The sequence below is a fragment of the Xyrauchen texanus genome, chromosome 24, assembly GCF_025860055.1.
Source record: "Xyrauchen texanus isolate HMW12.3.18 chromosome 24, RBS_HiC_50CHRs, whole genome shotgun sequence".
NCBI classification, from domain to species: domain Eukaryota; kingdom Metazoa; phylum Chordata; class Actinopteri; order Cypriniformes; family Catostomidae; genus Xyrauchen; species Xyrauchen texanus.
The window spans coordinates 34574187-34718365 of NC_068299.1; the positions used below are offsets into that span (position 1 = coordinate 34574187).

Sequence of the window (144179 nt, forward strand, 5' to 3'; positions counted from 1 at the left end):
TAGTTTTAAAACGAGACACAGCTTTAATATCGTTTTCATCCCCCTTTTGTTCAATTTCGTTTAAATAGAATATAAATATTCTTTCTATTAAATAGAATATTTAAACAAAAAACAATATTCTAAATAGAATAATCTAAAACTAAATCTTCCTTAAGACATGATCATTTTTGGTTAAATATTTGTAGCTCTTTCGTTTCAGAATGTGTGTTTATATTTTTTATTTGCATTTATTTATTTGTTTGTTTATTTTTAATCCGCACTGGTTGACGATGAGCGCATTGTGACTGCTGCGATTATTTCTTGTTAACTGATGTGTGTAATTTGGCTACTACTAAAAGAAAGAAATCGAGTGTCGAGTTAAAGATGCGTGGGCTGGTAATCACAGACGCGCTTTGTGCGCGCGACAGAAAGATGGACAGTGCATTAGTAGCGCACAGTCTGATTCCACATGCCCTCGGGTAGAGAGAGAGAGAGAGAGAGAGAGAGAGAGAGAGAGAGAGAGAGAGAGAGAGAGAGAGAGAGAGAGAGAGAGAGAGAGAGAGAGAGAGAGAAAGCCTTTTAGTGAGAAAATTAGAGAAGAACCTGATGATAGCCAGTTTGATGTGTTAATTGCTCAAAAGCTCTCCTAATTAGGGATTGTGGAACAGTTACATTGCTGCAGGATAGCTGATTTTTGCCTGCATCCAACCCATTATTAATCCTGCATGTTTTTCTGATCTGTATTTTAAATGCACGAGAAAAGAGTTGCACATATACTAAACATAAAGTGGAATATTTGTACAATAGCTCATAATGTATTTAGGCTACACAAATAAGATAACATTCTGTATACAAAAACATATCCATCCATCCATCCATCCATCTATCTATCTATCTATCTATCTATCTATCTATCTATCTATCTATCTATCTATCTATCTATCTATCTATCTATCTATCTATCTATCTATCTATCTATCCATCCATCCATCCATCCATCCATCCATCCATCCATCCATCCATCCATCCATCCATCTTTTCTGTTTCATTGTAATGTGTGCACATTTTGCTATGGTTTAACATGTCATTTCTCTAATAGCCGAATTCCTGTTTCTTGTTATCATGTATGTTCCCAGTGCCTGGCTTTCAATTGCCCTGCAACAATGAAACATGCCACACATTGGGATCCATTTCTCTGGTAAATTACTTGTTACCTGCTGGCATTTATTTATTTGGCTGTGAATTATAAAGCTTTGTTATTGCTCTGCCTTGGGTGAATTGTTTATGACACCAGTAATCGGAGTAATTGTTATTGTTGAAATGACCTGTCAGCTGGCCCTTGCAGCAGAGCTTGTCCTACTGACAGATAGTGACAGCGGCGTGGGCTCCTGGACCCGCACCTCTGATGAGTTCTCAGCTGATAATAAGGAGCGCCGGGCCCCTGATAATTCACCTGTCAGTGCTGCCTGCGCATCCCAGGTCCTCCGCCAAATTGTTGTCATTCATTTTGACAAAGGCAGCAAAAAAAGAGAGAGGCAGAGAGATATTACCAAAATAAATTAATTTGTTCACACTTCCCCCATCTCTGGGAGGCCGCGCTCTATCCTGTCTCATAAATTGTGCTTGTCTCGGGCTTAACGTCAGCTTTTGAGCGGATCACCTGTGAATGCTTTTGGAACATATCTGAGCATTCACAAAGCTGTGTCAGACTCATTTAAAATCTCTTTCAACACACTTCTCGCAAATTTTTAACAATCTTGGCTGCCGTGTCAGAAATGACACCAGGCAGAGCGGTTTTACTAAAGTCAGATTTCCTCTCTAGCCAGAAGCTTGTACTTATGACATATGGCATTAGCAGGTCAGTCTGACTGCACTCGGCAGGCAGATCAACCTAAGAGAGGCTAAAAATCAAAATCAATGTCATCGCAGTCCAATGTGGTGCTTACAGGAGACATATCAGTCTGCCCAAGGAATCTGGAGAGCTGCCTTTGCGTGTTTATGTGTTACATTTTCATGTTTCCGTTCAGTTTAAGGAGCCTGTCACTGAGCTTAACTGGGAATTGATTGTTTGACATAACGTGTCTGCTTCTTGCATTTCTCTTTTTCTTGTAGCCTGAGCTCACATGCGTCAATAGTGGATACAATCACAAGCAAGGTTATCCATCACATTTAATTGGGCATTTGAGTTCCCAATAATAACCTTTACTACTTCCTGAACCTATGGAAATCGTGGGATTTATGAGTTATTTCACAGTGTATTTTGTATCTCTTCTTTCAGATCATTTATTTTTAGTTCCTCAAATTTGTCAGACCCCTGTTATTTTTGATAAAGCCCTCTTAAGAGTCACCTAATCCCATTTTAACAGTATAACTATACACCTCAAAGAAAGCAAATACACAACAAAATCTTAAATGGCAGATTAGACTCAAATTGCTTGATTTCATTTATTTGGGAATTGCAGACAGAGAGATGTCAATGCATAACAATAATTTGATAATTAAACCATGATTTTGTTTCAAAATGTCCATTAAAATGCTCCCAAGCTCAAAATAACCATAAGCATGGCACAGCTTGCAATGTTTTCCATTGTAAAGTGCCCTCCCACTAATATGCTTTTTTTTTAGCTTTCATTTTTTATTCAAATGATACCATTAGCCATCTATTCATTTATCATGGATGCAAATATGAGATTTTAAACAATGACATTAATTATCATTTCCAGATGCAGCATACACGGCAAAGTTGATTATGGTGATTTGAATATAACACAAGCCCACACAGATGGGTGGACTTTAGGAAGGAAAAGCCTATATGAATAGGTTAGCAGACATAAATGGCAATAATGATTTATTCGTCCAGCATGGGTTTTAATGATATTGTTATTCCACAGAGTTATGTGCATTCTCCCAAGTCCCAAACAGCAAATAAACTCTTCTACATTATGTGATCTCCAGGCTGCATAATGATTTGTAAAATAATTATTGCATCTAGTGTTCGCATCATATCTTTTTAGATGGTGGAAATAAAAAAATCAATTCATGTATACAATTCAAGGATTAGTTTTGTAGGACATGATATATTGTTATTACTGTTGCTCATACTGAGAATAAGGGATTTGAAAAACCCTTAACCATAAGTATCAAACTTGCAATGTAACTCATCCCATATTGTTTGCATTACAAATATGAATGATACCTCAAATATATCATTATAACTTTACACTGATAAGGTTAATAAGCAATTTTATCACACTAAAATCATGTTAACATTTATCATGTTTATGTCTTGCTCCTATACTTTTGAAGCCATATGTATTAAAATGTTTATGGACTGGCCCCATTCACTTCCATTGTGAGTGTATATATGTATATCTGGTAACACTTATATAATTAATACTATAAGGTTCCATTTGTTTACATTAGTTAACAACATTAGTTAACATGAATTAACAATAAAAAATACTTATTAAGCATGTATTAATCTTAGCTCATGTTAATTTCAACATTTAATAATACATCTTTGAAATCAAATTGTATTAGTTAACATTAGTTAATGCATTATGAACTAACATGAACTGACAATGAACAGTTGGATTTTTATTAACTAAAATTAACAAAGATGAATAAATGCTGTAACAAATATATTGTTAATAGTTTATTCATGATAACTATTGCATTTACTAATGTTAACTAATGAAACCTTATTGTAAAGTGTTACCATATACACGATCAGCCACAACATTAAAACCACCTGCCTAATATTGTGCCCCCATGTGCTGACAACAATGCCAACCTTATATTCCAGATTATATTCCTTTCACCACAATTGTACAGAGCGGTTATCTGAGTTACAGTAGACTTTTTCAGTTCAACAAGGCATTTCCGTCCATAGAACTGCCGCTTACTGGATGTTTTTTGTTTTTGGCACCCTTCGGAGTAAATCCTAATGACTGTGCGTGAAAATCCTATGAGATAATCAGTTACAGAAATACTCAAACCAGCCCATCTGGCACCAACAATCATCCATGTGATTATCTAATCAGCCAATCCTGTGACAGCAGTGTAGTGCATAAAATCATTCAGATGCGGGTCAGGAGCTTCAGTAAAAGTTCACACCAACCATCAAAATGGGGAAAAAATGTGATCTCATTGATCTGGAGTGTGGCATGGTTGAGTATTTCTGTAACTGCTGATCTCCTGGGATTTTTACACACAGTCTCTAGAATTTACTCAGAAGGGTGCCAAAAACATCCAGTGAGCGGCAGTTCTGTGGACGGAAATGCCTTGTTGATGAGAGAGGCCAACAAAGACTGGTTCGAACTGACAATGTCTACGGTAACTCAGATAGCCACTCTGTACAATTGTGCTGAGATGAATATAGTCTCTGAATGCTTTTCTGAGATGCAGGTTGGCACTGTTTTGGCAGCACGAGGGGGACCTACACAATATTAGGCAGGTGGTTTTAATGTTGCGGATAATCGGTGTGTGTGTGTGTGTGTATATATATATATATAGAGGGCCTGAGCCATATCTAGAGACTAGAATGTTATGGAGACTTGGGCATGGGTCACCTTGCAACCGCTGAGAACTCCCTAGCCACTACCGAACTATGCCCTTGCAGCTAGCAACAACCCAGAAAACCTTAACTTGATAGTGCATTTGGCACATGCAAGCAACATGTATTCAGTGATCAGAAAATACAACAATTTGTAAAATAAAAAAAATAAAAAGATCTGTTGGTTATAATGCTGCTGAATGACTCTTTTTGCATTCAGTGTGTTTATTTTCTATTTTATGATTTTGTTTGTATGCAGAGGTGATTTTTAATTTCATTGTGAGAGGCACATGTTGAATGAGAGCTAGCATGTGGTTGTCATGTCTACATCTGTTTTTTATTAATAACACTATTTTTACAGAGAAACCTCTTCAAGAAAAAAGGCAGAGCTGTGTAGGTGAATTTTATCCTCTGATGAGGTGTGGGGTCACAGCGGGGTCAGGCTCACCATGACACCTCCACCATCTGCCCCACCTCCCATCTCTCAGACGCTCACACATGCACATTACCTGCCTTCACCACTGCAGTGTGTCAGCAAAGTGCATTGCATTGTGTGAAATAGGCACTGTAGCAAATTCAGCAAAGCCACTGCATACAGAATCCTTAAATATGCTGTTTGTTCCCATAATATTCCCCTAGTTTTATGTGGGAACATCAGAGGCTGGTTAACCTTCGAGTGTACTGATCCCTGTTTAATCAGTGCGATATGGGAGTGTAGGTTGTTATGGTGAGAGTTGCCCAGGTGCTGTCAACGAGTTGTTGCTTGGAGCAATATTTGGGATATGATGTCATAAAGCTCAGTGAGATTACCTAAATGGCCACCTCCTTTTTAAAGAAATAGTTCAGCCAAAGATGAAAATTCAGTAGCACTTAATTTTACAGTACTGTTCTACATTTACGTACTATATAATTACAACAACTACAGTAATTACCAGGTACTAACTCTAAAGCTAACCCCAACCCTAATCTTAACCATATTAAGTACATGTAGTTACCTAATATAACTCAGTAATTTCTTGGATAAGTACACTGTAAGTATAAGGAAAGTACACATAGGGTAAAATAAAGAGCAACTGAAAATGTCATTATTTACAGCAGGGGATGGGAACGTCAGGCCTCAGGGTCGTATAAGGCCTGCGAGACCATTTTATCCAGCCCACGAGGCCATTTGAGAAATAATTTAAAAGCAAAAAATGTCCTTGATTAAATTATCCTGAAGAAAAAGAAATCTAATAATTTGTTAAAAAATAATTTTAAATGATAACACAATAACTCTGTCAATACTGACAGAGCTTTTAGTGTTTTTTTTTTTGTGTAAAAACATTTAGCTTGTAACGGAATTTGTACATTAATTTCAACCCACAATCCGAAATTGCAAGCACACACACACACACACACACACGTTGTGTTTCCATGTTTTATGGGGACTTTCCATAGACATAATGGTTTTTATACTGTACAAACTTTATATTCTATCCCCTAAACCTAACCCTACCCCTAAACCTAACCCTCACAGAAAACTTTCTGCATTTTTACATTTTCAAAAAACATAATTTAGTATGATTAAATAAGCTGTTTTCCTCATGGGGACCGACAAAATGTCCCCACAAGGTCAAAAATTTCGGGTTTTACTATCCTTATGGGGACATTTGGTCCCCACAAAGTGATAAATACACGCTCACACACACACACACACACACACACACACACACACACACACACACACACACACACACACACACAAAACTTTTTGCGGCTCTTTTCATAAAATGACAGTTTATAGTGACCATGGTGGTCAAGCTCCAAAAAAAGAATAACAAAACTTCCCAGTCCCAACTCATGCACTATATTCCAAGTCTTCTGAAACCATAAGATAATATGTGGAACAAACCCAACTTTAAATTTGAATTCACTGAAAATGTTTCCCTCCATTTAAGCCCAGAAAACGAATTAATGTTGACAGGCAGATTTAAAATAACTCTATTCTTTCTGTTTGGTCTTATTTTTTTCTGTGAAACACAAAATGAGAAATTCAAAAGAAAAGTCATATTTTTTCATACAATGACAGTTCATAGTAACCATGTAAGTCAAGGTCCAAAATATTACAAAAAATTAAAACATAAGTCCATATTAATTCTGCATTATATGTCAAGGATTCTGAAATTATTCAATCACTTTGTGTGGCAAACAGACTGAAATGTATGTCATTATACACTAACAGTCATCCCCTCCGCTGTAGCTCTCAAATCTTTGCATTCGCATTCAAATAAAAAAATTTTGTGTCAATGCACCATGCCAGGTTTGATGATACTGACATCAAATGTCATTGGTTGTCATGTGTGAAGTAGCCAGTTTGGTAAATTACTCAAAAAGTAATCCACTACAAATTAATAATTACATCTCTAAAATGTTTACATTATTTTAGAGATTACTTCATCTAACAAGTTATCACATTACTAAATTGTTTTTTTTTTACATATTTGTGCAACCCTAGTAATGTACAAGTAATGTCAAATTAATTGAAAGTCAGCAATTGTAATCTGATTACAATAATTTAAAAATAAATGTGTTGCACTACTTTTTTGACTTTTTGAATGACTGGATTACAGGAACTAATAACTTTGTACTCAGATTACACCCAACAATGGTCATAGCTGACTCCAACGTGCCAGTTCAAATATGCAAAAGTATGAATGAGATTTGAAAGCCACAGCAAAGGAGAAGATTATCAGTAAATAATGGTTTACATTTCAGACCAAATACTAAAAATAACTTTATAGTGGCTATGTCCATGGATGGAATCTCTGCCATTAGTCTGACAGGCAGAATGAGGGTGAGGAATAATGCTGGCATGCATTGTGTGGGAGCAGGTGCCAGAAGAGAGGCTAATAAACAGGAGCCAAACAGGAAAAGCTGGACACTCACTTCAAATAATGTCTTTTGGCCATGGCTAGGACTTTGATATAACAATACTGCATTTCAATAATGACGCTCAAGTTGAGCATCAGTTACAAAACTCTCTGCTGTTGTCATTGGCAGTCATTCTCCATCCTTTTTTTCACCCCGTTCTTCCTCGTTCTCACCTTGCTATCTTTCTTTTCTCCTCCTGCTCTCTCTCTCTCTCTCTCTCTCTCTCTCACCGTCTCTCTTCTTCGGATGCAATGCAAGCCATTTGGGACTTAATCAGAACCAGATGGACACGGTGTCGAAAATGTCCAAAAGGGTCTGAGTACGTGGGGAGCTGTCAGGCCTGTGGAGAGAGTGGAATTCTTCAGTAATAAAACGTGGATTTATCACCTCTCTACCACAGTCATAGCCCTCGGCGTGCCTCTCTCTGTTAAAAGCTGATAGAGAGAGGGAGGCCTCTGTCCATTATTCTCACAAAACTCAGGCTCGGCTCCTCGGTGAGGCCCAAACTAGCAGCCTTCAGAGAAAGAGCATTAAACGAAAGCCTTCACGTCCCCTACCGAGTCAAATGAACCTGCTAAAATAGCCGCTTTTCACAATAGGCTCTGTAATTGAAACCAGAATGTGGAGGATTTGATAAATTGCTTGACCCTGCAGGAATGTTAGAGACATAAATGTTTAGTGCATGTTGGCTATGTTTTTGGGTAAATGCATTTCTGTGCATGCGTCCTTATAATAATGGGGTTTCACTGTCATTTGGTGAGGGCATGCACACACACTCTCACAGACACACCAAAACCTTTGTGGGCCTTAAAGCACCTTTCTATTCAAAGATCAGATGGTCCATAAATCTTCAGGACTCTATGGAGTTCCTTCACGTACTTGCTGGTTTACATTAAAGATAGAAAAATCCTTGAAAGGCAAACCATCTGATTCATTTTGAAGCATCTAAAGATGTGGCTGAATGCATGCCACATTCACAAAAAAAATACAAATAAATAAAGTCTGATTAGATACAAGATAATGTGAGTAATAGTAAATTCAATTAAATTACTACTTTTGTTATACCAAAATTGTCACTAGGAAAACTAAACTGGAATACTATCAAATTACTATTCATTAATAGTGACAAAATAAAGTTGCAAGTTAAAAAATTCAAGAAGTGACACTTTACATTAATGCGCTCTTATGAAGGGTTTATAAAGGGGTTCATTAATGACTAAAAAGTCATTTACAAATGTATTATAAATCTTTGATATGTGGTTATAACAACATGCATAAAAAGGGTGACTTACATGCAATACCTCCCAAATGATGGGCCATTTTATCTCACATGTTATAAATGCTTAATAATGCTTATTCACCAAATAACCTATGAAAATGTACATTAATGTAAATTGGACACACGTAAAGCATTTATTAAGGGGTTAGAAAAATACCTATAATTTTACTAAAATAATTGAATCCTGAATTAGGGCATTTTATGTTGTTTATTTATTAATTTTTTTGTATAAAGTATGAATAAGTTTATACGTATGTTAAGTATTTCTAACATATACTTTAAAATGCTTACTATTAGAAATGTATTGCATGAAAGCCACCCTTTTTTATTAATGCTGTTATAACTGCACATCAATTATTTATAGTGCATTTGTAAATTACTTATTTGTCATTACTTAACCCCTTTATAAACCCTTAATATAGGAACATCAATGTAAAGTGTTACCCATTTACCTTTAAATTTGAGGGGCAAAAAAATAAAGTGAAATTTTCATATTCAACCACAGCTCTGAATAATCAAAAGCATTTACAAATCAATCTAAAAATAAAGGATCATGTGTCCCCCATACTGAAAACGTCAAATCCTGCTCGGGCACTACAAGGTCATCATAGTGAATACGCAGTGTATGGCAGGATTTATAATGTTGCCACACCTAAACCCAAAGGTCGGTATATTTTCACAATCATAATTGATTTTTGGAGATTGTCAATCATCGAGAACTCTTTATGTTTTGTTTTTCACCTTCTTTTAAGGACTGAACCACATGCAATTGCACAGAGGTATTTTCACCTCATTCTTAACAAAGCCTTAGTTTACACTAGTTATGTTTTCCAGAATCAAATGAATTGTGCAGGCCTGTTAAAAGGCCCCTAGCACACTTGAGAATTTGTACAGCAGGGTTTCTCACTTGTTGACAGTAGTTACCTGTGCCCGGGCAGACCGTTGGCCCCGGGATAAAATGGTTTCTATCATGGAACAGACACATAAATATTTCCCTTTCTATTTTCCAAAATAGCTTTTAATTTAACAAGTTTTATGGTTCAAATATTAAGTGCATGTGTTTTACAAGACAGCATGAACTCTGAGTCACCCTGAGGTTATGTGCTACTTTTTTACCTTATAGAGAAGAGGAAAATGTGTGGGGGGTGGGGGTTTGACTGGGCCTCTCCCAGACACTCCCCCTAGTCCCCTTAGACTGGGCCTCTCCTTCTGAATGCAATGGCCATGCAGAGAGTCAGGATTCAGGGACGGGCAACTCCCTCTGTCCGCACAAGAGTGTTCTGGCCTGCTGACCCTCTCCCTTGGGGATCCAAATGTCCAAGAAACCTCTCAAACACTAAATTTCATGTGCAATGGAAATTCCATGTGTATACAGAGAACTTTAGGAAAAGAAATTAGCATTGCATGAACATGGGGTCTCAGAGTTACAATATATATATATACCATTTCAAGAATTTAAACGGGAAAAAAAGGGATTAGAATGGTCCAAACATATTTCCGGATCTTTCAACAAAGTCTCTTTTTCAAGGTAAGTCAGTTCACTGGGTGGCCATTTTTGGAACATTCTTGGGCAGTTTTGGCAGCTATTATTCCATGTAAACAAGCATCATGAAAGTGCAGCTCCTATCTACTTGAATGGGGAAAGACTGAAATCTCCAAAACGGCTAGTCAAGATTACAATAAAAGAACATATTTCAAATAAGCAGTATAATCTGACAACACTGTGTGTCAGGGTGAGCAAGAGATGGACACATTGAGTGTGACGTCAGGCCTAAGAGAGGCATTTATTTAAAATGTTAAAAAAACAAAATGGAATGTGGGTCCTTCGCGGTGGAAAAGGCTATGAAAAGGAAGAGTACGGCACACACCCCCACTTGGTCTGAGGCATGTGTGGCGGTGGCTTGACTCGAGTGGCCTGGCTTCCCTGGGCCTTGGCAATTGAGGGGAATAGCGGCCCGGCATCCTGGCCCATCGGTCATGATGTGTGCTTCAGTTCTAAGGATGCGGCGACGCTTCTAACTAACTGGACCCTCGACGCTCTGTTTGTAGACCTGCAAAGACGGGTAGAGACCAGTCTCCCGAGGAGAAGCACGCTCTGTGTTTAAAGGTAGCGATGATGAGGCTCTACATTGGGTTCAGCCAACGGGCCAACAAATGATCGGGCCATGATGATCCATAGGAGCTGGTATAATAAATTGTGCGTATTTAATAAAAAAAAGCATCGTTACCATTTTGTATCTGAAAGGTGATTGGCTGTTTTACCTGTAAGACAGGACTTCCTTTCTATATCTGTTGACCGTTGGCTGCCGTTGGGCGTTTCATTTTCTCCAATTGATTTTAATAGAAGTGGCCCATCTCTGCTAAATAGTCTGACAAGCAGAAAATGTTCATGGAACAATGACATCACTTGACGTCACCAACGAACAATCCTTGAAATGGTCTATCTAGATGTCCTGTCCGTCATTTTGACATTACCGTGTCTCTTTATTTAAACCCTGTTGTTTTCCCTTTCCTTTGTCGTTCATTGACGTGTAATGGTTCCTGATGTTCTTTAATGTTTGCCCTTGATGTTTTTGTGTACTCCTGGACTTTAGTTTGATTTTCCCATCGTTGACTTTTTATTTGTGTTTGTTTATTTCTTTGCTTGCTAATAAAACCGCATTTAGATCCGTATCTCCCATCTACCTTCTCCTGCTTCCCACACACGCCGAACAGAAAGTGTCTCAATACCTTTTTTGCATTTATTTTTAACAGTGCCAGTTATTTTATAATTTACAAACAAACTACTTTAATTTGAAAAGTGTCTGTCTGCAGAAAGAGAAGACCTGAGATTTGAACCAGCCATGGAGTAGTAGGCTACACTTGGTCTTTCCCCTCTTGGGACAAATTGATGTCAAGTTCTCTCTGTCAGGATTAAGTGTCTGTTTGCTTTTTGCTCACATGCAGTTGGCGGACAAAACAGCTCGAGTCGTCTGACTTCCAAACAAAGCATCTCAACCTGCCCCCCATTACAAAAACATGGATGGAAACAAAACTTTAATCTCTGTTGCTCATCTGAGCTTGTGTGGAGAGTCTGTCCGCTCTTCTGGTGGCCTCACCAACTTCCATTTAAAGGCATGTGTGAATAGGAGGCTTTTCTGGTCATTCTTTACAAGGATGTTATCAAAAGGACAGACTCAGCTGCCATTTGTTTTCATCTCTAATCCACTGTACTTGTCTCCCAGGATGCTGGATTGAGTTATCCATACACAACATTACAATGCTGCTTCTCTAAGAGATCCTAGCTGCATGTGACATCGACTGACTGTGCAAAAGCTAATAAAATCTCAAACAATGACATAGACATCCAACAAACTGGTAACAAGGCTCATTGAGATTAAAATTCTCTTTTACATGGGTGTCCAAGATAGAAGCAAATGATTAACAGCAATATTAAAAACAGTCAACAAAACAAATTAAATACAATTTAACTGGTGATTATATTTGCACTCTCCATGTATACCATTACACAACTTGCATGGGTATTGTATGTATACTGCACATTTTATTGTATATTGTATTGTAATGTTTATTGTGCACTGTGCATTGTGTTGTATTTACATCATGTACTGTATATCCATTAGTATACCATACTGTAGATTGTATTGTTTATAGTGCGTGTATCTGTGTTTTTGGAGAAAACCATCAAGTCAAATTCCTTGTAAGTGCAACTTGGCAAGTAATTTTGATTTATGATTCTGATTAAGGAAAATTATTATAAATAAATAAATAAATATAAAACTCATAGACATAATAATAATAATAATAATAAACAAAAGTCAAATACAACTATTAACAAATATACAACAACTGCAAGTGCTTAAAATGTATTAAGAGATTGAAGTATGTCGTCATTTTTAAATTTGATGAATTTAATTTCAAGTTCAACTATTCTTGATGTCACACCTATGCTCTTTGTTCTTTACTCTACCTTTTTGTAGAGAAACATATTGTGTTTTGTGTGCCAACATCTGTCAGCATCAAATTCAAATGAGTAATTTAAAAAAAAGAAAAAAAGAAAATGATTTACTGCAAGTTGCAATTTTATGGTATCATGCATTGATCACTCAGATGTTCATAGGTTGCTTATGAGGTCTCATGTTTTGATTGTCTGTACTTAATTTAGAAAATAATCTTGCAAATAATCTTTTAATTCTGCCCATTGCTCATATCTTATAAAACTCTCTTATGATCCGTTAATTATACAAACATCATGAACATTATCTACATCTGCACAGAGAATTTCTGTCAAAATTTCCGTTCAGATCATTACTTTTATTATGACACCCACTTTTGAGTTTTGCGAAAGTATGGATATATGTGTTCAAGAGAGTATCAAAAATGTATGTGATCTGTATATGATAAGAATTGACATAATCTGCGGGCACATGAACAATAAACAAAAGGCGTTTTCTTAAGAGAAAAGCAAACAGGCTTTTCCCACGCATGCATCTCCAGCATGTTTTTTTTCCAGCTCCTGAAATTCAACATGTCATAAATCTGCCCCTCTGAATACGCCGATATTCTGTGTCGATAATATCATATAACATAAGCACACTGCAGTTGATTGTTAGACATAAACATTGACCGCAGCCTGGATGCAGTTTAGCACCCAGCAACAATTCATCTGTAAACTGAACTGCTGCTGTAAGTGAAAAATCAAGGTCTCTTGTCCCAAGAGTGGGAATGGACTAAACCATCACACTAAGAGAGGGGAGGAGAAAGAGGGAGAGAAAAGGCGATGGGAATACTTAAAGGTTTCACTGAGAACATCAAAAATAAAATAAAAAATAAATAAAAATAGTAATAACTATAACAATAATAATATAAATAAATATATAAATAAACTGGACACCCAAGATACACCTAAAATGAATTTCATTGCATTAGAAAATATCAAACCAAATGGCTAGATTGGTAAATTGGTCTCTCTCTTTCTTTCTTTCTTTTTTTTGTGTGTGTGTGTGTGTGTGTGTGTGTGTGTGTGTGTGTGTGTGTGTGTGTGTGTGTGTGTGTGTGTGTGTGTGTGTGTGTATATATATGTATATATATATATATATAAAGTGAAATGGAACATAATAATCACACCACAAAGAATATGAGCATTGGCCCAAAATACTCATGAGATCACAATGTGGTCTACCCTAAAGCGATAAAAAATATTGGTATCCTTTTACCATGTTTAGGAAAATAACATAACTCAGTAAAACACTAGTGAAACTGATGAAGATGAATGATAATGTAACTACAACATCAGACCGCCACATACATCTACAACATAGATGTACAGGATTAAAATAAAATAAAACATTACTCAAGCTGACGGATGTTGTTTTCAATTTAAATCCAGTCAAAAAACACCTGGCGACATAGTAGACCGGTTCAGCCAAGCTCAGCTTTGGCTGTCCTCTTAACCCCTTAGTCAACACCCTTCAGTTCAAATAATGCTTTTATCCCGGATCTGCGGAAGTGCAACTCAGGTTACTTAAAGTGCTTATTATTTATCTTCGAATGATGTTTTACTCACTGACATCCCATTTAGCAACAATGACCCTGCCTGGTTACACAAACCCCAATAAATTCAAAAATGTTATAGCGTGTAACACTAACATTCTTAGTAGGATCTCGGGCTAATTCATCACAAAGCCTAACAATAGCCTGCCTCTGCTGCGACATGGTACGCTAAAAGCTTTAATGCTAAATGTGTAGCCTTGTCCAAAGTTAAGTGCGTGGGGAGGAGGCAAAGGGTGTCTTATCAAATGGATTTGTTTGCTTTACATTTAAATGGAGAAAGATTTATCTTAGACATAAACAGTTCTGTACTAAGGGAATGGAGGTGGCACATCTTTAAAAAACTCAAATATTTGGGCATTCTGTTTCAAGCTCTCTCAAGCATCAAAGAAGGTGATAAATTTGTCATTCTCTCACACTTAAGCTAATCCGTTATTGGACTGAAGAAGCAGGGGGTTCTCTCAGCATATTGCTACAAGTAGATTCAAATGATTGTGGTAGTGGAAAACGATATTAAGATCTATTTCAGGGGAGGTCAAAAAGAGAACCAAAACAAGAATGCTTAACCGAGTCTCATGACAACTCGTAATAATTCATATAATGTGGCGAAATCGTAAGGGAGTGTTGGCTCATATGAAAAAGGTACTATTTTTATCCCACTTGAGGCCCATCAATGAACAAGCAGAACTTAAAATTGATGCAAAACAAACATCAAATCTTTGCTAGCCTCCTACCCAATACTTTATTTTAAAACTGGAAAAGTTTGTGAAAAAATCACAAATGACTGATGTACATCAATAACCTGTAATGCTTCCCTCGTCTTGCTCCAAAACCTGCATTTTTATTTTGTTATTTTATTATTATATTTATTTGTTTTTGTACTTTGGTTAGCTTAATGTTTGGTTTAGGGATTAAACTTTGGAAAAGTTGTTATAACATTGTTCGTTGGTTTGTTTATTTTTTTATTTTGTATGTTGTCTCAAATACATATGACTTCCTTTCTTCTGGAGATCACAAAAGAAGATGTTTTGGTGGAGATATGATGTGTTTACGTCCATACAATGCAAGTTAATGGGTTCCAAAACTTCCGATCTCCAAAAAAGACGTAAAAGCAGCAGAAGGGTAATCCATATGAAACACACCTAAATGCTACTTCTTTTTCATGCTAAATCTTGTTCTGCGGTCTCCAATAGGTGTGATCATGATTTGAGGCTTGATTACACTTTCTTGTGCTTGACACGTTTGTAAAGATGCTCTGCGCATGTGTCAAACACAAGAAAGTGGAATCGAGCTTCAGAAGGCATGGATTAAACCACTTGAGTTGAATGATTGCCTTTATGCTGCTTTTATGTCTTTTTTGGAGCTTAACATGCTGGACCCCATTAACTTGATTCACACTATATCTCCATCAAAATATATTTGTTTTTGTGGAGTTTGAGAAGGCATAGGGGTGAATACTTAATGAGAGAATTATCTTTTTTCGATGAACTATTCCTTTAATATCAAAATATTACATTCATAATTTCAGCTAATAAGGTGAGTGAGATGTGGTCTGTAAAGGTGTAACATTTCTGCACCACTTCACCAAACATAAATATTATCAAACAGATTTCACAAGCAGGCTTTCCGTCCACCATTGGTCGTTCAAACAGACAGTCCTTCCACTTTAAATGTTATCTGTTATATGAAAACTATCAAGACCCAAACTTGTACCCTAAATAGCAATAGTGGCATTATATAGTATAATTTTCCCAAAATGTTAACTAGTACATACTGCATGAACAACAGTGTATTGGAGTTCTCAATATAGGTATGCATGTCATCAATTCTGCTCTCACTCTTCTTTTCAAAGAGGCTTTTCCCACTTCCGTCAATGTTTAGTTTAGGGTAAGTAGCCGATGGGCTCCCCACTGTTACCTGCAAATCTCCACAGCAGAGTGAGCACACTATTTCTAACTGAACCTCTTGTGCAGAGTCAGCCAGCCACTCTGATAGACTACATTACTTTTTATAAACTGTCTATGGACCATAAACTACACAGCAGAAAGCATAGCTTTGGGTTTTGCATGTCCGCTCAGGATTAAGACCACTGGAAGTTTCTAATTCTGCAACTGGGTCTATTGCTCCATATATTACAAAGACTTACAAAGGAGGATTATTTACATTTACATTAACATTTCAAAGTGAGCATAATTTGATTCAGATAGCAGAATATTCAGATGCTTTTTTTCAGCTGTAAACATATTTTGGCATCAGACACCATGGCAGCTAAGTTTCACATTGTAGCAACCCACCCAGGTGCCCATCCCTTCTGTAAGTTGCATGAATGGGTGTGCCTTAAAAGTGCTAGTGTAAAATAAACAGCTGTACTGGTATAGACTTGTGGCCTGTCACATGGTCTAACGCCAGATTCACAGTCAGACGTTGCAAAGCATTAAAAAGACAAAATATAAATCCTGCAACAATAAGCACATAGTGAGAGACAACTGAAAAGAAAACAAAACAAATGGCTAAATGGATGAATATCAAGATTTCCAAATGGATGTATGAATGAACCGGCAGGATAATCTATTTTGATGATGTAGTCACTCACTCATGTACATTGCTGAACTCATGACTGTTATAATGAGCACTGTCAATCATGCTAAGATCCATTCCTGTGACAAAGATAAAAACAGAAGGACAACATTAGAAGCTTTTACAGTATTTGTTGTGTAATGATATGAAAAAGAAATATTAAACTTCATATGCATAATATATTTGATATATCATGCATATTTAGATATGTCTTGTGTTGTGTTCAAATGGAATAGGGGAGCATGGGGCAGGTTGTCACAAGGAAGATATAAATCAGTTACAATAAAGTCTTGAGTCAAAAGTCTAATTATTGTACATGAATGCTTGTTTTCTCTAGCAATGGTTGTGTTTACTTCAGACTGAGTTCAAAGAGAGTTCAGAAATGTTTTAAATTAGATTTTTCTAATTCAATGCTACAAACTTTTTTTTATAGCCAAATAATAAGTAAAGTGAACACAATTAAGAGCACACTGGCATACATAGACGTAAGACAAGGGTCAACTATACAAGAAAGGTCCATTTAAAAGTCTGAACTCACTTCTCAGAACAAGGGATTTTTTCATAATGCTAAGTTGGGGCAAGTTGTCACAGTTTTGTTTAATGGGGCAAAGTGCCATATTGTATTTTTTTTTTTTTTTTTTTTTGATTTTATAAATTTTCTCCACTTTATATTTTAGAAAATATTTTTTTGCTGAAAGACTTAGCTCTTCTACTTAACCAATACAGTGTCAATGTGTATTAAATGAACTGTATCTTTTTTCCAGGGCAATAATGAGGGAAATAAATGTTCAATAGCTATTTATAGCCAAGACTTTAAGGTAAGTGCTTACACAGAAATCGACTTTCAAACATAAAACTACCCTGATAAATATTCACTATTCTCTAAATAATAGTTTCCCTGTGCTTGCACAGTGTTTACACATGATGCATTCATGATAAAGTGTGAAAATGACTCCCGTTGATTAAAAAAGAAGAATAAGAAGAGGGGAAAAAACAGCTGCATATCACAAAGTTATAATTAGTTTTACTTTGTGAACGTACTACACATACATTTCTGATTGTATCCTGTGTATCTGCGTGCACTCCTCGCGACAACAATAACAAAGTAGGCTGTTTGTGTTTGATTCGCGCGCTATGACTTGAGGGTGGGAAAGTGAAAACACGCAGCTCAGAAAAACTGACAAGGTGAGAGAGCTTCTCGCTGACATTTTTAACCCGTCACGGATGTGTGGCTGATAATTATGCGTTCTCTAAGGCACAGATACACTTTGGGTGTTACTTTTAAATCGCTGCCGGATTTAATTCATCGTTAAGAAACGGTTATCTTAAAACGGAGTGTGATGTGTGAATAAACAACAATTTCGTTAACAGCATTAGCCTACTAGATAATCAATCCTAACAAAAAGACGCCATTTGCACAGAGTTGCAGACCATGCTCCACGATTTAGTCAAAATCAGACTAAACGCGTCTAAGTGAAGGTCTGGCTACATTATAGGCTGTCCACACAGATTATTATTATTATTTTTTTTTTAAGGAGTTCAATGATACGCTCTAATTGATAGGCTATATACGTAAGAACATGTTTTATATTTATATAAATTATATATTTATAATTTATAATATAATATTTATTTTTGTCAAATACGTTATTACAGCTCACTCATGAACAAACATACCCTATGCTTAAAAGAAAAAGAAGTCGTATGGATTCAAACATAGGCTAAATATATTAGTAAATTAACTAATGAACAGAGCTGAATAATGTTTTAAATGTCCTTAATGAACGTTGTTATGAAGTGTTTGTATTATTATTATTGGATATATAGACTATGTATTTATTATATAATTAATTCACACTCATTTATTCTCTAGTTTAGCTTAAAGTGTATGGTATTTCAACTGAAACATGCATTCTAAAGGATTATAATAGGCTACTGTTATTCAATACAGTAACATTGAAACCTTTTCCGTTTTCTGTGTACCACTTTTGGCCATTCTTGGCCCGTTGTCCATCAGATTCTCGCAGCAAAAGTTGCACATCAAAAAGGACCGTTCCAAAAGACCGAATTACAGCCTCCGAGAATAAATAAATGAGGAGGCCACTGGACTCGGGTCAGAGGTTTATCACTCTTCTGCTATGCGGGTGGAATTTGTGACTCTCTGCCTTGTCTCAACTTGCTGCTCACATATTTACCTAAAGCAGTCGTGACCTTTTCACCTTCGGTTCCAGTCATGTGACACACATGGATTTTCTACTGTATTAAAATGTTGCTTTAGGCTCAAAACTCCTCTGTTTCTATACTTATAATCTTAAAGAAAGTGATCAATAATTCGTCTTTGACTATTTTAGAAGACGTAGGCTATTAGTGCACAGATTAACTGAATTGTATAGGATTCAGTTTCTTAGAAAATGTTATCATAATATCTTTTAAATAATAATTTTCTGATAGAATATTTTCATTACGATTTATTTATTTCCACAAAGGTTGGCAACTCAACATATTAAAAGCAACAAGTCACATATTAATTCAAGCTTATCCGATTCATCAAAAAAAAAAAAAAAATGCTGTATAAAATTCTGCATGTTTTTTAGCAGAATACAATAATCTCAATTTATTACATAATAATTAAGCCTATATTTTATATATTTAGCCAACTCATGTGCTGCAAAACTAAACATTTATAGTTGCTTTATTAGCCTACATTTGGAAATCAGCTTGATATGGAATGGCAAAAAGTAATAACACTTAATTATCATAAGCAATTTGCATGATGACAATTTAGTGATTTAAAATTTGAACTGATCTTTAGTGGATTATACCGAGTGTTTGTATGACTTTCTTGAGGTGGTGTAGATGTATTTAAAAAATGTTCGTTTGTGTATGAGCCTCCTTAATCCTATAAAACTTCTCTTAACTTGATGGGCTCTTTCAGATTCGGTCTTTGAACGTGGGTTAAGTTTATCTTTCCTCCCTAGCAGCAGATGCATCGCACTTCACTGTCTCATCGGGGATCAAAGCGCCGAGAGAACATAAGTGGTTATTGTATAAGTGAAACATAATACTTCATAACAAACGCGAGTGGAGAGATGATGCTGCTGAATGCGTTTTGGCATTCATCGGGACTCTTGGGGAGGTGGGGGTCGGTGAGCTCTTATTAAAGCCTCACACACAACGGCTATTATTGGATCGGATCTCACCAGGTGAAGATGGGAGACGGGCTGGCGCACCTTTCACTGACATCCGAGGCTGCTTTACCAGCTCTTGACCGCCGTAAGCCGCCGCCGTTGTGACCTATAGGTAGATAGATAGATAGATAGATAGATAGATAGATAGATAGATAGATAGATAGATAGATAGATAGATAGATAGATAGATAGATAGATAGATAGATAGATAGAGCTCAAGGTATGCGTGCGTGCGTAAATAAATATATCGATCGTATATTTCCAATGGATTCGCCCGCGTACAAAACATTTGCCATGATGCCATTACGACGTTGCGAAAACTGTAAAAAACAAATAATAATACAATAAATAAATAAATAAAACAAGCACAACTGTTTCACATTGAATCACTCCATTCCTTAAAGCATATAATATTTATTGTTTGGTAAAATTATCAATTGCTGCTTTTCCCGTTAAACTATTTTATGACATATAATTTAATGCATGACTGACAGGGACCCGTTTTAATTTTTCTTTCTGAGTAAACCACTGTAAAGGCTTTATTCGTTTGCTTTATTTGCGGCTCACCAAGCCTCCCACTGGAAGCTGAAACATGATATTATGACTTAATTTGCGTGCTTCGTTTTGGACTCAACGTCCAAAAAAATAAAGTGTGATCTGTAAAAAAAAGTTTTTTAAAAAGCCTCATGGTATTTTGGAAATGTTCTTCAGGGCCATTTTGCCACAATAACGAGCAAATGTCACTGGGCATATACACCATAATTAATATAGTCCAAATCTTCCACGAGCCTCATCGCCTACTAAATTTGTGCTATTTGGCCATGCAAAATGTTACTTTCAAAAAGCATGTTGAAATTCATTCAAATTGTTTTTTACAACTTAATTGTTCTTGCATTTCGTATGATTTTTTATTTTTACGGGTTCATACAAAATTATAATTATAATTGCACAAATTATAATTATTGTGATATTTGTCTATACTAATATATATATATATATATATATATATATATATATATATATATATATATATATATATATATATATATATATATATAACTGCGTATTGAATTCAACGTACAAGAAAGCAATCCTGCATCAACTGACCCCAGAATGCAAAGCTCGCTTTCATTGATCACCCCCTTATGAGATAATGCAATTGCAAACATCAATAAGGAGCTGCGAGGGGAATCATTACGTGGTGACAGTGATAGATGATAGTGCAGAAAAAAGCGCGTTTCTCTCCAACAATTCTGGAGCCCAGGGGCTTTCAGGGGTGGGCTAAATTCACCAAGGAAACAGATGACATCCAAAATGGCCCTGGTGCAGTTTTGGACACTCCATCTCTTCTCTCCTGACCTCTCTCTTTAGTAATCTACCAGCTGGCACACAACATAATTCTATGTGTTAACACGCTTGGTAAGTTGCTGAAGCAGAATAACAATTTCGACAGGCACCGGTTTCTCGTTTTTAAACAAAATGATGTGTATTTAACAGCATGCTGTAGGCTACAATTTTATTTGATTCGACCTGACTGATCAAATACATTTATTTATGTAAATATTTATTTTTATTTTATGTATTTATTATGTATTTATTATGGTTTTATTTATTTTATGCGTTAGTCTGATTGCTGGGCGAGTGTATTTGTCAATTGGGATTTCTTCAACATAATAAATAAACACAAGAATAATAGCATTACTTTGATTTAGTTAGTGATGATAGTACATACCAGTGATGATAAAAAAATAAATTTAATGCAGTGTAATTTATTACAATCCCATTGCGAGTGTTTAAAATATTGGATAATTACGATTTCTTCTCATATGGTTTGGATTGTAACATTGTACTCCAGATTAATCAAAAATCAGATCGCCTTTAGTTTTTTCCTTTATTAGTATTTTGTTTTTTACCAATATGCAAGTAAACTATATATATATATATATATATATATATATATATATATATATATATATATATATATATATATATATATATATATGTAAAATGCTAAATAAATTATGGAAGAACCTAAATGTGCTAAGCTAAGATTTTTTTCTGCTACATTTATCACAAATATATAACAAAGTCACAGACACAAGCACACACTTCACGGGAGTGGACATAACCCTCTCAAACAAGACCAGTGGATCCAACACTGCCCTAGCGTCCGTATGTGACGAGTCGGGGTGAGAATGTGTTGGTGGATCTGACCACATTTGCCACTGCTGGCGTGCTGCGAGGACACATGACCCTTTGTGGAGGTTTAAAACTGAAGCAAAACTACTTGAATACAGAGTATAGATGACAGATGAAACATGCAACAGCACAGCCAAGGCTGCTCGTTATGGGACGCAGAAAGTCCAGTTTGGGCACCTCTGCGCTTATGGAACTCTATTCTTTCTCTTATTATTCACAGGGTTCAGTATGTGGCCAGAGCCAGATAAAAGCTTCCTTCTTTCTTCTTAAACAACAGATGGAAAAGGCGTCGTCCTTATACAGTATGTCTCTGACTGTGGAGAAATGAAGAAAATCACTATTCATGTTCATTTGCAAAGGGCTATTGCACCGATATTTCTAAACTTATTTCTATCTATAATCATTTGACATGATACGTTCATTAAAATATATACTACTCAAAAATAACACGCCCTATAGTAGGTAGGCTACACTTTGCAAAGTTTAGACTACACATTTTTATTATATTTCTATTATTTATTAGTGTATTGTCTTACTTGAGATTATTTTTGTAGGCTAGCCTATGTGAACGTTTATGTAGCTATACTTTGCGTCTTCTGTGAAACACTTTGATTTAAAAAGAGCTTAATTTAAGTTTAGCTAACTTGCTTTCTTACATTTCGGTTTACTATTGGCAGTAACATAGGCTATTTATTAAGGGCAACACTTTACCCCATACAGAAATGTGATATATGGCAACATGCGAAACACATAAATATATGTTCAAACCAACACGCTGTCATGGCGAAATCGTCAGGAATAGTACGACTTTTCTAAATTAGGTTAATTTGTATGATATGGTGCGCCTGCACTAGTTTAAATTCCTACTATCACTACGTCCAATGACGTCGCTGGACATTGTTCCCATCTAATGCAACTTTTACTTGCTTCTGTCACACACAACAGCTTCACAGCCAGCTGGTAAATTATGTACGAAATTTCATAGATCAGGTTGGCATTAGACATCTGCACGTAATGATGTCCTAGGAGTTTATGCGAACAACATGGTGCAAGACAAATAGACAACTCGTAAATTTTGTACGAACTTTCATGAGATCGGATTGGTTCAAACATGGGATTCACTGATAATGTCACATACTTGTACATTTAAGGAACATGTATTTCAAAATAACCTTCAGCACAAAATACAATTGTCATATAGGCTATGTAAATTTCCCAATTAGGCCTACTGGAGGAATCTGATTATGTAGCCTGCATATGCTCAAATATATGAACGGCAATTGTTCTAATATGTACATATGTCAGAATTCTGTATGCACATTACAGTTTCTATGTTACACATGAATATAATTGCATCAGCAATAAAAACATAAGAAAAACATCCAAGTGTTTTCAGCTAGTTGCATAAAATAATTATGTAACTTATTAATAGCATGTTATAGTAACCTATAGGATGTTGGCCTCCTTAATTAATATTAGTCTACTCCATAGAATGGTAACCAAAACAATGCAAAAAATAAAAAATAAAAAAATAATTGTGACCCAAGGGTCACGTATAGCCTATCTTTTTAGTAGGCTATGTAGTTTTACACAAAGCTATCAAAATATACCTTTTCATAATTTTAGTATTTGATTATTGCAATATGCAGTCCACAATTAAATAAATATCTGGACAACATATTAAATATACATAGTCCCTTTAGGACAGTTTTCCAGATCCCCTAAAGATGGCAGTCAAACATGGGATTTATCTCCGCCCATGTCTCCAGAGCACCGAATGGAGAACGGTTGAGGAATTCAAATCTGAGCTGAAATGGTGTCATTAAAACGTCGCCTGTGTTCTACGTTGCTTGAGAGCGAAACATTCAGCGAAGATACGGTAATAAAACTACAATGGCGATAGAAAACTGAGGGACAGGGTTGTGAAAGGGAACTTGCTGATTTAATATGGGAGTGTAGTTTAACCTGCCACCAACCGTTTCGCTACAAGCCGGCTAACTTTTGTGCAGCATTCCCACAAGAATACCACATTTTCTTCTCGTGGTCGTATCGAATCCATCGTAAACATACATTTCGATTAGTTGTGTCTGTTTTGGGATAATTTCAGCACTCGGTTTTAGCGGGTCTCTTGGAAACAGCCATCGCCTGGATAATGCCGTTTCAAGAGCTCTTGACGGAGCCATTGAGTGAGTGAAATAAGGCGTGAGGGGGAACTAATCTTCCCATTTAAGTGTTTGTGGCAATTTTATTTAAATGAATTTTAATGCTAAATGGGGATCATTCATCCTTTATCCGTCCCTCCACCTCATCGAGCCTGCCGCGTGAGACTCCGCCAAATGGGCCGCACATTAGTTGCACACTAGAAAATGTGAGAAAGGAGAATATGTAGCCAGACGTCATCATTTCAACCTGTTTGCTTCTGGATTTGAGCACCTGCATTTACACGATATATGTATGATACGATATGCTGCGAATGCTTTCAAAGTTGGACTTACCTTGTTGCGCATTTCACCGGCTCATGTTCAGAACATTTTTGTGGGATAAGAAAGTTTGGCAACACTTTACACAACAGTGTTTGTGCAACATATTACATGTTATTATAATTAATTAAACAACTGCGTAGTTACAAGCAGCTGACAACATATTTACATTAAGTACATTTGTACTAAATTACACTGTAGGCTAATGTAAGGTGTTTCAGATAAAAAACAAATATTGTCTCAAATAACAATCCCCAGCTTAATCTATAGATGTTTTATACACATAAAACATAATTTGAACACCAACGCGCACACTATAGCTTTAATGTCGTGACCAGATCACACATTTTGATCACACCAGTGTAATCATATGGCAATTACACCACAAGGTTTAATTTCGGGTTCACTGTAAATGGTTGGAAAAGCGGGTTATTAAAATGTACAGTAAAATTTATAGATTAGCAACTGAATATACACTTTGTTCAAAGTGAAAAACACTTTGAACAAGTATTCAAAGTGTAATTGAGATAGATAATGTATTAGTTCCTAAATTAAATCATTTCCACACGTTCTGTAATCCAAAATTATTAGTATGCATTCATGGTATCTGCACTCTTTCACATTTTACTGATTTACTGTACTGATTGTTGAGGAAACTGTGTGTATGTATATATGTGTGTTTGTGTGTGTGTGTGAGATAAAAAATAATCATCTGATTTTCCTCCACAATACTGTATACACCATTGTCAGTAGCAGCCATTCAAACAGCTTTCTGCACATTTCTGCAGGCACAGATTCCATGAAGACTTGGTCATTAGCATATGTAGGTTATATTAAACAGATATGAAGCAAGAAAAATTAAGAAGTGTTATTTAAAATCGAACCAATCACATAATCCAGAATATATGAAATGCAGCTCATGTTCCCCCTCTTTTTACACAAAATTTATTAATATACAATGTATACATAAACTCTCAAAAATTCAAACAAGTGATAACAACATGTTAACCCCCCCCCCCCCAAAAAAAAAAACCCAGTTTGCTTAATCAAAAGCACATCTACATTCCAAGTCCCATTTATAACTTCATTGCTGAAGTTTGATGGGTTGGCCTGAAACACTCACACACACACACACACACACACACACGCTTTTGTTATTCACATTCAGCTTTTCATACATCCAAATAATTTTCATTGGTTCCAATGATGATGCGTTAGACAGTGGGCAGTTCCATTTTGTAGCACAAACTGGGAATGCAAAACGGAGACCTCCTGAAAGACGGGGGATGTGGCTCAGACAGGTGGATATCATTCTGTGTCTTCCTCAAGGCCCTGATGGGTCAAAGGAAATTCACTCTCCCACAGGACAAAAAAATAAAATAAAAAATGGCCTGGCAAATCATGGTTTCAACGAATTATGGATTTATTCACACACACAAATGTACTGTTTATATATATATATATATATATATATATATATATATATATATATATATATATATATAAATTTTGTATTATTATTATTATTATATCTTTTTTTTTTTACGCAAAGTAATTTATGGAAGGAGGCCAAAAAGTCTATGGAGATGGCACACACATAGTGTGGAAAGAAAAAAAAGTTCACATCCTTTTTTTAAAAAAATCTATTAGAAAGAACATAATATGCATAACAACACGATAGCATTTACAATACTTTTTTCCCAGTTCTTATGAAAGTCCAATGCAATTTTACAACAGTATACAGTATGTCCTCATCCCTCCCAACTAGAGGCTGATATAGTAATAAATTCAATCTTTCTTTCTTTCTGTCTGTGTTTCTATGTAAAGGGCACATTCTTTTAAAGTGTCCCCTTGCATACAGAAATCGGCATCTTTCTAGGGCCAAATGTATAGCCAAGAAATAAGCTCCTCTGTCTCTGTAACAAGTCAGTATGTAATGGGTGCTACTCAAGCCCTGGGCAAACCAATCGCAGTTCCTCATATTTCATCACAGTCTTTAAAGAATCCATTTTAGTACATTACTGGGCATGAATGTCCATGAACTGTCCGCCCATGGAAGGGTCTCCTGAATTGAACATAGGGGGGCTAGAGGCTGACATGGGCATGGCAGGGTGAGGTGGTCCTCCGTGCATAAACATTGCTGGGTGGTGGCGGTGTCCAGGAATGTAGGAACGCATGGGAGGGCCGTGCCGCAACTGAGCGTAGTGGGGCATCTGAGAGGCACTGTAGCTTGCTGGCCCCATAGCCATACTCACTGGGCCACTGTGTGACAAGTAATCCACTGGCATGCCTTGCAGTCCTGGGAAGGAAAAAACAGAAGAGCAAGATTATTAAAGCTGCATTTGGAACCATCAGACATGACATTATCCATATTTTCCAATGTTTATGCATTTATCCATTAGGGAGGTCATCAAGCCAATAATTCCCTTTGCAAAGACAATTTGACTCCGCAATCACAGCACCAGAAGGCATATGTGACTGAGTCATGTGGTTGTAAGAGAAGCTTTTGAGAGAGGACTGTCCTCTGTAATGAATGGGAAGAGAGTAGAAGAGGAATCTATGTAGTGGGAGAGTGTGCCTCTCTAGAGACTAACTCGCTGGCCTGAACACAACACTTTGCAGGGATCTGTACCCAGTGCACTATCCATCAAACCTGGAATTGGCCACAGTTGTGCTGGCCTAGTCAACCGGAAGGCTGCCCTTCACTAAGGTCAACCCAAAGGTCGATATGCAGCTGTTGTTCAGCTTAATTTGCTAATTTTATATTCATCTCAAAGAACAACGCTGTGACATAATCTATATAATTGGCTTCCCACTGGATAAAAGCAACTTATCATGAGCCTATATTCACTAACTTTTATTTTCAGATAAGAATTGAGGGCAAGCATTGATGAATGTGCACTATATGTTCTAGTGGCTTAGAGAACCTTCAGATTAATAAAAAAATTGTTGGTGGTTATAGTTGTTAGGAAAAATTGCAACCTAGTCACATACAAATAACTTTATTATAACAAAATGTTTTGCAAACTGACTTTAATGTGCCACGTTCTACATTTCGCAGCAGTTTCCTATTGAAGTTAACTCTAAAGGCGCTACAATGTGCCTTTTATTCACTTTCACACTGCTGTGCTATGACATCTAAACACTTTTACTATAACACATAATTTGAAAAACAACACCTTTTACAGACCAAACTACATTTACACACTTATTCCTACATGATTATCTTCCATGGCAGCTCACCTGATAAAGCGTTTAATTTTCTGCCAACATTGGATTGTGAAAAATAGGGAGATTTTTGGGAGTATACTGAGGGGCAGTTCCGGGCAGAGTATTCTTACTTTTATGCTGAGAATTTACTTTATTTTAATTATTTATTTTTCTTTCACTTGTACTTCTTGTCTTTACGACTCAGTGATTATATTCATACATTGTTTGATCTGTGTTGTTTTGTACAACTTATTGAACATTTATATTGAACCTTCTGTTTTTCATTAAAAAATTCCACAGTTTTAGTAATCTGAGGACTTTTCAGATGGTTCCTTACTACACCCTCTACTGTGTAAGCCCGTTTCAGCACAATGTGTGGACTCTTCAGACAACCCCTTGAAAAATGTCCAATTTATGTCAATGTTAAATTTACGATCTGGAACGATTTTTGCCATGCCTTCATCTGACAAGCTTACGGGACAAATCGTGTCCTGAATTGATTCGATACGGGACGCATCATTTCATATTTAAATACAGGACGATCCCATATATTACAGTATGTGTGGCAACTCTACCAGGAGGTCTAATACATTCTCATGAGCAAAGTGTGAATGTGGAAAATTTTGAGTTTATTGGGATAAATTATAAATCAGGAGTACAGCCGGAGGAAGGGTAAAAGAACTGGAGAAACCTGGTAAAACTGGACAGTCCGAGCCCAACCAAGTGAGCTAATACATCAACAATGCAAGCTACGACAAAAGTGTCATAGATGCATAAAATTATGTGTGTGAATTCATGTTGCATTTGGTTTTTCTACAAATATTGGTGTTGTTGGTTAAGGATGTCTGTTTTGTTCACGTCTCATTTGCTTTTAGGACACTATTGGAGGATAGGATTTAGCCTAAAGTTTTAGGTTAAGGAGGTACATTTAACTCATTAAAACCTCAATCTAGAATTCACATTAACCTTTTCTGATTACAGCATAATTTCAAGTGCTTTTGGGGCCCTTAGATGGACACTTCACTGGGAAACTGCAGCAAAACTTATAACGAAGCACATGATTTCATTTAGCAAAACGTTTGCCATTGTCATGTAATGTTCATGAGATCTGGCAGAAAGAAATTGTGTTTCACTGACTTTCTTTGTCATTTTATTACCATCCAAATTAAACATGTCTGTGTTTTTTGATAAAACTTGTGGAGCAGACAGATCTCTTGAGTAATCAAATTCCATCCAAATATAAATGTCTGTGATTGAGGGCTATTATTTTTGCTTCTGCTTTTCCTTTATTTTGATGTTCGTCGACAACAGTAATTGAAGCTATATGTCTCGATGTGCTGCCAGGTGCAAATTCTTTATGGATTTATACCTTTTTACCAACTTTTGGGCAAAATAACAGTTGGTCAGTTGGTGTTATCATTTAAAATGTTATCATTTAAAAAGGAAGTTAAATCAGTCAATAGGAGTGCTCAGAATGGGCCCAATAGCAGAATCAGGTATGATCCTCACCTAAATTAATTATCTTTATTATACATTATTTAATAATATCACATGTATAAGTTGTATTTCTTTCTGTTGGTTTCGTGGTGCACAAATCTAGAGTCTCTGCAACACCAACATCGAGACAATAGACTCTCCAATCTTTGCAAAAAACTACAGAGATTCCAATCCTAACATATCATTACATGAAATCACAAATTACCCATGTTAATAATTGTAACTCAAATGTCATTTGGAAAATGAATCTTTCCTAATTGCACCTATGACGTCTAACACTAAACGGCACATAGGTGGAAATCAGTTGCTAAGTGTTCCAAGCATGAACCAAGTCTTTTTGCCAGAGGAGACCACAACAATGACAAATGAGGTAAAATAAGACATGCCTTTATTCTACGTCCTCCCCCTGTTATCTCACTTTAAACACAATGAGCAAAGGTCTGTGGCTCACTCTGAAAATTCCTCTGAGAAATGCTGCCATTGTGCACAAATTAAAGGCAAAAGGTGAAAATTTACAAAGGCTGTCACTTGAGAGGCCTCACCTAGGTGTGTGCACGTGCCACAAGCAGAACGGCCACTAACCCTGTGACAGTAGCAGTAAAAAGAAACAAATCAACCTCGAGTTAATAAAAAAAAACTCTTTTGTGATGCCCTAGTTATAGGTCTTAGGTTGTAGCTCTCGAATTGGCATATAGAATGGTTTGTGTTTTGCACTCACATGTGAAGCAGTAATCTGTATGCCCTTGCAATTATTCGCCGCTTAAGGCCTGACCCGAGCTTTTGAGGGGTCGTCAACTGTATTTGATTTCAATTCTTGAACACGTTGTTGGTGAATATCGTTAGGAACGAAAACATCCACTCTATCAGAAAAGCAATGCTCGGTTGTGAAAAGGGCACACGTTGCAAATGCGGTTTTTCACTTAATAAGTCAATCAATACATTGAGTTCCTTGCCTGTCTATTTTCAGAGGTCCCATGGGACTAAATCAACAAGGGATGTTTGACACAGACAGTACAGGAGCTAAATCCGTAAAGGCCCCCTTTTCCCCTTAAAAGTGAAAGTTCAGAGCAAAAAAATGAATACTTTGACCCTGCAAAAGGTTAACATACTTATGCTTAATGATCGGAAAGAATGAAAACTCAGACAAAGGAATCTCCAGCAGAGCTTCCAGCTCACCAAAGCATACCAGAGGCATTCAAGTATGGGCAGAGGGGGCAACATTTTTGTCCATATGCCGATAATTAATGCTTTATGTGTTCACTTTTGTCTTGAAATTAAAATAAAAAAAATTTGGCCACCCTTGTCTAATTTTGTTGTAGAAACACAAAGAACAGTGCAGGGGGAAATGACCATAAAACAGTTGTTCCATCACTTATCAAAGGCTTGCCCTCTTCTGCATGGGTAGCTAGGCTTTATCCACGCTGACAGGTGTATTGTTTCTGAGAGCTATAAGCTCTATAATCGTCATGGGCAGAAGCATGACGCTTTGCTAAGTAGGTTTAATTGTCTTCGGTTTTAAGTAATGTTGCAGTTTGACTGCTTGAAACACCTTAATTTCAGGTCTTGGGACTTCCCAGTAAAATAACTGTATAATCTTGCCTTGAGGAAAATTCCTCAACTAATGAGAATTGCTTATAAAATATAATGAAGTCTTGGTCTCTTAATCAAATAAGATAACTTTTTTGTAATAACCTATTAATTTAATTGGTCGTGAAGTATAAAACACATCACTTACGTTTAACTGACCTAGAAACTAAAGTAACAATATTTAAATTAGACAAGCTAGGAAATTTCAGTGATGAAGCCATACAGACCAGGCGTTCTTCACCATGGGCGACATATTTCTGTCACACTCTGCCTCCTTTTTTCTCCTCATTTCACCCTCTCGCTCTCATTTTCCCCTCAACCCATCTCATCTAAGATTCCACACGCGGCCCAATTACAGAATTCGGCAAGCAAATTGAGGCTGTTTAAAGCAGGTTTCTCTCTCCTGTCTTCTGGGAACTATGGCAGCTGCTGTAAGCAGCCATTTGGACAGAGGGAAACACTTGTGTGTGTTTAGATATGCACACAAAGACGCAGTGCAGGGACGTGATGCTTTAAAGCGTAGAGGTTGTTTTATCAGCCCGTGTCTCTTGGATAAAGACAGTTAAGTAGAGAGTATCTTTGACAACAGAAGCATTCTGTGCATGGCTGCCTTAATGATCTCTATTTTTGTATATCGAATAAGTCAAATCCATTTGTCACACCGCTTGTGATGGCATATTTAATTTAGATATAGTCAATTAGGCTGGACTAAGCTGTGTACCCTGCTGTGTACACCTAAATTTTGCACTCCTTCATCTCCCCTGCCTTTGCCATTAGTAATCCTATTAGTAAAGACAGACGAGAAAACAGTGGACCAAGTCTCAGGGTCGATAGAAGCTGCTCCACCTAAAACATTCCATGCAATGCTGACATAATTTCCAAATGTATTCGGCTACGGGGTGTGAGAGCGATTCTTTGTGCATTGCCTCGCAGGTTGGTGTATAAATGTAATGTAACTCATGCATCAACTGTAGGGAGACAGATTTATGACACTTTGGGGACATGCACTTTTCTCTCTTTGCACTGCTGCAGACTGCTTACATTTTGCCAGTCAGTCTGTTGCTATGGTAACACACCCCTCCCCTTCTCCGACCAAAACCCCAATCTCAATCCCCCCACCCTCCATTCGCCTCTTTACCCGTACAGCTATCCCTCCTCCCTCCCTTTCGCCTTCCTTCTCTCTCTCTCTCTCTCTCTCTCTTTCGCCCACACTCATTTTGCCCTTCTATATCACTCTATATACACTGTTTCATAAAATACCCAAAAATGTGCAGAAGAAAGAAAGAAGAACACACACACAAGCACACAAACTCCTGATCCAAGCTTATCACCCATGAGAAGAACCTTTACATGAGAGAAAATATTAGTATTGGGAAGCAGGAAGAAAAAAATTGAAATTTCTCTCCCATTTTGTAAAATCAAATCAAACTAATTACTGAAAAACATGTCACAAATTAGGAATGGTTGGTGACCCTGCTTTTGTACTTACTTCCCCCATTGCTTTGCGATTGGTTAACTAGTAGGTTACATGTAGTGCCACTGTCCCTCCATGCCCATATTCATGCCCATCCCACTCATAGGCCCTAGAAGGAGAGAAAACAATCAAAGAAGAAGAAGCCAAAAGATGAGAAAATAAACAGACCACGACTTAAGGGACAGAAGGTCAATAAACAAAAGCACAATCCCCCATTTATTAAAAAAGAAGAGAGGAAAACCATACAGTTCAAATAAGACAACACAAGTAAATTATGCATTCAAAGGCTACAGGTTTGAAGGAAGCCTGGCTTTAAACAAATCCTGTGGCTTAACTAGTGAGATGGGTGGGTTAGCGAGTGGTTAGCGACAGTGACTAGTTACACATGGTGGAAGAGGCTTAGATACAGAGAGGGGAGCGAATTCTGGGAAATGGTTTTGGAAGAGAAGCATGAGGGGACAAAGCTGTGTAATGCACTGGACCACACCTGTGCCAGGCAAGGGTCTTGGAGTCAGACTGAGAAGGAGGTAGTGAGGGGGGCTTGTGAGAAGGTGGAAGATGTCAGAGATGGAGAATACATGCCAAGGTCTTACCAGGTGGTCTGATTCCCATGTGCTGCTGGCCATCCATCACGAAGCCTCCCATGGGTTGACCATCTGGGTTGTAGGGAGCTCCTTGACTTACTGCAGTAGGGCATGGTGAGGGAATGTGGGGGAAACGAACAGTGGTCAATTAGGGCTTTTAATTATCTTTCAGTCGCAGGAGAAACATCATCTGTTAACGAACACGCATTTCGCCCAGTTTCTTAGGATTTCATGAGAGCTAGCACACTTGACAGAACATGCCTAATTAAGCTTAAGTACTGGAAACAAAGAACTAACCCTAGAGATATTGGATACATTTATATTACATATATTAGTAGGGCTGTCTATTAAAATTTTTAACTGAATTATTTATATGATATGCTGATTAATTTATACAATTAATCTAAATGAATCGCATATATCATAATTTGCTGAAAAAGGCTCCCAAATAAAGATATTTCAATATATAATAGTCAAATAATTATATATATATATATATATATATATATATATATATATATATATATATATATATATATATATATATATAACAATTCAGATAATTCAGAGACATTAAATAATTGTGGCAGATGAAAAAAGAATTGATTAGACAACACAAAAAGTGGCCACAGAAATCCATTTTGTAACAGTTTCTCAATCTTTCCAAGGTAGAATAATGGGATGTTCTCACAGGGCAAATCTCTATTTCTGAATTTCACTATTTCTGTTGGTCTACATTCTCATACCCCAAATGGACACTTTTAAAAGATCTCACTGTGGATATGTTGCATTTCATTCAATTTCAGCATCTCTGGACATACAATAAATGGGGCATTTATAGGACTTGTGGCAAGTTATATGTAGTTTAAAACTTTGAAAAATGTATACCATGACCCTGAGTGCCGCTGTCTTTGAAAAGCTGTCACTTCAAGCTTGAATGCCTCTGATGGTAGGAAAACGACTTTTATGGAATTTACGTACAGTCAAGGGGCATGATTAAACTCATTATTTTTAAATATAATTATTAATGCAATAAATCGACTGCCTTACTTTTTAGATAACAAATCTTAATTCAAAATTAGCAGCACTGACTAAGCTGTCCAATAAATAAATGAAAGGAAGCAGTAATTATTTTCCCACATGAGCTAATTAAGATACACTTACCATGAGTTTGTGTGTGAGTTGAGGGGGTTATTTGGTCAAAAACAACAGCTCAACCCCAATGAATGCCTTTGAACTTTACTGAGTCCCTAATGCAACCCTGCACCCTGAACCCTATTACAGGTAATAAACTTTACAGCAATCCACATCAAGCCATGCACCAGGGGCACTACTCACTAACAGGGCAAACTGAGAGGAAGCTGGTAGGCAAAACTACTAGGAAAAAAATAAATATTAATATCTTCTTTTTTGCTTTGACGAATGATTCTCCACTTAGCTTTGGAGTTATTTTGGAGGATAAAGAGCTAATCTAAGAGCAGTAAAATAGTTGATGTCTCAGTTGTAGTTAGTTTCAATAGTTTAATCCATTGTATGTGTTTGCTTGCTTCCCTCCATCATTGCGTTATATAGCGCCCAAGTCAGCATGATTAGTGCTTTGGGTTAATTGGATGGATTTTAGTGGTCAATCATTGTAGGCATCCAGGCTGGGCTAAGTATAGTATTTACCGGCAGGTGGGCCTCCGGGTGCATGGCTTGCAAGGGGCTTGCGCCTGCGCGAATTGTATACAGAAACTATGGGGGACTTGCCTGCTCGGTTGGACTGGTCGATCATGGGCTGCACTATTCTCCTTCTTGCATTAATGAACCTGTAAGAGACAAGAAGAAACAACGCATGGTCAGGTTTAGGAACACATGAAGGAAAAATCAAGCGGTTGCATGTTTTGGTGATTTGTCCTGTAAGCACAGTCACATCCAAGCCTGCTGCTGTCCAGGCCAACCCCGATAATTAATCGGAGGAGTAATTGAGGGATTTTTTTCTCTGATCCTGTAGTTCTCTAATGGGAGTGTCAGCGAGAAAATGTTCCATAGCAGAAATGCTCACAAAGCTTATGACTTGTACAAACTTGCACTGGCTAAATATATCGTCAACATAATGTGGTGCACAAAAGCACTTTTAAGAAAGTGGTGTGTTTCTCTTTCTGTGCACATTCAATAAACGTTCCCTTTTATGTACTTTATTTCAATATTCAAAACTCTTATGCCTGATGTAAAACAGTTGCTATGCACCACAGGAATTATTTAGTTTAGGAAATGTTTCCTTACAGAAAAGGTGTTGCATTGTCAAAAGAACACAACTACAAGCCATGTTTTCTTTTCCTTGTGTCTCTCTAGAGGGAGAAGAATACAAACTGAGGATTCAACGAGGTGCCCCCCCCTCCCCTCCATAAGGAACAGGCTAGTTTCACATGCACTGCATTTCTGCATATTATGCATAACATTAACGACAAAAACATATCTGGCCTCTGTAGCTTCTGACCCCCAGCCTCCCTACACCATACATTGGACTGCTTTGGCCTTGTTGTGCATTAATCCCCTCTAGTGACCCCATGACCCCAGTCATCTCCAGGAGACCAAGCTCAGGGGTTCCAACTTGATTTATGTCCTCCTGCTGTTACCACAGTTGGACACTTCCATTTCATCCTTTGAGGGGGGAATTAGTAGACTTTTTAAGGAAACAATAGCCTTGCTATTCTTTTCAGGCTGAGAAAAGTAAAAGAGGAGAGCTTGGGGTGGAGGAAGAGAAAAAGGGAGAAATAAAGATAAAGAGCAGAACTAACAGACAAAGAGATGTTCACATAGCCATCTGGTAAGCTTCTTGCTTAATCATAAAACTGATAGTTTTGACTCAATGTTCTGGGATGAGCCACATTGGAAATCATTGCACAATGCTGATAAATGCACACTTGTATATTAATGTGGCAAGTTTCTTGGCAACTACAGATGGCCTCCAGTTAGGCCAAATCCACACTAAAACGTTTGAGTTTGAAAACGCATTGATTTCGCTACGTTTATCCACACTAGAACATCAGTTTCCTCCACCGGATAGGGAGACTTTTGAAAATACTCCCCATTACCGCAAACATTGGAAAACAATGATGCTAGGAAACTTAAAACTGTTTTCAAATGTAATGTGTTCATGGCCTTAGACTTGTGGACTATATTATTTTGGCAAAACATTTTTTATTAAAATAATTATCATTAAATTTAAACTATTTATTGAACTTTTTATGATATTGCTGTTTCCATGCTTTTGAAAAAGCTATGATCCACTTAAAGTCATGTGCTACAGAGATTTTAACATGCCCATGTTTTTCAAAACAACAACAGAATACAACTTTCCCATATAGTTATCGCTGATATCACCCTACGACATCACCAAAAAAAAGAGCAGGGAGGAATGTACTGACATGGCAGTGCACCATCAAATGAGGGAATGTCTGGTGTTTTATCACCAGCAGGGCTGCAGATCAGGGAGAGTCTCAGACTAGGCGTTCCTTTTACTGCCTTCATCTCAAACTGGGGTCAAAGGGGGGCCACTGTTGTCTATCTGCTGACCTCTGCCGTTTGGATTTTCCTCCCTTGCTCAGTCTAAAATCTCTCTATCTGTTTGCCTTTTTTCTACTAGTTTTTTTTCTTTCAAATTGTGGAAATGGCTGTTCTTGTTTTTTTTTTTTTTTTTTTAAGGTATCTTAAGCTTCCTCTCTCGGTACTCACTATATCTTAGGCCAGATGCACCAAAGGCAGGAACAAAGGACAAGTGCTACACAATACCAGGCAGGGGGATGGAGGGGGGCGAGCGAGGGAGGGGGTGTAGGAGTGCGAGGAATAAGAGAAAGAATGGTCATGCTCTATTCTGTGAGCCTGGCGGACACCCTGGCGCTGACGGTTAAGAAGGCAATCAAAAGGAGCAGGGAGCCATACTGGCCCAGCTAAAGCTGCTGCCACCATTTGGAGTAAAAGTTAACCTTTGCATGACCTCTCTGCGCTATAGGACTGCGCTTATGGCCTGTTCGGTTTCTACTTGCCATAGGCACACAATGAAGCCGACTATTCAGGACCACTTTGGACAATGGGGGGGCTATTTTAAAGCAAAACACCACTAGTGGTACCTCCAAAGTAGAATAAAAAGAGGAGGGAGAAAAATGCAGAACTTTACTAAAAGAGAAGTGAAGAAAGATCAAATTGGGAGCGTTTTATGAGCCAAATGAACCTTGATAAAGGGCCAGAGTTTGGTTCTTCTCATTCCTTTACTATGTGTGTGTGTGTGTGTGTGTGTGTGTGTGCGTGTGTGATTGGTAATGTGTCGGAGCGCCATTGCACATTCTCATCTTCACTTACAGTCGATATGATCTCTGCCAGGTCTGCCAGGGCGTCCGCTAATATCCCACTCTCATTACAAATGCACAGGTGTAGCACGGATGGCACGTGAAATGGCCAATTAAAAGCAAGAAATTGTCTTTTTCATCAGCTGCCTTTGTTTCGTTCCAATTATGGAATAATTTTATAAACCTTGTTGGAAAGATCCGGATTGAAAATACAAAAGGTTCGTTTTCAGTATGTCTATCTAAATGCATATGAAGTATGCCATTTTTCTCAGAAATGCCCTCTTCATTTGCTCATTCACTCGATCATCTCTCTCCCTCTCAGATATAAACTGCATGAGGGGGTGCGTGCATGACTACGGAGGACCAAATTCACTCATGAAATCGCATTTCAACACACTCAGCTACATTTACATGTATATTAAAAACCCCACAAACAGGCATATCGGTGATACTGACGGAATAGAATGATCTGGATGTATCAGATCTGCATCTGTGGCTCTACAGGAATCTAAGCCCCAAAAATGCATTGAAACAAAATAAATCTGAGATGTTATGAGGTATAATTGGTTAAAATAAATTTGAAGTGCTTTATGAAGTAGGCGCTAATACCCATTGTGCTAGCTTAGCTTGCTAACTGATATATTTAAACCAGCTAATCTTCAAGTAAAACCCCTCGGGTGAAACCAACTTAATTATCTATGTCTGCACCATAGATCCATTTACTTAAGTAATTGGTAATTCACATGTTGGCATGCCTTAAGGGGAGATTTAAAAAATACAAGCATCTTATTTCGGCCTCAAAGTCATAAAAGTCCAACTCGGCTCCTCCCATGGAGTCAATCTGGGGTCAGTCGCTATGGCCTGCCTGTGTTTAAATAAACTAGTCCAGCTGTTTGCTGCACAAATTCCATTTACAATCCTGCCTCCTCCCCGATCTGCCCGCTCTCACTCTTACACACACACACATTAACACACTCCTTTTAATCAGTGCACAGCTTTATAGTGGCTTTAACCTGTTCCATCGGTGGAGACAGGCGAGGGGGAGTGCATAAAGGACCAAATTGCTGACACCCACTTGCATCTCTAACCTCATACAATTCCATTCAGTCCATCACACCCCTTTCCCTCTCCATATTGCTGCCTTTCTCACCTCTCCTCTTCTTCTTAATTGTATTGTCATTCCCCTCGATGCTGCTTCTTTGAACAAATTGATGGAATCCCATAAGAAGGACTCGCTCTGTTGGGACTGAGGGAAACAGGGGCCACATACACAATACAGGCAAACACGGTAGTCCACTTCTGAGAGCTCAATACTGTTCTATACACACAGTATGTTTACATACACTTTAAAAGTTACATTCATAGTCAGCCTTAAACAATAATTCATGACAATAGTCTGACTGAATTTATACAAGTCAGATTTTTGTTGAAGTCAGACTAACAGACCTAGATAACGCAATTGTTGCTCCACTTGGTCCAGCATGTATTCCCATTAGTCAGACCACAATTGGCCTCAGTGTTGTGCACATGCTCAGAAAGACAGAGGTGACACACAACATGTATTTAACTCTTCCTCAGCCAATGTCCTTCCTTTAAATATTTGATTACAGATTTCATCATGTAATGTATACTTAAAAAGGCAGATGATGAAAGTAGTTTGACAACGCTAAATCCGGCTGTACCTAATTTCTTGGAATGTAAACGTACTAACAGAGTGAAAACCAGCTTGTACTATAACCGAATTCAGAACAAAAGTGGCAACCAAATTGTCATTAAAACCATGTGGTGTACAGATCTGAAATGAACAACTTAACATAGTAATGCTGTTCTCCTTTGGACACTGCTAGATAATAAAAGAAACCAAGGTAAGGGTTTTTAACTCAATCACAAAGGATTATACAAGTTTGTCTATCTTTGCGGTAGTTACTCCAACCAGCACTTCAGTCAAGCGGCAACCCAGACAATATAGTCAAGAGGCAGTGTACTGCTTAAAAGCAGTTTAATAAGCATAAGAAAAATTAAATACATCTGCTAAAAAGTTTTCTAAAACATTTCTTGTCTGCAGTCGTGAGATGTCTAAGTGTTTCTATGGTTATCACTATCCATCGCAATTTCGAGAGTGATTCCTGTGTTTTGTACACAAATGGAACGATAATTCAGGGGATTCACGCTTGCATTTAAATGTGTTTTTCACTCCCAATACTCTGCAGTGTGTACGTAGCCAGGGATTCATTTGGTTCTAATTCCCACAGACATTATGGGGATTACCTGGCCCACTCTAGCACAGCAGAATTGCCTGTTTCCAAATAAAACAGAGAAGACGTAAAGGGGGATTTTGGGCAAGTCTCAAGCTTGGTCTATAATCCCTGCTGCATCAGCCCCCCCTCTAACAGAGGCTGGCCATTACTTCAGCAAACTCACCCCCGGTGCACCCCCACTAGCTCCATTCGCCAAACATAGTCAAAACCTTTCCATTAACAAAGCTGTGAAGTCCCCTTTAAAGCTGCTTTTAAAGAGTGGGGCCGTGCCTGGGGGCTAAGGAACACATTTTATACACACAGTGAGAAAGAGCAAGGGGTGCAGCTGCGATTGCAACGAGTTGCACTAGTGAAGAACACAGCCGGGAACGTGCAGGAAGACTACAGACTAGAACACCTCCAGCCCGAGGTGAGAGGAGTCCATTGCTGTGATCTACCTGTTTCAGCATTCAAACCCACCCCCGGAAACAAAGCTGAGCACAACTGCTGAGAGGTGCTGGATGCGCTTCAGAGAGAGAGAGAGAGAAATAAAGAGAGAGAAGGTTCCTGCTATTCTGGAGCTGGGGAGTATGAGGTCATTCTTGGCATGCCTGCTCTCCTTTGATTCCCCACCCAGTTCAGAGAGAGAAAGAGAGCAATAATACATCAGTGAGGGAGGGCACCATCACATGCCCAATTCCCAAATACAACATTGGAAAGTTCTCCATGCTAGTATCTCTGAGGGCTTTTTCATGCAGCTTTATGCCGCAGGCCAGCATTTGGGCCAGAGGGCACTGACTTTCTGTCTAGGCAAACACACAAAGAAACAGACAGTGGTAGGACGTCAACTGTCAGCTGTGTGTGAATGTGCGTGTGGGGGAGGGGGCACATTAGAAGGAAAATGTCACTGCAGCAGGTTTGGTTTAATGGGTCTCCGCCTAGCTGTCACTGTGCTGGTCTCTGTAGAGCTCAAGCTGGCACTGCCAGCTCTGTTGTGTATACAAGGCCTCAGTGAGAAGAACACACTTACACAGAATATATGACTGGCATCACCAATCAGGGTCTTTCCCGAGTGAAAAAGGCTATTTTTCTTTAAAAGATGGTTAATTTGCATAACCAGCAGAGGACATAAATGAAAACCTGAGATTTGTGCTCTTGCCAGTTTATTTGTTTTTACTTTAACTTCCCATACAAAGAGGTACTGTCGCAGTAGCACAATGGTATCAGATCATACACTTTACTATATACAGTACCATGGTACTGTTTGACTGCAATCATGTATTTAATAGGTAATTAAGGTATTTCAAAGAATACTATGGTGTTAGTACATTATGTCTTATCTAGGCTTAATCAGAGACTTTATAAATTGAGAAAATGTCACTAGTATAATGTACTTATGAATGGGAGAAATAACGCTGGATATGGTGGATATGTAAGAAATGATATTCTGCCTTATATTTAAAAGAGCTAAACCTGAAACAAAAATAGTGTTTTGTAGCCTGCTCTGAGTTGAAGAAGCACAATTTATGACACTACATATATATATGTTATTTGCTTATAATTTTGACCAACCATTTTGAAGATTTTCCATTAAAAGAGAGGGCTGTACTTGTATCTATAGAAAATAGTGTCCCGCAGGTTATCCAGAGAAATTACAAACATGGACAATGATTGTTGTCAGATTTTATTGCTGATTTTAAATTTGTTATGTGCTTGTAAACTTGAACAACTGTTTTGGAGATTTCGGTCTTTCCCCATTCAAATTGATAGGAGCTGCACTTGTATTCATAGGAAATAGTGTCCCGCAGGCTGCCTGGAGGCGTATAAACATGGCCGCAGTGTGATCTGACTTACCTTAAATGGAACTGTGTGCAATGTAATAAATTATTTTGGCCACACTGAAATTGAAAATGCTGCTCAATGTGACACAATCCCAAACAATACAAACAGATGTGATGTTTAATATAGAATTGTGTACAGCAGGATTTTGGACTGATGAGATTTCACTGTGGGCTTTCAAGATGCTGCGGAAACATAAACCAAGCAGCTGACAAAATGTCTTCTTGTGTTCGGGGATAAAAACTTTAAATGAAAGATATTTTTACATCACTCCTGGTTAGAATATGGTGTCATGAAGAAATCAACAAAGATAGTGCCATATATGTCATATGTAGCATGTAGTATAAATATATGAGGTGTAACCCGCTCTAGTAAGCTTATTTTTATGGTTGTTGTTGGCGAGGTGAAGTTCACTATGACTTTGCAATCAATGTAATGCTAAGCTCATTAGCTAATCAGTGGTTGGCTGGCTAATCAGTGGTCCAATCTGTTCCTAGATTAATAACATAACCAATATGCACTAGTGCAGATCCACCCTCCGTCTGCCATGTGCACATTTCCCAACAAAAGAGAGGATAGAATGAGGAGACAAATGAAGAAAAATGTAAGCAGTGCCTGGGGCTCATTGTGATGTAAGACAGAGAGAAAGAAAGAGGAGGGGTGTACCTTTACAGACTCGCAGACACAGTATGAACGCATGCACACACACATACACACATATCCTACGACAACTTACTGCAAAAGAGCATCCATGCACATATTTCTCCACATAAAGAGACACATTTTCTCACAGACAAAGAAACTATTTTAACTGTTCTGTTCTCGTTTACATGTGCACACATATGACAAATGAATAAACGCAAACGCATGCACATACACACACACACACACACACACACACACACACACACACACACACACACACAGAACCACTCCAACTTGTCTGCTGTTGACACAACGCAGATAGAGATCAGGTCTGAGCAAGTGCTGAAATTCCAGTATGGCAGAATTGTTAGCAAACACTTGAGAACAGACTGAGCCCAACTGTGCAGAAAGGCAAACAATCCTTATATCCATCCAGCTTCATGGAGTTGAGCTCTCCACAATGTCTCTATTTCTGCCTGATGTAGAGAGGGGATTTGAGGGTGTAGGCTTGGCCGGCATGCTTGGTGTCTCTCTGGTGTAAATATGTCTTTTGTTTGGTGGATTGACCCAGGGTGTTTGTATTTTGATGAAAGGCCATGGATATTCACACTAAGGCACCTTGACAGGAAGACTGTGTGAAGAGCCCTCCGGGACACAGGCTCTGGCACATCTCACCCAGACATGTGCACATCCTGTGGGCCACTTCCGCGCACACACATGTACACATATACATGCCTGCACAATGACACTCACAGACATACACACTACAAAATATGAATCTAGAATTATAGATCCAACAAACACCTACTCGCGTACAGATATTTACAGGAGATTGTACAATTTCACCATTTGTAATATTCCAGAGCTATAAAATTAAGGTGGATTGAGTATCTCAGATAATGTTGTTACTAAATGATTGTTTGATTGATTGATTTACTTTTGATAGCAAACTTTGGTATCTTAACCAATCTGAGTACAGTTTGAGAACTCTTATTCTCCATTTGCTCTCAATTGCATCTCATTGCTGTCTAGGAGAAACAATTGAATTGAAACTTCATAATTCTCATTTTTGACTTTACTTTCCTATGGGTAAAAATTTTGTGAATCACCTCTTCGAGATAACTACTGGGTCAGAGGTCACATTTTCACTTAAGCTAGACAAACATTGCCAAGTATTACACACGAAGAGCACACAGCAATCATCCAGAGCTTTTCTTGAACAAGTTTCAACTTCTCTTGACATGGGCGGGCTTGGACGTCAGAGTACTGAAGCATGCCAGTCATCCAGTTCTCTCTCTCTCTCTCTCTCTCTCTCTTTATTGCTCTTGCACAGAAACCTGATCCCGCGTGTGTGGACGCTGTTTCTCTAAAGTAGCTCTGCCACACTTCACTCCATGCTTTTAAGACTTTCATAAAAGCTGCCTTATTGACAAAACAATCCATCCCTAAGGTTTAAACAGCATCTTTAAAGGGATTATGAAATTCCGCCAGGAAGGGAAGAACGAGCAACATGTGAAATTCGATGACCCTCCCATTGATTTTACATCACTGATCTTTATGGAGTGTTCTGAGAATGCTCGCTCTTATCGTCAAAGACTAAACACTTTTTTTTAGTCTTTTGTTTTGCCTCTTGCCTATTTCTTGCACACTCATTTTCTTTCTTTGTTGAAGCTTAATTTAAATAGCTGTGACTGACTTAGATGTTAGCACCCGAACAACTGACTGTATTGCAAAATCAAAATGGATGTACACTGTGAAAGGCTAGAAACTTTTCTCTTTCTCTACCTCCATCCTTTTGCTTGCTCTTCCATGTTTTCTTGCTGAAGCTTCATTGCAATAAAAGTTTCACATTTGCATGTGAATGGTGGAACTACTGCATGTACCGCCATATCATAATATAGTTGTGCATCTGCCTAAAAAAATAGATCTCGCAGTTGATCCACATTCCTTCCACTTCGTCTATATGTGCTCATGCATGTCTTTTGTGTGTGTGTGCATGTGCGTCTGTGTTCATATGTGTTGTAAGGGTGTCCACAAGAGTGTTACTAAGTGCACATCTACTCCGGATCCTTTGGATTTGATTAATAGTTTTAGAACTAAACAATGCACCTGTATAAGTGCTGATTGTTAATATGTTTTCCTAGGTCCCTTATGTTATGTTAGCACCAATAATTCATGAGTGATCTGCACCCCACATGGCATTTAGCATTTTTTATTTAATCTTCAGCCTGCTGATTTTCGAATTCCTCATCAATAATAGACACGTACATGTGTGTTAACAAGTCAACGGAACAGCTTCTTAAGGAAGTCGTCATTCCAATTGATCTCTTGTATAGCTCCATCTGTTTGCAGTTTGTCTGGCATCGTGTTCTAGTTTCCACATGTTAACCCTTGGGTCCGTTCATCGGCGCCATATTTGTTTGGAGATATGGCTAAATGATATGAACTCAATTAAATCTAGATGCTTTTGTGCTATATCGAAATGCTAGAATTTAACCTTCAAATCTTGCTGTAGTATGACAACATATGTTGTTGTTGGGAGCAGGCTGGATTGGCCTCTTGCTTTGTCTAGTCTGATAAATAGAATCACAGCTAGGGAAATTGCCTCTAAAAATCAGCAGGTCAGGAGGTAACATCACCAGGGGTTGCCATGGAGACATCCAATGGTGAGCTTCCTATTGAGCGCAACATCAGGCCTATGAAACAACAGATACCACTCTCTAACCCCTAATGTGCTGAGTGTCTCTCTGTCTCTCGCTTCTTACACACTTTCCATGTCATCTTCAGCCTTTCACACATACTTGAACACACATACACACTGATGCACAGGGTCTGGGAGAGGGCTGAGAGATCTCAGCATGCAGGGTTTAGCAGCTAATACTGCTTAGATTGACCACCCCTGGCTCAGCGCATACATACTCGCCTAGACACACATTATTTTTCCTGCATCCACACAAACACTCCAGCAGCTTGACAATTCTTCCACAAGCCAAACGCTGCAACAAAACGAGTGGGCTCGACAGCCAGAGAGCTGGTTTAGGACAGGACCGTGTGTGAAGTAATTACATGTGTTTTCTGCGCTAACTAATATGGCTGAAAGAATTGATCTCCTATGGGTTGTTGTGAGGTCACATGTAATACATATATGATAACCCTGACAAGATTCCCTCGTGTCTATCAGTCTGCGTTGTACTGATAGGCTACTTTTGTAAATTAATCCTCAATCTTAGACATTCATTGTCTCCAAGGTACCAAATTGAACAATTGTAAGGATTATGTTGTCAGAAATGAGATTTTATGTAATGGGCTTTAATGCATCTCACATCTCGCATCTCTCTGTCTCTCTCATTGCCTCTGTAAATATATATATATCCAGATATGGTTTGTTAATAGTATTGGAATACTCATAACAGTGCTACATAATCAGGAAAATATTCGGTTACGGTTACATTAAAAAATTATGTATTCAAATTAATAATACTTTTTTTATTGTGGGGGATTACACGAAAGATTTAGAAAGACATACAGTACGAGTGTGAGACTCAGGAACAGCAACACTGTTCTCAATCAAATAAATTCATAGCAGGAAGGATCTGACAATTCACCATTAATATCAATAATCTGAGTCTTTCTGATAGAAATGTGTGAACATAGGTAAGAATGGTTTTACAAATAATGTACAGAGAAAGTCATTTGGATCCATATGAAACAATAGTATTTTCTTATTCTAAGTCAAATTTTGTTGTAAACGTACAGAGGACACTAAATTCAGTCTTCTAGTTGATGTTGCTTTCCTCTTGTCTTTTGCATTTGTGGCCATGAAAGTTTCAAAAAAGTGCTTAAAAGTACTCAGCTTATGTTACTTTCTAACTAGTACTTAATAGTTTGGTATTTAGTCCTTTCTATCATAATGCATTTTGAAAGTAAGCCTCCCATCTCTGTTTGCTAATGTAGGCAGCATCTACATCAAGGCCTGGTTTATTCAGAAAAAAGGATTAGGGCATGTAATCAGAGCTTTAGGTATATTAATCTCTGACACTTAGAGAACAAGAGCAGAGAGAGTTTGTGAGGCCTGTCATGGTTGTTAAGAAGAAATATGTGGCAAAGGTTTTTCTTTGTATTCCAAAATCAAACGTTCCTGTCTTCACCAGTTTCACCTCCCCACTCCCTATCTCAGGCCCTTCATTAGACTCAGCTAATAACAGTAAGTATGTGCTGATAGCCATCTATGATAACATGCGCACCCTCTCAAAGGATTGTTCAAACTTTACGGAACTTTGGAGACAAAGAGTCCCATGTCACAGAGAGTGAGCGCAGGGTGGATGGGGTTTCGATAGAGGATTCAAAGAGGAGCTGTTCTCCCAGGGATTCATATTTTAACAAGCAAAAAAAAAACAAAGAAGAAAAAAAAAAGGAAAAATGACGGAAAAATCCTGGCGGCAATATCCCTTTGGGTGAATTGATTTGAAGGGAGATGAGGCGATAAGTGGAAGACAGATGGGAGGGGCGGGAACGATTTGTGGGGCGGTTCATTCAAATCATTAGGAGCCACTTGCCAGGGGCGAAGCTATTGATTGCATGTAAACACAAAAGTACAATGGACTTACCAGTTGTTCACTTGTAGTATAGTGAGCCCGGTGTCTTGTGCCAGTTGCTTTTTCTGTTCTTCTGAAGGGTAGGGGTGCTGATGAAAGAGAGAAAAAACAATGGGAAATGACATGAGAAATACTGTAAATAAATCAATTAATGAGTGCATTTGTTAGCGAGAGAATGTGCTTGCACATTTGTGAGGAAAAGTGGCAAAGTAGCTGTTAATTAGTGTGAAAAACTGAGGTGTGTCTCTTTTTTAGAGTCATTAATGGGATATGAAATTGTGTAATTAATGGCAGCGAAAAAGGCAGGCCAATTATAAAGTTAAGTGAAGTGTGGGAACAGAAACAGTAATTAGAGTGCTGCGCCATACAACCCCACTGAAATAGTCATCTTGCTGCCATGAATGCCTGATGGAGGTTAGATATCTAATGCCTGCCTAACAAGGATCACAGACCACAAATCTGATATATACTGTATAGATTTGATTGAACCCACATTCTCAAGGATTAGCAAAATAGCTAAAACATGGATTATACTAAAACAGTTTGAACAGTCTTCAATGTGGCCGATTCACAAATGAAGTTGTTTCAATAAAGTTGAGGTGAGATTTGCCTGATTTATTTTAGCATTTGAGAGAAGTACGAAGCTTGCTATCTTAAAGTCTATACAATTTGCTGTTCATGAAGAAGTCAAGACAGCCTATGTCGAGGCCCCTGCTGAGCCTGTAAGATGGATGGAACAGTGCAAATTTTTTTTTATTGTTTACACCACATTTAGACCTAGAGACAGAGAAAGAACACAGTGCATGGCCTCATGGCACAGCAATACCCACTCACCCATGTCTGTTATAATATTTCCAACATAATAATAATTAGTCTAATAATTAGTCCTCAACACTATAAAATGGACAGGTAAAGGCCCAGGTATACTTAGTTTTTCCATGTTCCGGATTGGCTTTATTGCCTTTGTGAGTAAACTCTTCTGGCCGCAAGTGAATATGAACGCATTTGATGCATGCCCACTACAACATTATAGGAGACTCATTTAGTGGAGTCAGTGGCTGGTGCCTGTGCCGATGATGCGCACAAGCGATAACCGTGACCGTGAGTCGAGAAAATCTGGCCAGCAAGGTCAGGCAGCTGGGACTGATTACATTTATATCACGCATACTGTGCATGGAGCAATCCGCAATGTGGATGCACGAAGTATACTTTGGTCTTTAGTGCGCTGTTTGGCTCACTGTGCTAGCAGATCCAGGCCTTCTAAGTCCATTACTGAAAGTGCAGCCTGCCAGGGATTAACACAGGCATGGGCTTCATCTGGGTCTGGGTGTGTACATCGACCAATGTGAGAATAGATCGTTGTTCAACATGGAAGTTAGGAAAACTCAAAGTTAGGAAAAACTGTGGCAAACTACAATGACCGCAATGACCAGTTCCCTGCTAGCATCTCCAGACCAAACTGAGTCAACAACCATAACACAGCAAAATAGTTACTGAGTTACTGTTTTCATCAAGCAAAGGATTTAGTTTAAACTTTATCATGTGATCAAGTGTAGAAAAAGAAGAGGTCATCAATTCTAATTTTGATTAACCCTTTGAGAGTATAGCGGCTACTCAATCCAATGATGATACCGCTGAGAGACTAAGACAGGGACTTTATGCACTAGTGACGCATAAATGAAAACATCGATGAGGTGGCTGATCTTTTACTTGCAATTCTTTATTGCTGGCTGATATTTCTTGATGGTACAAAGTTTAGTGGTCAACAAAGAATACATCGCCCCTGCTCACCCCCTCTCCTCCCTTAATCAGTGAACAGGTGACTAATATTCACATACCTACGTAATCCCGTGACCCCCCACCATGATCACGTGACAATCAAAACATTAACTCATTCATGTCTACTACAGAGAGGTATAATGAGAACAAGGCTTCCAAACGAACAAACAGAAATGTAGAATGTAGTTGGCGCCACGTGTTGTCTGCAATTTTTTTTTAGCAATAATAAATTGGAACGTCATGCTGCTGAATGCATGCATATTTACTGGTACTACCAGTTAAAGCGAGCTGTTTTCCTATCGCTCTGTCATTTTCATGTGATCCAATTGTAGGTAATTGGAACAAACTGTGGATAATTTCATACAGAAAGTTATAATTACAGTGTCGCCTCTAGCCACCTCTGATTAGATTTTTGGGTTTTCTTGTTTTTTTTGCCTTAATGTTTGTTTCCAGTGTCCAAGGCCTTGTCTATATCAGGACAATTTTATTAAATCATGATGATGAGGTTTGTAAGAAGGGCTGAAAATGTGAGAAAACAACATTCCAAAGTCTCTTGCTGTCATCTGATCAGTGATAATCATTTGATAGCAGGGCTTTGAGCATTAAAAATATAATGGCAACTATAAATGGAATATTAACTTAATTAAAATATCTTAATGTCATGACTGACATGCATGTTTTCTGTTCTGCATTTTTTTAAATGTATATTTTTTATGTTTACACTAATATCTAGGTGTATACACTTTTTCTTGTAATTTGTAATTATTTATTTATTTTGTTTTGTTTTTCTCTCCTCCTTATGTCCTGTTTAATGTATGTCTGAGGTTGCTGGGAGGAGTACTGTGTAACACTGTTTCTTGTACATATGACAAGAAACTCTTAACTTGTAGTTCATCAAATCTTCTCAACTTCACAAATGGACAGGACAGAAAAAAATATGGCATCAAGTGAGGCATATTGGCTAGTCAGCCCTACAGTAAAGAGGATAAGAAGCCATGTGACTTTGCAAGGGGAATGCCGTGCTAAAGGCTATGTGACAACACAAACACAGCCTGTTCTGCTGTGGACCTACAGAGAGCAACAATTTAAATTCTGCAGAGCTGCAATTATTTAATAAGAATTCATAAGCCTAAGTGGTATGCAATTCATAGATTTTTTTCCTTTAAGATTAATTTCTTTGACTGGGATTCTGTTCATTGATGTCAACTTAATTGTGAAAATATATAATTACATGGATTATTTGATTTAGCATTTAACATTACATGACAAAAAAAAAAAACTATTAGGAATGATATCAGAGGTATTTTATACATTTTATAAAAATCAGGTGACAGCTGGGACAAGTTTACTTTTTAATTTCTTGCCTTAGGTAGTTGGGTCATATTATCTTTGAACAAGCTGAACATGTAAAACAAGCTATATTTAAAGATGGTACAATTCAAAAGAAAACAACTTTTACACAACTATGCTTTACTCAACTTGTGTTCTGATAATATAATTTGTAATGAAGACAAAACATATTTGCATTAAATTATACATATTTTCTTTTAATTTTAAATAGTGAACCATTTTCACTGGTGAATACCACTATATATTTGCTAGATTTTTTTTTCCCCAAAAGGAAATGAGTGCACATATATATACAAATCACAGTGAAGCCTTTTACAGTGCATTGCTCGAGGGGTCCTTTGACCTAGAGTGGCATGATGTTTTGATCCTATAGTATGATCTCCCTTTTTATACGAGTGGTCCCAGTTTCAAAACCCTTCCAATTATACAGCTTTTTAATAAACTAAGCAAAATCGCTATATAATACGTATCAGTGGATATAAGAAATGGGTGAGCAGTTTATTCCATATTACGCGATTCCAATGAATCTGAGATCAGAGCATGGAGCACTACAGAAGCAGTACCCGCATCCGTATATTTTATGCGGAGGTGCGCAGTCTTTTGCCACCGCAGTCTTTTATTTTTTTAGAAGGCTGTTCCAGGCCGATCCATCCCAATATAACCCCTGGTCATAACACTAGAACACTAACTGGTCAAAACCTTTAAAGTTCTTAAGGGGAAACTAGGGGAGGAGACATTCCTAAAAATAACAGCTCTTAGAATTCACATATTAAGTATTGTAAAAGAACATTGAGCATTAAACGAAAAATGCATTGTACTAGCTTAGCATTTAAGAAAGTGGAGGGAGGAAGGTTTTCAACTAAGGCAACTTGTTAGATAACTTTACCAAACAAAATGTTACAACAGTGCACAATGGGGTGGAGAAAATGAGCAGTCGAGTTTCATCTCAACTTAAACTGTAACCTAATCCTACCCTAACTGCTCATTAATTCTTAGAAACCCCATACAAAGCCCTGTTCTGTGATTGACAGGTGCCTCCAACTCATGAGCATTCAGCAGTACCCAAACAGGATTCCTGTACAAACGGCAACTGGTACAAGCTTTTCCACCCACAGAACAGTATGTGCCTCACCTTTGTTGTCATAACGACCTTCAGGCAGCCAAACCTGTATTTGAGCAGAATGGGGCAGCAGGGACTGAGGCCCCATTAACACTTGTCATATATGGATAATACCCCTGTGACGAGGAGGAAGTTGTGGCCGGGCCATGATGGAGCACGGCTGGCGCTGAATCAGTTGATCAGTGGGAGAGTGAGATAAAGGGCAGCTGGAGATGCCGGTTTGAGAGAGAGTGAGAGAGATGCACGTGGCATCTCTGCATTTTTGTTTATGTTGGTTTTAAGTAATGAAACTATGTTGACTGTTCAGCAGGTTCCCACCTCCTCCTTGCCGGTCCCTTTTCTGTTACAGTGAAACCCAGGAGGGAGGAGAGATGTGCTGTCACGGAGTCCTCGCTGCTGCCATCCACCAGGGAAACAGTCACGGCCATCTGCCTGGGGACGGAGGGGTTGCTGCCGGCTGCCGAGAGCCGGAGAAACTGTAGCCATCTGCTGAGAAGGTAAGGAGTGGTTCCGTCCACCAGGGGCTGGAGGACTCACTGCTGTCCGCAGGTGGGGTGGAGGAGCAGTTGAGGGGCGGGCGACAGCATGTCTGGCAGCCGGCGAGCAAGTTTTCTCTCTCCTCTCTCTCTCTGTGTGTCTCCACTCGCCATTCCCTCTCCCCACGCCTTCCCTCGTCTCTCCTCCAGGTTTGCAGGAGGTGGGGTGGACCACCAGCTGACAGAACGGCCAAAAGGGCAGCGTCTCCCATCCAGAAATGGGGGGGGGTGTTAGTCAGACCAGTGGTGCCCCGGCCTGAATCGGGAGTGTGTGGGAGGCGTGTGACGAGGAGGAGGGCGTGGCCGGGCCATGATGGAGCACGTCCAGCTGAAGAGTCAATCCAAAGTTTAATGATATCAATCAACTTAAAACGAACATAAACAAACATGCAGTGCGGCCACATGCATCTCTCTCTTTCTCGAACCGGTATCTCCAGCTGCCCTTTATCTCGCTCTCCCGCTGATCAGCTGATTCATCACTGGCCATGCTCCATCACGGCCAGGCCACACCCTTCTTCTTGTCACAACCCTTATATGATTTATCCACATTACATCAACAGCTGCCCAAACAAATGTGTCTGTTAGCCAGAAACTTGATATGCGTTGTGTTTTTCCCACATTTTCAGTGTCTTTTTGCTTTCACGGCAGTTGCTACAGAAATTCTGTGAATGTGAATTCATGGAGCTTGATTTCATTATTGTTGTTGACTTTGACCTTTATGCATGCTAGTTTCATTCATTTTTAGGCAGCCTGTCCATATTCTTTGCAGTTTCTTTACAAATTGTCAAAAATATTGTCCATTTTTGGTTTAAATACAATTCATTGGCCAACAAAGAAAGCAGGACTTGTTGTTTGTGCTCTAACTATGAATGTCGGTAGCCTGCTTCCTCAAACAGGTTAGAGTTTATGTTGGGGATGAGTAAAGATTATGTATATAGCTTGAAGGAAGAGATGCATAGCCAGCTTTGGGAATGGAGAAGAAGTACTAAACTACTCAAGTCGATAACAGCCCTCATTAGCCCTCGATTTTACATGCTCTGCAGGGTACTCTGATGCCTGTTCTCAACCTGGTTCCCTTAACTGCTTGTACTTATATTACATTTCTGCAAACCCTCCTTCCCTGCATCTCTAAATACCCTTCCGTTCTTCCTATTGCAACTGTCTGCCCACACATTATTTCCATGCTATCTGATGTATGATACCAAAGTGTTCATAAAGTGATGAAGTTGATGTGTTAGGAAAGTGTTTTTTTTTCTGAGAGAGTATTGTAAATGTCTTGGCAGCAGTACTGGGTGTGAATTATTTTCTCAGTGTCTCGTGATGCTTTAGTGGGAGAGCAATAACACTGCCGGAAAAACAGATGGAAAATCTCAATACATCCTCCCTGTTTCCCTTCACCCTATCTTAATGATATGTCCTGTCCAAATATACTACTTCTTTCATCAGAATTCCCAGCCTCTTCAACACTAACGGATGCCAAGTCAACGATGTCCTCCCTGTGCTCAATTCTCAATCATGTATCTTATCTCTGTGTGTGTATGTGTGTCTAGCAGTGCATCAACAATACCCCCTCCCATTCTTCCTCTGCTGCCCCCTCAGACAGAGAATGGTGGGGAAGAGCGTGGAAGTCCATGTCCTATCAGTGAGATAAGGAAGGGTGAACAGGTCTCTCCCCCTCTTTCTTGCTCTTTGTCTGAGCAGAAGATTACTGTTCCAAACAGTACTCAGACTTCCTCCCTACCCTCGGCTGACTCTACTCTTCTTACCCATAATACAGTGTGGTTGATGAGAATGCTGTTTTGAATAAAGCCAAGATATGAGGAGTCAATTTGAGTCAGGAGACCTTTCCGTGGGAGCGGGTAGGATTCCAGTATTTACTGCACTGTACCCTGAAAGCTGAGAGGTACAAGCCAGAATAAGAGAGCAGAAACATGAGAGGTGTGTACTCTTGCTCTTTATGTCTTTGTGGGGAGAGCTGTGTCTATGTTGAACAGAGAGGAGGAGGTCCAGCTGCCCTCCTTATCAGGTCCTTAGACAGGATCCTCTGGTTCACTCTGAGGGTAGAACTATTTTGGAAGTTCCTTTCATCTCTGCGTTTTCTTCATCATCTTGCTTCCCCCACAAAAAAGCCAGAATCCCAGCCATATTTCTTTACCAGTCGACTCCCGGTGTTGGCTAGGGCCACATACTGAACACATCCTCCCCTCAGCGCTATGGACATGCATTTTTGTGTTCCATTTAACCAGTTAATTACAATCAGCCACAACCCCCCCACTTCACTGCCTTCATTACCCGCATTACCGGTTTTATCGTTATGTTCTATTTAAGGGAACATCTCCCTATATCCTGTGTGATTTGAATTAAAGAAGCTTTCCACACCAGATTAACTTAATAAACTAAGTGTGTGCTGCTTATTCCTCTTCAAGAAAAAGAGTGGGGAGGCACAGCACAATAACAAAAGGCGTTCTTCTCGAGTCACGCCTTCCAGCATCAAGAAAGAGAAGATAACGGCAGAGTCGCAAGACACAGGAACTGATCCTGGTGGCTCTGAATGACAAATGGCTCCACTAAGTGCTAATAAATTATGTAATATCTAAGACTTTGTCAATATAATCATATATTGATAATTCACAATACTTTTTCACACAATGTTGTTACTTTAGATGTCTGTATTGATATTTGTACAAGTCTATATAATGTCTGTATTAATATCAAGTCCTAAAGTTAACTATAAAGAAGTGTATAATCTAAATCAGTGCAAACTCTGAGGCTAGTGTGACTCACTCTTTCTCTCACGGTCGCTCTCAATCATGATCCATTTATGAGATCATGATGCATCAAAATATTTTTAATTGTAAGGTATGCATTTGATATGTATTGTGACATGCCCACCGATACTTAGCTGAAATAATGTCTAATACTGAATGTTTCAGGAATGAAGTGGGTCCTTAAAATGTGACAATGAAAGTATTAATTTCAGCTAGATATACTACTGCAGCCTCATTTCCATATTCCTTGTGGCTAATCCCCATGAAAGCCTAGCTGCCCCTGAGGAATACCTGAGGCTGGATCCAAGGGCCATTTTGGCCAAGGTGTCTTTGGAGTATCATTTCAACATCCCATCTCAGAACCAGCCCCAATAAGAGTGGGCAGTGGTCGTCGCTCTTCGATGGCTCGGCTCTTGAAAAAACCAGATTAGGTCTGAAGTTTAGTGTTCCACCTACTCCAGCTCTGCAAGCATTAAGAGTGCACTCACAAGAGCCACATCCCAGCTCTAGGCCTTCTTCTGTAGATATAGCCACCTACAACAACCTGCCCAAACCTTAGGTTGGTGGAGGAAGGATTACCCTTTATATTTGGCTAAGAGCATTATTGTCTCTCTAGGCTAGTGTCTTCATCAGTAAGACATGGATGGGAAGATTAATCACTGCTTTGTTACAAAGTTTTTACTATCAGAAAAGATGCAATTTATCAAGACAGCACAATCAATCTTGACCTCAGAGATTTCCCTTGGCAGATGAAGAGTTATAATATTATTATAAATTATATATATATATATATATATATATATATATATATATATATATATATTAGTTATAAGTATAAGCCATTTCAAATTCCATTTTCTGTACATGGCATAAACATGATGTTTTGTCCTTCATTAAGAAAACTAAATAAAACATGTTTCAAAAGAAAATTAAAGAGAGAGAGAGAGAGAGAGAGAGAGAGAGAGAGAGAGAAAAGACAAAAACACAAAACGGCAAAGCTTCTGTAACCCAATTTCTTCTTTAGACTGATTCACCAATGAGACAATAACAAAAGAGAGAAAAAGATCTCAGAATTGGAAAACAACAAGAGGCCAGGGTTTAAGATGCCCTAGCGGAGCTGGTGACTGGCTGGCTCACAGAAAGTGGAATTTCTTTGGTGGGAGTGCTGTTAAGTTTTTAGCAAGCTAAGTCAACACAAAGCCAGCACATGAATTATTCAGAGGCAGTGTTTTTTGAAGTCCTTGTACTACAACAAGCTAAAGCTGGCAAAATGTCACCCTTGGAACCCACTTTTTCTAATTTAATATGTACGTCTGATAAAAAGACAAATATGCTCAATTTGGTTTCCAGCACTTTAATTAGCCTTCTTTTAAAGCATTTTTGTTGGTTTAAGGAAGAGGGTGTAACATAAATGATTTTGAGTAGGGAAGAGACGACCTTGGTTTGGAGGCACTAGAGAGCATAATGTAAGTCTAAAATTAAAGGTTGCTTGTGAGCTGGAATACAAATCAGATCTATCCATATCTGTGAAAACATCAAAGCCCAGAATGCACTAAATCAACATTATCAAATTTGAACTAAGGGCTTTGCATTTAAAAATGCAAAGTGCACCAAGCTAAAAAGAAAATAACACATATGTGGACACCCGGACTTAAAAGCCACTGGCAGTGGCTGGTATTTGATAAGCTTTACATAGAAGAGAGGAGAGCTATACATTTCATAGCATGACCTATAGCTTCAAGCACCAACAGATAGTTTAAAATGGTAAGCTTGGTTCAGGCAATGATCTTATGTCTGTATCAGTAGGGTAGGCAGACTCGTATTTGGTCTCATTACTGATCTCAGTTGAAGGGTTTGGAGTCTGTGTTTAAGGGGATGTGTGTTGTTTCACACCTGCTGTTCACAGTCGCACGGTAATAAGGGGGCCAGCCTGGAAACACTGACTGGAGCTCCGTGGACTGCGGCTGATGAGCCTGGGCTAATTCAGGGGTGATTATGTAGTTGACTGGACCACTAAACCTCTTTAAGCTTGTAATTACAGCCTATTTGTGGGGGGAACATTCAAAAGTAATTCAGCCGCGCCATGCCGTGCCACGCCGACCGCAACTGGAGGTGGGCTTCCGACACTCAACGGGGGAGGCTGATATATGCTAGGATGGGGATTTGAGCACTGTTAGGCAGGTAGCATTATGAACAAAGAGCTACATGCATCCCGGTCGGCCCCACTCCAGAAAGTGTCAGGCGTATCACCGTGGCTTGTGCTTGTTTGAAGCTGTTAAAAACCCAAATGATTGTTTTAGCTATTGTCAAGAGGACTGCGAGTGAAATGCAAATCAGTGCTATTAAGGTATGCTTCGGTACACAAGCTGCTCCACCCTCCAGCCTCTCAGCAGCTAGAACTGGGTTTTTTGAAGGTGGGGGACGAGTGGAAAGAAAAGGAACTCATGGTGCATTAAATGTTAAGAGAATTAGGTTACCATATTCCACCTTGACCAAAGAATCCATTCCAATGCCTTTACTTTCAAGGAAATTATCCTTTAGCTAATGCCCCTGAAATGCGATACTCAAAGGAAGCAATTTTGGGACAACAAAAATATACCTGCATGATATTATTATGTTATTATCATAATTACCCTTTTGCCATCACCGTTTTAATTAATGCTCAGTTGAAGGCCTGAGGGGGAGGAGAAACCTGGTCATGGTTGGAAAAGTGTTAAAAGAAGGTAAAGGTATTTTACAATTGCTCCCTTATGCCTTTTTCCAAAAAAAAAAGACGGAAAAAAGAAAAACAGATTTAGAGAAAACAGAGAGACATATTTCTCCTCTTCCCTCTCCTTGTCATTTGCTCTCTTTCTATCTCTCTCTCCCTTTCTTTCTCTATCTCTCTCACTGAGCGGAAGGGAGATCCTTCTCCATCGGCGCACAGTTTATACAAATCAATTACTTAATCTGTCGCAATAAACAAGTGAGCAACACCTTGCCTCCGTCTGCTTCCTCCATCGCAGCAAAAACAATCCACTGATAACAGAAAGAAAAAATAAAGAGACACTCTCACTCTCTCTTATTCTCTCTTTTAATGATATTACAGTTTCTATTAACCTGTGAATCTAATCTGATGAAATGCAGTTATGTGTGGTCCGAGACACACTGCACATCCCTCACATAGAGGAGAGTGATCCCCTGGCTGCACGCGACAATCTCCGTAGGGATGACATGGATCAGCAGGCGCTCTCAATGCAGGTCCCATGCAGCCATGCATCCCTTATTGCGATAGGAAACACCAAGCACTCAGCGCAGCAGGGAAAGTTCAAGATCCACTATCAGAGCTAAATGGTGAGAATTCTATTAAATAGTTAATCTTCTGCCAGCTGCTGGATAAAATCAAATCTAGAAAAAAGTAGATAAAGGCAAATTCAATAGGTTTTAAGTGTCCGAGAACATTTCCCCTTTGTTCATTGCCTTGGGAAATCAATGACAACAAAGACAACGGAACTTTTAAAGGGTCTAGGATTCAGAGCACAGGCCATGCTAGCTCCATTAAACAATTTTGCACTTACACATGATGCATACAAAAATTACATTTATCTGTTCTTCAAGACAGCACAGTTCATGATATACTATTAAATGCCTGCCAATGTTTTGCCCACCTTCAGGTGTGCCTGATAGTGATGCAGAATAGTGTATGTGTTTTGTTTAATTTGTTTGTTCTTGTTTCAGATGCATTGCCAAAAATTATGCTTCTGAATCTATGTGAAGGGTAAAAAAGCCCAATCAAGTGACATGGGGGTTTCCTCCACAAGAACCGTTTTTCCCTAGATGAAAAGCACAATGAGCTCAGAGCAGCACGCATGGTTGAGATTACAAGTGGGAGGAACTGAATTAATAAATTAGTTCAGCAAACGTGCAAACTGATTACTGCATCTCTGCTGCCATATAATCCATCCGGCATACACTGGCACGTTCATGCACACACAAACAGAGTGAGCCAAGAGTATCTGGGACAGACTGCTGGAGCTCTGCTCTGTACGGGAATGTTCTGCAGTGCCTGTAAGTAAAAGGTATTGAGCTGCTGACTGCAGGCGGAAAGATCCCTGAGCACTGCCGATTACAGCATAGCTAGAGTGAAACAGCAGAGCCACAAATGGGAGGTATATGAAGAATATGGGGCCATTCACACGGAACATGCTTATGAGCTTCATTTCAATTTATGTGTACATGCCCTAGATGGATGTATTTGAACATTGTTCTATGTCTCTGTTTTTTTAGTGTCTTGTAAAGGAATGTCACCATTTTTAAAAGAACTTCAACCTTTAAAAAAGTGTCTCAAGACACTTGCGTTGTGTTATATTGCTTAGGCTGCATCTAGTTTTTTTGTGCAATAATGTGGTTTGACTGAACAGCCCATAACATGTCATATTGTGCAGTCTAAAACCAGTAATGGACCATCATCTAGCTTGGCATGACTACAGCTAAACCCTGTCCTACGGTGTTCCTTGGATTAAGTTGGATTTCAGACATAGCATGCTGGACTGACACCCAAATGTGCAAATTGACATCAACCAATTGCACAAACGTAGTCTTAAGTGGACATCCCAATCTTGTTGTTTCCACTGTCCTCATGTTACCTCAGGTTGGATCATCTGCCTTTCCGTCCCCTGGCAGTTCATTGGCTGAAGCACCAACCATAATCCGTGATTAACAACCTTCCCAAATGCCCCATAAACCCATTCCAATAATAACGGCCCAGAAACTGCTATGGTCATCAATGCTGAATAATTTCAAGGGACACTTTCCTCCCTAGTGGATACTTATGCAATCCAAACTTCAGGATTTCTCTCTCCCACTATTTCCACAGTAGGCAACTGAATAACTGTGACAGATAGACTGTTCAGCAGGTGGTGAATATTGGAGAACCTTGCACCACACCTGAGGACCTAGCTTCTTTCAGAATCATCCTGAGGAGTTAATGCTGACAGAGCATCTTAGGTAGAATTATACAGAAATTAAAACTGGTTGATAAGCATTAGCCAGAACGGTTTCACATGTTAAGGCCATGGCTGGTATGTAGCCAAGAGACTGGGTTAGGATGAACTGACTCTCAGGAGCCCTTTGCTACCCCTGCTAAATCATCACAAGTGGTTGAGAATGAAATACAATACTGTTATGATATAGTTGGCCAGTGTATAACCGTTCCTAAAAGACAACGTAACGAAACTGCATATAATAACAAAGCATGTTAACAAGCAGGACGGGTGGAATTCAGTGAGGTCCACCTGTGGAAACTATAGTACAAGAACATAATCTTCTCCAACACCATGGCACAGTGGCTGACCCTGAGGGCATTATAAAGTTGTCAGGTTCTTGGGAGCAGCAAGATCGATGGATGGGAATGTAAGATTGAGGGACAGCTCTCATCTGGACCAGCCATTTTCAAACAGTTCAGAGGTTATATGAAGTAAAACTTAACTGCCCTTCAGGGACATTGCAGAGGAAGGCAGCAAACCCAGTGTGTTGAGATGCAGAATGAGAGAGTGGTGTCAATTAAACACTGTTCTTTCTATGTTCAGAGGCCTGATGCGTTCAATGCAAAATATGCAGCTGACGTTGGGGACTCCATGGTGGGCTTGGGTAGAAAAAGGCCCACTGATGTGGTGTTCATTAATCAGGGCACAGATGGGTTGTGAAAGGCTGCATCAGTGGTGACAGAGCAGTGTCCTTCCACCTCTCCTTGCACCATGTAGAGTCTGCCAATTCAATCCATTCTGCCCACGACACACCAATGCCTTTTACGCTGTCACCCTCGAAGCCTTGCCAATGATGGATATATAGTCTTGTTCCACCCTTTCTCTCTTTCCCTCTCTGGGGGTGCAGGGGGGCCTGTCTATCCACAAAGACCAGCCCAAAAGAGTTGCCTGCCCCACATCCCAGGGGCCTGTCAGTGGGGTAATTGATGATGTTTTCATTACAATATGTGGGAGCAAGGGGGGCACATCCTGCCTCAATGGGCAGCCTCAACCCTGAGATTGACTCAGCTGCCTCTTCTTTGACATCTACTTTTATAAAAAGAATCAAGTCATTGCTTCCAAATGTCATGCACACAAACATTTATACTCTCTCTGAAATAAAACACTAGAGAGACCAAAAACAGCTGAAGGTAGAGATCCAGTCGACTGCAAGGAACACAGTAAAACAGCAAAGGCACATTTCAAAAGTGCACAAGGGACAGAATTTTTTTTTTTTCAAAGACCCACAGTTAGAGTGTTTGATCCTCACTGTCTGAAGAATTCCTTGAAGCTTTTTAAATTTTGTGGCGCCTCCAGTATTGCTACTTAGATGAAATTAAGAAATAACCAGAGACCTTAGGCTGCTAAATTCAATTTGCAAATATTAATCTTCATGGACTTTCTGCTCTCCTTATAAATTAACAACTAAATGAAAGACTGGAAAGAAAATATATACACACAGATCTCCAGTTTCTTCACAGAGGCTGGCTGTGGTTATTTGATTTGAGTATGTGCATGACTCTCTTGAGGTTTGGCCTTTATTGGTAAAGGTGAGTGATTCAGAGTAGGGCTCCCCACCAGGTCGAAGGCGAAATGCCATGCTGGGGTTGCCTTGGGTGACCAGTGCGCTGACATCCCAGGGCTTTGGCAATAAACAACCACATACTAATGGCATTCGAGGCCTGGTTGACCTCTGATCTCTAAGGGCTGGGGTGGCTTTTTTGACAAGGCCATTCAGAGTGGGTTCTCGGCTAACTTCTACCATGCCTAAACTTTGTTTACGAGGACATCACTCTCTCTGACAAAGAGGGGTCAGGCAGGAGCCTCACTTGCAATAATGGTGACCATGTTTTAAGGTGAAACAAAATGGACGCTGTAATGCTTTGTGCAAAGGGAATTCTGAGGGTGTTTATGTGTCTAGAAAACAACATAAATGTACCTTTGGGTACATTGTAAAAGCCATGGTATGGATATGGTAGTCATAAAATACCATGGTTTATTTCAAAGTAGCTTGGTATATTTATTTGATAAATTGCTGTACCATAGTATCACCACTTTTTTGTAAGGGTACATTTAGAAAAATGTGATGTGGTGGAACAAGCCGCCCCTTCCTCTCATCATTGTCACCCCACCTCTTAGGGCCGTCCTTCCGACAGGCTGAAGTTAGGCAGGAGAGCAAGAAGAGGTGCATAATTACAGTGGTGGATGAAGCACACCTTATGTGAATAATGGTTAATCACCGCTGTCTTTAAAATGCAGAGTGCACCACTTCTTTGGGAGCAGGCTTCAAATCTCCATGTGTGCACATACTGGCATCCTCACGGTGAGACAGAGCTCCGTGAAGGGTGGGGAAGTGTCCGAGGAATGGCCCAGGCATGAGCAGGGTCCTACCCTTCTGGTTCCGTAGTGCGTGGGGCGGTGGTGTCCTTGGCGGCCTGTCTAACCAGGCCCGCGGCAGGTGAGAGGGGAAGGCGGCCCGGCCTCTAGCCTATTGGCCATGACGTGTGCTGTTCTCCCCCCTGTCTAACTCAGACCAGGGGTCCGAGGAGCGGGTCTGGTGATGAATCTAATTTGGCCGAAACCTCCCCACTCTGATCCTGGGCATGCGAGGATGCAAGTGTGTGCACACATGGAGCTTTGAAGCCGGCTCCTAGAGAAGAAGTACGCTCTGTGTTTTAAAGACAGCGGTGATGAAGCATTATTCACATCAGTTGTGCTTCATCCACCGCTATCAGAATGAGGCTTACTAACTATGCACCTCTTCTCGCTCTCCTGCCCAACTCCCGTTGTGAGCCTGGCTGAAGGACGGCCCTAAGAGGTGGGGTGATGTTGATGAGAGGGAGGGAGGGGCGGGTCATTCTGCCACAGAGAAATTTGAAAAACATTATGAGGCTAGTAATTAATATTTTATGCATTAGCGATGCACAATTTAAGTTACTCACAACTTTTAGTTTGAGGCGATAACAGGCTAGCATGATCATCACAGCTGGTCAAGGCAGCATTTCAGCCAGTCCAATCCTTTGTGATAAGTTCTTTAAGGGCACCCTCTTGCTATTGTGATATGAATGGCAGGGTTTATCGGATGGAACAATGTCAAATCTCAGCACTCCATTTCACAGACAACTTTCAGGATGGTATCTAATACTGAAACTATGAAAATGATGGCATCTTTTTTATCTTCCGGTCAAAATAACATTCTGTAATTCAAATGTATTTAACGAAAAACTGCTCATATTATGGGGTACACTACACTGGGCCACATATATCCTTCTGCCCTGCACATGTGCTCAGTTTTATGTTAATGTGGAAGATGCTTAAGAGTAAATTAAAACTGACTTAAAGAGTGAATTAAAAAGGACATGGAAATGGAAAATTCACTGATCTCTGCCAAATGTATGATTTCTTGCCAGTGTTGTTTTAATGTAAAACTGAGAAGTCCAGCCTCTTGAAAAACCCTCTGTGCTTTCCAAGCACTATTTCTCGAGGATGTCATATGCTGAACATCTGTAATTTTGACCAGGAAATCATTAACAGGCCAACTCAAAACCAACTCGCTCCCCCAGACTCCAGCCTCCAACTATGGGGCAACAAATTCAGCCCAACTCCCAGAAAAGGACACAACCCGTCCCCCCTGCTGGTCCAACCAGCTCTGGGACCTCTGTGCGATTCAGCCCATCAAGTGCAGAAATGAGTTATAGTGTTTTTCACACCTGGTTCTGCTCAAGATGCAGCACAGTTGAGGTTTGCAAAAAATGCTCCCAGCAAGAAAGCAAAAAAACTAAAATGTTACCTCCACCAGAATTGGTACATGTGTGTGAAGAGGGTGCTAAATTGGAGCCTAATTGCATTAAAAGTGATTATGCCTTCCAGTTTCATTTCGAACACAAGCAGCACGTAAAATTGGGGAGAAAAAAACGGCTGATTGCACATTGCACTGTGGTTTGCTTTTTATGAGCTGTGATGGAGGCTCCCTCCCGCTCTTCGGTTCTGTGTACAAACAGGATAAAGCCCAGAGCAAGGCATGCCAGCCTAATATTCAGCTGTTCCAGGATCAGGCCTCACCACTGCTGCATAGCAACAATCTGAAGCCTGGCTTTCATCTAATTACTCTATCACATAATTTTGCAAATTGCCCTTTCACTGGGGAGCTGAGTGCAAAAACATAAGCACAGCGGGATTTGGGGCAATGGCTTCCATTTATTACAAATTTCTTGTTAAATTAAACAAGAAAATACTGTTTGTAAGATAAAGTGTGAAAATCTGGAGGGAACAAGGAATGGGTTGGGGGGTCTAGTGCAAAAGAGTCTAATTTCACAGCCGCAGGAACAGGAAAGCGGCCTAGTGCACCAAGCATTCCTCTCCAGGATGCCTGGCACAATTACACAATCTTTGTTCTGATAAAATAAAACAACAAACAACAGTGAAAGCAGGAAAAATAACAGAAGTTTAGGGCCTCTTGCATGTTTTTTTCTTTGCCACAAAGTTTATTGGAAAGTGTTCGCGCCAGCTTTACAGCATGTTAAAATGCTTGTGAGTGGTGAGTAATTAGCTAGCATCTCTCTCTTGCTTTCTTTTCACTATTTTCAGATCAGCAAACCACCCTCTTCTACTCGCTTTGCAAGGCGGCTAATAACCAGGGACTGAAAACAACTGATTAAAGAGCGGCTTCAGGGTGTAGCTGCACCGTAACACATACACAGTCTCCTCTGTATCTCTCTCCATTCCACGCATTGTTTTCCTGTCCTCCTCTCCTCCACAGAACAGCTTGTCAGAATAATCTCATATTGCCACCCACCTCACACTTCCGTCTCGGCACAATGGCTTCACTGGTTGATTCATGTGACTCGAAAAGAGCACATTCTTTTCTGCGGTTGAGCCATAAACTGCAGGGCATAAATGTAATCTATATTTCTATATTTATAAGACAGAAAGCTGTCATTGATGTCTGTGTTTGTGGCACTTGCTAATTGCTGCTGTCTTTATCCCCAAGGGCCAGATATGAGGCTGTTTCTTAACACATCGATTCAGAGGATATCAGGAGTTCCGCATCTACATCTCTTATAAACTCTCTCAGTTTTCTAGCTTCCATGTAGGCCTGGTTGAGACTTTCCAAAATCCTTTATGTACAAGCAGTTTGGAGAAGGAAGCCAAAGCGACTGCATTGTCCGTACGGTCAGTCATCCGTACATTGCATGCTGCTTGTTGTTTTGTTTCCTACACAAATGCTGATCTGTCAGTGTGAGGCACTTTTCACAGGAAGTGAAATGAGTCTAATGTCCAGAGTTTGGTGCAAGGAGCACAGTGCAAACCTATTTATAATTAAGTGTATTTATGCTTCCAACCCCTGTATCGCCTGTAAAAACAAAAAACAGCTTAAACCGACTGGTTTAGCTGGTCTTTCAAGAGTCAGATCCATCTAAAATGATCAAACCATACCCGCCTTACCAGTGGAAACCAGCTAAAACCAAAAAAAACCTAATTTAGGCTGATTTAAGCTGTTTTTTTATATATATATATTTTAAAAAGGTCAAAGAAAGTCTTCCTTTCACACTCTCTCTCTCTCTCTCTCTCTCTCTCTCTCTGCCTCTCTGCCTGTTTCTTAGTTTATCTCTCTCTCTCTTTCTCCTCAGAAACTCTATTCTATGGGACTGGCTCTTTCTCTTTTTCTTCCCTTTTTCATATTATGTGCTTTGTTTTGCTCTTGCTCTCCAGAATTAAGGGGCATACACATGAACAGCGATTTCCATCAACCATAAGTGACAAAGTCTTTACTTTTCTACTTTATGCAAATAAGCAGTGACACATTCTGGCAACTAGCAATGGGAGTGAAGATAGCTATCTGCCACTGGATACAGTTGGATACTGCAGTTGAGTAGGAATGCCTACTATAAACCAACAGCACAAAGAATCGCCAACCTCCAGCCAACGTATATACAATATACTGCTCAAAAACCATAAGTTGGATTGCTAAGAAAAGTTCTAGCCCACGTCTCCTCAACAAGCTGCATGATTTGCAGCACAGCCATTATTTGTATCTGTGTCTGTTACTCCTGCAAAATTATCTGTATCTCTGATAGAACTGAATGTGGGCGAGGCTTAAACTGGAAACTAAAATAAACACCCATTTTTAAAATGTTACTCTATTACATGTATAGTTTCTATAAATCAAATATGCCTTGTATGTGCCTATTCATAATAATAGCCTAATAAAAAGAATACTGGTTATTATTAATATGAGTATTATTATTATTATTGTGCTATTGCTATTTCATTATATTATTATTTTATTTTATTTCTCTTACCACTTGGAGCTGAATATGTATGCTCATGAAATGTAGAATATGTTGTTAACTGAGGTACGAGGTGTCAAGCAATCGTGAAATGTCAAGCACACATTTTGCAGCGAACATTAAATACAAATATTATAAGAAATCAATATACCCTACAAATAGGTGAAATCCCATAAAATTATTTTACACTCGAGGCTGATTTGTGCACACATATTTTAACATAAGTTGGCGGACATAATTATGTAGTTTAATCGCATGTACAGAATTAGCTAAATCATAATAATAATGTTACGTTAATATTTTCAAATTTAGTATAGTTTAAAGGTAGTGGAAAAAAGATTGCACATATTTTTGTTTCTTTGCATCACATGAGTGGGAATATTCTGAATAGATGTACACTTTATGGAGCATTTCAACCTTTATGGAGCATTTAAACTTTTTTGGGATAAAGTCTTAACCAGATACTTACCTTAATCGGTGATGTGAAAATAAATTTGGTTAACATTTAGAGGTGAATAGACAAGCTCCGCTGTGAAATCATCACTTCAGGTCAGGAATTTAACATTGCGCTCGGGTTGGTTTATAAATGAATACAAGGAAATCAATACGTGTGAATCATGTGATACATTAATTCATAAGTTTTTCACTTGCAGGCTACTAGTATTGATTTCACAGACTCATTATTTTGTTGTCATTTTGGATAGGTTTATTTAAAATGTTGCTTTATCCTTGTGCTTCTTGGATAATCAGTCAAACGAATATTGTTTGGATTATTCGGATAAATCCGTCATTCGTTTTGAAGTCATTATTTGTGCCGTTCCGAATAAGGTTTTCGTCTTTGGGCACATCCCTATTTATATCATTCATGTAGTGACAAAATGTAATAATTTTAATTGTGAGCAATAGTAATAGTGAGTCATGCTTTAACCCGCACCACTAATTACTACATACTAACCCTAAATTAAAAAGTTTTGCCTTGTTTAGAATCCTGTATATATCATTCACATTCTCCCTAGAGGATTTCTATTTATTTATTAATAGATAAAAAATAAAGTTGTCCCCCAAACACACACACGCTTGAAGACAGGTCAAGCCCTCAATGATACAAGACTGTCCACCATATGAGTCAGCCAGGAAAAACAGGAAAGCTTCTTGTGGATATTCCACACTGTTGTTTGTGTATACGAGCTGTGTGTGTGTGTGTGTGTGTGTGTGTGTGTGTGTGTGTGCGTGCAGGTGCATGTGCGCGCGTGTGTGAACTGGCAAATGGCTTTCTTTTCACACACCTTTCTCCTGGGGCCCCTAAATGTGATAGCTGGTGGGGGTTTAAGGGTGTGTGTGTGTGTGTGTGTGTGTGTGTGTGTGTGTGTGTGTGTGTTGGGGGCGTGCTTGTGGCAGGTAAAGGTTCGGGGGGCTCAGACATAGTTTCTGTGCCACAGATGTGGGAATTGGGGGGCGGCCATGTGGAGGCTTTTGGCACTGATCAAATGGGCTCCCTTTCCAATCCAGTTTGGTTAGAAACACATTTCCTTTCAACACCTACAACACACACACCGCTGGCCCTAATAGCTACTTCAGCCCACATTCATAAAGTGAAATACGTACAGAGTGAAGCCTTAAGTAATGTGTTCATCGCAAAGAAACCTATGTCAACTTTTTGAAGTCTAATTAAGAGACATTATTGTGAGTTCTGCAGTAATGCTCAAGAGTTTGTATTGTATGTGTGAGAGAGACTGGTAGAAGTGTTTTAAGAATGTGAGGGTAGATATAAAGAGATAAGTGGTGTCTTGACAGCACTCTGATTACTTTGTGGTGAATGCAATAGAGGAAGTGAAATCCATCAAAGCAGGAAGAAGAGTCGACCACATCAATGGCACATACTGCTCTATCACTTCTCTATAGCAGGTGTGGACAGCCACAGCAATAGAGCTAACCACCAGCCCCCCAAACACGCGCTCATTCCACTAACAAGCTAACCCAGTTCTGTTCCAATCCGTGTAACCTAGACGTACAGTGGCCCCACATTTAGTCACTTAAGCCACTCTTAATAATGTATGAATGTCACTGCATTAGATAACAAAACACATATTTAAGAGCTTCTCTCTGAGCTAACTTGACATTTCTGAGATATTTGCAATTACTTAAAATAAACTAGGCAAACATTTGGACTTTTGTCTTCATTTTGAACAGTATCTATTGTTTTCTCATTTTAAACCCAACAAACTTTCTTTTGAAAGCAAAAAGTATTCTTGGAAGAACACTGTGAAATGTTTTGCTTAAAAAGTGTGCTTTTAATATATTTCTTCTCAGTAAAATTCAGTTTGACATTTTATTATCTAATATAATTTTTCAGTGTGGCTTTGGTGTCCAAATACTTTTTGGGGCCTCTGCGTGTATCATAATGCTCATTTACATATCATTTCGAGCTGTACAGTCATTGTTGATTTGGATAATCCATTGACACATGTTTTAGAGAGATTTCCAAAACTCTCTGCAACTAACAGCAGAAAAGAAGGGAAAACAGCGGCTTACACCTATCTCTGCTATCTTTGGCTAGAGGCTGTTTTTTTTCTTGGCTTAAAACTCATTGAGTGTGTGTGGTTAAGGCTTGGCTAATATAAAGTGAATGTGTGTGTGTGGGCGTGCATGTGTGTAGAATCAGCACTATATTTGACCATTTTGGTTGCTTTGAAGTGCAGTACGGACTATTGGCTGTGGAAGACTTAAAGAAAGAGGCAGAGAGAGGAAATTATCTTTTTTCCGGACTCACCGTCAAGTGCTGGAAGAGCCATGCCCTCATGATGTTGGTCGCCACTTTGGGGAAGATACCACGTTTTTTATTCCTTTTCTTCTCTTTGTCGGGGTCGTCCTCATCTCCTGTGCTGGGTGACGCCACACTGTTGTCCATACCGTCACCTGTGAAAACACACCAGGTGTCAGGGGAGCCAGTTCCAGGTCACTAATCAGCACTTTTTTTAAACTAAGCAATGGGTAAGCTGGCAACAATAGAGCTTCAGTACAGCTTTGAAGCATCACATCTGAATGTATTCATTTTTAATACTTTTATAAATAAGCCCCCCTTTCTCATCCCCCACGCAACGCTCTGAGAGAGCGAACGAGAGCACAATGGACTTGTAAGGTCGCATTTCCCACCCTGCCTTCCAACACAGTGAGTCACCAAAGAATTGAGAATGACAGAGAGATTTAGTCTTCATTATCCCAAGGAAATATTGATTGAAGCGCACCCTGTTGCCTTTTTACCTCAGATGGGGGAGTTACACACCATGAATATGGCTCCTGCACAAAACAGCAGGTTTTCAAAGCGCTGCATTTTAATAACAATGCTGCATGGGTGCTTAAAGCAACCTGTGGGTGCTCGATAAGGCTTATGGACAGTTCAACTTTCCAACATAGAAGAGATGGCTTACGTCGCCTATTCAGCTTCACGTTTGCTTGTGTGCGCTAATTTTATTTTGATCCCCAATTATCATACTAATTTTTCACCAATGAGAGCCCAAATATACCACTTAGAAGACTTTTTCATAATTGTTATTAGGAATGTGCAATTCAGATAGTAAAACCTACAAGAAATGGCAAAGGCACAGGAAAGGAGAGAGTAACTTATTGATTACATATAAAGCACTTGCAAAAGCCCTGCCAGTATTCGTACGGAGAGATTAAGGTGGGTTAACTCGTAGCTTTCAGCTGGTGACGTAAGACACCTGTTTCATTGATAATTAATGGAAATGTCTGCAGTAATACAGTTGGAGATATATATTCTTTTTCCCCAGCTCCATGCATCAATAGAATAATCAAGGGGTCTAAAAGAGTCTTTGCTCCCCATTACCTCAGGCAAAAGAATTCCTGAAAGCATGCCTTGCGGGCACCTGAATTATATACACCATTAGGAGAGTGAAGACTTTCTCCATTCCATATAAAACACTCCGTCAACCCTCTCTGCCTAGGAGAGAAGCCAGAGAAAAGACTGAGAAATTTTAAGTGAAGACTTATGTAGATACAATGGCTTTGCCTTTTACACAAGGACGCTTTCTCACAGTCACTCACTTACTGTGAAACTGACCAGAGCTGAAGCTGACTCACCCTCCCCCAACACACACACAGACAGACACAAAAAAGAAAACATACACACTATAAGACGTCAAAGGCGAGTTTCGATTACATCATTAGCTGATGCCAAAAACAGCCTTGGCTTAAAGAGCAGTGTGTCTTCCTACTGTTTTTAGGCAAATAGAACTTCCCGGCTCCCACGTGGGAAGGCAGTGGCACCGCTGGTTTGTAATCTAAGACACCATTTTCATTAGAAGCAAATGCTCCAAATCCGGTGTAAAGACCAGTCTGTGTTCAGCAAAGCCTAAAATAATAAACGCAGGGCTTGTCCCATGCGATTTAGCAAAACAGGAGCAAAGACTGGATATCAGGTCAGAGGGAGGAAGAAGGGTAGTACGAGAGATTGAAAGAAGGCAGGGGGTATTTGAGTGATGTCTGATGTAACTCTTTTGCGTGTGTGCTCTCTAGAGCTTTAACCTCCCATACCCAAAATGCATCCCTAAAACTGACCTTTGAAGACCAGGACCTTCAAGGCAAAATAGGGAGAAAAAAACGAAAGCTGTCAATTTTATTGGTCTTTCCATTTTCAATGCAATTTGATACGATTTACGTCTGGGGCTCATTTAACCTCTTTGTCGGCACAGGCATGTGGCAGAGTCTGTATGGCACACTTGTACAGAAATGTCAGCCCACTGTCGCACTATTCCTGTAGCAAATAAAAATGAATGGTGGTGGGGAGTCTTAAGAGGGCATAATAATCTTAAAATGTCAAACGATCCCAAATGTTCATTACATGCTATGAAAATGAAATGAGTATTTTGAGATTTAAATCTACCATTTTTCTAGCCATTTTGCTAACTTCTACCATTTTGCTAACTTCAATCATGCACTCTCTCTCCAAAAAAATAAATCAGACCGTTGCCAAGCTTTCATGCTCTTTCTGCAACAAAAAAGGACATGATGGAGGTGAATCAGAAGAGGTTGAAATCATAATAAAATGTCAAACTATGTCAAACATGCATTACATGCAGCAGATATCATTATTTGTAGTGAATTTTTAATGGTGCTGTAGGTGATTTCAGCCATTCTGCTATTTTCAACATTGTTCCATCTCTCCAAAAAACTACTACCCGAAGATGTCAGATTTTTTGCTGAGGTAGGACTGTCACAGGTGTGCTTTTTCAGGACATCTATTTCTGTGATATCAGCCAGGAAGTTTGTCATGATTTTCGCTGTCATTTGTTAAAAAATAAATAAATAGTAATTTTTATTTAAGTAGTTTTATTTCAATTTTTTATCACATTTTATATCCATTGACCTTCAAATGACAGCCTATGTATGCTGCGTTTGTGAAAGATATATCAGCTTTTTGCCAAGCCTTCCCCCTCTTTTTCTGCTCCAAATAAATAAATAAAGAATGATGAAGTCTAAAGTGTTAATAATCCTAAAAATCATGCTGTGTCATGTCAAATGTCCATTTATATGCTACAAAAATTATCAAATAAAAAATGTATTTAGATTTGAAACTACACATTTTTAATTGTTGTGAATGATTTTAGCCATTTTTAGCAATTTTAGCTATTTTGCTAAAGTTCGCCATTTTGTTCAACCACATGCAATCTCTCCAAAACCCTGCCCTCTAAAGACATCACCATATCCGAATACGCAAAATGACTCATAGGCAGAGAGTGCTATTGATTTCTTGCAAAAAAATTGTGCTGCTTCCCTTAAGGCGGGTGTACACGGTGCGATTTTCGTCTGTTGTGCGATCTCCCGACCTTTTTTTCCGAGTCGGGGGAAATCGCGTGAAAAACGTTGGTGCTCTTGTGGTTGTGGCTCACATCGTATGAGAGGTGAGCAGCTCACGGCCTCCCGATCATTTTTAAACTATCAAAAAAATGTGGCCGCTGTCAGCTTGAATTCATGAGGTATGCTGTTGAACGAGACAATTTGGTGATCTACCTGAAGTTGAACAATCAGTAGAAGGTGCTACAACTCACAAGATCAATGAAAACTGAGTGTTCATGAAGGTTTTACACATTTGGAGAACATGGTTGTGCTAAAACTGTGTTTTTACTATTTTATTCATGACCACATCATTGGGAAGGATTCTACAGAAAGCCATGCTGTTCTCTGCTCTTCAAACAAAAAATTCCTCCCGAGTGTTAGAATTCGCAGCATGTATGCCCGGCTTTACACTATTTTGCTGAATCTAGGGCTGTCACAGGTATGATTTCTCAGGACAGCCATTTCAGTGATTTCTGTCAGGTAGTACGGCATTATCACTGTTTATCACTGTCATTTTTTTATTTGATTATTTTTTTGATATTTCCATTTTTGACACATTTTGATACCAGTTCTTCTTAGTAGAGTCTGGGGCTAATTTAGCATTGGAGTGCCAGCGCTTTCAAATGGCGACATCTGTCCAACACATTTGTGTCAAAATGTCATCCCGTTGCCGAGCCTTCGCACTCTTCCTGTGCCAAATAAAGGTGAATGAAGGCGGCGAGTCTGAAAAGGTAGAAATAATCATAAAAATGATGCTAGTCTATAAACAAGCTCACAGCCTCATTAGTCCAGGAGCAGCCTCCACTGGCAGATTTATGCACCTTTTCGATGATACCATGAGGAAATGCCACAGGCAAACTTTGGCCAACTGCTAATGGGTTATGACAGCGTCTTAGCAACTAGTGCGGAAGGTAGGGGGGGCAGTTGTGTGGTATAGTTCGGCACTGACAGAGAGGGAAAATGTCATCTCATCTGACCATGTGTGGTGGAGTTTATGCAGCAATTAGAGAGCAAGCCAGTGACTGGAGCAGGCCAGAGGCTGAGGAAGATGCCCTGCAGCTAACCAGGGAGATAATTTTTGATGACCCCCACATATACGCACACACATCTGCACGTGAGATCAGCCTGTGACGCTCTAGCTGCCTTGCTGCTGCACCTCATCATGACTTTGTCAGCCAGCTCTTCTGATTGGCTCAGCCCTTCTTTCCATTACCTTGTATGCTGCCCTCTCAATCTCTCTAGCTGTCTTTCTATCTAAATTCCACATCTCTCTCTCTCTCTCTCTCTCTTACTTACTCAAGGCGCTTTCTGACATTATCAGAAAGATGTAGGCTAATCTGTTATGATCTGATTACTCAAAAAGGGCACTACCTGTTCCTCTTGTCTTTTTCATACACCAAAGTGTTAGCCATTTTTCTGCTGGTTTACAAATTAGTAGAGTGGCACTTCTGGTCCATCAAGCACATTTTCGTGTCATGATGTCAAACGTTAAATTACATGCTATAAAACGATGACTTTTATTAAGATTGACATTCACCATCTCTGCAACAAAAAAAAAAAGCTTGGATGGTTCATGCTGTTTTGATGCTGTTAAGGGGTGCGTTTCCCAAAAGCATTGTTAGTGAACTATGTACCAAAGTTTAATCTTTACCAACATAGTTCAACAATTTGGCATTTCCCGAAACCATAGTTCCAACGAACATTAGCAAACATCATCACAAAGTTGTGTAATTGGAACTACAGCTCTCCACCTGTGGTTAGAATCATAGTTCCTTGTTAGTTTGCATTGTCGATGTCATTGATTTAGCACAGCTGGGGTGTATTCTGTTCAGTCTTATCACCCCCTATGCCCTATTTCTTTCAAAGACTTCACCATCCACTCTGAGAGCTTTGAAAGGCTTGAAGTTGTGGTGCTCAAAGTTATTTTTATTGGAAATTCAGTTTGAAATGATCTTCCAGTGTGACCGTCACAATTGTTCTCCCTTCGAAGTGCCCTCCGAAGGCATTATTTATGATTTAGGTTTGGAACACAGGATCTTAGTTACAACATTTTCCAAAGAGAATTTCATTAGACCCAGTCTTTCACTCCATATTTATTTAATTCTATATCTTTCGTTGTGTCAAGAATAAAAGTGGCATTCTTATTGTTTTTTTTTAAAAATGTGCATATGTATGTGCTCAAGTGCGTTTGTGACGAGGAGGAGGGCGGGGCCAGGCCGTGACTATGCACACCCGGCCCCCATTCAGGCTAATCAGCCGAGGAAACGGATAAGTGCGGCAAAATGCGGCGGTTCAAGAGAGAGAGCCATACGCAGCTGCTCTGCAGTGTGTGATTATGTTTTATGTCTTTCTGTTTTCATTAAACATTATTTTGATGGAGTGGTGGTGGTGTAGTGGTCTAAGCACATAAGTGGTAATCTGGTAATCAGAAGGACACTGGTTCAACCCCACAGCCACCACCATTGTGTCCTTGAGCAAGGCACTTAACTCCAGGTTGCTCCAGGGGGATTGTCCCTGTAATAAGGGCTCTGTAAGTCACTTTGGATATAAGCGTCTGCCAAATGCATAAATGTAAATGTAAATGATGGTTGATCCGATTCCCGCCTCCTCCTTTCCATTTTAACCTTGTTACATTGGTGCTGAAATCCGGGAAGGGGAGGGATGTGGAGTCCTCGCCACTAACAGCCAACCCAGATGCAGCCGCGGCCGTCCGCCCGGGGACGGAGATGTCACTGCTGGCCGCCGAGGATCTGAGGTACACTGCCGTTTCCCCCCATAGAAAAAAGAAAAGGTGGGTGGGTGAGGGGGCTGGAGGTCTCACTACCTTCCACCAGGGGAGGAGCGAGCTTTCGTCTGCCAGAGGTTGGGGAGTGGCTGAGGGCCCCTCATCCCCTCCCCAGCCTTAGAGAGGTGGGGATAAGTGTGGCGAGATGCGGTAGTAAGAGAGAGAGAGAGAGAGAGAGAGCCATACACAGCTGCTGAGCAGTGTGTGCATTTATGTTTTGTGTATTTTTGTTTTCATTAAAGGTTATTTTGATGGTTTGTCCAGTTCCCACCTTCTCCTTTCCATTTGAACCTTATTACAGCGTTAAAGTGATGTAAGAGGGAAACCCCACTATTAAAGCTCAATGCTGCGAGACGTCGCAATGAAAACAACACAAAAGCACCAGAGGGGCATGTGAAAATAAAGCAAAAAAAGGAGAACATAAAATAGAGAAGTCCTTAGATGCCATGCTAGTTATTAACAGCAGCGTTGCAGGGAAATAACGTTGCTGTGGAGCTGCTTACTGTAGTAAAGTGTACGCCACTTACAAAGTGCAAATAAATGTAAATGTCTATTTCGTGTCTTGAGCAGTTTTTTTCACAATAAACAGCTTTCTGTCCATGTAAAAGAGCTGTTTGATATCCATTTGGTCTCTGCAGAAGTTATTAGTCCATCCCCTGAGTAACATCATTAATAAACCGCTCCACATTGTTGAACCAACATGGTTCGAATTATGGATGTTTGACATAGTTACTAGGGTTTCGGGAAACACTCGTGACTAGCTACTTTTTCTAATGATGCATCACAACCTACTATGGTGGTTCAGCAGCGAGTTACGTCGTTGTTCGGGAAATGCACCCCTGGTCAGTGGGCCATCACAGCCATGCTGTTCATGACCAAAACTTAAGTGGTGAAGCAGATTGACAAAGAAAGGTTGCTGGTTAAACTAATTAAAGGTGAAGTGTGTAGTTTTTGCCCCACTAGCAGCACCAAATTGTATTAAAACCAAATTAGACTTGGTGTGCTCATTGGCTCAACCAATGATGTTAGTTTTGGGGGTACAGATCTCCATGTTTGTCTGACCAATTGTAAACAGGGGGATTGTTTGAAACTTTTCATTATCTTTGCAACAATCTTTACCTCCACTAGTGGCACAGAATTTACACACTTCACCATTAAGAAGCCTTATAGAGATACCAGCACAGAAGAATCCAAAACACAACATATGCTAGTGACAATTTATGCTGCAAATTTTAATATTTTCAAGGCAATAGTTTTTAGTCAGTCTGTCATAACTCACACAGTACAGCTGCTTGCCCTTTGAAATAATTTTAAGAAGTGTTTTGACTAAATTTTATTGCCTGTGGTCTGATGGATAGGGCCAAGCAGTGGAAACAGATTGGCTTTTGCTTTACACCACATATGGTCAATGGATGATTTCAAGACCACCTCTGCCTCTTCCTGTGGATGGAGTCAGGTGACCTGTGCTGCTCTCTCATCCTCCCTTAGCATTCAAACACACACACTCAAATGCCTGTACTATGGCTTTTCTGGTCCAGCAAAACCTCTGCCTTAAGGGCCTTCCATTCGCCGCCTTTTCACTATGCACACATTCACACACTCTTAATTTTCCCAAACACACACACAGAGTTGCGTATAAAGTGAGAGAGAGGGGGAAAGGGATGGAGGGAGAGAGGGAAAGAGGGAGGGTAGGGGAAGAAAAGAAAAAGCTGGGTTCATTGTATTAAGGCCATTCACATGGTTAGAATAGACCAGGCAGTGGGGGTTCCCTTTTGCATGGGTCACAATTGCCTCCCACCTCAAACTATTCAGAACATGCAGGAATTCCTGTGCTATGATTTCCAACTAGAGACACTCAGAGTTGCAGGGAGCTTGCAATGCTAGCAGATACCCACCATACATTTTTTGTTCCTAAAATACACAAACATTAGCAGCAGTCTGCTGCCAGCAATCACTAGCTCTTCTAGCCAAATATGCCTAGATCCTGAAGCTTCTGACTTAGAAAGATAAATGCAAAGACAAGAGGTTTTTTTGCAGAAAATGACATACAACATGGTGCAGTTTTTGCCTCTTTGAGATTTGATCTCAGATGTGATGTGATATTTCCCTCAACTTTGCTCAACTTTCTAAGATAAATACAACATCCCACCCCCCTTCCCCGCCACCAATTTACAAGTAGAAAGAAAACAAAATAGCAGTGTAAATACTAATCTGCAGAAAGTCATAATTACAATCAGTAATTCATTTTAAACAATGACAGTAAATAATGACGGTTTTAAATAACTGCAGGCAACTTAAATAATGACAGTATGTTTTTTCTTTTTTCATTTCTTACATTTATGATCACAATGATGAATCTGTAATTCATAATTTGGGGGGGGAAAAGAGTGTAATTACAACCCTTTCCACCATACCTCGTGCATCTCTGTCATTGCCTCGCAGCGGGGCTAACAGAGAGGGTAATAAGTGCATAATGTGACTGGTATTCAGTGTGATAATGCCTCTAATTAAACCCGAGTCAACCGTGTGAGCTAGCTGAGAGCGCCTCATGCATATTCCCAGGTCTCTGGGTTCAGAATGCTGGCATACCCACAGGTGATGGCAAAAATGTCATTGCAAATGTTACGGCTCTCTTTCGTCCGTGTCTGTTTAGGGGTCACTTCCACTGAAGCCCCCGACACGTTGGAAAGCGTACGGGGCCCAGGGGCACAAGCACAGCATTAAACCGCCATCTCTCTTGCTCTCTCCCCCTTCCCTCCTCCTCCTCACAGGGGAAAACGGTCAAATGAAAGTGTAGGGCCCTGAGTTTACCCTTTCATATCGAGCACTTTTACTGTGTAACTATTGATTTTTCTCCTTTGTAATTTTTTTTAAATCTGAAGATATAAGGCAGGCAGAAAGGGAAGGCTGGCGAGGTTCAAACGGGAACACTTTAAGAGTCTTCTGATTCCACCGAGGCAACACACACACTCAAACACAAAGAGTATACAAACTCTACTCTCTCGCACTCCCTCTCTTTTTCTCAGACAGCTTTTGACACCTTCTCCAGGGCCAGCTTTGTTCGATATCCAGGCAGACTGGATGGCTAAGAGGAGAGCATTTTTTTAAAAAGAAACATGACTCAACAAATGCTAAGAGCTTTCGCTGCCTTGCAAAAAATGCACTACTGCAGCAATCTGCTTGGAATTCAACTCATGTAAAGGGTGCTTTCCAAGCTCTTATCATCCACTCTTAATGAATCTAAAACAGTACACACCAATGGCCTAATAAAGACATGACACTTGTCCCCTGACTCTGAAATATGAAATTCAAGCCCGCCTTAAATATGCTACTGACCAATTCAACCTTAGCAATTGTTGCTTTTGGAAAAAAAGCTTTAGCTCTTGTCAACTGTGTCAGCCAAATAACTCAACCAAATGTAAGTTTGGATGGTTTTAAATGGGATTTTACAAAAGAAAAAAGAAATATAATGAAAACGTAGCAGGTCATTGTAAATGCGATTATAACTAAAGAGTTCGCAGCAGAGCACGTGTATAGTCCATGAACATCCACAGAGCACTTAAGATGTGTTCACACTGCCAGCTACTTTATCGCTGTATGTCGCCAGTGGCTGGCGGTTAGGTTGCTAGTGGTGTGTATGGAGAGTCTTTACAATTAATGTTTTTTTTAAATATGAGGATCACGTGAGCTCTACCATCTGCTCTCGTATTGGCTGTCGCTCCCGAAGTCGCTCTTCATTTGCCTAAATTTAAACATTTCTCAACTTTGTCACGTCGTCGGACATGCCCACTTCCGGTCGCCAACGGTCGCCATCGCTCTTGTTGCCGGAAGCTGGGAGCTCTCATTAAAAATGAATGAGATGAGGTCGTTTTGTCGCTACGTGTCGCTGGCAGTGTGAATGCAGCTTTATTCAGAAAGTATGCTTTATTCAGTATCGGTGTAACAGGTAAAGTTGGGCAAGGAGTAGGCGGGAACTGGCAGAACAGTCAACATAATTGTAATGATGTAACTGAGCTTAAAACAACATAAAACAAACATCCTCAAACACACAGCACAGACATGTTTTTCTCTCTCTCTCTCGAACTGGCATCTCCGGCTCCCCTTTACCTCTCTCTCCCACTAATTAGTTGACTCAGCGCCGGCCATGCACACTCATAGCCCATCCACACCCTCCTCCTTGACACAATCGGCAACAGACTGAGGCCTATTGTTCTGAAAGAAATGCTCCTCTTTGGTATGCCTTTGAATTTTTTGCTAGATTTTGGAAGCAAAATGGTACCAAGGCCATTTAGTTAACTGCAGTTTTCTTCATTATTGGCTTCTAGCAGATCATTTTCCATATGGTGGAAATCCACGTCTTAATGACACAGTCTGAGATAAGTGCTATAATGCTCAGGGATTTCCCCCACTGTAGCGTATCACCATCCATTGGACTGAAGTAAAATAGAAAATGAGAGGGTATTTAGTTGCCAATAATAGCCCGCGTGGCTTCCCCTGTGTTTGTTAAATTAAGTTAATGTGGAGAGTGAATAGTATGGCAGAACAAAACATGATGACCCCTGTTTATAAGGAAAGGGGAGGCACTTAAAGGTGTGGGAATCTCTATTAAGTCATCCGAGGGATGAACTGTAACACTAGTGGCTTTTCCATCTTTTAAAGGTGGCTCTTCATGCAAAGTGGTAGAGCCATTATGTCTATTCAAACTGCATTTAACGAAGGCCTCCGTTTCAACCCTGTCAGACTTGCAGAGGCCACAGGAAATGGAGCAGAGGGGATGTGGGGGAATTGTAGTTCTATCAGCTAGGGGGGAAGCAGAGAGATAAGGCTCAGTAATGGAAGTGAGGGAAACAGAGCTGGGCTGAATGTCTGCTTCCTGACTGCAACTGGATGTGAGTGATACCATTACAGCTCGGGCTGTGCACTCCTCCATTGAGACCGCAAAACACAAACACAAACACACACGCACTTACAAATACATTCACATTGAGCAGGTACAGCTCTGGGTAATTTTTAGTCAGAACCTTAGCATTTTTTAGGTTATCAACCTGGGACTCTTTCTGATTCCTGCCATTCTTCGACTCATTCAGGCTCTCAGGGCATGGGCGGTGATCGGGTTGCCGCTCATGAAAAAACACATGCACTCATGCACACACACAAATGCATTCACTCACTCCCAAGCACACATTAAAGCAAACACACCCTATCTCCACAAACATACACACCCTTTAAAAGTATACACATATTTGTTTGTATGTTATCTCTCTTTTACTTTTTAAATCTTAATTTAAAAAAAAAAAAAAAATGATATACTTGAGGAGGTCTTTATTTCCCCCCTAAATCTCTTCAGCAGGTATCCATGTCAAAAGACTGGAACTGGGCACTGGGAGGGGATTGTTTAGTAAGGGTCAGTCCAGGGTCAAGCTTTCGGCCTGTTGTTAACACAGCCCTCCCCCCGGGGCTTTTTGCACCGGTCTCCATCTGCACACACCTCCATCCAGTGCCACTCCAAACCTTCAGCACCCCAGCAAATAATCCCTCTCTGTGAGCAGCCTCTAGTGACAAATACTAAGGTCAAATAGCATTAGCACATAGTGCAAAGGAAGCCAAATTCTCCAAATATGGAGCTTTGGTGGTGTTTGCTTGCATGAAATTGGCTTTCTCCAAATAGGCCTTCAAAATTCTTTAGTTCTTTGTTAGGCTTTATGCATTAATGCTCTCTATTATCGAGGTTCTGACATGTTCAAATTGAATTACTTCAAGTCAAGCTGCAGAAGGTTCAGTCAGATTCAGTAGGGTAAATTTACATGTCATGGTGTAAAAAACAACAATAACAATGATGGCTCTGGATAAATGCAAAGAGGTAGACATATAGGTCTATCAGAGAGTATAATGTGACCCACTACCAAACATCTCATCATATTGCTTACAAACTGCTTGGATGTCTTTGTAACAGTTCCAGGACCTCCGACGCAATGTTCCAGTTGCTATCGGCAGGAAAATGTTCTTGGGGCAGTATTATTGGCAGGGCAGCATATGGCAAACTAGCAGCAGGCCACTCATCCTCATCCTCTTTGGAGGCTAAAATTAGCACAGTACTGTTTGTGGTTTAAGCTGGACTCGAACTCACTGTGATACTGCTAATAAAAAGACTGGCCTCCTGCTTAGAGAAAGAATGTACATTCCTACAGATCGCAAGAGGATTATCCTGCTGGGATAATGCTTTTTTTTTTTTCCTGCAATGGCTGCTGAAAGATTTATACTTTTTAATCTAAATTTATTTGGAAACAATCTATCAGGCGCTCATGGAGGTTGACAAGCACATCTCCTAGTGGTTGATGGGATATGTGAAAAAGAATTGTCAACGAGAGACATCTTTTTGGCAGAGGACAACTTCGCTAATCTTTTTATCAAAGGCCTAAATAAACTAAAGGCAAGTGCATATCACACAGCCAAACAAGAGCGCCTGTCTAATGAACAAAGAGTTAAAGCCTGTTTGTTTACTGTCACTCACCGTTTCTTAAACTCCCTTCCAAACGTTCCCCTCTCCATCCCTTCTTCTCCCTCCCTTGCTTTTCCACTGTGACCTTCCTGCCCTCTCTATCAGGCGAGCCAAACGGTGAAAGCACATCTCTTTGGGTGATATCACCTCTTTCCTGAAAACTTGGATAGGGAGTATCTGATAGACAGCCGATGGGTCTGTGCTGCTCCTTGCGGGCCGTGCTGAGTAATGTTCACTCAGGTCTTCAACAGCCAGCCTTAATACACTGTGACATATCAGCGATGAGTTGCGCTGATTCCTGTAAAATTCACATGAACCTACGGCACAGATCAGATGCTGGCCACGGCGTGGGGATTTTTTTGTGGAGCCAAGGGTTTCCCCAGCCATAAGGAGCAGATCTAGGGAAAGCCACCAAGATTGTACAAAATCTGCCTCCCATGTCCTTTATGACTATTATACTACTCAATCTTTCGTTTAACCCTTTGATGCATGGGATATTAAATCACACACACACATGTTAGCTTTTATTTTATTTATTTTATAATGATGAATTTTGAGAGGGTTACATATGTGTAGACATTCCAGATATTCCAGAAAATGATAAATGTATGTTGTCATAGATGAAAATAACAATGACATATAAAGAACACAATTCATATGTAGATTTATGAGTAAGGGTCACAGTTTATCACCTCTGGTGGTTTGGATGTACAATTACACCTTGAGTGGTTAGTCCTAAAAAGAGCTTTCTGGTGCAGTTTACATGCTATTTCACTGTTGCAATCGATAAACTACATTCTGTTAACATATTTAGTTTAGTTATATGAATAATCTGATGTTACAATAATGTTTGTATTATACTCAACTTGCTAACTGGAACACCTAATGAAGAGAGACAATAGAGGTGAAAGTTTTCCAACTTTAACGTTTGAGATGTTGTGTGAGCAAATAAGCAATGATGCCAGTTAGTGAGAAGGGAATATTTAGCAAACACCAAAAATCTAGTTCTGCCAGAGAAAAAGGATTGGTTGAGAAGGACTTCTTGTGTACTTGGAGACAGATACAAAATGTCTACGTCATTAACACACACCACAATTGTAGCATCTGATCTAAATTTAACATCTGCTTCCCACTTAAACTAAACATCACATAGCAAATCCTTTCCAAAACATCCTCTCCGTGGGACAAAACACAGTTAAGTGTGTCATTTCTGCACCACTAGTGGCACCAAACGGAATTGCAAAGATAATGGTTTTGTTTAGCAAAAACTCTCACCTGTCTACCATTGTTTAGAGAAACAGTTAATCCTGCTCCATTATCACTGTATGGGCTGAGCATATGCTGCCAGGTCAAATTGCAATTCCGTTTTGTGCCACTAGTGCTACACAAATGCACTCTTAAGAGGATAATGGGTGAATTTACAAGAAGAGATGTAACTTTGCCCTAAACAACCAAACATTTTACTATCAGATAATACAAAAAGGAATCCAAGAGAGGAAGATGGGGATATTGCTATTGCTAGTGATCTCTCGGAGTTCACATGGTCAGTGAAAGGGTGTAGAATGGAGAGAAGGGAAGTACTTCAGCAGCAGAAGTTAAATCCCAGAGCAAACAGAAGAGCAAATATAAGTGATACTTTATAATACCAGCTTTATGAGTATTATCTGCCCCGAGACAAGGTCCTCAATCAGTCTCTGAAAGCTAGGTAAAGGCAATGATTAGGAAAGCAGAAGAAACTGCTGATACAGTATATGGGGGAAGGGGGGTGGGTCGTTTGCTTGCACTTTCTCACTTTTCACTCTCCTTTTTCCCACATGACAGAGGGCATCAGCCTAATCCCAAAGGCAAACTGTCCCTCGCTGTGGGAACCAGCGGCGTTTCCCCTTTTTCACCAAGGGATTGCTGTGCATACACACAACCTTATCAGGAGTGAGGCCATAAAGCCACTGGTGCCAATTGGTTTTGGATAAAACAAGAGGCATCAATACTGAGATTCAATTGGGTCATAAACAGCTAGCGGTTTGAATTGGCCTAGCGTCATTCCCCTAGGGAACATAGCAGAACTTGCGAGCGTCTCCTGAGGACACAGCTCCATCCAACCTGGTCTCATAGATTCACGTAATAAAGTTTTGCAAAAGCATTTTTTACGTGGCACGTTGAACATATTGTAGCAGTTTCCTCGTGAAATGAACACTAGAGGCGCTAAAACAGCAATTACTTTTACACTTTCACATAAATCACGAGTAAAACAACAGATTACAAGTTCAGAAAACGTACTATTATGCTCAACTGATGACATGATCCATTAGCAATGCAAAGGACCAGGGTTTGAGTCCCACAGTGCACACAAGTCGATACATGAGCCAAAAATGTTATAGAAGCACAAGAAAATCACATGGCTACTTCAGCTATTGAATTTTTCATGTCACATTTGCTTTAATCGGTTAAGTTTAGGTTTTCAAGTAGGGAGGTACACTTTGATGATTTAAAACTTGATAGAGCACTGACCTTGAAAACATCATGCGTTTGGGATACATTTTGACTTGCATTTAGTGCCACATAGTGGATCTTTCACCTTGAATTTGCCACGAAACAACAGAGAAACCACATAATATAATTATGCAAAAAATTTTCTACAATCATGTACAGGTGAAACTCGAAAAATTAGAATATTGTGCTAAAGTTCATTAATTTCAGTAATTTAACTTAAAAGGTGAAACTAATATATTATATAGACTCATTACAAGCAAAGTAAGATATTTCAAGCCTTTATTTGATATAATTTTGATGATTATGGCTTACAGCTTATGAAAACCCCAAATTCAGAATCTCAGAAAATTAGAATATTACATGAAATCAATAAAAATAAGGATTTTAAATACAGAAATGTCGGCCCTCTGAAAAGTATAATCATGCATATGTACTCAGTACTTGGTTTGGGCCCCTTTTGCATTAATTACTGCCTCAATGCGGCGTGGCATGGATGCTATCAGCCTGTGGCACTGCTGAGGTGTTATGGAAGACCAAGATGCTTCAATAGCGGCCTTCAGCTCTTCTGCATTGTTTGGTCTCATGTCTCTCATCTTTCTCTTGGCAATGCCCCATAGATTCTCTATGGGGTTCAGGTCAGGCGAGTTTGCTGGCCAATCAAGCACAGTAATACCATGGTCATTGAACCAGGTTTTGGTACTTTTGGCAGTGTGGGCAGGTGCCAAGTCCTGCTGGAAAATGATGTCAGCATCTCCATAAAGCTTGTCTGCTGAAGGAAGCATGAAGTGCTCTAAAATGTCCCGGTAGACGGCTGCGTTGACTCTGGACTTAATAAAGCACAGTGGACCAACACCAGCCGATGACATGGCTCCACAAACCAACGCAGACTGTGGAAACTTCACACTGGACTTCAAGCATCTTGGATTGTGTGGCTCTCCATTCTTCCTCCAGACTCTGGGACCTTGGTTTCCAAATGAGATGCAAAATTTGCTCTCATCAGAAAAGAGGACTTTGGACCACTGAGCAACAGACCAGTTCTTTTTCTTTAGCCCAGGTAAGGCGTTTGACATTTGAAGCCCATGTCCAGGACCCGTCTGTGTGTGGTGGCTCTTGATGCAGTAACTCCAGCCTCAGTCCACTCCTTGTGAAGCTCCCCACACATTTGAATGGCCTTTTCCTGACAATCCTCTCCAGGCTACGGTCATCCCTGCTGCTTGTGCACCTTTTTCTTCCACACGTTTCCCTTCCACTTAACTTTCTATTAATGTGCTTTGATACAGCACTTTGAGAACATCCAACTTCTTTTGCAATTACCTTTTGAGGCTTTCCCTCCTTGTGGAGGGTGTCAATGATGGTTTTCTGCACAACTGTCAGGTCAGCAGTCTTCCCCATGATTGTGAATTCATCTGAACCAGAATGAGAGACCATTTAAAGGCTCAGGAACCCTTTGCAGGTGTTTAGCTGATTAGAGTGTGACACTTTGAGCCTACAATACTGAACCTTTTCACAATATTCTAATTTTCTGAGATTCTGAATTTGGGGTTTTCATAAGCTGTAAGCCATAATCATCAAAATTATATCAAATAAAGGCTTGAAATATCTTACTTTGCTTGTAATGAGTCTATATAATATATTAGTTTCACCTTTTATGTTGAATTACTGAAATTAATTAACTTTTGCACGATATTCTAATTTTTCGAGTTTCACCTGTAATATTCAAGAGATTAGGCTTGCCAGACCGTGCCCCTTGCTTGCGTCTCCATGACTTTGTTGTAATGGCTAATTTTAGCCATTTGCAGACACAATGTGAAATTCATGAGAGCTTCATGCATAGAGGCATGGAACAAGATGTGCCGTGTGAAATAAAAACTGCTCTTTGATATGGCAGTTCCCGTGAAGCGCTTGCATTTCCAAACTCTCACTTGCACTTACTGAAATTGGCACCTTGCTCTCTTTCCTGTGTCCTTTCATCCCTTGCTCTCTTTATCCCTCTCTCTCTCTTCCTCCCTTCTCTGCTCCTTTTGTGTGTATGTACGATGTGATGTGTGATGTAAATGAGAGGACAAAACAGCAGGGGCCGCTCGGGCCACCCGATGTCGGTCTCAGATCCCTGCTCTATAAAAACCGCACACCTTTTATCAGCCATTATGCCTCTGATTTAACTAGATTACTCCACCAACGTGCTGCCACTGATATACAGGGAGCGTGGAGAGCATTAAGCTTCCTACTAGCAAGAGAGAGGAGAAACAACTGACTATACCTAAATGACAACACAGAGCTCCCAATTCTGTTTCAAGCACAGCACATGCACACACCAGGCATGGTTAAAGCAAAATACAACAAGAGCATGGAGAGGCATCCTCTTAACCACACAAAGTGTCTGTGCTAAACAAAGATAGGACCCTGCTGTAAAATCAAAAAGGAAAGTGATCAGCATTATAGTGCACTCAATTGAGGAGAGCACTGAAAATAGCTGATGAGAAATGCAAAGGCATGTGGGCGGGAGAGAGAAAGGGCCCGGGTTCTTCCAGTCTGCTGGACAATCGTTCCAATTAACGGGTGACTTTGACAAACACGTGAGGCGGGGCTCAGTGGGAGGATCCAGGAGGTTCACTGACATCCTGTCTGAGGCCCTGTCTGCTGGTCATTCTCAGATGCTAGCCAATCGCAATGCTGATATGTTGGGAGGGAGCCAGTCAGGGCCCTCGCTCAAGCTGACCTTCACATAGGCTGGTGAAAAACTGACCATTAGGTCAATGTTGACAACAGCACTCACCACAATCAATCTAACAAAATAATGATCCGTTTGATGCCATGCAGCTTTGCACTACACAGACTGAAGGACCAGCACCAATCGAGATGTCAACAGTCCATGTAACATTCACAACATTCACACTTTGTGCAAGCGCATTCCACATTTTTCCAATATTTTAGGTAATTTTAACTGCTTTTGAACTAGTAATTGTATTCTTTAATAGTCATTCCAGTTATGGTCGTTCAAAGTAAATGTAGGGGCCGTTCTTGCACTAAAAAAGCCTGACGTGACACACCAAATAGAACAGAACGCAGTTGTCTCCAGATTTGTTTACAAAAGTGAAAGTTCTTTTTTAGTTCTTTTTAACTTTCCTCAGCGTCTACAAAACATGGCAAGACTTGGCACACATGGGGCAATTCGCAATTGGGTCCTGGTAATTGCTGATACATATCTGACTCCTGTAGTCATCACCTTGTTCCCGGACCCTTTGATGAGGCAGAGGAAACCCAAAGCCTTTCAAAACACTCAGCATGATCACCGCATATGTGAGAGCATGTCATTTTCCGCACGCCCTGCCCTTTATTCGGTAGGGGTTGATTTCACATGTGTTCTTCTGCAGGCCAAGGGTGTCTCTTTTAATCTAGACTTGTCAAGAGTCCAGAGTGAGCAATACAGTCAGAGACTCAGAGGCCATAACAATGATTTGGTTTATATTTACCCTCTGAATAAAAAATAGAAGATATGACTCCAGAATATGTCCCCAGAGAGGACGGTTGTTAAACAGAGGCGGGTACGTACGAGCACCATCCGAACAGCCTATACTAATAGAAAGGGTTTAATTAGAGATGGGCAGAGCTGGGAATCTGCTGGGCTCCAGTAAGAAAGTTTCTGTGAGTGTAGAGAGGGATGAGCAGGCTTTGTCCTCTCCCTTCAGGGGGATGCTTGCACTTTGAAGAGCACAGCATCATGAGCCAGGAAAATGCTTTCCTACGTCAGATTGAGATGCTATTTAGGAGCAGTATGGAAAACATGGTGTGGATGGCAACCACTAGGACCATCAGCAGCACTGCCAATCTCTTTGTTGATGGGTTACAGATGCAATATGTTATGCATTTGGGCACAATCTTCTTATACAGTTTGAAGGCTTATGGGAATTTGTTATGATGCAGTGATACTGCAACTGCATACAGGCCATTCTTGTTTCAGTCGATTTTTGACACAAAGTTTCAAAGATGCAGGAACAAAACTTCAGTGGTAGAACTTTTTTGTTTTAAGTGATGGAGGGTTCTGGTAGATAACCAACAGATAGACACTTACAAAAATGCTAATTATGAAGACAGTGAAGCAAGCAGAAATGAGGAAGAGACAATAAAAGACAGAGTTTGCAAGCACCAGTTTGGGACAGATATGCATGGGTTTCTTAGCCAACAGAAGAATTGATTATTAATGATAACTTAATAAACCTTTAAAGACAGGCCATGAGCTCTAAGGTTGTTAATTGATAGTATATGCTTCTGCTGAAGACATCAGTCCATGTCATTTCAACTTTAGTTTTTAAAACTCATGTTTAATAGTGGAATTCCTGCCAAATAACTAAACTATCTATGATCCAGCAGAGAACGATCCACAAATAAGAGAATCGTGGCCAAAAAAGCATGCCAAACGTGCTCTGCAGTGACCGCCCACTTCCATGATGCACTGTGAATGATGCAATCAAGTTGGTCTACCTACACTCTCAAACTACATATATATTTTATATATTTCAGTTTTGCAATTGACTTTAAATATATTGATTCTATAATTACAATCAACAACTTTGAATTGATAGTTTTATATTTTTCCATCGTTATTAATTTTACTATGTATTCCGCAATGCTTCATGGGATTGTAATTCATTCCCTCATTAAAGACATTCAGTACACAGTCTCATTCTTTTGTCTTTCTGTCCAATTTTATATATGTTTTTGCTTCAAATCAAAGTTAATAATGCTGTGATTCACCAGAGCTGGTCGGTTTGGTTCATGGCTTAGAACTGAAGTACTTTATGCTGAACAAATATAGCATACATCCAGGTTCATATCTCAGTCTCTCGATGATCCTTTCCAGTACTCTATTACACAACAAATATAAATCCAAAACACTGGGGTGAGGGAACATGAGGGTAGGCGGGGGGGAGGAGGGCATGGGGGGCTTTAAAAGACTGGCGATAATTGGAAGTATATGAAAAATGACGTGTCAGTTTGGTCAATAAAGTGTAAAGGTCACCGCAAGCTGGAGCCCAAACTCGGCACAAAATGTGCTCATTAAGGCATCCAATCAGAGTGTGGCGAGCAACCTAGGCCATTAGTCATCGGCCATCTGACCAACTCAGCCGGACCGGCCTCTCTTGCTCTTATTTCTCTCGCTCTCCATGGAGGGAGAGAACCGGCGCTGGTATATAAACAGTTGCTCAGTCATCTGGAACATAATGTGGTCCTTTCTGCTCTTATCCTGCTTTGCCTGCTGGCTCTGCAGCCCTCAATCCGTTGCCTTGACATCCCTTTCAATAATAAATGAAGTTGCTTTTTGCCTACAGTTTGTTTGAAACCCTCCTCCACTCCAGCACTTCCTTTGTCCTGCTCTCATTGGCTAAACCACACAACTAGCCTATCACAGTGCAAACTGCTTACAGTTTGAATTCTGTCGACATGATGAGGTGAGTGAAGTTCACTTTCATCAGCTTTCATTCCTCTGAGAGGAAAATCTTAACCAGAAGATATCCAAGCATTTTATTTTTATAATGTTTTTTTTTTTTTTTTTTTTGGAGGATCTTTTATTTCCTCTTCGCACAGACATTCATAAATCATGGACTAGAATATAACAGAACATATGAAGTCCCAGCAGTGTAAAAGCTCTTCTGTTAGACTGTCATCACCAGTGGCTTCCTTAAGACATTCTGTCCATATAGGCTTAAAGGAGGGCTCATTAATGCAGCCTTATCATAACCAGCTGATGGACCAATGCCCCATCTCTGGCCAGTGGCCACCTAAATATCTGCTTTAACTCTTGCTCTCCCCATCCACATGCTTGGCTACATTTTAACCAATGGTCTTAATGGGCTGGCTAATCAGAAATTTTCATAGAATGAACACACTTATTACATGGCTCGCTTGAATTCTTCATTCTAATTGGTCAATCATGGCATTCTTCAGTCCTAGTTTCACATCTCTCGTATCACTCTCACGGATTTTGCATCTCACAGTGAATGGGGCCAATTTTTGGAGGGTTTAAAAGCAGAAAGCTTATAATTGTATAAAGCACTTACATTCGTTCTGTTAAAACTTCTGTGTTATTTGAGCTGTTAAGTTGTTTAAATCATAATTTACTGTCATTTTTGGGTTTTTGGATTTACAGCGTTATGTCATCATGGCAACAAAGTTGTAACATTTGATAACTTTACAATGACAATGTTAGTGATTTTATCACACTAAAATCATGTTAACACACATATTGTATACTTCTTGTAGCTGAACTTTTGACACAGTGTGTATTAGAATGTTTAATGTTTGACCCCATTCACTTCCAAGTGCTTCACTGTAGGTTTTTGCTTTTTTGTGGTTATTAACATTATGCCACCAATGCTGTGGTTCAGGGGCATAGATTCCAGGGGGAATGGGGAAGGCAACCCCCCTAATGATCAAAACGAGCAAGTACAACAACCACGCAATACCTGCAATATTTATAACATGATCAATGGAAACATGTAAATGCTTCACGCTGCAATCCCCCCCAATGTTCAAGCCAAATCTACACCCTTGCTGTGGATTGAGCTTAACTTGATTTGAACTTGGAATATTCCTTTACGGCTGTGATTATGACCAACCGTCTTTACGTTACCCTTTACATGTGCATTAACCTAACCTCTCAAAACCTTACCTTGTTCACTGCTGTTATCACCGCTGTGTGATGTGTGTCCTCCGCTGGATGGTCCTGGTGTGCCCCCAGAGCGAGTGGAAGCTGTATCGTCATGGTCTCTGTTCCATGAGGTCTGCACGGAAAGGGACAGAGAGCGAGAGAGAGAGAGAAAGAAAGAGAGAGAGAGAATCAGGCATCAGATCACAGCCAATGCAATTGCATATTACAAAGAAAGCCATCCCTATCAGATGTTCCTAATTTTGCTGTTTTCCAGACCCCTGCCTCATTCTGTAACCTCACATGACAATTTAGTCAGTACAGCTCACGAGAACGATGGATGAAACTCAGCACAGCACGCAGTCGCCAGCTTCCTCTCAAATGCATTGTGTAGCAAAACAGAACGCAAGTACTGTAATCAACAATTACGGCACTATTTTAAGTATCACAAACTATACTTTATGTAATAAACATTACCCGAGACAGGATATCCATAGTCCAGAATCAAAAATAAAACTGTAAACCAAGACAGAAGTATTAGCAATAGCCACTGATTGTGAGATTGGCTGCAAAAAGACTGAGCGTCTACACACCCTGACTAACCTGAGATCTCTGAAGAAAACAAGGGCCAGTCAGACACCTCTCTTATATCTCAGAGTGAGGCGAGAGTTTATCTGTGTGTGTGTGTGTGTGTGTGTGTGTGTGTGTGTGTGTTAGTGAGTATGTGTGCTCGCTGACCTAGCAAATCAAAATAAAATCAAATAAGAGCCATTTGTCCTTTAAGTTGGGAAGTGTAGGAGGAAAACATGAGTGAGAAATTCTATTGACAATTAAGCTTAGGTGTATAAAGGGGTAGAAAGTGTCAGCTGTTGGGCGGATGGTCTGTGGCAAATGGAGCAGACATGGGGATAAAGAGAAGTGGACGGAACAATGGCGAACTGGGGCCTGCACACACTCAGCCCCATGCAGGGCCTTCTTGTACTATAGAACAAAACAGATGTTGCCTCTTATCACTGGGCGCCTCCACAAAAGTAACATTAGTCTGGGAGGAAAAGAAGCTTGGAGATGAAGGCTGCAGCATCCTCTTTGATGTAAAAAGATGAGTATTCGAGATGATATAACTCGTTAGCAGGAATCTGCAGGCTTTTTTTTACGTTTTCTGTGCTGATTTTGGGGGGGGAAATCTGTGGAATTCGGGATTCAAACAGGGTAAAATGTGTTAAACCGTGCTTGAGACCGTTACGCTCTTTTTGGTAGCTGAATGGATAATCAAATTACCCAGAAAATGAAAGGCACATTCAATATTTTTATTTAATTGTTTATGTATTTATTATGTCACCTTGGACTTACACTGACACCTAGAGGTGTGGATGCAGCATCATTCAAACACAATAGTTTTAAGTTATGGATACCACTGTACAAATTCATTACTCATAGTCAGCCATGATTAATTTAATAAATGAGTAAAAAGTGCCCAATAACAGGGTGTACTGAGATTAAGCAAGTGGTATTCAGCTGATCATGTGATCCTAACATGGCAGCCCCCATGAGGAGACCCTCTCCATGTAGAATAAAACAGCTTTATAAGCTTACTGATATGACTTCATCTCATGTGAGTCCTCAGTTGTATACATAAGTGATAAAATTGCTATTCATTTCTTTGAGAGAACTTATTTGGATTAAGAACAAATTAATGAGTGCACCTTTAAATAAACTAACACCATAGTTCAAAAAATTTGTGAATGACAGGAATTCCACATTCTGTGGAAATATGTGGAGCTTTCCGTATTTCTGTAATATATTTTATTTGTGTCAAATATTATTCAACTGAAAATAAAAAGTTACATGAAGTTTTACATTTTTTTTTTAGTATTTTAGCCAAAAGAAAAAGAATAATAATAATAGTAAAATTAATTCGGAAAGGCACTAGCCAGACTGCCTTTGAAAGATTTGCCACGAGTCTCTTAAAAACTTCTGAGGGATAATAGTACCAGCCACCCTAGATGTATTTGTATTTATTTATTTATTATTATTATTCCTTTTTTTTTTCAGAAACAGTCAAACAAGAACAAAAAAAAAGTGTATTCTACAGCATACCAATCGTATGCCGTAAGAGGTAATCTAGAACACATGCCCAGGGAGCAAACAGTTAAAACTAAAATTACCAGTTTCTACAACTCCGCTTTTTGTAAAAGCAAGAGAGAGAGAGAGAGAGAGAGAGAGAGAAATGGAGGGAACTTGCTTATTCAGAGCTTTGTGGAAAAGAATGGTACAGCACCCTGGAGACTGAGAACCCCAGAGCCTCCTCGTGTAAAAGGATGTTTTTTACGCACAACAAATCCCACTTGAAAATGTAATTAGAACGAGAAAATAGCAAACTATTGCATTAACTGTAATTGAACAAAAGAGCAGTGGGGCTTGTGGGAGGCTGCCGCTCTGCCCCATGGGAATGGGGGAGGGTCTCAGCCGAGGGTGAGTGACATCTCTTGGGTGAACTCCAGTCTATTTATAACTGCCCCAACACTCCCTTCTATCTAACAGCTAATTAATAATAAAGAAAAAACAAAAAAACAAACACCCAAATCGCAGAGCAGTCTACCAGTGAGCAGACACCCAGAGGAAATGCATAGGCGCATGAACAAAAGAGTAAATATGTGGGCCGAAATGAACAGAGGGTGGAGGCGGTGTGGATGCAGATGGTTACGGGAGAGATGAGTGCCGTACTGGAGAGAATGCTGTCCTGCTGCACACAACAACACACTTGATATATTCACTGTCCCTCTAATGAGCTAGTGAGAATTTATTCAGTCGCCTTTTTTTTTTTTGCACCACCCCTCCCCCTCCACATGTTTTATTTTTCTTCCCTTGCTCCTTTTCTCTTTCCCTCCTTATGTCTTTCTCTCTCTCTCTCTCTCTCTCTCTCTCTCTCTCCAGTGCAGGATGTAGATTAATTCAATGCTTAATTGTTTAGTAAATTCAATTTTCCAAATTCTATTCTGCATAGCTTTAGCTAAAGTTCTTAAATCGGCGGTGCGTAGCCCAGGGAGCAGCGTTTGTCATCTGTGCCTTTCCTTTTTTTTTTCATTACCATTTTCTTCCTCCACCACTTAATTCGCCATGAAAAGATTTTCCTTGCTGGAAATTCTGATTCTGCTATGATCTGTGAGGCATTCCAATTCATTGCATTTTCATTGTGAAGGGCCATGGATGGAAGCTCTCTTCCTTCCCACATTATACAAGCACTCGTGCAAAAAAATATTGAGCTTAAAATTCACTTATAAGCATAAAGAACAAAAATTAATCAAGTTAATTTAACTGTACACTCATAAACACTATGTGTTTTCTACAACAATTGTATGCCTTAGCAACTGCTTACTTTATTTTTTCACCAGACCACCAGTGTCTCATTGTACTATTTTTAGTAGGCATCATCTAAATAGCACAACACTATACTCTGAAAGAGAGAGAGAGTGAGAGTGAGTGAGAGAGAGAGAGAGAGAGAGAGAGAGAGAGAGAGAGAGAGAGAGAGAGAGAGAGAGAGTGAGAGAGAGAGAGAGAGAGAGAGAGAGAGAGAGAGTGAGAGTGAGAGAGAGAGAGTTCTGTGAGTTTTTATATGCCTCATCAAATGAGATTAGCAAGGACACTTGGACAAGCTCACTAAAATACTCGAGCTGTGCTGGGAAATACTTGGGAATCACAAGATTAACACATGAACTTTGCCCAATGGATTGAGACCAAAAAACAAATCTGTTCAGGACACTTGTTTATTTGTTTACTCCGGCTTGTTGATAAGTCTGAGATCCTCGATGACGATAACATTGCATGTGGCTGCTGGTTCAACTCCAAGCAACAGCTTTAGGGCTCCTTAAATTAATGTTTGGTAATAGCATGCACCGAAACACAGAGAAAAGAGAACGCTAGAACAATCCAATCCCACAAATAACACCTACTCCTTCCTCAAGTCTTACAAAGCCAAATGGAGCAAAATCAGGGAGGGGGACAGAGGGGGGAATAATTACTGGGGGGAAAAACTGCTTAGTTTAGGTCATAGCTTTACGGAGAAAGCAAAGGCTCTTAAAATGGCCTGTCTGTGGGTGATATCTCGTTTTAGAACCAGTAGAGTCACACCCTTAATGGCACTGTAGGATAATCACAAATCTTCTTTAATTATAACAGCTTTCACATCACTGGCTAAAAAGACTTTGAAGCTTCATTTCTCAAAACCTCAAATAATTAAAGTGTAAGATGTTGACCATTCTCTTGAAAGTGTTAGATTATGGAAAATGTTTAATGAGAGTCAAAAGTGCTATAGTTGTGCAAAACAATACTCAAGAGCAAGGAAAATTAGTTATAGCAGCATAACTTGCGTAAATATAACATGCATCATTCTATATATATATATATATATAGGGCTATTTTGTTAAGCAAATCTCATTAACTGAACCCAGTGTGTGTATTTAAAAAGAGCCCTTAAAACAATAATGAATGCCTGTTTTAAATTAAAATCAGAGAAATCACCATTTGATATTCTTGTGCTACTTCACTCCAAGGAAGAAAAGTCTGTGTGAGTCATGTGTTTGCTCTGTATCACTTGTTGAATCCTTGAGATTGGCCAACATTTGTCTAGATAAGAAAAAACGGATCTAAACTTCTCATTACTTAAACAAAGACTATGTAATAATTCCGGCATTGCACAACTAATGTCAGCCAGTCACTTTTATATATAAAGCACATTTAAAAACAACAACTGTTGACCAAAGCGCTGTACAATGCTAGCGAATAAAGCAAAACCATAAAAGTGTACTAACAAATAAGCAAAGAATCTGCGCATAAAGGGAATGTCTTTGGTTTGCATTAACAAAAACAATCAAGGTAAGAAAAAGAAACTATATAATGAAAACAACACAACATATTATTAATAAAGAATAATGCAACTGAGGTGAATATATTTTGTGCACCAACAACTGCTTGCTTGAAAACAAGTGATACATTTGACAGTGAGGATACAACAACAACCAAAAGAATCTCCCATGACAGGAAAACAATGACATTATTTATGCAACCCCATCAAACAGGCCTATCCACATTCGATGAAAGCTGCACTTATAACAAAATCCTCCAAAATCACATTAGTATTTCAAGACAAATTATGAAGCACAACTTCTGGGTGGCTCCTTTGCAATACTACATCAAAATCATAGCTCGCTCTGTAATAACACCACTAGTTATTTTTATTTTTTTAACTGGCACTGAACAAAACAGAAAGGAAACTGCAAACAGAGAAACTACTGAGAATTTCAATTATTTCAACCCCTCTTCAGGCCGCACGGAATCACCTAAAGAGCCCTCGAGTTCTGAAGTCTTAAGCACTGCAGAGGTTTTCATTGCATTCAGTTCATTAGCAAATGGCAGCACCTCTCTGCAATTAAAGACAACTGTGCAAACGCTGTGGCCCCTGGAAATGTCTGACTCTTTACTTGGCCTTCCAAAGTGAAAGTCAGCACTGATATTATTACAGTAGTAATTAGAAGTATGCAACATGCTTAACACTGCATTGTAAAGTGTTACCAAAAGCAACCAAACAACCAAAAACTTCTTAACCGATTCTGCCGAATCAAGACTGCAGGAAAGGGTTAATATTGTGTATTACACCTGAGGCTCATATGGCCATGTCGCGTTGATCATGCGCAGCGCAGAGGAAAACAACGCGGTTCTGAACTGGTTGGGCCGCATTCAACAGACAGTGATGAGAGAGAGGATCTGACTTTTTCAGCCCTGAGCTCTACCTCTCCTTCTCTTCTCTCTATACTTGCAAAACAATGCTAAGCTGGAGTTGAGACATTATTGATGCGACGCTTGGGTGAACTGACTGAGGAAGACAACACTGTACAGCGGCGGACCACAAGATTTTAATAAATTCTTTGTATATTCCGGATTTTCTTTTTTTTTTTCTATGCTGCTGTATTCTTTCTGGGATAAATTGGCCTTTGAATAAATGAACCGCCTTTCCTCCCTCTTGTTAACAACGTTGGGAATTTGCACAAATTAGATTTTTTTTCCAGTCCAATTCAACTTTATGCCCGAGGGCATATATTAAAAATACATATGGAACGAGATAATGCACGAACGACGCATATTCGTTAGGGATGTTACTCCAAGCACAGAAGAACTGTAGTCACAAAAATATGATATATATATATATATATATATATATATATATATATATATATATATATATATATATATAAAACTTTAACTTTAACTCTATTTATTTGTTAAACAGAAAAAGCGCAAAGACCGCCCATTACGCATCCAGTTTTCGAATACTTTATTTGAAAGTTTGATTTAAAGGAGCATTATTATTATTATTATTATTATTATTATTATTATTATTATTATTATTTGTCTTGTACTTTACTTTGAGGCTTTTTTTATGACAACCATACAAAAACCAGCGGCAACTGTGTGATTCTTAAAAAAAAAACAGTTTTGAAAAGTTGGTCATTGGGGAAACAGACTTTTCATGAAGATGTGAACCCCTAACACTAGTCCTGATATTTAGGCGTTAGACCTCATCATCAAGAAAATGATAGCAAATGTCTTCATCATAAAGTCAATTAAAGATCTAAATTCGTGCCCTCGAGCAAAACATAAATTGCTCTTATCAAGTTATATACCTGCATACCCATGGGTCTTAATATAAACCTCATTTATTTCTATCGCTTCAATTCAGCTCTGCTCAAGAATTCATCTATTCAGGAATCTCGACAAGTACCCTCCGACAGAGTTTTGTTAAAAACCTCATAAACAAACAATTGACATCATGCTATTTAATGCTGCCTTTGAATTCGAAGTATTAATCTATCTGAACAGATCTGCTCATTTACATAATAATTAATACAGCCGAGATTTAAGCGACTAAGGCAGCCAAAGGTCGTTTTATTGCAGTCCCTGTTTGGTATTAATTGAAACAGGGCTCTCTCTCTCTCTCTCTCTCTCTCTCTCTCTCTCTCTCTCTCTCTCTCTCTCTCTCTCCCTCATATAAAAGCTGGTGACCGACGCACTCATTGGAAAGCTACAACTGGTCAATGCTTTATTCGATCACTCAGCCATATGGGAGATGACGGATTTAAATTATTTAGCCTAATCGCTTCATTACTTTTATGCTGGTGAATCTACTAATCCCCTTAATTTGACCACTTAGTTTTTTTTTCTTAACCAATGTCCCTCCCAGGAATCGTATATCCAATTTAAGCAGGCAAATAATCTTTTTTAACAAGTCTATTTCTAAAGTAGTGTTGTGTCGATACGCGCAAGGAACGCGTAAAAGTTGAAAAGTGCCTAAAACTTTAAGAAACCTCTATTGATCCGCCAGTACAACTGCCACATGATTAAAATGTCACAGAAAAACATCATTCCAAACATTTACCTTTATACACACACACAATACTGTTCGGCAGCACACTACACAAACGTGAGCGCGCATCGCGCATGCTACTCAAAGCGCTTTGGGTAGAATGCTGCGCGCTCTTATCTGAGGAAAAACACTGACAAGGCTACTAATGAAGCGTGAACAACAACAGAAAAGCAAGGCACCAAACCTCTAAATGCCCACTATAGATATGTCACCATGAAGTCTGAGAGTAGCCTACTAATAGATAAATATACCAGAAATAGCCCGGCCATTCCGTTTGATTAGAAAAAAGAAAGACAAAATACGCATGCGAGAGAAAAGAAGAGGGAAAGGACTAAATTAAAATCGACAAGAAACAGGTCAAGTTTATGGCAATGCTTTCACGAGCTAATCTCCTCGGGTCAGTTCCGAGATCATCCCTTAATTAAGCAATAATAAGCCACATTATTCCAAATTTTTCAATCCGATGGAATTTAAAAGGCTTAATCGTATGCAAATAACAAGTGACCCAAAAGACGATCTGAATGGCCGGAAAAGAAAAGCAATGGACTCCTCCACGTACCTGATCGTGAGGCCCCGATGATCTTGTAATATCTTCACTGTCTGATTTGGATCCTCCTTCTCTGTCGTCTATAACCAAGTCGATGGGCATCTTGCCCTTCAAACAGCTGATGTACCGATGACAGAAATTGTCACATAGTTCATGTACCTATAGATGCAAAGAGAAGCAGGCAGGGTGAAAATCACAAAGGGTCATCACCGCGAGTTGACAAGTGCATCCAGAACTCCTATTGACATAGAAAACCTCTCCCAAAGGCCTTTCCTGATAGCTATCAAACGCATCCAGAATGCAAAACAACTTTACTCCCTATCAAAATAGAGATATCGCAGAAAATTGACACTGACAAGACGACTCACGGGCTACCGTATTCAACACCCGTGTTAAATGCATCTGCTCCCGGGGTTGTGGCCATTAGAGAGATGACCTGCTTGACTGACATTTAAGGTAAACTGTTTCATTTCGTCTAGTTATTTCATTACCACCACCTTACAAGGGAATAGCATGCTCTCTCGATGACATTCAGTGCATTTATGGCTGAATGTTCAAACTATCGCATTGCCTTGTTATCTCAGCACAGATATAGCCCTAGAGGCTCATGTAAATAACTTGGAGTCAATGTGTACTCAAAATTGAGAAGCTATGTGGTTTAACGATAAATCTCTTTATAGACCCTCTCTTGTCGTGGAAACATACGCGCGCAAAATGTGCCATCGACGTGGTCGCAGGTATTCAAATACTGAATTAATAAAAAAGTAATTAAGTGGTAAAACAAGAGGCACAGCAGAAACATTGAAATGATTTATATCATATATCTGTGCCCGTTGCACTGTAATTAAAATCAGAGGAGAAATGGGCGGCATGATTGATTTTGACACTAATTACAACAGACTAGGAAAAATACATTTATGCAGATGAGGCCCATAGGTTTGAAGGGGGGAACAGAGAATTTGGGGTGAACTTTGATTACCTTTTCGAGCTCCAAAAGATGAAACCGTAAAACTTGAATGGCTTGTATCATCTGGGGAAAATTGACAAATATAGAAAGAAAAAAAAAGTTCAGTATGAATGAGACGATAAAAACAGGCCGATTACAAACAAATTAAGTCTTCCATGACATTTATCATATCATATATGACTCGTGGTCACGATCTAGACAACGCTTATAATTAAGTTAGATAATAAATTATTTATGAATAAATTAATACTGTAATACATGTTTTTAATGGGTTAGTGTGTTCAGTTTGAAACCGAGGCTCTGAACAAGGGTGTCACATCAAAATAACAAAACATTGAAGATAAGAAATAATTTGCATTAAAATAAAAAATAAAAAACGTGTAAACTCTTATCAAGAAGAAAAATAAATAAAATAAACCCAGACAGCTAAAAATAAATCAAACAAACTGGGACCACGGAACTTTTTTTAAGAAACTCACTTTTTAACAAATCACAACTCTTTCACGAAAATCAAAATACATCACAAAGTTTTGAATATATAACAATTTGCACTCACCAAATTATCCAGCTCAGGATTTGATGAAAAAAGCGGCTTTTCTGCCCGAATCTGAGACGATATGCATGTAAATAATTAAACATTGTGAGTAAAAAAAAAGTACAAAATAATAATAACAACAATAATAATTTGATTATTTTAAAACACAAAATACCAACGTTTTAATAACAAAATAACGCATATATATATATATATATATATATTATATAAATGTAAAAATTTTTTTTACATTTTTGCGCCATAAAAGTGTCTCTGACCTGTTTTGCAAACACTGCTATATCCTCATTGAAAGACTCTGACGAACACACATCGCCTCCAGCCACACCGGGCTCTCTAGGTGTGCAAGTGGCTAATTCACATTTCTCAAAAATCAGTGCTAGAAGTGGGAACAGAGGGTGCCTGGAATAAAATAAATAAAAAGGAAACGTCAGTAGAGCGAAAGTTTTGGATTAGCATATAATGACAGCTTGTAAAAATATGATATCTGTTACAATCGTTCAGAACTCTTTTTATATAAGTAGTAATCAACAATCGAATATGAAAGCTTGCTGAAAAGTTTTCATTTAATTAACCTGATTTTACTTAATGTGATCAGACGATATTTGCATACAATCGTGCCACGATAAAAAGTATATTAACGGACGTGCATTGTTATGAGCCTTTTCAATTGTGCATTATGTTGTGTCATATGGACTCCTACAACGCATTATCAAAGACAGCAGTCAATATAAACAGTGGGCTATGAGGTCACAGTACCTAAGAAATGCTCAAGTTGAGTTTAGGCCAAGCATGCAATTTAACAATGGTTCAACTTCTGGGCCTATCTCTTGTGTAAATGTTTAGGGACTTATCTTATCCAGAATGAATCAGAGTGCGTTCAATAGCATGTTTCTACGCATAAATTGCTATTTTGAACGACAACTGCATTTATAGCCTATGAGGCGCTCTGATGTAAACTCGTATGCTCCAGCAGCTTTTCTTTAAGCACGTTTGGAGCAACCTCGGACAATATACAGAAATATGTAAAACCAGCACATCCAGATACAGTACATTTGCACATTATACGAACAGAGCATGTTAAATATAGCTAAACTCTACAGGGGTTCTTCATAGTGAATTTACATGGAAATCATTTCGAGTGTTTACATTTTAAAAAACAATAACTAAGTTTAAGGAATTACAAACGTGACGTTTTAGCCGGTAGGATTTATCAATAACGATGTTTTTTATTTATTGGCGATTTATCAACTTAAATATTACATTTTGAAACGATAAATAATTGTCTGGATGTTTTAAACAAAAAGTGAAAATATCTCTAACTAACTAAGGCAAAACAAGCAGCCAACAAGTTTTTCCTTTTCTTTCTTTCTTTCTTTCTTTCTTTCTTTCTTTCTTTCTTTCTTTCTTTCTTTCTTTCTTTCTTTCTTTCTTATATATACACACACACACAAGTAAAAGTAGATTAAACAAAATGAACCCTTTAAAAAACAAAAATTAAAATGCCTCAAGACTTTTCAACACGTTTTAGTAGCCTACAGAACCTCTTATACATTACGGCTCAAATAATGTGCTATTTGCAAACAATCTTGAAATATATGTTCATTGCTTTCTACACGTACCCGTAAATGGAGTCTTTATCTCTTTTTAGGGAGTCATTGACGGATGAGCCCATGCTGGGAGGCATAGCGTTGGTGTGGGCCGCGTGCGGGTACTGGTGGGAGTGGAGCTGGGGCCCGTGATTCAGGTGAACAGCCTGCATGGATCTGGCGGCGTGCGGGTCCCCGTACATCGTGCTCGGGATTCCTACTCCGTCCATCCCATAGTGGGGTATATCTTCGTACTGCACAAACACGGGGGGAACAGTCCCATGTTGTCACTTTTATCTCTTACGGAACACATTAATTAAAAAAAATAAAATATAATATATATATATATATATATATATATATAAAATAGCCTACACAAAATAAAGTACAACTAATAGCTATTTGAGGTTGTAATTAAAAAAATATATAGTTTTCACATAACACTTTATTGTGGTATTACAAGGTGATTAAAATATCAGCTTTACATGCAGACTTGACTGCCTCGTGTTTCAAACACTCAAGCGCTTTATTGCAAAAAAGTGAAATGTGCTTTAAAACACAGATTTTGGTAGACAGAGACTTTGAATGAACCGTCGGGCACATCCACATGAAGCACTGAGCTAAAGCTTTATCGAGTTTATCACAAACATATCAAACGACTTCAGGATTTGTGTGCTGTTGTGCCACTTTTGTATGCATCCTTATTTTTTACAAATGCACCATTTCAAGTTATAGGTAATGTCACATTTACACGTAGTGAACTAACTGTGCATTATGTTGTTAGCAAACTCTCTTTGCACTAGTTTAATATAAACTTATATGGCAGCATTATGAGTAGTCTAATTAAACACACATTATACATTGCCAAATCATGCCTACATGTTATGGCAATCATTTTGACAAGTTTCTATAAAATAATTGATCAGTGGCAATGATTATTTATTATAATTATTGAAAGTGCCATGCTTTAGGAAAGTGAGAGGATGTGAAATGAACACATTTAAATTGTAAAACTATTAAGGTGTAAGCAAGACAGCATAGTGCTGTTTGCTGTTCCATCATAACAAGAGGTCGGAGGGTTGCGATTAAATCTACTTTCTAAATGTTTACATTTGATTACAAATGCAAAAAAATAAAAAAGTGACCAGCGGTAAATGTCAACTTTACAAGTGCACGCGCACACGCATACTTTATTGCGATGATGCTGAATATAAAATTATTATTGAGCGAATATGGAAATAATCGATCTCAATTGTATTTTCTGCTTGTTAATATTTCTACACAGTGTGATAAATATCACCACATCTTAGAATGACTAAGTTATGAGAGTTGAGCTATTCAAATGTTTAAAATATATATGCCTTGTGAAGAGATTAAAAAACAAATTCGGCTAAATAAATTATTGGGCATATAGTAACAGCATGGTAAAAGGGGGGAATTGTTCCATGTCTAATCTATAGTAAAAAAAAAAAAAAAAAACATGTCATAACTAAGTATGAGAGTATCCATTTGAAATGTTTCAGTGTCCCACATCTCTAAGCAAGGCAATACATGAACATTTCAATGCTTGAAGCGTGAGCGATGTAAAGTTGCATGTAAAAGGAAACGCATTAAATCTGGCAGGCAAAAGAAAGTTTGCGAAACTGTCATCGGCCACGTTTCAGTATTTCCAACGTGCGTTCAACAATATACTGAGCCGAGGAAACTTTTCGGGATACGTACCCTCTGCGCCATAGCCCTCCACAGTCCCTCGTCTTCCTTTAATCGAAAATATATCCTCTATGAGGCCAGGGTTAACGCGAAATAAACACGCAAATTCCAAATGTTGGATGTGTCCCCCCACCCTCCAAAAAAAAAAAAAAAAAAAAAAAGAAAAATCCAAATGCCTCTTTCAAGCGAGCGATGAAGCCAGTCCTTCGCCACAAGTTCAGCCGAACGCGTTCAGGCGATAGGTCCTCCGCTTTCTTTCCCCCTGGACATCGACAAGGCTCGAGCAAAATCTTCTATTCCAAAGCAGTATGAAAATGCATCCTCAATCAAAACTAGCAAATCTCATGGCTTTCTGCCACTCCTGCTGTCAATCAATCAAACGCGAGCTTGTCAAAGTGCAGAATGAATGATGATCCTCGGTGCTCTTCCACTGGTTAGCACCCTTAACGATAATACTACTCAAATGGCCAAAAATGAAGCTCTCGTTCTCGTTTCTTTGATCACTCTCGGCTCCTGATGTGATTTTTTATGCAATAGCTTCTAAATGAGATCAAGAGTAGGAGGGCTGATAATTCTGGCTTAGTTTTTCTTAAAGGAGCCACGATCGATGCTGCGAACTGCCTTTCCCGTATGCGTACAATGAGTGTGTGTTGAACGCGCCTCGGCAACTGAATCTGGACCAGACTGCTGATACCCGGAAGTAGTGGTGGCCATAACAGGTCGCGTCTTACACAATGCGATGGACCACATCAAGTTTCTGCCAAAGCAGGGGGGGGTGAAATGTGTCGGAAGCAGAAAGGCGCAGAGGCAGACCACGGTTCAGCATGGATGTCATGCAGATACTTCGTTATGTTTTCAGTCTTTTATAATCAAGACACTGCGTTCATAATTCATATATGACGTGCAACGTAGCCTATGTGCAAGTGCGCATTTGGAAACAATGGATACAAAAGCGCAGATAAGGATGCAAAGTTAAAGCTATAATTCTGCAAAGTGAGCGTGGAGTCTTTTAAATCATGTCACTTTGTTTGAACACTTCTTGTGTTTATGTTCTAAAGGAAAATCGGTATTTACAATAGTCGGGGAACTTGCTTGAGGAACCCTGTCCATAGTGTCCAAGGTGCTAAGTTTTACACATACCGTACATTACGATAGCCTATTGCTGTACTAGCCAGATAAGATAAAACATTGTTTAAAGCACATGTTCATATACCTTACATCTCACATAAACACCATTCAACAAAACGTATCTATTCAGAAAACAATAATGCTGCTCTTCAGCAGTCCTGTGTGTGGACTGTACCAAAACACCCCCGTCATTTGTGAATGGGCTCATCCACTTACTGTAGGATCTTATGAGTTTGGTGCAGTGTCCAATGAACGCGTGCTACAGTGAATAAAGTCTTCTATTGGTCAAAACATGATCAATCGTTAATTAATCGGTCGATATGACTTCATAAATGAAGAATGTGTGTAATAAAGATATTGTAATCTTAAGATTCGCATTCTATTTTGTTCTAATACTATTCTGTTTTTACCCTCCCTTTCTCTCTTTATTTACCCCTAAACCAACTGAAACACGCATAATACACACACACACACACACACACACACACACACACTCAAGACACTTTGCCTTTTTGCATATACGTAAATGTTAGGCTAATAGTTAGAAAGTTAATGTGAAGCTATTTTTGTCCTTTTAACAACACGTCCCTAAATCATTCTTCGTGCCATCACATTGCTATTTCTTTTATTTCTTTTTAAAGGATTGAACTTTGAAAAGGTATTCCAGTAGCTTCAAAGTCATCTTAAAGTCCGCCAATCAGAACTTAAGTTAGGAATCAGGAAGAGTCATTTCAAGAGTGTAGATAACATGTTGGCTCTGGACTGGTGAATTTAAAATTATATTATATAGCCTATATATTTTTTAATATAGGCTATTATAAATAGCCTACGTTTCTTTATTGCAGATATGTTATTAACTAATATGCTACCTTCCTTAAAATCTCAAATGGAATCCGAATAAGTTGCTTTGAACTTATAATTTGGAGTGCACTTTTGTGTGCAATAAAACGGACGCGGTGACAAGGTGTATGCAGTTTGTCTGAGAAGCATCTGTCATCTATCAGAAACGGTTAATGCGAGGAACAATGTCTTATCAGCTGCCTTGAGCATCACACAGCCCTCGCTTTACGCGGAATAGAGGCGGTAGGATCCGTCGCGCACATTTACAGGCTTGAAATTACTATCAAATCCCCAAACGATGGGTGCGCGCTGCGCGGGTGAGATATCTGATGTTTCCTTCATGGACTTAAAAACAATGCATGAAGGATGCATGCAACAGATGCACAACGACATAAAACAACACATGCGTGCGTTTTTTAATTTTTTTATTTATTTATTATCAATTTGATTTATTGTTTATCCAAATATTAGCTCTAGAACCTAGCTAAGCAAATCATGTATTGTATATTTAATATGTGATATTTTATTTATTTACTCATTTGTTTTATTGATGTTTGCAATCTCAGTATTAGTTTTGCGTCTGTCTCAATTTTGTGAGAAGCAAACGGAATGACATGAAAGCCGCGCTTACCCAAACGCTTAACTGCTGTCACGGTACCAGAATAGCGTTATAAAGTAATTAAGTTCCTTCAATTAGCATCTATAAAAGGACGCTAAAGAGCACAAACAGGGCATAGACTTTCACTGTTTAGGTTGGCTTTTAGTGAGGGTCAGCAGAATGCAACACGCATCAGTAAGTTAATACCGTCATTTCGGATAAATTGGGCTTAGAAATAGATGTGAACCTCTAGACATGTGAGTTTAAAAATAAGTCCGACTCTTCATTGGGCAAATCAATCTGGCCTGCACTATCAGATAAAAAATTAAAAAAAGTATCTATTTGCACCACGGGCATCATGCGTAATAGGGATATCTGGTGTGTTGTTTTATTTATTTATTTGAAGAATTATTCATATCAACTTTACTTTTGTACTAAGTAGCCTATACACTATACATAGCTTATATTAAGTACCTATTGAGGCTATATGTTCACCCATTTTAGAACATAGGGCCTCTAAAATAATTCGGCGTTTCATATCAAACTATTATCCAACGTTAGGCTTCAGAATCTAATTTTAACCTAGTTCCATTTTGAAAACAAGAACGAGTTCAAACGTATGAAGTCATCTGGATGTTTCTAAGAATGTTACCATCCTGCCTCAATATTTGTTATTCATTTGAATCTTTCTCTCCCTTGGTCGCTATTGAGAGCAACATGCCGCTGTGGTTCAGAAGTCAAACGGAGGTCAGCCTTTATATCCCCCGCAGCAATCTGCGAGCAGGGGCCAGTCAGCAGTGAACCCTGCCTTCCCCACCACTGACAACCGCCTGAAAGTTACAAGACTGTCCGGGGGTAAGGCGCACGGGGAGAATACAGTAGGCTGTTGGCTTTTTCTTGATCTTGCCACGGGATGTAAAGCTCTCCTAATATGCTTAAAGTACTTGCCAAATGTATATGTTTGAATATTAAAATAGGCTATTCGTTTTCTATTTACTCGTGATCGTAGGCTATTTCATTACACAAGCGCACAACGGACGCAATTTAAAATGACGCATTTCAGATGGTCATTATTTAGTACTAATCGGGGAAAAAGTCCAATTAATTGACTTGACAAAGAGGAATGCGTGAGCCACACACACACACACACACACACACACACACACACACACACACACACACACACACACACACACACACACACACACACAAACTAAACCCCATGACATAAAAAAAAAAAAAGAATCAAATGCGTCCATCAAACGTATACGTTCAATAAATCGGATAAAAACTCAATGGCTATTTTATTTTATTTTTTTATTTGTTACAGGAGTGGATAAATAAAGGCTGTTTGTTTACTGACATTATAAGATGAAGGCTTTGCAATCCAGCGCTACTTTGGCAATGAGCGTTTGACGATTTTTTAGTACTAGTAGAACTAATTAAAAATATATATATTTCATTATATTTTGTGATTTTATTTTATTGTATTTTACTTTATATTTATTTTCATTAGGACTTTTTAAGTCATTATTAGCGACAAACTTTCTTAATTGAGAAAATGCAGGACTTTTGCAATTGCAATAATGTAAACTGCTACAGAAGGTCAAAAAGAAAATAATTTTTCATATGCAAAGGCTCTCAGTGACCTGTATGCTTGATCATGTGCGCCTTCTACTGGATACATAAAGAATTTTCTTTCCATGTTTCCCAATGAAAGCCGCAGCGACTTTACTGAAATATATAAAAATGCCCCAATACTGGCTACAACATACCAAAACGTTTAAATAGGGACTATTTGTTAAAATAATTATCAAGAGTAAAACATATGACAGTTTTGTGGACTCTGTATTTATTAATCAATATTTAAATCTACTTGATCTAGTAAGATCTTTGTTTCACGTGATCATTGTGTTGAATCTAATAACTAAATACAATTGCTAGTTGACTTCTAAAAGTTTTCATCTGTAAATAATATATTTGTTATCTGTAACTGAAAACTTTATAAGTAAAACATAGCACAAATAATAACATTTAAAAAATAGGAAAAACTAATTCAAGCATAGCGTTTTTTTTCTTTCACATTTAGCCTCTAGTAGTCTAACATTAACGCCTGCGACAAAATACATAGCACAAAAATAAATAAGTAAACATAAACATAAAATACAATACAAATCGTAAGGGTCAACAGCACTTTACAAATGAAAGGACACAGTTTCCTTTCTTTCCTTTCAGCATGTTTTGTTTGTTAAAGCAATGATAATTAATTGTGCTCACTAAAGATCATTATTGGATTTAAGCCTAAGAAATATGCATGACACATTTTGCAATAGCAAACAGCAGTTCATTACCAGTGGAGCATTAAGAAAAGTTGTGATATCAATGTTATATAAAGCCTTAGTTGATTTGATTTAACTACATGTGACTGTAAATGAGATTTTTGATTAAAAGTACATGAAAATACTTTACTCAAACCTGTTTGTTGATTTATTTATTTTATTACTAACAACAAGCTTGTGAGTTTTCACATAGGATGATTACTGAATCTGTCGGCTTCCAGTGTTGACACAGTAGGGATTGGAAAATATCATGTCTAAATCTCTGAGAGCATTTGCCAAAACATTTGCCACTTGAGTTATTATTTCAGGTGTGCTGATGGGCTCAGAGCCACAAGAGAGGAGGAGAATGTGAGAGAGAGTGAGAGAGGGGGGTAGAGAGGGGAATGTGTGTGTGTGTGTGTGTGGGGGTGGGGGGGTGATTAGTGTGATTTCATTTAATCAAAGCCATGGCCGATTTTGCGGTGTGTGGAGAACAGGCTGGCAGGGCCCAGAGGTGAAAAGTGTAGGCTGCTGCCCTGTCTGAGAGATAGAGAGATGGGGAGAGAGAGAGAGAAAGAGAGAGAGTGGCAGAGGTTTTGTGACGCCTAAGCCAATCACAAAGTGCAGGGATGAGTCTCACACCTCCAAAGGAGGCTGTGAATTGATCAGCACCTTTGAGAGAAAAAGAGAAGAGGAAAAAAGGGATGAGGGGGAGGAGGAGACAGCAGCGATGGAGCTTTTGCGGAGGACGTGTGAAGAAGACTCATATATTCCTGCAAGGACATGGGGAGAGCCAGGCTTGGCCTCAGAGTGCCAGCACACCCTAATGAGCTCTGAGGACATCCTCTGTCTGTACACCGAGAGGGGGTCATAATATTAAGACTATCCATGTACAGTAGGCCAGACCAGCACACTTTATGTACATCAGACCCTCTTTCTCACAATCAAAGATGATCAGTGTGGTTTTGCATACTTAATTTATAGCCATATAAATGTAAACAGTCTATGCAGTCTAATATGCAATCCCTAAAGCATCTCAGGTAGTATATATGTGAGCATGGACTGTAAATACACTATAGTCTGTTCACCTAAATGTGGTGACGCCTAAATTAATTGGTTGCAAGTAAAAAAAAATGACTTAATATGATTCATTCAGACAGATTTGTGTTCCAGTATGACTGATTCATTCGAAAGAACCGACTCAAATAAACAGTTTGCTCACAAATCTTACGGTACTATGGCTTACGATTAAGTTTTATTCTACAAAAGAGCACAATCTCGATATTGAACCGTTTAACAGCAGACCATTTCCATAACGTATAAGATTTTATTCATTTTCCATGACATTCCCAGGACTAGAAAATACAATTTTAAAAGGTCCTGATCCAGGTTTGCATGACCATTGGAATAGAGCAGTAGCAGGGCTGGACTGGGAAGAGAAATCTGCCCGGGTTTTACATAGCAACTGGCCCAAAAGTTGTTGGGGGGGAGTGTTCGCCAACAGGCGGCTCATTTTAGCTTATCGCGGCTGACACAGCGGCCCGCTCGGTTCTCTCAATGGCCAGCCCACCCTGATCGGCCCCAAAGTGCGTCGGTCCATCGGGAAAATGCCTGGTATGCCAGATTACCAGTCCAGCCCTGGGCAGTAGATATATGTTGGCCTATTTTTCAGGAAAAGAAAGATTGCGAATCTCAAGTATATGTGCTAAAAGTTAATTTTGTCATCTTACAATAAAGCATACTAGCATATAGATGCTCTCAGAGCTAACAGACATAGACTAAAAGCCATACAACTCCCATTTCTGTATTTGATCTTTAAAGTAACAACAGCACATATGCACTTTTTATAGTGCATGTAGAGAGGAAGAGGGAAAAAAAATGCTGAATTGATCCGTGATATACCAGGATGTATGAGCTAGTCACAATCTGATCCCAACATTAATAGTAGATCCCCATGTAGACTTCAATACAACTAAAAACTATACAGATTCAATAAAAAATGTCCATGGCTGCTGTTGTGATAAACTGAAGAAAAAAAGACCTCACCAGCGGTTCAAGATGAGAAAAAATTACATTCGAGTCAACAGCACTCGATCAAGTAAATATTTTTGGAGTTGGCCATTAGCTCTTTGAAGCACTCCAGTCTCCAGGCTAAACCTCATAGCTGTGTTGTGTAAAGGAGGCTGGTGAGCTTGTGTCCCTTGGGGCCATGTTCTTGCCCTGGGGTAGGCCACAATCACTGAGACTCCTGACCCAAACACTCCACACTTTGATTGTAGACGCACTCGATTAACAATAGACTGAAAGGGGTCTGATGCTGTGGGTCTCGACAAGTCCCTAAAGGAAACTTAAACCAGAAAAAGGGAGAGAGAGGTGCTTCTAGGTGAAACGAGAGAAACAGGCAGACAAACGTTTGCTCAGCCATTTGCTTGTTGTGTATAAGTCTGCAAACAAAAACATAATTATCACAACATTAAAAAAAATAACATATAGTTAGAAATAAGGTGAACTGTGTCATTTTTTCAAAGTCATAATACTTTCTCTATCCAACATTAATATGAAAAGCCAATATTTGTGAGCCATTTGGGGAACACTAAAATTCCCTTTGTTTATAACAGGGTTATTTAATGAATAATTATTAATTTAATGCATTATAAATAATTCATATGTGGTTTTAACAACATGAATAAAAAAGGGCGAATTTCATTCAAAACCTGCCATATAGTGAGCCATTTTACCTCACATGTCATAAATGCTTAATAACACTTATTCAACATTAGTAACCTATGAAACTGTACCTTTAATGTAACATTAAAATATCATTAAAATGCAACATAATGTTCAGTATGGTTTAATATTTATCAGATTTATTATATATATTGTGAAAAAGCATGAAGACCTGAAAAGTGTTTTTGCAGAGGACATTTAAGTTAACTAAGACTGGTTAAGTTGGGACAGCACTCAGAGTAGCATGTCTTTTGACATAAGTGTGCACAATGAAAGTGACAACAAAGTGGACTGTAGCAAAATAACATAATATCTCCTTTAATCTCACTATGATACTTTTTTTAAATTTTTGTTTTGCATTGTAACAAATTAATAATTAGGGCATTTTATTTTTTGGATTAAAATAAGTATGTATAAGTGTATTTTACAGTTGTGGTACTCGAGTTTGGATTCAGACTTGAGTCCAAGTCATAAGTCAAATTGACATTTGTGATGCAATGTAAAAAAATAAAACAGATAAATAAATAACAAAATAGAAATTAATGAACACATCTCTGTCTGCATGCATCTGTATTAGCCCCTGAAGTTGTAGACGTAGCTAGAGTTTATTCACTGTGTTAAAGCAAACACACGCACACACACACACACACATGCACGTGCACAGGCACACTCATCGGGCAACCAATACGCTTGAATGTTACTACAGAGGCTACTGTATGACATTGACTACTGAGGTGGCTGGCACAATGAAAACATAAAGACAGTTATCCAATGTAACAGAAACTAAACAAGGCAGTTTCACATGACACGGCAACTGACAACTGGTAAAATTGCATGTGGCATTTGTGCAGCCAAGACTGTGCTCGCATTGTGGTTTCATCATGGTTAAAATCTTAAAATCAAGAACTTAATTGAATCAAGTCACCCACATCATGTCTCTCGCAGTTTACTAAAATCAGCATATTGAAATAAAAATACATAAAAATTTTATTATTATTGGATATTTAATTTTTTAGGCATAATTTATCTACATATGTAGGCTTCTGTAGTCTCTTGTGGCCCACACAGTGTTGTCAGCTTGAACTGGTCCATAATAGCTTGATAAATAAACTGTGTAACTTTTAAAATAGTCAGGAAAAAAGCTATATCGCTAAAGCAGTCAGCAACTCTAAACAGATTAACAGCACCTATTTATTATTGATTGACTATTTTCAAAGCATTGACAAACTGCTTAAAATAAAATTGTACAGCATTTGTCCAACATTCACAACATTTAACCATGTACAATAAAATATTAGGATATTTTGGATAGTGAATCTTTTTGTTTATAATTTAATTATAGACTATAAAATAAATGTATTATTATTCAATGACAGTGTTTGTGTATGAAGCTAAACTTGAAATGAATTCAGTTGATTATGGCTGATAATTATGATTATGTTTTTTTTTTTTTTTAAATTTAATTGTAAACCACCAGGTAACTTATGCATATCTTTTTTAGCCTATATTGTTGAAGGACAATTCTGTTAAACTCAAAATTATTATTCTCCATATTATTATTTTTGCAGTTAAAGAAGAGTTCAGTGAAAATGTATTTGGTTGGTATTTAAAGATTTCAGACTGATTGCAGACTAATGTGGCTGCCGCTCAAGCAAATATCAATTATTATAATAATTTTTTTAATCTTCGGTGGCAGTACCTGCGAGACACACATGGATGCATCAGCGATTTAGGTAAAAGAGCAGCACACTGAACCTGCATTGTGTGGTTTCCCACTAATTAACTAGAAAATCATGTCCATTACGACATGGCCCTAATATTATCAGTGGACTTTTCCAGAGTTTTTGTATGTGGCATTTGCAGTCAAATCGTGAGACGTAACTTCTCAGTGAGTACTAATTATTACTGTGTTTTCCCAAATCAGTCGGCAGACAGAGAAAAAAGATTCAGAAAGTAATCTTAGTATAGACTATTTTTTCTTAAGATAGGATAAGATAATTTTAAATAAAACTAAATTAAATTGAATTGACAAATTGAAAATGAAGTAGAAATACAAATTAAATACAAATTCAAAATAATAATAATGACTGACACAGCTTTCACTTTTTTTGGTGTACTGTATGTTTGAGTGGAGGGAAAAAAGCAACAAATAATTGAAATGTCAACAGAACGCAATAAGAATTGTCAGTTTTGTCTTCATACACTTAAAGCATATGCTTTCATTCTGAAACCACTTTGAAGTCTGTTCAGCAGGATACTAATCATAAAATATAAATATGAAATGCAACAGAGGTGTTTTTGTTACATTTATATTGACAAACAGTTTTTCTTAGTTGTGAAGTTTAAAATAAGCTTAAAAGTTTACGGTTACAATGTTAATTCAGATTCATGAACAGATTCATTCGTACTCGACTCGGACTCAGCCTGTTATGGACTCATAACTCATATGGACTACAGGCAAGTATTGGATGAAAGTCACAATGCTCCCTATCTGTCGCTCACTCGATGTCGTGTCGATGTAGTGACACTAGGGGTCGCTCTTGGGAGCTGCATACGCCTCTGATCTTAGAGAAAAGGCCAGTGGGAATTGGTGAGTGGAATTTGCATGCCACTCCCCCGGACATACAGGTTTAAAAGGAGCTGTCTCGCAACCACTCATTCCAATTATTTGGAGTGAGTGGTGTTGAGCAGCGAGTTCCACTGCCATTCCATTCACCTCACAACAAGAAACGTATGTTGTTGAATATATGGCGCATTTCAGCGCCTTTCTCCCCCTCTGCACGATTGATGCAGAGTACGCCCCTGAGCACTTCGACAGCTGAAAGAGTAAATTTTCTTCTAAAAAAGAGCACTGACAGAGAGCTTCTTTTTAAAGATGCCTTTCCATCTGTGTGTAGTTCCTGGCCACTCCTCTGATGGCCATGAGCGCTGTCTCACATGTCTGGGCCATAGTCACGTTGAGGAAGCATTTGTGTATGGTTTGTGTTCTCACTGTGAGAACATGACCATGACAACGTTGCGGTCACGGATTTTCTTCTTTCAGGGGAAAACCACTCCAGCCACTCCCTGTCCCAGGACTTCTACCTACGAGTACGAGGTCGGGTCGGTTAGCGCTGGGGACGATTTGGGGACCCCAATGGGAGTGCTTCTGCCGAGTAATCCCCACGGTGGAGGGCCGTGAAGAGAGTCCTGTTTTCCATTTTGTTTTGTTTTTGCTGCACGCCCAAAGGGCTGCGGTACCCACATTTTCAAAAAAGAGTGATTTCCTCACTCCCTGGGTCACACAGCCGGTGTTTACAGGCGTCGTTATCATGACAGCCGGACACCAAACACTCGCAGCCAGGTGGTCATGACGAGCCGTGAGGGAGCTCAGCCTTCTCCCCCGTCGCTGACCGGTCTTATAGTGGGTATGCAGAGCAAGGTAAGTGATTTGATGTTTCCCTCAGTACAGCCACAGCTCGGGATGCGAGGCTCCTCGACGTGGCAATTTCTGTTACTCCCTACCACAAGGCTCCACCTGCATGTACGTCAAACACGATCATCCCCTTGGTGCCCCTTGCTCGTGGTTTGGAGGCATGTCTAGCACTCTCCAACCCATCGCGCTGGCTTGCCAGGACGATGCGACTCGATGATCCGACTCAGCTTGAGTTGATGGCGGTATTGCTGGCCCTGTGGCCTTGTTGGCCTTTTCTAAAAGATCTGAGGTTTTTGGGTTCCCAAGAGCAACCCCTAGTGTCACTACATCAACACAACTCTCATTACCTCCATCAGGGAATGGAGGTTACAACAGTAACCAAGACATTTTCTTTCTTACTGTTATTGCTGCATGTCAATTATTTATAATACATTTGTAAATGACTTACTAGTCATCAATGAATCCCTTTATAAACCAAGAGAACATTAATGTCGCACTTTCAAAATATTACTCTGTTTGTTTGAGACGTATCTACGTTCCCACTGTAGATATGTCTTGCCCCCTCCCGGGATGTGAGGGACTGTACAACATTCTTGGGGCGTTGGCTATGTGCAGACCGGATGCACTTGCTATTAGGCACGCAGCTGCTTTTTTGCACCTGCACCAGCAGTCTACATTACACAGTTCAGCTAGTTGTGATGTTTCATATAGAGACCACTAGTGTCACTACATTGACAACAACGATGAGTGAGTGACAGATAAGGAACGTCTTGTAGGGTTTCTAGTTCAGGTTTGGGGAATGTACAATTAATTTTAAATGATCGTAATCAATGATTAATCATACGGTTTGAACCAGATAACAATACATACCAAATTGCCCCAAAAAGGGCTTATATAGTCCAGGAGTCTGCTTCAAATATATATAGATAATTAAACACAACGAATTATCATTAATTAGGAATATACATCATATGCAGACAGGCTATATTAATTTTCAGAACACCTTAAGGGAATTGACCCGTATCGCGACCAGCCAGTTCGTCCGCCGAACCACTTTGCTAGATACTCTTGATAAATTCTCCAGAAGGTTTATTCTTAGTTATAAGCTTACTCATCAAAGCACGTTAACTTACTTTGATAATATCAGCTCGTAGCTTTAGATCGCACATTAAAGAGGCTTTGTTTTATGACCAACAAACACAGACAATCAAGCGTATAATTGGGTTTAATACAAGGAACTAGGATATATCACTACACTTAACAAACATACATTTAACATAGAATAAACATAAAATAAACAAAGTAAACACAATAAGGAAAATAAAGAGATTATTATAGAGATAGTAAACTTATTTCAACAGTTAACCCTTGAGAGCCAGCACGGAAATTACACACTGTAACGCATTTGAATTTCAATGAAATAATACTTGCACAATGGACCTTTGTGTGTCGCTGAGCAAGACTGCGTGTATGTCGTGTCCTCGTGGCATCCGTGAGATGGGCTTTCAGTCGGTGCTTCCAGAGCGTGGGTTGCTCGCGGGAAGTTCGAAGCGTCTTATAGGGTAGCTGAAGAGTCGATGTTCCGGACGGTGTTGAAGTGGGAGCAGCGAAAGAGAGTAAGAGAGTTGTTCCGAGGGGGTCCAGAAGAACGGGGGAAGAGTGCAGAAGAGAAGAGAACGATTCAATACCGGACCTGACTTTTAAAGTAGGGAGGTCACACCTCCCTTGGGGGGAATGACCCAATGAGGTTCCTCTGTTTTGGGCGCGAGATGGCTTGCTTTGTCTTGTCAAGGCTTTATTTGCATAATTTATGACCGGGTTAGGAGTTTGGTTGAATCACTCAAAAGGCAGTAAAAACCTAGCAGAATATAATTTTAAAGTAATCTTATATTTATATTTAGCTAGGACAAGTCGTAAGGTTTAATTTGATACCAAGAAACGTGTATTTAGTACACTTAAAAGTGGATATACATACTCAGGCTTTTATTTAAAGCTTCAGAGTTTAACTAACACAACTAAACAAATTTTAACTAGTTTGAAGTCAATCAGAAATACACAAACATATGGGGATTAAACATGTTTCCTTAAAAATAAGCCCTTCTAGGTTTTAAATGAAAGACACACACTTTTTTCCAACTTTTCACGTGCCTTTCTCACATGGTAAAGCACGAGGATTTGGAGTGTCCCTCTGTCAATAGCGCATTGTATTCCACAGACTAGCTGGCGCCATTTCAGTGATCTTACAGGGGTTCTTTGTATTCAGAATCAATGAGTTAATGATTCCCATTCATACACTACAGTCTTGTAACTTCCGTTCCCTTATGGTGGGAATGAGACGTTGTGTCCCTCTTGCCACAATGCTGTACTACCCGCTGAAATGGCCGGGACCCTGTCTTGGCTCCTCTGTGCAAAACCTGAATGAGTGGTTGGGAGCCATCTCCTTTTATGCCCATATGTCCGGGGGAGTGGCATGCAAATTCCACTCGACAATTCCCATTGGCCTTTTCTAAAAGTGCTGAGGTTTTTGGGTTCCCAAGAGCAACCCCTAGTGTCACTACATCAACACAACGTCTCATTACCTCCATCAGGGAATGGAGGTTACAACAGTAACCAGTACTGGAGTGGTGGTGGTGTAGTGGTCTAAGCATATAATTGGTAATCTGGTAATCAGAAGGACGCTGGTTCGAGCCCCACAGCCACCACCATTGTGTCCTTGAGCAAGGCACTCCAGGTTGCTCCAGGGGGATTGTCCCTGTAATAAGGGCTCTGTAAGTCGCTTTGGATAAAAGCGTCTGCCAAATGCATAAATGTAAATGTAACCAAGACATTTTCTTTCTTACTGTTATTGCTGCATGTCAATTATTTATAATACATTTGTAAATGACTTACTAGTCATCAATGAATCCCTTTATAAACCAAGAGAACATTAATGTCGCACTTTCAAAATATTGCTCTGTTTGTTTTAGCATTTCGACCAGCACAACACTACAACACTGAGCCAATTTCACTTTGCATTTGCAATTCCATTTTGGGGATGTTATTTAGAAACTACACACTGAAATTATATAACTTTTAAATGGAACAAATAAAAAAACAATCAAAAACATATAAATAGTCATTCAGTACAATTTCTAATTAATACCAGAAAACAAATATACACCATGCAAGTCAACTCACGCAAACAGGGTCAAGCAGCAAAGGAATTCTAATTCTCAAGGTGAACCTCTCATGCCACAGGAAAGTGAGATTGCATCTGTGAACAAATGGTCTGGGAGCAAAAGTGCTGAGCTGGGCCACTGGGAATGTGCTTTACACTGAGGTGCTGGTTGAGAGGGAAGTTTACACCGCTGTAACATGTAGCACCCTATTAAATGAGTTTACACTCAGCCACAACACCCTTTACACATATACAGTAAACTGACAACTGACAATTGATGTTATAGCACATAGCATATAGACCTTACAAAATTTATTCACATGTGTTATCAAATGACTAAGCATGCATCACCATATATTATGTCCAATAACAGTCAAAAGTTTGATCACACCTGACTGAATTTATGTTTTTTTATTATTATATAATGATAATAATAAAATTAAAGGTACATAATATCTAAAAATTATAAACTTAGCTGAAATCTAGACAAAGTTTGAATAATCTCAAATAGTTATATTTGGTATCAAAACTACATAGTTTTAATGTTTTGATAATAAAGAATGAGTAGGTATGTCCAAACATTTGACAAGTTTCATGTTAGTAGTGTATGTGATCTCATGTGGTGTAAAGTAATATGGAGAGAATGATGGACCACTTTGGGAGATCAAAAACAAAACTTCAGTTCAGATGCAGGCCATTATTCTATGTATGGCCGAAAGTGGCCTCAGTGTCCTTAGCAGTTAACCAAGCCTCTCTCTTTAGCAGAGTAAAAGGAAGGTCAGGGCATACAGAGGTCATTCTGGTTTATTGAGGAAACTCAGGTGGGTAATAATTATGGCTAAGAGGTTACACACCACCATTTACATAAAAAGAGCAATTGTTTAGAGCAATTGTTTTTAACTGGTTGGTTGCAACCTCAAATGGGTCACAGGCCTGTTCAAATAGGGGTGCAGACAGCAGGGACAAAAACAGAGCAACATACAAATAATAAAACTGAACTAACCATATTATCATGCATACTATGTATAGCAAAATAAATAGGCATATAAGATAAAAAAAATAAAAAGGACATAATGCATCCTATATCTTTTGTGAAGGTAAATGTCATGCGTTTCATCAACCTTTATAGTATTTTGCTGCAATGATTTCTGTAACTATGTAGAAACTAGCCAAATTAGATGTATCTCAAATTGTATATATATATATGACTGAGACTATTAAATGCAGGATCACTTGCAACACGGATAAAATCGGTTTGACCACAATGGGTTTCGATGATTCATGAAACCATTGAAATTCAAGAGAAAATGGGCAGTTTTATTCTAATGTCATTTAAATAATTTTGCATACTGTTGCACCTATTCCATTCATGGTAATGTGAAAACATTTCAATGAGTGTGTTTACATGCACACCAATACACTGATAACAACCAGAATCAGCTTATTCCAAAAATCCTACGAAGCAAGAAAACTGTGCATGTGAACACTGGCCGAAGAAAATGTATGATTATTTTTATACCATACCTATTTTTTGTACTGTGTTGGTAATGTATAATGTGTGTTCTGAAGCAAACCCATATGAAATCCACTGGTTTAGCCAACATCAAATTAACAACCAGCGTAACTTGAATGTTAGAACAGCAAAGAACTGCGTAAGAAGGTTTTCTCATCGCCAGAAAATTCTACTTCCATTCTTTCATCTTTCCTGCCTTCATCCTAACACCTGGCCAGGAGAATTACATTACGCTGGCGTCCTTGTGCCTGACTAATTGAACTGTAAACCCATGTGCAGATCCATTCATTTCCCCCCTTGGCACCCAGTGGCTGATTTATCTTCAGTGATGGCGGTGTGCATCAGCTAAAAGCAATCCTGTAAATCACAGGCCTCTCCCTTCACCGCTTTCATCACTTCATTAATTTAAGATATCATTACAGCCACTGGTGACATAACTCTGAACAATGGTACACGCTTAAGATATTAATCTGCAAGCCACAACAAAGAGCCTCTCTGTCTTGGGCTGTTTTAGCCACTGATTATTTTGCACCGCTGATTTACATTGTAATGGTATAAGCCGTGTTGATTTGGCTTCTGTCACTGAAAGATAACAAGCTGTCAGAGTTTTATACCCCTGTTGGGATTGTGTGGCTTTACATGAAGGTTCTTATGGTCTTGAGATGGCTGTGTACATCACCAATGACTTTGCTGACAAGAGCTAATCCTGACCAGGCATATGCATACCCCAGGGAGTACATGAAAAGATTTAGAATTTGCTTTACTAAATGTAAAAAAGACGTAAAACGTAAATGTATATAACTCAGTTAATGTTAAAGGAAAGAAAACCAAATTTTGTGTGTACATGTTGACGGCACTTCTGATGTACTTCTAACGTACTTAGAGGTAAATTTGAGATAAAGTGCTACTATACATTTGCATTTGGCAGATGCTTTTATACAAAGTGACTTACAGAGCCCTCAGTCAGTCTGTTACCAACGTTATGCTCCCACATCATCACATAGGAATTTGGCATGTTGTTACAGAGAGTTCCAGGTTACTAGGATTGGCCACATTTTATACTGGGAGACCCAGGTTCAGATTCCACGTTCAAACCAAAAGTAATTGCTTCGCATAATCAGTGACGAACGCAATTCAGAGGTTGCATTTGCATTCCATTTTTATTACACTGATGGTTAGGTTTAGGTTTGGGTTTTGGGTTGGGGTGTTCAGTTTATAAAATATGAAATAAAATAATTTCTCACTGTATGACATCCTGTACTGCTGAAACAACTCACTTTACAACTCGCTTTAGGCGCCCCTCTGTGGACATTGCACACAGAAATCAGAGCTCACACATGCCCAATAGCAGTTACCGCTTTGGCCACAGGGGACAGTATTTTGAATTTCAGTAAGCACAGACCGATTTTAGCTAAGGAAAAGTCAACCTACTGTTTCCGATTTCACTGTGGACCAGTCAGTTAAGTTACAGGAACTCATTTAATAACACTTTAGGGCTTTTCACACATGAAATTGTTAACCCCAGTTATTCTAAACCCCAGGTAAACGGAATCCTGGGTTATCCTGTTTCACGTTTCACACTGTTAATACTTTACCCTGGGTTAATAATTAATCCTGGGTATTCATGTGCCAATGTTTCAAACTGTACATTTGAAAACCCTGTGTTAAAGGGCACCTATTATGGCATTTAAAATGTTCCTAATATTGTTTTGGGAGTCCCCAACAACAGTTTTACATGCATGCAATGACAAAAAACACATTTGTTGTCTTATAATATGCATTTATGTTTACCTGATTTGCTCACCGACTCCCAAATGATTCGTTCAACGACTAATTTTTCCAAACCCCTCCTTTGCGTGACGCTAATCTGCGGTGATTGGTCAGATGACCCAGTCAGTTGTGATTGGTATACTCCGTGCAGAGATTGTCGGAAACGGAATGCCCATCACCGCTTTGTAGTAAAAAAATCTAAATCAGAGAAGGAATTTGAGTTGATTTATGTTAGCGATCATAGCCCAAAGTTCGGTGGTAAACACCCAATCAGTTATTGTTTGCGTTAGCCCAACGCATAAACATATTGGTAAAGCACTGCATTACTACAAGTCATTGCTCTATTCTTTATGACAACTCCAATAACATCGACAAACATTTCACATATTTCAAAACAACTGACATTGGAGACCTATAAGCTGCGCTGAGCGTAACGTACACAACACACACAAATACTTATTAAGCATGCTAAAAAACACATAAAAGCAACAAATATTAATAATACTTACAGGTTGTGTTTCGGAGGAGGAAGCTGATCCAAATAAACTTGGTACTGAACCTTCCTTCAGTATCAACCGGCTCGGGAATCCACACTTGAAAGCATTCATGTTCGTAAAGCAATCGTCATTAAAATGACACGAACACAGCACAAGGTTCGGGCTATACTTGTGTGGTATAGTTGTAAATATAAACTAGCCACTGATTCTTCACATGCTCGTCCCTGGGCAGTGAAAAAAGTTCGCTTTTGATACGCACTTGAGAACACAGCGTCTTGTTGTCGACAGGATGTGTTCAAGTTTTCCCTGGTGTCTGTGCGCAATGAGTGGGTGCGGCCAATTTGATAATTTTTCGTGTTGACGTCACAACGAAAAGGAAAATGACTTGTTGGAAAAACGATTCATTACATTGACTCAGAGTCGACTCCTACTTTTGAGAGACAATAACTTTTTTTACGGTGAACTTTCATATATAAAACTTTGCAGGATGTTTTTGTTCACTTAAATCTATGTTACACACTACATGAAAGGTATTTTTCAAAATTCTATGTGAACATCAGTTTGTGCCTTCCATGGGAATGAAACCCATGATCTTGGGGTTCATACGCACCATGCTCTCTACCATTTGAGCTACAGGAGTACAATCAGTCAATTAAACCAAAATAAAATGTAATGCAGTTGTAAAATAACAGGTTATATGTGGGGCTGTGGTGGTTCCCAAGAAAAAGAAAAGCTTGTGACACACTTAAGTATATGGTAATTCATTGATTCAAAACAATATCTTATAGAAACGACACTTCAAATGTTTGCAGTTCAAAAAATATCTACAGTATACTAAAAATTATGTAAAATATATTTCAGTGTATGTGAATGCCAATTATTGTGACAGGCAAGATGCTATTTTTTCATGAATTGATGTTTTGTCTAATACAGATGTTATTATATTTGTATCACCAAAATATGATCTTAAGCTCCTGTTATAACTTTGTTATTTTTTCATGTACATAAGTAGCATTTTACTGGCGACAGTTCTGTTTTTGTAAAAAAATAGAAAAAAGGGGGCTATCATTAGCTAGAGTTGATTTTAGAATGAAGTAAAATCAAATATAACCTCCATTATGTTCACCAATTTCCCTAGTGATTGCCAGTTAATGTGGTGTAGCCATAACTGCCCGACTCAGTGTGGCGAGAGCTGCAGTTGATCTTGACCATTGGAGACAGTGTTCATAAACACACCCCAGCAGTCTCTCAGAGTTCTAGCCTGTGACAGCATAAATACACATTTGAAGTCATTTTAAAATTTGGGGCTCCTACCCAAATAGCGAGGGCAGTTCTAAATCACAGGACGGAGCATAAATATTTTAGAGACTGACCCCTGACCCTTCAGTGTTGGTGTAATGCTGGTATGGGTGGGGGCCATTTCTGTCTCCACAGGCAGGATCATAGTTCCCAGACCAGCATCCCTGCAACATGAGATCCCTTGATAAAGATTCTCACCTGACTTTACGGCACAGTAAAACTACACTCTTGTTGTTCTGTCACTTTACAGCACCATAATTACACTTGAACAACACATGGTTTTCATTTGGTGCTCCAGTGACGATGACAGCAGAACGACAGAGACTAGCCTTTACCACCGGCGATTGTATGTATATAAGTGAGCCTACAAGAGTGTGTGAAAATATTAGTGCATGTAAATGTTTGGAAAAGTTTGAGAATGACATTCATGCTATGTGAAGTATCTTGTTTTAAAATCAAGAAAATATCCATGCTTTTTTTTTCCTCCAGCAACAATAAAAGTGATCAACAAGCTCTTTACTTGACATCCAAAAGAGAATCTGCTTGTGTTATTTGACTATCCACTTCCTATTTCAGCTCCTGATAAGGAACACATACATTTCCAAGCTATCTGAACAGGTTTACAAAGATTCTTATGAAGCTGCATCTAGTCAACTAGTGTAAATATCTACCCAAAGCAGTCCAGTTCACCAGAGCAGGTTTATCTATCTGCTACAAGCCGCAGAAAGACACTTTGTAATCAATTCCCTTTAGTCCACTACACAATGAAATGCTTTGAACTTTTCGAGCAATGCTTTCTTAACGGTTTCATACAACAGACAACTACAGTGTGCCTAAACAGTGTGTTTAGAAACAGCTGTCCTCAAACAGAGCTGGGCCAAACATCCAGGCTGGCAGATGTCCTGTTGCTGCAAATTCACAATATAGCAATGCAACAAAATAAACCTGGCCGTGTTTAAATGCAAACTTTGTTTCCTGCAGTGCGTGAGCAATACACATGAGTGGGAGTGAATAAAGGAGGGATAGGGCAGATTAATTAACAGCGCTCCATTAAGATTTTTGAGCTTTAAGGACCGAGGTCGCAAAAGAGAGGTGATGGGCACTTTTCGATTCTCTTGACTAAAACTTAACTGTTTCTATTTGGGCTCTACAAAGGCCATTTTAGGGAAAGCTGGACTCGTACTCCACGACTTCAGATTAGGTGGAGAGATAGGATTAGTCCTTAATGACTCGGACTTTGAAGACAAAGAGAGCCTCAGCAAAGAGGCTTAGATATGGAAGAATTAACAGCACCCCTCCAGCACCCTCCCTCTTACTCACTCTCTCTCATCTTTTCTCTTCTCCTGGAATCTGTTTGCTCTGCAGTGCAGGTAGAGGTCACAGAGGGCACAGGATGATGGCACAAAGTAGTGGTCTGTTTCATAGCAGCTGTGAGCGTGTCCACTAAATACTACACACTAAAGCTCCACAAGCATTTACAGATGGGCCTGCACCAATAACTGCAAGCTGCCGAACTTCATAGGACATCTAAAATGTTGCACGTTGTAAAGCGTATGCTATCCTTTAAACACAATGAATACAACAAGTATTTGGACACTTAAGCAACATGGATCAACAAGTATATGTAGCTTCATTAGATAAAATATAAAAACCAAGTGGTATATATATATATATATATATATATATATATATATATATATATATATATATATTTTTTTTTTAACAATAGCACAAGTACACTTTTTAAGCAAATAATTCCACATAAAGGTGTTTTGAATGATGAAACATTTGATAATATTTAGACACTTTCTAGTTGTCAAATGTTAGAGGAAGCTATCTATAGGTAATGTGGTTACTCTGCTAGGACACCTGTGTGAACTTGAAAGAAACTGACTTCATAAATCCAGTAAAAATCACCATGACACCAGTTGATTAAAAATAATTCCAAAGATTTCTCCAAAAAGTAAAGTTAGTTTTGCAGATGCCAATCGGTTGGATATTTCAAATTCAATGACAATTAAACACAATTTATAGTGTGGCCAAATACTTTTTGGGATCACTGTAAATTCACAAATATCTAAAGGAAGTGTGCAGTTTGTTCTATTTGTCCAGAAATGATCTCATTAGTGAGAATGAAGTAATGGAATTACAGTGTCAGGAACAGGTACACAACTACATTTGTAGTGAAAAAAATATCAATACATATTTGAACTTCTCCCCTTGCTGATGCATCATGGCAGTATGTCTTTCACAAGGCAACAAAATAGTGTTGCAGTCGAGGGAAATGGCTTAATAGACATCAGTTGTTTTTATTATAGTATCCAGATATTTCATATGTCAAATAACACATGTATTTTTATTTACTATTAGGCCTTTGCTACAACATACATTATTTAAAAAGATAAATAATGATTTATATTTTGTTTTTAGTACAATAAGTGGTACTAGTTTTGAATCTGGTGTGTTGCGGATAATGATGCGGATAATGAGAAATTATCCAGACAATTCTTTAAAAATCTAAAATAATATTGAAATCATTTGCATTATTTATGTGCAAGATAAAGGACATGTATATACAGTATGTTATGTTCAAGTTTCAGAAAATAATTTCATAATATTTTTGATATTAATTTCATGAGAATTAACCTCTTGCATGTTCAATTCAATCATGCTTTCAGCTACCAACAAGCATGCACTGCAATAAATACATAATAATAATAATAATAAACTTATATTCTTAATGAGTAACTCATTTTCCAGTAAAAAAAAAATATTTGTGAATCCTTAAAACAAGATAAATATACTTGAGAAGCAAAATCGCAAAGGGCTTGTGTTTATTATATGATATATATTCTTGATTAAATATTCTTACGTTTTGGCTTTAGTTAACGAATAAGGTATCATGAACTATCAACGAACAATATAAATATTTGTAAATAGAAATGCAATTTCCCATTGTTAGTTCATGTTAGTTCAAATTGCATCAACTAATATTAACATATGCAACTTTTGATAAAAAAAAGTGTGTTAGTATATGTTGAAATGAACATTAATCAAGATGAATAAATGCTGTAAAAGTATTGTTCACTGTTAGTTCATGATAATGAATGTAACCTTATTGTAAAGTGTTACGACTTCTTTTCACCCACTTAATTTATTTTCAATCTTATCTTATTTATATCAAATTCACTTTCTTTTTTGGATATTTTAATAGAAACTAATACTCATCATTATCAATATGATTTCTGGAGCATGTAGTACTCTCCGCACCATTAAGCACATTTTGTCTTGTTTAAATCTACTCTGCAGAGTTCCTTCAAAAATCAATGCAGAAAATGTGAAAAAAGTCCATATGCCAGTGTACCTCATCATTTATCACTTTATTTAATTTCATCTGACTATGGCCAAGATTAGTTATTGATTACTGAGCTTTTAAATTATTCTAAATAAAAAGCCAAATTGCACAGTCATTATGGATCCACTATTGACAAGGCTCAGTATTTCATTCCATTTTATTGGCCATGAAGCCATCATGTAGAAATGCTCAAGTAATAAGATGGAGGAGTGTTATATTGTATGACTTCTGCACACTCTCATTGACCTTTCCGTTCACGGGAGTAAATAATAAACACTGCAAATATCCCCTGCTTTTGTGTTGGCTGTACTGGTGACCAGTGTTTGGGGAACTCCTTAGTGTTTGGGGAACTCCTTTCAAACTGTATCTTCCCAAGCTACAAGCTCCCATGGTGGCTATAGCTAAACTTAAAGCTGCTGAAAAAAGTAGTTTACTATATTGAAGGTATTTAAGGAAGAATTAGTATTTTTGTTATGTATATTTATTACACTAATCTCTGGAATACTCAATTATGATTGGTCAATTGTGCCATACAGTGGTCAGATATTGCTCTGTAAGAGCCGCACATCTGGGGATTTAGACATATCAGACCGCTCATCCGGGTTCTGCAAGCTGTTTCTCCTGCTTCTCGGATCACTGTGCAATCTCTAAATGTAAGCTTAACTCGAATCAATGTTTCATGTGCATTTATTTATTAATTTGGAAAGTACTCTTGTGTAGGCTGAGTAATGAGGAGTCAGCATTTTTACAATGTAAACACCAACAGAACTCTGACTCAAACCACAGCTGGATTCCAGCTCTTCGGTGATTTACTTCTCATATAATAACATAATTTCACCTCAAATCAATGTTTCGTGTCCATGTATTTATTATTTGGCAAGTAGTCTTGTAATAGGCTGTTTATTGAGGGGTCAGACTGGCATTTTCACAAAATAAACATCAACAGAACTCTGAAGCAAACCGGAAATTGATTCCAGCTGTTCAGGGATTTCTTTCTTTCTTTCTTTCTTTCTTTTTTATTGGAATAATGTACAGATTTTGCTCTTATGGAAAGAAATTGGTAGTTTTGTTCACCAAAGTGGCATTCAACTGATCACAATGTATAGTCAGGACATTAATAATGTGAAAAAATACTATTATAATTTGAACAAAATATTCAGAAATTTGTAAACTACTTCAAAGAGTTCTCCTCAAAAAATCCTCCTCTTGCAAAAATGACAGCTTCTTGATAGTCTAGCTGTCAGTTTGTCCAGATACTCAGGTGACATTTCACCCCACGCATCCTGTAGCACTTGCCATTGATGTTTTGTCGGGCACTTCTCACACACCTTACAGTCTAGCTGATCCCACAAAAGCTCAATGGGGTTAAGATCCATAACACTCTTTTCCAATTATCTGTTGTCCAATGTCTGTGTTTCTTTGCCCACTCTAAACTTTTCTTTTTGTTTTTCTGTTTAAAAAGTGGCTTTTTCTTTGCAATTCTTCCCATTAGGCCTCCTGAGTCTTCTCTTTACTGTTGTACATGAAACTGGTGTTGAGCGGGTAGAATTCAATGAAGCTGTCAGCTGAGGACATGTGAGGTGTCTATTTCTCAAATTGGAGACTCTGATGTACTTAACCTCTTGTTTAGTTGTACATCTGGACTTCCACATCTCTTTCTGGCCTCGTTAGAGCCAGTTGTCCTTTGTCTTTGAAGACTGTAGTGTACATCTTTGTATGAATTCTTCAGTCTTTTGGCAATTTCAAGAATTGTATATCCTTCATTCCTCAAAACAATGATTGTCTGATGAGTTTCTAGAGAAATCTGTTTCTTTTTTGCCATTTTTGACCTAATATTGACCTCAAGACATGCCAGTCTATTGCATAATGTGGCAACTCAAAAACAAACACAAAGAAAATGTTAAGCTTCATTAACAAACCAAAAGTGTACCAGATTTTCTAGCACCAAATTAGCATTTTAGCATGATTACTCAAGGATAAGATTTTGGAGTTATGGCTGCTGGAAATGGGGCCTGTCTAAATTTGATAAAAAATTTAAAATAAAATTAAAATAGTGATGGCGCTGTTTTTTACATCAGTAATGCCCTGACTATACTTTGTGATCAGTTGAATGCCACTTTTGTATGGAGCCAGAAATACGACAAAACAATTTGAATTAGAATTGTGTAAATTTGAATTATAGACTTTTGAATTTGAATTATAAGTGTGATTTTCCAAATTTATATTATGTTGTATTTTAAATAGGTTTGAATTTGAATTATTTAAACTCCAATCCTGGACATTTGAGTAAATCCCACAAAATTGAATTGAATTGTTTTTTTATGGCACAATTTTATAAATATGTATTTTCAAATACATTTTATCACAACATTTTACTCTATTGCGCGTGTGGGCATCAATAACGTGCGCAAATTAATGACGTTGATATGCCTTCATAATGATGACCATAATGATGAATACAATTATGAAACAGTAAAAAGGCTTATACATTGTTACATTGTTATTATAAACAATAATCAACATTACCCAAAATCGAGCCTTTTTATGCTGCTTGTTTAAACTTATTTTGCAGCTTTGAAGATTTATGACAAGAACACGTGAAATGTTCAGTTTAAAATTATTCTGACAGTCAAACTAAAAATAAATTGCATAATGACTAAACATCAATAGGGATGTGAACTCTTCATGTGAGAATGACAGTCATCCCGTGTTTGTAACGTTTGTTGGAGTTCGGTGTGTAAATTAGCCATTAAATGCCTTACAATAAGCTACAATTTGCATGAAACGAATTGTATAATGTAATCACAATTTGCTAAATCAAACCAATCTGAATGATCATTCGTGATGTTCATGTCTTGAGCTCAAAACGCACCTACAAACACCAACAAGTGTTTGAAATAACATCCGACTTGGATCTGATGTGGATTCCGATCACAGAATGAAGCAGAATTACATTCATTATTGAGTTATATGTGATGCTTACTCTTACGCATACTTTCACACTAAATATAATTTATACTAAAACAAATACCAGAGACCGCAAATGTCTCATGTGCTGAGAATGTGCTAATATGCTAACCATAAAAATATAAATCATAAAAGTTTAAGAACCACTTCATGGTCAGAATGGCGACCTTTTGAATCACGCTCGTGCCAGAGAATTATTCCACCTGTAATTGGCCAAAATGCTCCGTTCAACTTTTCCGAGACCCTCTACTCTTCCCTGTGGAACACGGAAGCTTGATCTCTGACCCACTTTCTGTAGATCTGAATTTCTGTAGAATATTGAATTTGGTGTTCTGAATTTGTTCTTCATCTTGAAAACTTGAAGCTGTATTTTTTAAAACTGAATATTTACAGTGTAAGAATTTGCTGTTTGAAAATACATATTTATAAAATTGTGCCATAAAAAAACAATTCAATTTGGTTAAATATGAAATGTCCAGGATTGGAGTTAAAAAATTCAAATTCAAACCTATTTAAAATACAACGTGATATTCAATTTGGCAAAATCAAATAATTCAAATTCAAAAGTCTATAATTCAAATTTACACAATTCAAATTAAATTTTTTTTGTCACATTTTTGGCTCCATACTTTTGAATTAAAGTACCAATTTCCTTCAAAATCTGTACATTAGTCCAAACTTTTGGTGTACGCATGTATAAACAAGAAAACACCCTTATAAAACTAAATTGCATTGTAGTGATGAAAAGCAGCAATTAACTATATATTTACCCCAGCACTGATGGCGATATCAACATAATCATGAAACTTTATGATGTACTTGCTTTTTATTCTAAAGAAAACTGACGATACAATATTTTCCATTGGGTTTTTTGCAAAAATCAAGACAATCCCAAACCAGACACCACATGGAAAGCTAGAATAACATTTATAAGCCAAACACTGCTTGTGTGCTTATCAGATTGGTTTTGCCTGCTTAACAGGTCAAAAGGAAGCTGGGCTGGTCTACACTGAAGGTTTTAGTAAACTCACCCGTGGCAGAGAGCCTTGGGTGTGTTTATCAAAGTGTAAAATGTTTAAACCAGCAGCGCATCACAATCCTTGGTGCTTAGCGTATAAATCGCCATATATTCTTATTTACAGGGCTGCAGCTAAGCCCTTGTTATGAGTAAATACATCTGCTGGCAGTGATTGTATCAGAGTTCATGGGAGAACTAGACAGCAAATAAGGAAAGTGACTGTGTGTGTCTGTAAAACAAACCACTCAGAGGAACTAAGCAAAGATCAGGGTCTCTGAAGCACTAGAATACAATGCCTCTAAAGGATTTGTCTAAATAGATGGAAGACTGTTCTTTTTTGTTAAGACAAACAAAACTGAAGTTAAAAACCAGTTTTAATAACCCAATTGACAGGATTCCAGTGTGTCAATGGTGCCATATAGAAAATGTGATGAGTTAAGGGGTGGGGGGGGGTGTTTGTATTTCTGTAAACCTCAAATGTGTTGGCAAACAGAAGAGCAGAAAAGCTGACCTTAATTCCATCTCATGCTGAAGACTTTGCATTTTAACTTTAGTTGGCTCGGTTGGATAGATTCCGCCCGCCCATAAACTGGATATTAGAGGGTAATATAAAAGAGGCTATGTGTGCACTCCTAGCAGGGAATTATTGCATCCAATATCCCATCCTCCTGTACAGATCCACATCTAATAAAGGCTATATTGGTCTTCAACTTTATGAAGCTTCATAGTAACACGTATACAATGGGATTTGCCAAGGTCTCTCAAGGTTTAGAACAATGCAGATAACATTGCATTCCCCTGCTCTTTAAATCCCTCTGCTCCAATATACATACAAGCATCCAAACAGTGAAGTGGCATTCTCTGGATCCAGCTCTATGAAGAGCTCAACTGTTTTAGAGTAGCATGATCGCTCTTCATCTTTTGCATTGGAAGGGCTTGAGTGGCCCCCTCTGGTCTAACTTTAACCCAGCCCCCACCCTTAGTAATCCTAAAAAGGGGCAACAGCATCAGAGAGTGTGAAATTAAATACATTACAGCATTAGGGATTAAAGTGTTTTATGGGCAGTTGCTCATCCACATCAGACTTTAGCTTTTTAAACCCTAACATTTGATCTGGGTTAGGAACCAATTGGTGAGAAAGGAGTTGGGCTGTTTGTAGGTCCCACAAAAAGGAGGGTGAGTGAGAGAAGTCATGCATACTCTTGGGAAGAGAGTATTTACGGCTGATCCTTTTGCTGGTAGAAAAAAAGCAATGAAATCTTGAAATCTCCTGCTGGAGTCAGGCCTCAGTGAAGCCTTGCTGCTCTTCGTAATTGTGTGTAAGTGAGGAGGTTTCCTTTGCACTTTTGAAGGGTAGAGGGACTCTCCAAAGAAATGAGCTCAAAACATTTAAAAAGAAAAATAATAATGCAAAGAATAATTCATTTAGCAATTCATTTAGGAAAATGCCTTAACAAATGCATTTTGATGATATCTGGATCAACAAATAAGTTCTATGTGTTGTGTTTGCGCAAGTGTTTAAGTATTAAAGCTGGCCGTATGACAGTGCATTGTGGCAAGTTTGACATCTCCAATATCAAATGCACAACTTGTTTAGTTAAGTATAGTTTGAATATGCTAAAGTAAAAATGTTATTTGGAAGCTACAGTTTAGGGCAAGATTTTGTGAATAAGGTCAATAAACCAATCAAACTTTGTGGTAACTTGAAATGTTTAATTTTCTAGATTATTCAAGATTCTGCATTTAAAATCTAAGTCACATTCTTAAGGTATGCAGGTGATTCGTATATAAATATATTCCAAGAAATACTTTATGTCCTGTGAACCTAAACACAAAAAATATTTACTCTGGTTTTGTTAAAAAAATACAATGTGACAGCAAGAAACAACTGTCTTGATATATATATATATATACAGGTGAAACTCGAAAAATTAGAATATCGTGCAAAAGTTCATTAATTTCAGTAATTCAACTTAAAAGGTGAAACTAATATATTATATAGACTCATTACAAGCAAAGTAAGATATTTCAAGCCTTTATTTGATATAATTTTGATGATTATGGCTTACAGCTTATGAAAACCCCAAATTCAGAATCTCAGAAAATTAGAATATTACATGAAATCAATAAAAAAAAAGGATTTTAAATACAGAAATGTCGGCCCTCTGAAAAGTATAATCATGCATATGTACTCAGTACTTGGTTTGGGCCCCTTTTGCATTAATTACTGCCTCAATGCGGCGTGGCATGGATGCTATCAGCCTGTGGCACTGCTGAGGTGTTATGGAAGACCAAGATGCTTCAATAGCGGCCTTCAGCTCTTCTGCATTGTTTGGTCTCATGTCTCTCATCTTTCTCTTGGCAATGCCCCATAGATTCTCTATGGGGTTCAGGTCAGGCGAGTTTGCTGGCCAATCAAGCACAGTAATACCATGGTCATTGAACCAGGTTTTGGTACTTTTGGCAGTGTGGGCAGGTGCCAAGTCCTGCTGGAAAATGAAGTCAGCATCTCCATAAAGCTTGTCTGCTGAAGGAAGCATGAAGTGCTCTAAAATGTCCCGGTAGACGGCTGCGTTGACTCTGGACTTAATAAAGCACAGTGGACCAACACCAGCCGATGACATGGCTCCCCAAACCAACACAGACTGTGGAAACTTCACACTGGACTTCAAGCATCTTGGATTGTGTGCCTCTCCATTCTTCCTCCAGACTCTGGGACCTTGGTTTCCAAATGAGATGCAAAATTTGCTCTCATCAGAAAAGAGGACTTTGGACCACTGAGCAACAGACCAGTTCTTTTTTTCTTTAGCCCAGGTAAGACGTTTGACATTTGAAGCCCATGTCCAGGACCCGTCTGTGTGTGGTGGCTCTTGATGCAGTAACTCCAGCTTCAGTCCACTCCTTGTGAAGCTCCCCCACACATTTGAATGGCCTTTTCCTGACAATCCTCTCCAGGCTACGGTCATCCCTGCTGCTTGTGAAACTTTTTCTTCCACACGTTTCCCTTCCACTTAACTTTCTATTAATGTGCTTTGATACAGCACTTTGAGAACATCCAACTTCTTTTGCAATTACCTTTTGAGGCTTTCCCTCCTTGTGGAGGGTGTCAATGATGGTTTTCTGCACAACTGTCAGGTCAGCAGTCTTCCCCATGATTGTGAATTCAACTGAACCAGACTGAGAGACCATTTAAAGGCTCAGGAACCCTTTGCAGGTGTTTTGGATTAATTAGCTGATTAGAGTGTGACACTTTGAGCCTACAATACTGAACCTTTTCACAATATTCTAATTTTCTGAGATTCTGAATTTGGGGTTTTCATAAGCTGTAAGCCATAATCATCAAAATTATATCAAATAAAGACTTGAAATATCTTACTTTGCTTGTAATGAGTCTATATAATATATTAGTTTCACCTTTTAAGTTGAATTACTGAAATTAATGAACTTTTGCACGATATTCTAATTTTTCGAAGTTTCACCTGTATATATATATATATATATATATATATATATATATATATATATATATATATATATATATATATAGCACTTGAAAGTTGAAAAGAGCTCCCCGACATGCAGTTCTCTGATGTTATTTTTATTTTTTTATTGTAGTGCTGTGAAACGTCGTCTCAGCTCCCGTCGCATTATGAAATAGTACAGTGTCCAGAAAATGCGGACTTCTGAATTTTGCAGAATGTAGTAGGTCATCCGAGTATTTCTCACCAACTCTTTTATGAATACTGAGAATTCAGACACCCCACTCCATTGGCATGCTGTTTTTGGCATACTTTATAGTAGGAAAATATGCATATTTGGATGCAACCTTTGTCTCTTTTGACAAGCAGCTACTACACCCCCCCCCCTCCCCCCTCCCCCCTCCCAAGCTCAGCAGTCTCAATGACCACTTCTGATTTCCCTGGAAAATGTCCCAAGATGGGAATAGCTGCGATTATCCAGCAAAACTGTTCCTTTCCCAAACTACCCCTGTCAGATTACCACTCGCCATTAATCTTTCTCAGGAAAAAATAAATTTGTTCTTGTTTACAAAATCACATTCCATGACAAAACCTTCTTGAAGTTCAAATTGGAACATTGTTTATGAATAAACAGATGGCAAATATAATATCACATCTTTGCATGACTAACTCAAAATTAGAATGACTACTACAATTCGGCAATGAATGGGTTTGTTCACCAAATTTGAGCTGAACCAAACAAGATTTTGGGTTGAAGGGAAACGAGATGAGAGAAATGGCAGCTGCCTTCGGAATCACTGTTCAGGTTTCTAATGAAGCCCCTGGGACTCAACTCCAAACTTCAATAATTGGTTTGGGCTCTCTTCAAAAGGTTCAAATCAATGGCTCTTTGAAAATTCAGATTGTTTACTTTGATCATCAATATCAATTTACACATCATATAAAGAGGTGTCAGTTTACAACCTTGAGCAATTCAAGATGAAATCCAAGGTATTGCCATTGTAAGACATTCAGGGTAGACTACACATAGTATTCTGTTCAAGACTTTACTGTCAGTATTTGATATGAGATGGGATGATTTGATTTCACCTCCTCCAGAGAGTAGAGAGCAGTCTCTGTCACTGTAAGTCCAGGAGCCAGGGCACACAGGGTCCACCCACTCAAGTAGATAGGCATTGGGAAATTGTGCTGTGGAAAAGGCTTAGAAACCTTTCCCTGATGAGTAATAAAAGCCATTGGAAGGGGTTTGGCAGAGGTACTGATTCTGGTTGGGTCTCAGCCCAGGCTTGTGGTCCCGAGTAAAGGATGTATGATCCACCAAGAGTCCATGTCGTGTGAACTTAAACCGCTCTGCTTTCTGTATTTTCTCATGCCTGCCATCTGCCGGTGACATTCCGTTTTCAGGATTGAGTTCTGGGCTTGCATTGAATAAAGATCCCAGTTGAATTCTTCTGAACAAAAAGAGCTGCACATGCATTTACTCAACGGAACAAGATGCTCTTAAGCCGTGTACAGAACTGTGTTGAAACCAATAAAAACAGTCTAGTATATGTAGGTGTCAGGTGGGTGCACTGCCCCAGGGACTTACAGGAGAAAGTGCAAACAGGGTGAATCCCTGAGGATTAACTCAATAACCTAACTGAACAGGATTACGGCAAGTCAATTCCAATACATTTTGCTCCTTTCACCTGACAGTGGCATAAACACTGTGCACCTACATTGGCAAGCATGTCTGTGGATTTTCACCTTCATGCATGTTTCTATAGGTGACAAGTCAATTATTCTCCACCAATGTAAACATGATCGGGGAGCTGACACCTATCCACAGCTGAACATGACAGCAATGCCTACGGTGGCACACAATCAGAGCCAAATGCACACAAACTAAACTAAAAATAACATATAAATGAAATATCAGCAAACAAGGACTGGGCCCTGGCAGTGCCAACTAGATAAATCCAAATGAGACTGTATAATGTGGGCCTTCATAGGCCACATCCATGGCATTCCCCTTCAACTTCCTATTCTTCCTGTTAAAATTGAAGGATTATGGGAAGGAAGTGCTTTGATTATACACAATGGGCATCCATCCTCTGTTGATTTGAGGGATTCAGGAGGCAAATCCCTTACAAAACCCAATACAGAGAGTGAGAGTGCTGGGGGGTGGAGGGATGAGGAGAGTAGGATGAAGGGGGGTTTGAGGCGGGTTAAGATGCTCCTCTTAAATGCGCTAGCTCTTTTCGCTCTCTCTGTAAACACTTCAGAAAAGAGGCTTCAGATCTTTATTCTCCCATGCCGACCTTTTAAACCCACTCTCGCTGAGGTGCCAAGTGGGTAAGTTCTAAAATATCCCCTAAAATCTTGCATTGCTTATCTCAGATTTGACCATTATCATGTGGCCATGTGGATGTGATTCCATGTCCAAACCCGATCAGGGGGTTTTTGAGCTTGTAATTGATTTGTCCTTGCGGTTTTGTGCCAATAAAAAAATAAGGAAATAAAGAGAATAACAAGTAAATGGAGAATGCGGTTTAGTAGAGCAGCCTGATATCAAAAAGGTGTTCAGCTGAGTAGTTCATGAACAGGGTCTGTAAGACATCATGAAAATGTATACAAAGGTGGCACTATGCAAAACAAAAAAAACAAACATAAAACCCCTGTGATTTATTGTTTCTGTGAAATAAATAAATAGATTTAAAATCAAGAACAGAGTGTAATAGTTTATTTCATTTGATTTTGCGTTATTAACTTATCGCCATCAACTTTTGGAAGTTACTCAAGGAAGAAAGTCCTTAATCCAGAATGATCTCACTGTGAATTCAGCAACAGCATGTCAAAAGTTCTTCAGCTGAAATCAGCCTTTACTTACCAAAATTTGAAGGATTGCCCCAGAGAGGCCAAAGCTGGAAGTTTTGTTAGGTGAAATGTCTATAGAGTGGTGCCAAAGCGAGTTGGGTTTAATTGTACATGATGTAATAGTTAACAGGAAGAATTTTTTTTAACTCTACTCCCAAACCCCAACCCTTAACATAACCATCAGTGGAGATTTGTTTTTATTTTAGAGTGAAAATGCAATCTCTCGAATTACAATCAGCATTGTTTATGTGAATATGTCACAGAGAGCAACACTATCAGTAGCGCCAGAGGTAAAGGTGACCACATTTGAAAAGATGCAAAAAATCCTGATAGAGAATGGTGCTTGTCAGTAATTTGGAAGGATAAGGTTGATTTTAGGTTACATAAACGTTCTAAAGCAACATGTCGATTTACTGTATGGTCATGTTGTTCAATTGTGTGCCTAGCCCTATCCTATTCCTATCCTTAACACAATTCCTTTCTCCCATATTCAGGGGGAAAATAGAAAGCTGGGATAAATTCCAATTATTTCGTACCAGATACCTCATGTCCTCATTAAAGCACTTTGAGCCAGCCTTTTTCACCTTGGTGTTAGGTTTCAATCTTTGCAAATAGTGACCCAGGTCCAGCCTTGTCAAGCCCCCTTATCCCAAATGAATCATGAGGTCTTGTAAGCAGTGCAGTGATCAAGTTTCTTGAGGGAGTCAGGCTCTAAGGGGGAAAAAAAGGTCTGGGGATTTGCAATGGATTTACACATATACAGTTTCAGCTAAGTTCCCCAAGGTCGGCCTGCAAGACCTTCACCCGTCAGTGTCTTAAACAAGGCGTTTACCACCCAGTCTCTTCCTGGCCATACCACATACAGAGGGCCAGAAAGGGAGGAATGGGCGGGGCGTCCCACACATCAAACGCATGTTCTCATTTAAATTCTTCTGTGCGTGCTGTGGGATTTAATTTAATGAGCTGAGAAGCGTTGGTAGACAGCTGACTCCGAAGTTGCCCGTTGAAGGAGACGTGGGTAGACATCTCTTCTCTCTGAAGCCATCACGACAACACACACACACACACACACACACAAGAGCGGCACTCTCTAAAATGAGCATTTCTCCTGGTCTGTACAGTGTTGGTGACTAAATAAATAAAAGTAGCTAACTATTAACCTAACTGGTAACACTTTACATAAACTTTCCCTTTATTAAAGAAATATCCTTTATTCAATAAAAAACTTTTATTGAATTTAACTTTCAAAAAAGTTAAGTTAAATCAGCAGGTTTTTTTCAAGTCCCTCCTTTTCTTAAATAAATAATAGTTGCAAAATTGGATATAACTTTAAACAGAAAAGGTTAGTAAGCAATTTTATCGTACTAAAATATGTTCAACACGCATATTGGTTACATCTTGTGGGTATACTTTTAAAAGTATTTTAACGTTTACAGATTGGCCCCTTACACCATTGTAAGTGCCTCACTGTAACACAGATATCTGCATTAGAGTCAAGTTTAATTTTTCTTATTTATACATTTATTTTATGGTAATCAACATTATGCCACCAAATGCTGTTGATTGAGCTTAACTTTGTATTGAAGAATATTCATTTTAGGATTTATAAAGGGGTTCATTAATGACTTAAAATTCATATACACATGATTGATGCACAGATATAACAACATGAATAAATAAGGTCAACTGTCATTTTATCTCATGTTCTAAATGCTTAATAACACTTACTAAACATTAGTAACCTATGAAAGTGTACCTTAATGTAAAATGGACCAATATGTGAAATGTATTAATGAGCTGCCAACATTGGAAACCTATTTAGATAAAGTTTAACATGGTTTAACGGACATCAGGCTTTATTAAATGATGTATGCTGTGAATGAGTATGACGATCTGAAAAGTGTTTTTGCAAAGGACTTTAGGTAACTAGGACTAGTTAAGATGGGACAGTCATTTTACAGTAGTTTTTGTGTAGTCAAGCTACTGTTTTCATCTGTCTGTCCAAGTATACGTACATGGCATAATGCATAATTGAGGATTTGAAGGAAGGTTACACATAATACATCACATGGAGAATGCACACAATGCCGACATGTGGTTTGATTAACATGTATAAATGCTGGACAATGCCGAGCTACAATCACATTATAGGTCTGTTAGTCCAGCTTAGCAAATCAAACTTTGAAAGTTTTTGTAAATGTAATGATTGATTCCTTTAGAGTCCCTGTGTGACATTTTGCCTTCTTTTTGTAGCTATTGACAAAATTATATGATATTGTTTACAGCAATTAACTAAATACTATTTCGTTAAATTCAGCTACTCATAACATTTTAATAATAGTGTAAATGTATCTGTTCAAATGCAGTCACCCTAATAGAGATCACTGTTTTTGTGACACATAGATAATGCTCTAATAAATACATAGTATCTTGTAGCTAGCTACTTCTTCAAAAGGCAAGCTTGACTGTTGTTAAACTACTTTAAATTATGAATTGCTTGTAGTTATACATACTACATTTTCAAAGTATTTCCCCTAATACTGGTTTTGTAAAAGGTCAAAATCCATTGTGGAGAACTAAGCATCACAGAGAATGGATGTTTGAAAAATCAGTTTGCATTTATGCAAATCTACAACGTCTCGAGAGAACAGGCAGTGTCTGTCTCGTTTCAAGACTCTGGCTCTGATTTGTGGGTTCGCTGCTTGCGGTGAGCTGAATTCGCTGTATTTGCTGTATTGTATGGTAAGCACAGCCGAGCGGAGTAGACCTGATCGGAGCGTGGAGCAGAAGAGGCAGGCCCACTTTCTGCTGGCAAGGTGAGCACAAAGAGGCTCTTCTATTCCAGTGGATCCATCCCGGGCCTCTGCCAGGGCACTTTGGCAGCTTGGCACTTCCCTGGGGCCGAGCACTGAAGCCTGCCCAGTCTCGCCCTGCCACAGCAGCTGCCAGCTCTCTGCCTCACACACTCTTACACACACATAAACACACACTCCACAGAAATGTAGTGCTTTCTCCCCACACATTCAGTGTAACCCCCTTCAAATCTGATAACCTCTTTTTCCTGAGGCTGACACCACTAAGCCTCCCTTTAGCGAGGGCTTTTTTTTCTTCACTGTTTTCTTTTTTCCCCTCCTTTCCATGAACGTCATCTCTCGGCAGGAAATGATACCCAACATTCTTGACTGTTTGGCTCTTAACAGAAAGAGAAGCAGAGTATGAGAACATACAGTGTCTGAAAGAGTTGTCTCTCTTTCATTATCTTAGCGTGTCTCTTGGTATGTTCCACTACCATTCAGTCTGTACACACACACACACACACACACACACACACACACACACACACACGTTGTTGCGGCTATGTTTAAAAAAAACTGTTTAGAATTATTTTTAAGCGATTTGAATTATGGAGACACTAGAAATGTCCTCATAAACCACAATTATAGCATAATGTCCTTGTAATTACTAGTTTGTAACCTTACAAAATGTCCTTGAACCCCACACACACACACAAACTGAAATTCCACAGGACTGTAAAATTATACAGTGTGTCAATCTGTTTTGCATATAGAGAGCGAAGCTGTCAACAAAATAATTACAAACACATTTGATTAATTGTATAATTTTTTTTAGTGAAGTTTATCTATTTAATTTTCTGTTTGTTTATTTATTTGTTTTAAAGTTAAATAGAGATGCACCAATATATCATCATATAAAGGACCGGTGCTAACGGACCTTGGTGGATTATTTAGAAACAGTCGATGATCCGGGCAGATTGTTTCCTGTAAAAGGGGGTAGACATACACATCAGACAATTCGCCTATATTTTGTGCTGTGTGTGAATGAAAATGTTTCTTTAAATTGACAATGACAGCAGAGTTGTAATTTGTTTGCACTGTTGGTAGTGTAATAGTAATGACAGTCAGGAGGTGGTACTACCATTAAACAATTAACACAACTAATTTGTTTAGCAGTAAGGAATATGATGAGTTGTTAAAGCTAAAACATTGGCTGCTTCACCTAAAAAGGGACAAGCTTCGACTTTTAGAATTCAGTGAATGTGAGTTGAGAACATTCAAAAAATTAAGAAATCTTACCAATTAAATGTGAGCTTTAAAAAAGGACATGAAGACATGTAGGGAAAAGAATATTCTCAGTTATTTGAAACAAGGTGGAATAAAAAAGCCAAACAACTAAACTGTTGACATAGTTGTTCTAAATAACAACAAATGTTAGGATATTGGAATCGGCACACAATTTTTGAATCAGGTGCATCGCTAAAAGAGATAATACACCCAAAATAGTTTGTGCATTCTGTCTGTATTTATTCACCCTCATTTTAAACCTCTCTGCTGTTGTTCTGTTTTTCAGTGGAAAACAATAGCCAAAATTGTGACGATTCACAAAGTCATTGAATGGATTCTGAGAACAGAGTCAATTGGATTACGTGTAGCATTTATGGTGTTTTTGGTTCCTTTTGGTCCTTGTACCTACATTTAATCCCTTGTGTTACACTCCTAAGGGAAAACAGTGAGTCGTGCGCTAAACACTACACATGGCAATAATATGCGCTGATTACTCTCTAATATTGTAATTTACGATGGCACTGATACTAGTGCAAATATGGGTGTATAAAATAGTGCTAATGGGCAGAATATATACAAAAAAAATGATGATAGGCAACTTTGGGCAGTAGTGTGAATTGCCTTCGGCTGCAGTTGGCACATGTGTAAATGGGCACTGTGGGTATTCAGTGGGTAATTCCTTTCCAGATTCCATTTGCAGAATAATTAAATAGACAAAAACAAAATCGCATGTCATGTTCATAGAAAATGTATTTATGGGTACGATCATACAGATGTAGGAGTATTTGCACCAGCACTCTAGTAACTCTGCATGTCAGTGTGTCGAAGTTGACTAGTAATGATTTGTTTGTGAACTAATCTTTTTGACTGAATCTTTTAAGTGAACGAGTCTTTCTTGTTCACCTCCATACACACATATTTCTCATTCACTGACATCTCTCCCTATCGAAGCCAATGAGCTTTATGAGGAAGTGTGCAGGCACCTTAATGGGATAGTTCACCCAAAAATTCTCTGATCATTTACTCACCCTCCTAGATGTGTATGATTTTCTTTCTTCAGCAGAGCACAAATAAAGATTTTTAGAAAAATATCTCAGCTCTGTGGGTCCTCACAATGCAAGTGAATGGTGATCAGACTTTTGTAGCTCCAAAAATCACATAAAGGAAATATAAAAGTAATTTATAAGACTCCAATGGTTAAATCCATATCTTCAGAAGTGAATAGTCATGGGTGAGAAATAGAACAATATTGAAGTAATTTATTACTCTAAATCTCCTCTTCAAGTTTAACTTTCAGAAGTAGAGATAGAGTCTTGTGGATTACTTCTGTTTCATTTATGTGATTTTTGGAGCTACAAATGTCTGATCACCATTCACTTGCATTGTATGGACCTGCAGAGCAGAGATATTCTTCTGAAAATCTGTCTTTGTATTCAGTAGAAATCACACATATCTGGGATGGCATGAAAGTGAGTAAATGATGAGAGAATTTTCATTTTTGGGTGAACGATCCCTTTAAATGCAAATGAGAATGGAGTTCATTTTCACCCAATTCACTCTTGGGTGCATTTAAAGGGGTCAGTATATTTCATTCTTTTAAAGATGGCTTCTGTGTGAAAACCAAAAAGTGATCTGGAAAGCTTGTGAACCCAATTCTCTATTCATTCGCTGGTTTAAAAGTCAAATTTTTCGTCCATTTTAGTTTGTTTAATCTCAGTCCACTTTCAATTCACACTGTTGTTTTGTGTAACCTGGACCACTACACTATTACATAATTGTAGTATTAATTCTACGGGTGGGGCCGAGCGGCGTCTGGGCAGATCAAGGCCAGGAAGATAAGTGGTGAATGAGTTCCACCAGTTTGCCACACCGGTCTCGCGTTCCAGTGAGGGGCGTGGGAGTATTTAAGGGGAGAGACAGCGGCAGATGGGGAGAGAGACACACAGACCTGTGTGTATTTGTGTTTATATATTGAACGTAAAAGCAGACGATGTTTGTAACAGTGAAAAGTGTTTGTGTAAAAAAAAATGTCTATGTGTTTGTTAATCTGGTCCCAGCTTCCTCCTTGAATCGTTACAACATATAAGCTATATTTCTTGTATTTCATTAGCAGATATATAAAACAACTCTGGGTGACATGCATTCCAGAATATGCCAGGTATGAAGAGCTACAAAACTTACATTTCAGGGCATCTGTGTGTGGGGGCGCTTGTGTGCTCATTGGTTTGCTCAAGAGTGATTGTGAGGGTCTAACAGTGTCAATGAAGGGAGATCTCTATTGGGCTGCTTTGGTGTGCACTTGCTAAACATATTTCTGTCAAAGCCATCACAGATTCTTCAGTTAATACAAAATAGGAAGCTATGGAATGACATTAGGCTATAGTTAAAATCAAAATTAGAATCAGATGATAAAGAAGGGATTTACTTTTATCATGCATGCATTGAATTGTGGCTCGGAGAATCCAACATGTCTTGCAGTAGACGGGACTGGTATAACTCCGTTAATGACTCGCTTTGATGGTTTGATGGCAGAGACAAAGATTGCTGAACAGACTTGAGAGCAGGGGCGAAAATTTCATCAAAATTTTTTTGGGGGGGGCAATAAACATAACAATTCTCAAGAGCAATTTTTGAAGGGGACACCAAGTTTTTTTTTGTTGTTGCCCCATTTGCATTTGTATTATTTTATTTTTTAAACAATTATTTTAACAATATATCATTATAACCCTCAGATAGGGGTCCTGACCCCCCCCAGCAATTTCCGCCTATGCTTGAGAGAGAAGATGAGACAATGTCGATGTTGCCATTTCAAAAGCCCACAGTATTCTTGATTTAACATAGCAAAATCAAAATCTGTTATATTGTCAGATACGGTTGTTGAGAACTCTGGCAAAAGAGAATTCATTGGAATTAAACTGTTCTTAAAGCTGCACAATTTAAGATGTTTTTGTAAATAATGAACAAATTGGCATTATTGATTCACTAAGGTAAGCCTGTAACAATTAGTTGTATTTTGAGCTATTGGGTCAAATTTGGTGCAAAATGAAATTTTTATTGACGTGTTTAATAAAGTATATTTTCAAATTAAAACACTGTTATTGTGTGCATTGTATATACATACTATTGTAGTATTATGGTTCACTTCTATTATCGACTGAGCTTGTACAATATAATCTAAATTAAGTCTTCCATTGAACTCGTATCAGCCTTATAATGAGTTTCACCTCTCAAATTGATATATGTAGTACAATACAAACATTAATAGATAAAACACTTAAATGATTAGATTAAAATATGGCAACTGGTGGTGATTGAGGAGAGTCCCTTGTTCTCTATTTAAAAGTGCTTTGAGTTTAGTGTCAAAAAGCACTATATGTATCATATTGCACAATTAAATACGTAAAATAAGAATCTACATTTGTTCACATATGTTTAATTTCTTAAAATAAAGTGTTGAATAGGAAAATTTAAAAAATTGAAATTTTGTTTGTTGGAATGAAAGTCATACCTTTTATAGAAGTCAAGTTGTTCAATATTTTGCTATCTCCTACAAATTATTATGAGTTGTCGTAAGACTATGTTGAAAGTGTTTGCTAAATGACTAAGTGTAAATGTAAAATGTTAAATTGCCTCCTGATTCTTTATTTCAAAATTACATTTGAATGTGTTATATATATATATACTGTATATACAGGGTTGGGAGTGTTACTTTTGAAATGTATTCCACTACAGATTACATAATACATGCTGCAAAATGTAATTTGTAACGTATTCCATTAGATTACTCAAGGTCAGTAACATTTTCTAAATACTTTGGATTACTTCTTCAGCACTGGTAGATTTTTTCACTTGTTTTGACAATAAAAACTCTGTCAGTACAGTAAGAGAAAATACACATGTTAAAAATACATTCTCTGAAAAACCTAAATATCTTCTGCAGTGTTGTTTCTAAAACAAGATTAATCAAATTACTCTTGTTTTAAGGATTTTTAGATATTTTTATAGGGAAAAAAATACCAAAATTATTATAAAAATATGATTTCTGCCCTAATATCAAAGGTCTTACTAGAAAAAAGAAATTATGATCCAACATGGCTAGAAATAGCATTTTAGCTTAGTGTAAAGCTGACAATTTACACAAGGTTTATTTCTGTTTCTTGTGCTCAAAATTGACTTCAAACTTACTTCTCTGTCTGCTCGTATGAATGTAACACATCATAAGAAAGTGTTTCACTGCTGTTCAAATGCACTTTGGATCGCATCATTTATATGTAGAAATTTTTCCATCTGAAATGACTAAATGTTACAGGTAAATGAAACAAATGACAATAAAATGCAAAGTAATCCAAATACTTTTTGAATGTAACTGTATTCTTAATACCAATGATTTCAGTTGTAACTGTAGTGGAACACATTCAAATGTAATTCTGAAATAAAGAATTTTGAACCATAGAATTTTGAGTTTATTTGAAATCCCACTTATTTATCAAGCATAAAATAATTACATTAATGATCAGCATTGTAAAAGCATAAGATACTGCC

General features: G+C 38.7%; 1 protein-coding gene across 2 annotated transcripts; it reads right to left on the reverse strand.

Moving 5' to 3' along the window:
- Positions 1-26202: 26202 nt before the first annotated feature.
- LOC127617707 (homeobox protein Meis1-like) lies at positions 26203-103287 on the reverse strand. 2 transcript variants are annotated; one of them, XM_052089766.1, is made up of 13 exons: positions 102631-103287; positions 100942-101162; positions 99580-99721; positions 99323-99373; positions 98779-98829; positions 97812-97958; positions 89860-89971; positions 68330-68475; positions 46726-46802; positions 34819-34877; positions 33079-33168; positions 32501-32594; positions 26868-27016 (listed from the first exon to the last, which is right to left on the reverse strand). In XM_052089766.1, exons 1-12 carry the CDS (start codon positions 102640-102642, stop codon positions 32536-32538), a joined length of 1167 nt encoding a protein of 388 aa, XP_051945726.1. In that variant the 5' UTR covers positions 102643-103287; the 3' UTR covers positions 26868-27016; positions 32501-32535. The 2 variants fall into 2 exon arrangements, with proteins under 2 accessions (XP_051945724.1, XP_051945726.1); XM_052089764.1 differs by lacking the exon at positions 32501-32594 and having other exon boundaries at positions 26203-27016.
- Positions 103288-144179: the final 40892 nt, after the last annotated feature.

Coding starts and splice junctions, on each gene's coding strand:
- LOC127617707 (XM_052089764.1), bottom strand. Junction 99,374..99,579: donor TAGCAGTGTTTGCAAAACAG/GTCAGAGACACT, acceptor ATATCGTCTCAG/ATTCGGGCAGAAAAGCCGCT. Junction 46,803..68,329: donor GGCTCTTCCAGCACTTGACG/GTGAGTCCGGAA, acceptor CTCTTTCATCAG/CACCCCTACCCTTCAGAAGA.